At 43.0% G+C, this 144,179-nt stretch overlaps 2 protein-coding genes across 3 annotated transcripts; one reads left to right on the top strand and one right to left on the bottom strand.

The window, feature by feature from the left end:
- Nucleotides 1-5,312: 5,312 nt before the first annotated feature.
- On the top strand, nucleotides 5,313-21,778 carry LOC307200529 (uncharacterized protein; the record flags this gene model as incomplete). Its single annotated transcript, XM_079949066.1, has 5 exons — nucleotides 5,313-5,676; nucleotides 6,236-6,306; nucleotides 7,026-7,069; nucleotides 9,841-9,908; nucleotides 21,593-21,778. Exons 1-5 carry the CDS (start codon nucleotides 5,533-5,535, stop codon nucleotides 21,776-21,778), a joined length of 513 nt encoding a protein of 170 aa, XP_079805192.1. The 5' UTR covers nucleotides 5,313-5,532.
- Nucleotides 21,779-67,905: 46,127 nt separating this feature from the next.
- TMEM245 (transmembrane protein 245) lies at nucleotides 67,906-142,132 on the bottom strand. Of its 2 annotated transcripts, XM_079949443.1 has the most exons (18): nucleotides 141,572-142,132; nucleotides 126,029-126,146; nucleotides 124,174-124,275; nucleotides 117,617-117,727; nucleotides 115,497-115,685; nucleotides 113,230-113,399; nucleotides 105,484-105,507; nucleotides 98,076-98,180; nucleotides 97,405-97,487; nucleotides 95,771-95,861; nucleotides 94,422-94,520; nucleotides 92,189-92,320; nucleotides 91,511-91,633; nucleotides 86,753-86,898; nucleotides 80,291-80,391; nucleotides 79,346-79,520; nucleotides 76,174-76,368; nucleotides 67,906-73,168 (listed from the first exon to the last, which is right to left on the bottom strand). In XM_079949443.1, the coding sequence occupies exons 1-18, from the start codon at nucleotides 142,115-142,117 to the stop codon at nucleotides 73,123-73,125; spliced, it is 2,556 nt and encodes an 851-aa protein (XP_079805569.1). In that variant the 5' UTR covers nucleotides 142,118-142,132; the 3' UTR covers nucleotides 67,906-73,122. The 2 variants fall into 2 exon arrangements, with proteins under 2 accessions (XP_079805569.1, XP_079805570.1); XM_079949444.1 differs by lacking the exon at nucleotides 105,484-105,507.
- Nucleotides 142,133-144,179: the final 2,047 nt, after the last annotated feature.

The raw sequence follows: 144,179 nt of genomic DNA, 5'->3' as shown, positions 1-144,179 counted from the left end.
CCGACCATAACCCTGTGAGAATGGACATGAGAGTAACACCGATTGGTTCCTTTCGATGGAGAATGAATGACACCTTGTTTAGAGATCCAGAAATTGCTAAGAAGGCCCAAAAAATTATGAAAGATTATTTTGAAATAAATTTGAAGACCACTGTGGATAAAAGAGTAATCTGGGACGCAAGTAAAGCTGTAATGAGAGGCTTTTTGATTCAACAAAATGCCATAAAGAGAAGACTTCAAGAGGAGAGAAAAGAAAGGATTTTAGAGAAAATTAGAGAAGGAGAGAAGAGATTAAGGACTAAACCTAAGTCACAGGAGATTTTGTGAGAAATTAAATTATATCAGGCACAATATTTGAAAATGGTCAATCAGGACATAGAATGGAAGATTAAACAAATGAGACAAAAAACTTTTGAATCGGCCAATAAGTGTGGAAAGCTGCTTGCTTGGCAGCTGAAGAAAAGACAAAAATTAAATACTGTGACTAACCTTGAAGTAAATGGTAGGAACATACAAAACCCACAGGAGATTAAAGACTGTTTCCAGAGATACTTCAAACAACTGTATGCACAAGGGCCACAGAACGAAACCAAGATTGAGAAATTTTTAGAGACAAACGGATTACAAAAAATAACTCAAGAGAATAAATTAATATTGAATGACAAAATTTCCGAACAGGAGGTTGAAGGTACCATTAAGAATTTGCAATTAGGCAAGTCTCCAGGCCCGGATGGATTAACCTCCAAGTACTACAAAGTTATGAAAGACTATTTAATTCAACCGTTTATGGAGGTTTGCAATGAAATTATGGAGGTGAAAAGAGCGCCGGAGTCGTGGAAAGAAGCCTACATCACGCTTATACCGAAGAATGAGTCTGAAAAGACACAACTTAAGAACTACCGCCCCATATCCCTACTTAATGTGGATTACAAAATTTTTGCTGATATTTTGGCTAAAAGATTGAAAAAAGTTCTATCAGGAATGATACATAAAGACCAAGCTGGCTTTCTCCCAGGTAGACATTTGTCAAACAATATGAGGAACCTAATTGACATTCTGGAAAAACTACAAGTTAATATTAACACAAAAGCTGTCTTGATATTTATTGATGCGGAGAAAGCCTTTGATAATATTTCTTGGAGTTTTATGAGGAAAAATCTGCAAGGGATGGGGGTTGGAGAAAGGTTTGGAAACGGTATAGGTGCGATTTACTCAGAATAAAAGGCAAAATTAATAGTGAACAATGCTGTTACAGAAGAAGTTAAGATAGAGAAAGGGACACGACAAGGCTGCCCAATTTCCCCTCTACTTTTTATTTCAGTCCTGGAGGTCCTGCTGAACATGATTAGAAGGGACCAACAGATTCAGGGTATACAGGTCGGAGTTAAACATTACAAACTTAAAGCTTTTGCAGATGACCTAGTATTGACACTGCAGGAGCCAATCCCAAGTACTAAAAGAGCTTTGGAAATAAACCAAGAATTTGGTCAGATGGCAGGATTTAAGTTGAATAAATCCAAAACTATGGTTTTAGAGAAAAATTTAACACCGATTGAGAAGGAAAGGTTTCAGGAAGAAACAGGCCTAACATTGGTGAAAAAAGTAAAATACCTAGGGGTGAATATGACTTCTAAGAATGTTAATCTATTTAAGGATAATTATGAGAAGTGTTGGTCAGAAGTGAAAAAAGATCTTGAGATTTGGACAAACTTGAAGCTTTCCTTACTGGGTAGAATTGCGGTTATTAAAATGAATGTATTGCCAAGAATGTTGTTTTTGTTTCAGACGTTACAAATTATTGACAAAATGGACTGTTTCAAGAAGTGGCAAAAAGAAATTTCTAGATTTGTCTGGCAGGGCAAAAAGCCCAGAATAAAATATAAAATTCTTACTGATGCAAAGAATAGAGGGGGGGGGAAGTCCGGGAAAAGAGGGTTATGAAAATAAGGTTATGAAAACATGAGTTGTTTGTTTGTCTGTTTCTTTTGTTGTTTTTTGTTTCTGTTAAAAAATTGGAAATTAATAAAAATCTTTAAAAAAAAAAAAAAAAAGAATAGAGGGGGGTTTGCCCTGCCGGACTTTAAGTTATACTATGAAGCAGCAGCTTTCTGCTGGCTGAAGGATTGGCTACTTCTTGAAAACACGGACATTCTAGATTTGGAAGGATATGATAATGTTCTTGGGTGGCATGCATACCTGTGGTACGGTAAGGATAAAGTATATAAAGCATTTAAAAACCATATTGTCAGGAAAGCATTGTTTAATGTCTGGATGAAGTATAAAGACTTTTTGGAAAATAAAACCCCAAGGTGGCTTTCACCTATGGAGGCAAAGGCCTTGAAAATCTTAATATGGAATCGAACTGGCCTAAATATTGGGAAATTTTGGAGCAGGAGGGAGATAAATTGAAACTGCAGAGTTATGAGAAACTTAAAGATAAGGTGCGTGACTGGTTACACTATTTTCAAGTAAGAGAGGCCTACAATTTGGATAGGAAATATGGTTTTCAGGTGGAAAAATCAAAGTTGGAAACAGAACTGTTAGAACCCAATGCTAAGATATTGTCGAGAATGTATAATCTGCTGTTGAAATGGAATACTGAAGATGAAACGGTAAAATCTGCTATGATAAAATGGGCACAAGATGTTGGTCATAATATTATGTTCGCTGACTGGGAACAGTTGTGGACCACCGGTATGAAATTTACGGCATGTAATTGTTAGATAATGAAGCTTAATTGGTTTACGATCCCAATTAGCCCTTTTTTAACTTTGACAAGCTGCCTCCCTCCTTTGGAGATTGTGCAGACAGCATTCTCAAAACAGACCTTAAACCCCTTTTTTAACAAATAAGGCACAGATAAAAGACAGTGATGCATCCCTGGTACAGTGCAAACCTCCAACTGCTCCTGCAAAACAGAAAGAAAGATTTTTGCAACATTAGTTACATCTCTTTTTTCTCCATTTGCAAATAGTACAGTTTTTCCAGCTGGAATTGCCTTGCAATTCCACATCTCGACAGCAGGGGTCTCTGGAATCAAGTTGCGATTAGCTGCTGAGTCGATTACAAAGCAGAGCTCAGTGTCTCTCTCAGAGCTGTCCTCAAACAATGCAAGACTGGCTGTCAGCTGATAAGCTTCTTCATCGCGTTTAGCATGTCCGCCTTGCTCAGTCCCACGCCTGGCTGCCTTGCCAGGCTGGTTGCCATGGAAACCTGGCTGGTTCCCATGGGAAGTGACCTTGACAACATCCTGCCTCGTCTCTCTGCTCCGGTGGGGGCAACAGCGACGCAGATGTTCAGGAGAATTGCAAATAAAACAACGACGAACGGAAAAAGCCTGGACCGTGCATTCCGCTGGCTTGGCTCCGTCCTTACACCCAGGGCTCCCGGTGCCAGCTCTGCCCTCTCTGTGGCGGCGCTCCTCCTCATCTGATAAGCGTCCCGTGACGTAATTCAGAGTCAGCGTTTGGGGATCCATCGATTCCAGAGTTAGACACAGATTATCATAACTCTTGTCCAGAGAGCTGAGCAAAATGTACACTTTCAGCTCCTCTGAAAAGTTGACTTGTAACAGTCTCAGCTGGTTAAACACAGCCAGCATATCAGTTACATGCTTCCTGATGCTATCCCCAGGACGTAACTTCATCTCAAACAAGCGTCTAGTGGTGTGGATCTTTGCACCAGCCGTGGTTCTGTGGTGCACCCTTTCCAACGCTTGATAGGCCTCACATGCATTCTCCAGCCCCTCTACCAAAGGCAGCTGTGAGCCATCCAAGCTAAGCACAATAGCTCCCAGGGCTTTGTGATTTTTTCTCTGTGAAGCGCGGGCATCTGCAATTTCTGCCGCTGAAGCTCCTGCCGCTGGTGTGGGTAGTGGACAGCCTCCCACAGCCCCTTCGCTACCAGCCATGCCTTCAGCCTTCTGCTCCATTCTTGCCAATTTTTGCCGTCCAATTTTTCAAATGGGACTACGAATGACTCGTGGCTGTCTGCCATTTTCTCCCAAGAGGCCCCAAGCTGTACTCACGTATCACCAGCTTTTCCAGCACCCGTCTGTGGAGAAACGATTCTCAGCTGCTCTCAGCTCTCAGCTCTCAGCTCTCAGCAACTCTGCCTCTCAGCATCAGGCAAAACTCAGAACGCAGACCTCCGCTTTCAGTAGCGTTCTCCCAGCTGACCCAGCTGACTTCAAAGCATTCCGGCAGACTTTCAGCAACAGTTTTACAAGCGGTAATTAGGTCCAGACAAACACATAAGGCACTTGTGTGTCCATTTATCAGTTCTTTATTGCGACATTTCTCAGACATACACTCCAGGACTCCTCGCAGCCATAGCTACTGCTTCCTTCTCCCTCAAAGACAAAGGAACAGAGAAAAACTCCTCCCACCTTCGAAATTACACGTCAGAATGTGAGGCGTCACAGAACATCTTAACCCTGTACGTTCTGAATCCCAACAGTAATGCCTTAAGAGAGAATATTATGAAAATGATATATAGGTGGTACATGACCCCAGTCAAGCTTGCAAAAATCTATCATTTGCCCGATAATAAATGTTGGAAATGTAAAGAGACTGAAGGTACATTCTTTCACCTCTGGTGGACGTGCCCAAGGATTAAGGCTTTTTGGGAAATGATATATAATGAAATGAAAAAGGTGTTCAAGTACACATTCTTGAAGAAACCAGAGGCCTTTCTCCTGGGTATGGTCGGCCAATTGGTGTCAAAGAAGGACAGAACTTTTTTTATGTATGCCACAGCAGCAGCTAGAATACATATTGCAAAGCACTGGAAGACGCAAGATCTACCCACCCTGGAAGAATGGCAGATGCAAGTAATAGACTATATGGAACTGGCAGAAATGACTGGCAGAATCCAAGATCAAGGAGAAGAGCAGGTGGAAGACGATTGGAAGAAGTTTAAAGCCTACCTACAAAAACATTGTAAATTATATGAATGTTGAGGACATTGAAAATGAAATGAAGGGGTTCTAGCGATCAAGATAAATAAGAGTACAAGGGAGGGATAAAGGATGAAAATGAATAATGAATGATCTTGCTGAATTAAATTTTTAAGTGGAATACAAGAAAGGGAGGTGGGTGGAAGTAAGGGAAATAAGGCTTTGAAGGTTATAAATTTGAAAGAGAGGTTTTTTTATACTAAGTTTGCTTTTTATGTGCTTTTTTCTTCTTTTTTTTGTTCTTTTGTTTTTGTGATATCTGTTGTTTTCTTGATGGTTTGTTAATTTTTCTCTTTTGTAAAATTTTGTAAAACCTAATAAAATATTATAAAAAAATAAATAAAGACTATCTCAAGGCAAATCTAAAAAAATGTAGTATAAACACTGACAACTGGGAAACACTGGCTTGCGAGCGCTCCAGTTGGAGAACAGCCTTTACCAAAGGTGTCATGGGTTTTGAAGACACTCGAACTCAGGACGCAAGGGAGAAACGTGCTAAGAGGAAGGCTTGCTTGGCAAATCCACACCGTGATCAACTCACGCCTGGGAACCAATATCCCCACTGTGGAAGGACGTATGGATCCAGAATTGGCCTCCACAGTCACTTACGGACTCATTGTTAAAACCGTGTTTATGGAAGACAATCTTACTCGGCTACGAGTGATCGCCAAAGAAGAAGATGAAGAAATGGCAGAAGGGGAGGCCGCTGTGGAAGTTGTGGTATGTTAATTCCATGGGAAATTTATTCCTCACATGTGCCAGGAGGTTGTGGTGCCAACCTGAGCGAAACAGAGCAGGCCCATCTCTCCCCAGCCCCTCGCCCCCTCCTTCCAAGCCAGGGTTGGGCCATTATGTGCCCAGGCAGGAGCAGCGATCGTTGGCAGCCAGTGGTGACGTGGGCATGGGCAGCATGGCAGGGGGGCTTGTTCTCCTTCCCTGAATCAGCTGGCCATGCACCCTCACCAGTGATCAGGTTGTCTCCGCTGTAGTTTGGGGGCAGGCCCCTCTGGGGGCCCTATGTCCCCACTGTAGGAGGGCCCTGCCTCCGCTGGCTTGCCTTCCCCTGCGCTGCTGCTGAGCTACTATGTGCCACGCAGGAGGAGGGATATAGCGGGGGGGGGGAGCAGGAAGGAAGCTGGGAAGGCAGATGGGGGGGGGGAGAGAAAACATTGAGGGGACTGTGCCCCAGAGGAAAATCATTGGGGAGGGCCCACAGGACCCCTGTCCCCTAGAGTGGATGCCTATGCCAGGATAATACAATGTCCTTCTTCCTTCGCAGGGCCGTGGTTTGGGAAAGGCTCCGGCCAAGCAGCAGCCCAGCGACACCATGGGGAAACCCCAAATGTGCAGGTATGCTGGGACCTTCTGGGGCAGAGGAAGTGTTTCACGGTCACCTTGCCATCTGGAGGAGGAAGGCCTGATTTAGATATTCCTATAGTTTTATGGGGAGGGTTTCTCTGTGGTCCACCTGGGTAGGACATGGGGGGAGATTCTCTCCCATGCCAACCCCACATCCCAAGGCTGGGCCAGGGCAGTTTTAGGATGGCACGACCAGTGTGCTCACACGGGGCACCGCGCTGCAGAGAGTGCCAAAACAATGCTGAAGAACAAAGGGGGGCGTGCCGAATCATATGGTCGTACAGGGCTCTGTTGACATTTGAGAGCCCAAAGTTCGCCCTTGGTTGGGCACAGTTCCAGATTAATACCTGTGGCAGTCAAAATGTTGCTGGTCTCCTCGCAAATTATCTCCTGATACCTTTTTGATTTTACCAGCCAACAATATTAATGAACCAATTTTATTACGGAAAACAGTATTCATTTTAATCTGTTGTCACGGGACCCATACGCCGGTTCCTGCTCTGCCCATTGGGCAATGTGGCTCTGGTTGGGAATGCTTCTGTGGAGATCAATTCCCCCCCTCCAGTCCTTCCTGAGATTCTAGCCAACATCAACTGCTGGTCTCAGCTACCATAATGAACCTTAGAATAAAAGAGATACATGTTATTATCTATATATTTATCTTGAAATCCTCCAACCAATCAGACCAATGGAGCTTGTTTCTTCCTTAGGAGAGAGGCCGGCCAGAACAAGGGGGGAAAGGCTCCCACTCCAGGTAAGTGGAAATGCCAGTTGAGTGCCCTATATGATAGAATCATAGAATCATAGAGTTGGAAGAGACCACAAGGGCCATCGAGTCCAACCCCCTGCCAAGCAGGAAACACCATCAGAGCACTCCTGACATATGGTTGTCAAGCCTCTGCTTAAAGACCTCCAAAGAAGGAGACTCCACCACACTCCTTGGCAGCCAATTCCACTGTCGAACAGCTCTTACTGTCAGGAAGTTCTTCCTAATGTTTAGGTGGAATCTTCTTTCTTGTAGTTTGGAAGCATTGCTTCTCTGGAGCAGCAGAAAACAACCTTTCTCCCTCCTCTATGTGACATCCTTTTATATATTTGAACATGGCTATCATATCACCCCTTAACCTCCTCTTCTCCAGGCTAAACATGCCCAGCTCCCTTAGCCGTTCCTCATAAGGCATCGTTTCCAGGCCTTTGACCATTTTGGTTGCCCTCCTCTGGACACGTTCCAGTTTGTCAGTGTCCTTCTTGAACTGTGGTGCCCAGAACTGGACACAGTACTCCAGGTGAGGTCTGACCAGAGCAGAATACAGTGGCACTATTACTTCCCTTGATCTAGATGCTATACTCCTATTGATACAGCCCAGAATTGCATTGGCTTTTTTAGCTGCCGCGTCACACTGTTGGCTCATGTCAAGTTTGTGGTCAACCAAGACTCCTAGATCCTTTTCACATGTACTGCTCTCAAGCCAGGTGTCACCCATCTTGTATTTGTGCCTCTCATTTTTTTTGCCCAAGTGCAATACTTTACATTTCTCCCTGTTAAAATTCATCTTGTTTGTTTTGGCCCAGTTCTCTAATCTGTCAAGGTCGTTTTGAAGTGTGATCCTGTCCTCTGGGGTGTTAGCCACCCCTCCCAGTTTGGTGTCATCTGCAAATTTGATCAGGATGCCCTTGAGTCCATCATCCAAGTCGTTGATTAAGATGTTGAATAAGACCGGGCCCAAGACAGAACCCTGTGGCACCCCACTAGTCACTCTTCTCCAGGATGAAGAGGAACCATTGATGAGCACCCTTTGGGTTCGGTCAGTCAGCCAGTTACAAATCCACTGAGTGGTAGCATAGTCAAGTCCGCATTTTACCAGCTTCTTTACAAGAATATCATGGGGCACCTTGTCAAATGCCTTGCTGAAATCAAGGTAGGCTACATCCACTGCGTTCCCTTCATCTACCAGGCTTGTAATTCTGTCAAAAAACGAGATCAGGTTAGTCTGACATGACTTATTTTTCAGAAATCCATGCTGACTATTGGTGATCACAGTATTCCTTTCTAGGTGCTCACAGACTGTTTGCTTAATGATCTGCTCCTGAATCTTCCCTGGTATTGATGTCAGACTGACTGGGCGGTAATTATTTGGGTCCTCTCTTTTCCCCTTTTTGAAAGTAGGGACAACATTTGCCCTCCTCCAGTCTGCCAGGACTTCGCCTGTTCTCCAGGAATTCTCAAAAATGACTGCCAGTGGTTCTGAGATCACATCTGCCAGTTCTTTTAATACTCTTGGATGCACTTCATCTGGCCCTGGAGACTTGAATACATCTAAACTAGCCAAGTATTCTTGTACTATCTCCTTAGTTATTCTGGGCTGTGTTTCCTCTGCTGAATCATTTGCTCCAAATTCTTTAGGTCGGGCATTGTTTTCTTTATCGGAGAAGACTGAGGCAAAGAAGGCATTGAGGAGTTCAGCCCTTTCTGTGTCCCCTGTTTGCATTTCACCATCTTCTCCTCTGAGTGACCCCACTGTTTCTTTGTTCTTCCTTTTGCTACGAACATACCCATAAAAGCCCTTTTTGTTGCTTTTAACCTCTCTAGCAAGCCTGAGTTCATTCTGTGCTTTAGCTTTTCTGACTTTGTGTCTACACGTGCTGGCTATTTGTTTGAATTCCTCTTTGGTGGTTTCCTCCCTTTTCCATTTTTTGTACACATCCTTTTTTAATCTTAACTCAGTTAAAAGTTCTTTAGATAGCCACCCTGGCTTCTTTAGGCACCTTCCATGTTTCCGTCTCATTGGTATTGCCTGAAGTTGTGCTTTTACTATCTCCCTCTTAACAAACTCCCAGCCATCATGAACTCCCTTTCCTTTTAGTATTACTGTCCATGGGATCTCACCCAGCACTTCCCTAAGTTTTATGAAGTCGGCTTTCTTAAAGTCAAGAAATTGAGTCCTAGTATGCTTGGCTGCTCCTTTCCGCTGTATAGTAAACTTCAGAAGAGCATGATCGCTCGCGCCTAATGATCCTTCCACTTCTACCCCACTAACCAGGTCATCAACATTGGTTAGGACCAGATCTAAAATGGCTGTTCCTCTTGTTGCTTCTCCCACTTTCTGGACAACGAAGTTGTCTGCAAGGCCAGTGAGGAATCTGTTTGATCTTATGCTCTTGGCTGAGTTTGACATCCAGCAAATATCCAGGTAATTGAAGTCCCCCATTACTACTATCTCCCTTCCTTTTGCATGCTTGGCCATCTGTTCCAGGAAGGCATCATCTATGTCCTCCGTTTGGCTTGGGGATCTATAGTAAACTCCCACAATGAGGTCCCTGTTATTCTTCTCTCCCTTAATTTTCACCCAAATGCTCTCACTTTGGCTTTGAGGTTCTAAATCTTGGATCTCTTCACAGGTATACACATCCCTGACATATAACGCCACTCCTCCTTCCTTTCTGTGCCCCCCCTCCCTCATGTGCCAGTCTGATGCTAGCAGGTTGGGAACCAGGCGCTTGCTGATTGCTCTGTTATTTTTGCAGGGAAGGAGCCTTCCCCCAAAGTATACCTTGTTCTGGCCAAATCCCTGGAGAGACGTGAGGACCCTCAGGTACTGGGGCAGAGGGAAGGAAGGGGTCTCCAAGGAGTCTGCCTGCCTCCTCCCCCTCAGCCGCCCTACAGCTGAGGGGAAGGCAGCGGGCAGACCGTTTGGGGCAGCATGGACCCTATGGGCGCCCAAGCCACTGCGTCACTCCCAGGAGAGATGTGTGGCTCAGGCACGCTGCAGGCTCCACGGCGAGTGCCGCCTGGCATTTTGTCAGCCACAGATCTGCACTTTAAAGCTGCGGGGGGGGGGGGGAGAAGGAATTTCCCCAGGGAAAATCCATGTTTTACCGCTGAATCAGATCAATTCACAGAATCCACAGAAAACTCGATTGTCATTTGCTCCGATTCAGGGGGAAACAAAACAACAACAACAATGCTCAGACATAGAGCTTTAAAGCATGGGGAGGCAAACTAAGGCCCAGGGGCCAGATCCGGCCCAATTGCCTTCTAAATCCAGCCCACAAATGGTCTGGGAATCAGTGTGTTTTTATGAGTAGAATGCGTCCTTTTATATAAAATGCATCTCTTGGTTATTTGTGGGACATAGGAATTCATTCATTTCCCCCCCAAAAAATATAGTCCGGCCCCCCACAAGGTCTGAGGGACAGTGGACCGGCCCCCTGCTGAAAAAGTTTGCTGACCCCTGCAGTTTTAAGTATGGTCCTGTACTGAGAAATGCGGCCCAAAAGGAAGTCTGGATGAGCCCTTAAGACACTGATTTCCAAGTATATAATCATCTGGAGTGGAATTCATCCGTATTTGGGGGAGCAGAGGAGTTGCCGAACTTGCGCAGGAATGGCCATCTGCATCACTGTTGCTATTCCTCCTTCCTGAATCTAATATACCTTTTGGGGTTGTGTGCCAGAAATTACATGCTTGGTTTCTAAGGGCTAGTTCATATATATGCACATCACTTGCTTCACCCACAGTCCGTACTTATGTGTGAAGCTCCTATATATGTACACACATACATGCACACACATGTTATCATAGGTGGTCATCAAGTGATGAACATGCACTTGTGGACCAGCCTAAGGTCTGTTGAATAAAAAGCAAATATTGTCGTAATTTAGCTTTGAGTCATGCAGGCCTACAACAATATCCCAGCTGCATTAGGGCAGGTTGCTCTCCTGGCAGAATAAATCTTGAAAACATTCACATGCTCACCAAGGAATGTTCATCTCATAAGAAGCGTCACCTTGCATACTTTTCTCTCTCATAAACTTGAAGGTCAAATGAAACATTCATTGACAAATACAGAATATGAAACAGTCTCAAATCCATGTGCTAACAACCCACGAAAGGGAAACAGATGGGGCAGTGAGTCATGCGCCCTCCGTTTATGGATCTTTGGGGACCTTTAAGGCAAAGCCCTGTGCTGGTCACTGAAAGGGGAGTATTCATTTTCATTTAATTCAGATTTCCATTCATAGAGGGATAGCTGGGGAAGTAATTTGACTGGCAGCATATAATGGTAGAGTGAAGAGCTGCAATTTAAAAATGAAAATGCAGTCTCTAAGTCCTTATTAACAGTGAGGATGCTTTCTGGATTAAGCGAAAGCAATGACGAACTTTTTCCATTTTGCCAGTATCTTTTTTACTGATTTTCTTCCATGGTAAAAATTATACATTCTAAATAAAATACTGAAGAAACAAAAGATTACCAAATAAACACACATATATAAATCCTTAAATTCCTAAATTCCTTGTATTATTTAAATATTTTTCTTAATTCACAATTTCTTAATTTCTCCACATGACTTCCAACCTCCACATTGAGGGTTCATCCTTTTTTTTTATTCTCATTATTATCACAGCTTCCATATTCCTTCTCTCCATATCTTACTTTATTCTATCTCATGCGTTATTTATCTAACTTGCAAATTGAGGAGTTTAGTCAAAGCATGTCCAGGTTTTCACTTGTGGACAATGTTTAATTAAATATTTTTTATAAATTCCCCATTCTTTTTTTTTTACCTTCGAGTTGGCTGTCTCCTAATTTCCTCTGTCAATTTTACTAATTCGAGATATTCAAACAATTTCTCCTGCCATTCCTCTTTTGGTGGTATCATTTCACCTTTCCATTTTTTGGCGACCAGTATTCTCGCTGCTCTCGCAGCGTAGAATAATATTCTTCTTTTTTTCCTTAGGAATCTCTGGTCCCAATATTCCCAAGAGGAAGAAGGCGTCTGGTTCTTTTGTGAAAGTTTGTTTGAACATTTTAAAAAAATTCCTCATATATCATATCCCAATTTTTTCAAATTTTAATGAAGCTCCACCACATATGAACTTTTTTCATTTTGATTTCTCTTCTGAGAAACCCCTGTACATGGATCACAGAGACTTCAATGCCGAAAAGGATCCCACTGGTTCATTCTCACAGGAATGGCTCCAGGTTTGGGTGGGCCCTAAGCAGGTTGCTTATCCTTCCAAGTGTCCTGATTTTCCAGGGACAGTCCCAGAATTACAAAAGCAATCCTGGCTTCTGACTGGATCCTGGAATGTCCATATTTCCCCTGCCAGCACCACTGCCACCAAGCTCAAGGAGGAAGATGAGCCAACACTTGTCCGGAGCGACGGCAGTGATGGCAGTGGTGCCTGTGCAAGAGCAATGCGTTACTTCTCCATAGTCTCTCCATGGCTGCTGCTGCTGGTCCCTGGAGCAGCTCCTGGTCCCCCTCCTCTGCACATGTTCCAGGTTGTCAACATCCTTCTTAAACTGTGGTGTCCAGAATTGGACACAGTATTCCAGGTGTGGTCTGACCAAGGCAGAATAGAGTGGGACTATTACAGTGGAAGTGAGAGCTGGACCATAAAGAAGGCTGATCGCCGAAGAATTGATGCTTTTGAATTATGGTGCTGGAGGAGACTCTTGAGAGTCCCATGGACTGCAAGAAGATCAAACCTCTCCATTCTGAAGGAAATCAGCCCTGAGTGCTCACTGGAAGGACAGATTGTGAAGCTGAGGCTCCAGTACTTTGGCCACCTCATGAGAAGAGAAGACTCCCTGGAGAAGACCCTGATGCTGGGAAAGATGGAGGGCACAAGGAGAAGGGGGCGACAGAGGACGAGATGGTTGGACAGTGTTTTCGAGGTTACCAGCATGAGTCTGACCAAGCTGCGGGGGGCAGTGGAGGACAGGAGTGCCTGGCGTTCTCTGGTCCATGGGGTCACGAAGAGTCGGACACGACTAAACGACTAAACAACAACAAATTACAGTGGTGCCTTGGGTTAAGTACTTAATTCATTCCAGAGGTCCGTTCTTAACCTGAAACTGTTCTTAACCTGAAGCACCACTTTAGCTAATGGGGCCTCCTGCTGCTGCTGTGCCGCTGGAGCACGATTTCTGTTCTCATCCTGAAGTAAAGTTCTTAACCTGAGGTAATATTTCTGGGTTAGCGAAATCTGTAACCTGAAGCATCTGTTACCTGAAGCGTCTGTAACCCGAGGTACCACTGTACTTTCTTTGATCTGGACACTATACTCAGGGCCGTCTTAAGCATATCCAGCGCCGTGGTGCAAAGCTCCCTCCAGCCCCCCCCCCCATTTCCCAGAGTTTTTTAGGGAGGACGGCGCTGCCGGTGGGGCTGGAGGAGGCGGACAGCGGCTGGAGGGTGGCTCCTCCAGCGGGGAAGAGGCAGAGGCTGGACGTGACGCCTCCTGGCTCAGCTGGAGACTTCATGCCGCGGTGGCCACAGCAGACAGAGGTTCTGGGCACGGCGCACCTTCAGCGTGGCATGGCAGAGGCAGGCAAGGGCGGCGAGCTGATGCTGGGAGGTGCCACATCCAGCCTCCACCTCTTCCCTGGTGCCCTCCAGAACCTGGCGCCCCGATGCCCCGCACCACTAGCCTCTATGGGTAAGACGCCCCTGACTATGCGGCTGTGGATGCAGCCTAGAATAGTGTTAGTTTTCTTCTTGCTGCTGCATCACACTGTTGACTCATGTTAAGCTTGCGGTCAACCAAGATGTTAAGCTTGCGGTCAAGGGAGATGGCCCTAAATTCATAATACAATCAGGATTTATGACCTGGTGAAAAATTGTATACTAAACTGGTGAATTTCAGAATCCCTGCACTCTGCTCCAATGGGCACAAAACACTTGTTCCGCTTAAGGGAGGGCTAGGCTTTCATACAGGCAACTCTCAACTTTCTGGGCATCCATCCTCCACTGTGAGCATGTGCTTTCTGTACTCATTAAATTTATTTTTGAAAGCATCCTTGCATGGTCAGGCTACTCAGGTGTGTGTGTGTGTGTGTGTGTGTGTGTGTGTGTGTGTGTACGTCTATGGTGGGAGATTTAGTATACATGACTTTCCCTCCATATCCACATGTATACAAGATTGGGATCTTGGCTTTTCCACCTTTGAATTTTCCTAGCTGACAGTATAATTTATCAATGTCATCCTGAGGGGGTAGCTTGACAACAAACAAAGCAGTGGTAAGCAAAATAGACATCAGATACTTTTGCATCCATTTCTATGTGTAAATGAAACCTCCAGACTAGCTTTGGCTCTTATTTATGCTGTTGTTGACTCACAGAAGTGGCTCTTCCATGAGGTGGGAGCCTCCACGGGTGGATTTTTCAGCACCAGCTCAGGCCGCGGAGAAGGAGGCTCAGTTGCCAAATGAGACACAGCCCCAGTGAAGTGGGAGCAGTTTATTTCAGTGAGGTTTCTGCAGGAAAACTGTGCAGGGGTTTTGTGGCACTCCTTGTTACTTTATGGAAGAGCTGTGCCCTGTTAATTTTTGGGTCTTACTAATACGTATAAAGGGACGCAGGTGGTGCTGTGGGTTAAAGCCTCAGCGCCTAGGACTTGCCGATCGAAAGGTCGGCGGTTCGAATCCCTGCGGCGGGGTGCGCTCCCGCTGCTCGGTCCCAGCGCCTGCCAACCTAGCAGTTCGAAAGCACCTCCGGGTGCAAGTAGATAAATAGGGACCGCTTACCAGCGGGAAGGTAAACGGCGTTTCCGTGTGCGGCTCTGGCTCGCCAGAGCAGCGATGTCACGCTGGCCACGTGACCCGGAAGTGTCTCCGGACAGCGCTGGCCCCTGGCCTCTTAAGTGAGATGGGCGCACAACCCCAGAGTCTGTCAAGACTGGCCCGTACGGGCAGGGGTACCTTTACCTTTAATACGTATAAAGCAGAGACATCACCTTGCCAACAAAGGTCCGTATAGTTAAAGCTCTGGTTTTCCCAGTAGTGATGTATGGAAGCAAGAGCTGGACCATAAAGAAGGCTGATCGCCGAAGAATTGATGCTTTTGAATTATGGTGCTGGAGGAGACTCTTGAGAGTCCCATGGAGTGCAAGAAGATCCAACCTATCCATTCTGAAGGAAATCAGCCCTGAGTGCTCACTGGAAGGACAGATCCTGAAGCTGAGGCTCCAAGACTTTGGCCACCTCATGAGAAGAGAAGACTCCCTGGAAAAGACCCTGATGTTGGGAAAGATGGAGGGCACAAGGAGAAGGGGGCGACAGAGGACGAGATGGTTGGACAGTGTTCTCGAAGCTACCAGCATGAGTTTGACCAAACTGCGGGAGGCAGTGGAAGACAGGAGTGCCTGACGTGCTCTGGTCCAGGGGGTCACGAAGAGTCGGATACGACTAAACGACTAAACAAATATGTATAAAGTTTGTTGCTGAATTTCACCTTTTGTGATTTCTGATTAGGTGAATCATTAAGGAATTTTGACCGAGGAAAGAAGAGTCTCTCTCTCTCTCTCTCTCTCTCTCTCTCTCCCCCCCCACACACACACACACATTGTGGGGATCACTGCATCCCTAGTAAGCTTTAGATTCCTGCTACGTACTGTATTCTCAGTAAACCTTTCACTACAATTTAGGCCTCTTTACACTAACCATCATAACTAAAAGGTTTCCTGTGACATACTGACTTTGTTTCACAAAGAAGCAACAACCAACATGCCATTAGCTTCACAATGAAGCTTCTTACCTAATACCTGCCTGGATATGATCACAGCAAAACAACTCTCAGTTGCTGCTTTTGCCCCTTGGTTTGGCTGGAGGTTATGCATGGCAACAACTCAAGAAAGACAAAAATGCATTTTCAAAGGGAGAGACTCCAATCTTATTCCTCAACCGAGTAACATTAGCCAACTTGGACGACCCCTGCCTTGAAAAACAACCTTAAACTATCATGTACAAGGCAGAGCTGATGTCTTTCTGAGGATGAACTGTAGTCAAGATAACAAAGGAGCATCAAAAGAGGAGAGTTGCTTGGACAAGTGTGTGTGTGTGTGTGTGTGTGTGTGTGTGTGTGTAAGAGCCCGCTTGAAGGCAGCATCTTTGGTCACCAGCTTTGAATACTCCAGACGCAGTGACAGGCTTCTTACCATTTGCTCCTAGGTTGGCCATCTAGCAGCAGCCAAAGCAATCTAATGGTACGTCTGTAATGGAAAAACGGCATTTCACTATAGCCATAAAAACTTGACCTCAGTACAAAAACTATGTACCAGCCCAATATAATCCCTTCCACAACTTGGGAGGTATTAAAACTTCACAGTGATAATTGTTGGGAAACAGCTACATTTGCAAAGAAAAGAAAGGAAAAGAAAAGAAAAGAAAAGAAAAGAAAAGAAAAGAAAAGAAAAGAAAAGAAAAGAAAAGAAAAGAACACCTTCCTATCACCTCAAACTTCAGAATGGCTCAGCTAATTTTGCTTGAATGCCATAGAAAGAAAAGAAAAATTATCTGCCTGAGGCAGACATAAAGGCATGAAAAAATTTCACTCAAATACTTAGAAAGTAACACAAGCAGGGAAAATAGCACCAGGGCTTTAGACTAGTAAGTGTGAACCATAATAGCAGTTAAAAACAAAACAAAAGACAAAAAAAAATGTACCTGTAAGACTAGATAGATAGATATAGATAATGGATTTATTATGGATATTAGGAGTCAACTAATTGAAAACACAGTTTGACAAGCGCCGTGATTAGAAAAGCACTCTTTTCGTGATTCTTCGTGACTCCATGGACCAGAGCACGCCAGGCACTTCTGTCTTCCACTGCCTCCTGCAGTTTGGTCAAACTCATGCTGGTAGCTTCGAGAACACTGTCCAACCATCTCGCCGTCTGTCGTCCCCTTCTCCTTGTGCCCTCCATCTTTCCCAACATTAGGGTCTTTTCCAGGGAGTCTTCTCTTCTCATGAGGTGGCCAAAGTATTGGAGCCTCAGCTACAGGATCTGTCCTTCCAGTGAGCACTCAGGGCTGATTTCCTCCAGAATGGATAGGTTTGATCTTCATGGGACTCTCAAGAGTCTCCTCCAGCACCATAATTCAAAAGCATCAATTCTTCAGCCATCAGCCTTCTTTATGGTCCAGCTCTCACTTCCATACACCATTACTGGGAAAACCATAGCTTTAACTAAACGGACCTTTGTCGGCAAGGTGATATCTCTGCTTTTTAAGATGCTGTCTAAGTTTGTCATTGCTTTTCTCACAAGAAGCAGGCGTCTTGTAATTTTGTGACTGCTGTCACCATCTGCAGTGATCATGGAGCCCAAGAAAGTAAAATCTCTCACTGCCTCCATTTCTTCCCCTTCTATTTGCCAGGAGGTGATGGGACCACTGGCCATGATCTTAGTTTTTTTGATGTTGAGCTTCAGACCATATTTTGCGCTCTCCTCTTTCACCCTCATTAAAAGGTTCTTTAATTCCTCCTCACTTTCTGCCATCAAGGTTGTGTCATCTGCATATCTGAGGTTGTTGATATTTCTTCCGACTATCTTAATTCCGGCTTGGGATTCATCCAGCCCAGCCTTTCGCATGATGAATTCTGCATATAAGTTAATTAAGCAGGGAGACAATATACAGCCTTGTCATACTCCTTTCCCAATTTTGAACCAATCGGTAGTCCCATATCCAGTTCTAACTGTAGCTTCTTGTCCCACATAGAGATTTCTCAGGAGACAGATGAGGTGATCAGGCACTCCCATTTCTTTAAGAACTTGCCATAGTTTGTTGTGATCGACACAGTCAAAGGCTATTGCATAGTCAATGAAGCAGAAGTAGATGTCTTTCTGGAACTCTCTAGCTTTCTCCATAATCCAGCGCATGTTTGCAATTTGGTCTCTGGTTCCTCTGCCCCTTCGAAATCCAGCTTGCATTTCTGGGAGTTCTCGGTCCACATACTGCTTAAGCCTCCCTTGTAGAATTTTAAGCATAACCTTGCTAGCGTGTGAAATGAGTGCAATTGTGCGGTAGTTGGAGCATTCTTTGGCACTGCCCTTCTTTGGGATTGGGATGTAGACAGATCTTCTCCAATCCTCTGGCCACTGCTGAGTTTTCCAAACTTGCTGGCACGTTGAGTGTAGCACCTTAACAGCATCATCTTAAAAAAAATTAAATAGTTCAGCTGGGATATCATCACTTCCACTGGCCTTGTTATTAGCAGTGCTTTCTAAGGCCCTATTTTAGGCCAAATATGTTTTGGCTATGAGATTATTTCCCAGTTCAATCTTTACTAGGTTTTACTGAATCCAGGGGGACATTCTGACCACTATGCATAAGATTGTCATTTATGATTACTACTGTGGGCCTATTCATGCATTTCATAGGTTTACATTTAAAATGTGAAGTGTGGGTGGGCAAATCTGATGTTTTAAAATAGAGATATCTGACAGTTACACTCACTAGAGAGCAACCTAGGGTGCCAACCAGAATATAATATTGTGGGGGCCCAGGTATGCCCCACCCTGTATAACCGATCCCACGACACAGTGCACACACACCATTTGAATGGGAATGCCCATCAAATTACTAGGGCCCGGCCCCCTGAAATATATTATTGTGGGGGCCAAAGTGCCCCCAGCCCCTAGGAGTTGGCTCCTATGCTAGAGAGCCAGAATTGATGGTTGAGAAACCTTGGGGAGAAACCAGGATCCCTTGCTGTATAGTTTTTTAAAAACAGAAAAAGCCTGAAATAGCAAAATAAATATGCATCTCCATAAACTTGGTTGCTAGCTTTGATCACTTTGTATATTAAATGAATATTGATGAAAATGTCTGGCTTTTCTGCATTGATCCAGGTACAGTCCATATCGCTTGCTAAATGAAAACTTGAATATACGGCTATGTATAGTGAATACTTATCTACTTTTAAAAATTTTCACCTATGATCTTTTTCTTTTACTTCTTTTTCTTTTCTTTGTTCTTTTTTTCTTTTTTCTGATATCTTATCTTTCATTTCACTCCTTTATTGTGAATAGCATTTTATAGAGGTATAAATAACTGTAAATATGAAAAGTATTCTCTAATTTTTTTCCTTGGTTATATGTATTTTCTTTTTCTTTTGTATTTTCTTTTGTTGTAAGTATGTATGTTTTCTAATTTGTACTTAATAAAAATTTAAAAAATTTAAAAAAGAAAAAAAAACTTGAATATCCAAATGGATACTTTGTGTGCGGTTCTTTAGCCTGAGGTAACGACCAAGCATGTGCCTGCATGGTCTTTATTTAAAAAGGCAAAATCCCACTGATCATCTGTTCAGGACTGGGGGGCCAACTTGTCCCCCACATTAACCTCCCAAGCTTGTTGCAGCCGCTGCCTGGCTCCTGGGCTGCCGGGCAGAGGCTGAGGCGTGTGGAGGGCGCCTGGCAGTGGTGGGGGCAGTGCCCCCCTTAATATTGGGGGGGATGCTTCCCCCTGCCCTGCCCAAAAATATTGGGGGAGCTGAAGCCCCCTCTGCCCCCTATACCTGGCACCACTGGTTGAAGAAGAGAGAAACTGGATTCCATCTGCTGTTTGGTGGGATTTCAGACTCCCCCCCTTAAGGGCTGTGTGTAGCATGCATCGTAACAGGCTAGAAAGAGCAGTGAAGGGGGAAAATCTATTCAATCTGCATATATGGATAAACCTCCTGAATTTGCACTACTTAAGACAATAGATAAATTTCCATGAGGTTCAGAGCAAAGGGCAAGGTCAGCAAAACTGGTCAGCAAAACATGAGTAAACAACCAAATAAAAACGTCTTACTTGTTTCTTAAAGCTAGCCACAGTAGGAGCAGCCCATGTTTCCCAAGGGTGGGGGTTTCAGAATCAGGAGGCCACCACCAAAAATCCCCTGCCCCATGTCACAGACCCTCCAAGTGTCCCTATTTTGCGGAGACAGTCCCAGATTTACAGATGCCGTCCCAGTTTCTGATTTGACCCTGGAATGTCCCACTTTTCCTTAGGACGTCTTGATTTCCATGGAAGAAATGTTGGAGGGTATGGGGTTATGGGACCCCCAAGCCAAGGAGATAAGTAACTATACAACCGTTAGAAGACATCTGAAGGCAGCCCTGTATAGGGAAGGTTTTTAAAAAAATATTTATTATTTTATTATGTTTTTATATATGCTGGAAGCCACCCAGGGTGACTGGGGCAAGCCAGTCAGATGGGCGGGGTATTATTATTATATTGTTGTTGTTGTTGTTGTTGTTGCTGTTGTTGTTGTTGTTGTTATGTTTAGTCATTTAGTCATGTCTGACTCTTCGTGACCCCATGGACCAGAGCACGCCAGGCATTTCTGTCTTCCACTGCCTCCCGCAGTTTAGGACATCCCTATTTTTATCTGAGAAATGTTGGAAGGTATGATATCACCATTGCCCTAGCATCTTGTAGAGATGGGATCATTAGAGCTTCTTTAGCTGACTTCAGGGCAGTAGACAGGCAAACAGGGAGAAGCATTATTTTAGAAACCTGGAGCTCAGGCAGGGGCACTGACTTGCCTCTCACATTGAGGGGACCCAGAGTTATGTGATGTCACATGCATAACGTCATGTGCCCCCCCCATGCGCATCCCACCACGCCTTCTGGCGCACGAATGCTCACCCAGCGGCGGGGTCTGTGGCACGGGGAGGGTGATATTTACCCTCCACGTGTCCCACTCCGCAGCTCCCGAACACTTGCCCGGCAGTGGCAGAGGATAGTGGCCCCTCAATATTGGGGGTGGACTCAGCCCCCCCAAGATGTTAAACGACATCTAAATGGTCATTTAGATTTCCACTCCCCATGACCTAGATCATAAATTGCTAAACACTCAAGAATATATAACAGAGGGAAATATGGGCACGACAAAGCTTTAGAAACTGGCTAAAAACAAACTTTTCTGAATGAAAGTTGAGTAGTTGGGATCAGTCCCCCACCAGCCTTAGGAAGAAGAATGAGTAACTGTCTGATTTCAGTGTGAGCTGTTCATCTCCAGGGTGAAGGAAATATGGATCACAAATTTCTGGATGCTTTAAAATAAACAAATGACAGTGAGGACTTAAGGTAAAGGTAAAGGTACCCCTGCCCGTACGGGCCAGTCTTGACAGACTCTGGGGTTGTGCGCCCATCTCACTTAAGAGGCCAGGGGCCAGCGCTGTCCGGAGACACTTCCGGGTCACGTGGCCAGCGTGACATCGCTGCTCTGGCGAGCCAGAGCCGCACATGGAAACGCCGTTTACCTTCCCGCTGGTAAGCGGTCCCTATTTATCTACTTGCACCCGGAGGTGCTTTCGAACTGCTAGGTTGGCAGGCGCTGGGACCGAGCAGCGGGAGCGCACCCCGCCGCAGGGATTCGAACCGCCGACCTTTCGATCGGCAAGCCCTAGGCGCTGAGGCTTTAACCCACAGCGCCACCTGCGTCCCAAGTGAGGACTTAGCCTCAGCCAAATCACCTCACCCCTCACATTTCTCTCCAGGCCAAGCTGGCCCAAGACCATTTGCCGCCTGAAGGAGAAAAAGAAATGGCATCCCTGCTCATGTCACGGTTCCTGGTAAGCGAGAATGGTCAAGTTATACTAGCACGTGATGTAGAAAATTTCACAATTGGTTGTAAAACTACTACCACTACCACGATTTATTGTTGTTATTATTATTCAGACTAACTGCTGCCTTTTCATGGCACCCAAAATCAGCTGTTTGAGGCAGCTGCTTCACTCTGACCAGTGACCCTGTCTATCATCTAAGTGCTATCACGTTTGTCATCAGCGCTGCTATTTTTCTAGAAAAAGAGGTGCTGGAACTCACCCTGAACACCTCCCTCATTCTCTTAGAATGGCAATGATGCCCACCTCATAGGTGCTGGAGCTGAGTCCTGGCCAGTTCTGGCTGGAAAAAAGGCCTGGTCATCAGTATTTTAGACTATGCAATCTGAGCTACACAAATCATAAATTGCTGGATTTACCAGTGAGTTGAAATCTGCCCCCTCATGACGCTCGAACAGTTTTCTTCCTGCCTTCCTAGCTTAGGTCACTTCCAATACTGGAATTCCAGGCATGAATTCCAGGCAACAGAGCCCAGGAAGGGCTCCCTCTCCTCAGCCGTGGCATTCAGTACCTCTGAGGGATAAACACAATGTTAAGCCAGTGCATTTTAGACATGCATCCTTGATCTAATTCCTCCCTCTGAATTCACTTCTTCATCTTCAAAAAGTTATCTGAAAAACTGCTCTATCTTCAAGAATAGCTGGAATGACAGAGGCTTGAAAAAGGAATCTGATAGTCCAGAGCATTAACATCTTTGAACCCTTGGCGCTTCAGAAATCCAAAAGAGGCAAATCACATTAAAGCCTGCATTTTGGGTAGCGACAAAACAAGCAGGAGCAAATTCCAACCAATCTCATTTTCAAGCAAAGCAGTTTCAGACAGTGATGAGGCTGAATACTGAATAGCTGTTGATGTGATATTCGTTCCAGCAGGGAAAGCCCCTGGGCACTGAATTCTTTACTTCAAAACACACTATTTTGTTTGAGCAAATTGCTTAATGGAACTCTTTCTAAACAGAATTCTGTTACCCAAGCACACTAAGGCAAAACGTTTGTATCAGGTCTGAAAGCTTGTTGCATTCTAAAAAGATAATTTAATCATATGATCACCTACCTACTAGCGATGAAAGAGGATTACTAGAAGCCTACAGTGCCTAGCTGATACTCTAGGCCAGTTTCCCCCAAAGTGTTACCTGTGGGTCATGGTGCCACCTGTAGACATCCTGCTGCACCCATAAGTCGCTGTCAATCCTTCACTCTTATTGGGGTACACTAACATCAACCCCCACTGGGTTGAAAGTGATTTTTTCTTCTTTCTAATGTCAATTTTAGGGTTTGCATATTCCGCCTTCAGAGCAGCAGTTTTGCCTGTATAATAGCTGTTTCGTGGACCAAGAAAGAAGAAGAAACACACGCACAGAGAGAATTACATTTTTTTTAAAAAAAGCAAGGGTGAATAAGGGTCATTTCCACATCACTGTTATGTTAGGTTTGCCATATCTTGAAGAGCAAAAAAGAGGACGGCTAGAGCCACTGCCAGCTCAAGCTGCCCATGCCTGCAGCCGCGCCCAAGCAGCCCAAGCCGCCAGTTCCAATGCCGGCACCCGAGCCAAAAACCCCAAAAAGAAAAGAAATAAATAAACCTAAAAAGCCAGACATTTCCTTTAAAATGTAAAAATCCCTCCAGATGGGCATGCTGGCCCCCCAAAAAGAGGACACGTGTCGGATTTCCCGGACATATGGCAACCCTGTGTTATGCAGCAGGCTAGATTTGAATAGCTGAACAAAGGACGGTCAGATGGAAATGAGGTGTTTTGCTTTACACTGTGCAGGGCTTTAGAAGTGATTTCTTAATGTCGCATCTTCAAATGACCCTTTTCCACATCAGTTCATCGGCAGAGGAGCCCTGCACATTTTTTTGCGGAACCTCAGAGCGTTGCAGAGTGTTCTGGAACCTGTTCCATGGAAGGGCGCATTCTCAGGATGACAATGACCTCACGGTTTTCCTCCGCAGACTGTGCCCTCACTTCCTTACTGCGGTGCTGAGTGTGGGAAGGTGGTGGACCAGCTGCTTTGGATAAGTTTGCCTGCCATTGCCGAACTCTTAATAAGCTTCCTACGTGGAGAGCCAGCGTGGTGTAGTGGTTAAGAGCAATGGACTTGTAATCTGGTGAACCGGGTTCGCTTCCCTGCTCCTCCACATGCAGCTGCTGGGTGACCTTGGGCTAGTCACACTTCTCTGAAGTCTCTCAGCCTCACTCACCGCACAGAGTGTTTGTTGTGGGGCAGGAAGGGAAAGGAGATTGTTAGCCGCTTTGAGACTCTTTAAGGGGATCTGTCCAAGGAAAGGATTGGGTGACATATTTTACAGGAATATATTGCCCCCATCCTGACTCACCCTCATAAGTTTACCATACTCAGTTATTAGAACTGCGAGAATGGCAGATTCATGCCCAATCAGATTAAGAGGCTAATCGTAAGCCAACTAGCCAATAAAGCTCCAGGAGAAGACATGATCCCAATGGAGATTTATAAGATAAGACCTGATTTCTGGTCACCCATTTTTGCATAACTGTTTTCACACATTAACAGCTCAGGTCACATACCGGAAGGGTGGAAGCTGAGTATAATTGCCCCAATATATAAAAAGGGTGATAAGAAAAGCCCTGCCAATTATAGACCCATTAGTTTGTTAGATGTAGCCTCTAAACTATATGCCAGGCTCCTTCTTGGGAGACTGGAAGAATGGGCAGATGTAAATAAGGTGATATCTGAAGTCCAGGCAGGTTTCCAAAGAGGGAAATCCACATTGGACCAGTGCTTTGTGATGAACTTTCTGCTATGTAAATACATCCATAATTTGAAGCAAAAATTATATGTCGCTTTTATTGACCTAAAGTCAGCTTTCGATACGGTCCCAAGACACGCAGTGTGGCAAAAATTGGAAAAGACAAATATAGACCTCCGTCTATTATTTCTCATCAAAACATTATATACTGACTCCTTAAGGGGAGTGAAAGGCGGGATATCAAGTCCAAACTCTTCCAAAGACCTCCCAGGATTCCTAGGAGCACAGTTTGAAAATGACTTTGAATTATGAATTCATAACCTCCAAGTGTCCCTATTTTCCAGGGACAGTCCCAGATTTACAGAAGCTGTCCCAGTTTCTGATTTAATTCCAGAATGTCCCACTTTTCCTTAGGACGTCCCTATTTTCATTGCAGAAAAGTTGGAGGGTATGGAATAAGATGTCCCCAGGTTTCTTTTCCCCAGAACTCAGTTATGGCATCTCTCAGGTGGGCGCTATTGCCATTATAAGAGACCAAGGGAGGCGTTGATGGTGAGTTCCGGCACCTCTTTTTCTAGAAAAATAGGGTATGAATGTTGGAGGGTATGAACAACAAGCAACTGAGACCAAGATTAACTGCAAAGAGGTTCTGTAACTGTAGAGGTGTTTGCTTGCTGTGATAAATGCTTTGCCTAAAATTTGCAGTATTCTCTGAGGCTCAGGAAGGATTTTAAAAAAGAGAGCACTCAATCAGACTATGAATCAGTGTACACAGAACTGAGGAAAAGCTTCCAATGAAAGAAGGAAGGAAGGAAGGCTGAAGCAAATTGTGTAGGGCCAATTTCATGACTAACATTAGAAATTCTCCATATTTCAGAAGAAGGCTAAACTGGAATGCAGATTAAAACCCAAACATGGAACAAAAGTGAAACGGAGTATGAAGAAACCTGCTGGCCCTCAGCTGCAGCCCTCAATTATATAAGCAAGTTGCTTGTGGATGAGGTGAAGCTTTCCACTTCTGTGTTTCTCTTGGGCAAAATGTGCAGTTCACACGAGGCAAAAAAGTTGCTCCCTTCAGACCTACTAGAGAAGTAAAACATTCTTCACACCACAGCATTTCGCACATTACATAAAGTGGGTTTCCCACAAAGTACTTTGCTTCTTTATTGCTTCTCTGAGTTTTTGTTGACAAAATTAGTCCCAAGAGGTAACCCAAGAATGCTCAAATAACTCTCCAAAGAAAGGGGCTTCTAGCTATTAGAATTTCATGCCACTTCAAAAGAAGTTTTTAAAATAATTAAACGGGAATTCTTAACAAAATGCACAGCTGTTTTCAATAATAAAATCGGAAGGATACAATTGCTTAAGGATATTTTCATACAGTGCTACACAGACACTCCTGGGAGATGCTAGACGATGGGTACATTTCTGGTCCATCAATGACAAGTATGCAACTAGTCCAAAGTGTGACCTAGGCTCCACCTGTTGCTCAGATTGCGAGTGTCCCCTTTTGCAACCTATAGAAGGATATTCTTTTAAACTACCAGAGAAGGCAGCAGACTTCAGCGGAGGTTGTTTTTAAGTAAGTTTCAGATATCACGGAATCAAGTTCTCTTGCTATTCAGGTCAGTATAGGGCCCTGCCTTATATTTATCAGCAGATGCTAGAAAGGGGGAACACAGTGTCCCCCTAGAGCAGGCTTCCTCAACCTCGTCCCTCCAGATGTTTTTGGCCTGCAACTCCCATGATCCCTAGCTAGCAGGACCATTGGTCAGGGATGATGGGAATTGTAGTCTCAAAACATCTGGAGGGACAAGGTTGAGGAAGCCTGCCCTAGAGCCTTGCAAAAATGTAAAGGTAAAGGTAACCCTGACCGTTAGGTCCAGTCACGAACGACTCTGGGGTTGTGCGCTCATCTCGCTCTATACGCCGAGGGAGCCGCCGTTTATCCGCAGACAGCTTCTGGGTCATATGGCCAGCATGACTAAGCTGCTTCAGGCGAGTCAGCAGCGCACGGAAACACCGTTTACCTTCCCGCCAGAGCAGTACCTATTTATCTACTTGCACTTTGATGTGCTTTCGAACTGCTAGGTTGGCAGGAGCAGGGACCAAGCAATGGGAGCTCACACCGTCGCTGGGATTCGAACCGCCGACCTTCTGATCGGCAAGCCCTGGGCTCTGTGGATTAGACCACAGCACCATCCATGTCCCTTGCAAAATCAGGTACAAAACCAACAAAATGATAATCATGAAATGGAAGATGGGAGTGAAGACTGGGGGAAGCGCAGGAGCCGCTGAAACACGAAGCCATGAATAGAGGCTGGACGTCAGTTCTTAAAGGCTCTGTCATGTGACTATGAGCCCCGCTCCCCGCCCAGCAAGACCAAGGTATTGAGAAGGTTAGCATGATTTTCTTTTTCTCTCTGAGTGGAAAGGAATGAGTGTGGGGGCCTGAAGGGGTTTCCCAAGCACACTCTTGGGTGTTGTTAATGAGCATTGATGCATTTGATGTGCTGCCCTGCCAGTGGGTTGTAGAGGGCTTCATGTATGGCGCTTCCTAGGGCCTTCTAGAAATCTGGTACTTTCTGGATTACCGTATCTGCTGGACGTAGGGTGGAAATAACTCCTGCATGTCATGTTTTGCCCTGTGGATCACTATTCTAGACGAAAAGGGTGACTTTTAGAATCAAGATTCTGGGGGGAACCATTCAAAATGGCAGGGGAAGGCAACGTACTCTTCAGGCTGAATAGTCCAGCCCAATTTAAGGGCTGTCAGCCCTGTATGGTTTGGCTTGATGAAGCTTGTTGGGCTCTTTAAAGGTCACCGCAAAGAGAAGCAATCAGTCACAGATGGGCAAAGGTGTCGTTAGCTTGTCAGCCGGAGCAACAGAGTTGGGTCTGTGTTCAGCATTTATTCAACAGGCTGAGGTGGCATCCAGCAGCCATATATATCCTGGCATATTTTCCAATGAAAAGGACAACAGCCCAAGACTCCATAGCTCAGACTCACACTATTGGCTATTGATCTGTGTTTTGTGTTTTGTGTTTAATGTCATTAGCATCTGCTTTTACAAGGATGCAAGAGCCTCGGTTTCCTTAAGTGGGTGGTGTTAATGATCCCCTCACTGAGATTTATAGCATTTCAGCCTGTTCCTTAAAAAGAAAGCCATACTAATTTCCCAAAGCACTGGCTACGGAGAATTATCACTGAAATATCACACAAGGAGAAAGATTCTATATTCCAAGTGCAGTACAGCTGGGCTCTGTCTGTCTTGCAGGGAAATTCTGTCTTGCGGGGGGGTTGTCGAGAAACTGCCAAGAAAATGGCATCCACTCAGTAATGTTTCCAAGCATGACAAGTTCATAGGTCCCAGGTCCTAAGGAAGTCAGATTATCCTCCACCAGGGCCAGGGCCTTCTCAGTGATGGCTCCGACATGATGGAATGCTCTGTCCCATGAGACCAGGGCCCTGCAGGATTTAACTTCCTTCCGCAGGGCCTGTAAGACAGAGCTATTCCACCTGGCTTTCAATTTGAACTTAGCCTGATCTTTTATTCCCCTTCCTTCCCTCCCCCTCCCCTTTTTATGAAGATAACCCGCTCTGGGATCCCACAGCTAATTCTCCCCTGGTCTCCTCGCTGGCCCAAATAGGACTAACTTAGCCAGCTATCCCTGGTGATCATCTAATGTTTATTGGATGGATTTCCCCCCTAAATTGATTTTTGATTTTATTGTTATTCGCGTTTTATACTGTATTTTATGCTGGGTTTTTTGTTGCATCAAATAAGTGTTTTAAATTTGTTGTTAGCCGCCCTGAGCTCGGTTTTCTGAACCCGGAAGGGCGGGGTATAAAAAATATATAATATTATTTATTTATTTATTATACCGGGAGGCAGGAAATTACTATCAACTATTGGCAAGGGCTGCTGAGGGCTAACTGGGGGTGCGGGCAGTGGCGGAACTTCAAGCTCCGGCGGGGGGGCAGAGAGCAGGTGTGGGCGTGGCTGGTGCACATCCCAGGGGGCGTGGTACACGTTCCGGGGGCGTGGCACGCTGCCTGCAGGGGAGTAGTGCCCAGCGCAGGGGGGGACCCAGCCATGATGGCACCCCACCAGGATCGTGCCGCCGGGGGTGGTGCGCTCCCCCCCACCCCAGTTCTCTGCCGGTGGGTGCAGGGACTGAGCCTAAGAACCCAGAGGCAGAGCTTGCCCCAGCCTGGGTTCCTTGCCCTCCCAACTTTCTTTCAGAAACGGAATCTAGCACAGGAGATATGTTATGCATGAAGAGAGGATGTTCCTGTTTGCTGTCATTGCCAAGAAATATTCAAAAGGTCACATTAAATAGATGGAGGAAATGAAGTGTAAAGCAATCTAAATTGATACTGGTGGAGGTCATGACGCTCCGGTGTCTTGCAAATTAAGGCAGCGTTTAGTTGTGTTATTGTGGCCTCGGATATTTTTGCACTCTTAAGTAAAGAAGCTTTCTTTTTTGAAGTGAAAAGCAAAAATATGCACTTCTAATTAGGAGATATAGGATCATAAAGTAAAGTTTCCTTTTGAAATTTTGCTTTGCTTTACAAAAATTGTTTAAATTCAGTCCCACTGAACTGAATTTTAAGATATTGGCAGGCGCTTTGCATTTGCAGTTTCCTGTCGCTCGTAAGAGGAGCACAACAAAGATCCAAAGGGTCTTGGACTCACAAATTTTCTGTCTAAGCACAGGGCAGGCAGGTCTGCTTTCTTATAGCAGAGTTAACAGTTGCTCATTCGACATGTGCCTATTTTATTGCTTTTAATTTTTGTTTGTTATAATTGTTCTGTTTTATATACAGCACATTATAAAATGAAAATAAAAATAAAAACAAACTTTGCAAATAATAATAATAATGTTGTGATGTGACTTCATGGCAATATATATTTCCTGTAGTCCAGATGGATGATTTATATATGGATGATTCTCAGAAGTGCGAACAAGAAGGAAGCAACTATAAGATTTTGTTCTAAGCTGTTTTAAAGGTCTGTTATCAGGCAGGAAGTTGGGACATAAGTTTTTTAAAAAACCATGGTGCTTTTTTGAATATTCAGATATATCTGATCTTAAACTGTCAAATAATCCAGATGTTTCATTTTTTTATTTTTGAGTGGGGAGAGTCCACGTAGTACATAAATGGAGTATTTAAGGACATGTCTCTAGACAGTGAAGTGTTTTTCAATATCTTGGGATTATTTTCTCAGCCAATAACAGCTGGGATAAGCATCGCAGTCCAGCAAAGCTTTCTCACTCAACTGTTCTGCAATATTTTGCTTCTGGAAATCTGAAAATAATATATAATGTTGCCAAAGTGCTGGTTTCAAATTGCGAGCGGCACTTCATCAATCCCACAGAGAATGAGTAAGAGGTCTCGTTGGAAAACATGGGTGTGGGCAGATAGAAATGCACTCATAATATGAATCAATTGCTCCGATCATAAAGGTGTGGTTAATATTGCACTGCAGTAATAAAATCGCCATTGGTGCTGTACAGTAGAGCAGAGATGCGATGAGGCCACAGCAGCTGGGCTAAGGACAGACATCACGCTGCAACAGTATGTGGGCCACATTGTCTCATGGAAAAACCACCTTTGCTTTTCGATTTAGCTCAGGCAGAACATGTTCTTCTGTCAATAACCTGGACCCAGTTATTCCAAAAATCAGCCAATTGTGTTGCATGGAAATCACTGACAATACCAAGGCATGTACAGTGGTACCTCGGGTTACATACACTTCAGGTTACACACTCCGCTAACCCAGAAATAGTACCTCGGGTTAAGAACTTTGTTTCAGGATGAGAACAGAAATTGTGCTCTGGCGGCCTGGCGGCAGCGGGAGGCCCCATAAGCTAAAGTGGTGCTTCAGGTTAAGAACAGTTTCAGGTTAAGAACGGACCTACGGAACGAATTAAGTACGTAACCAGAGGTACCTCTGTAGTTAGACAGTGACTGGGTTCAAATTTTTTTTTTTTTTAGCATTTTAAAAACATGCCCACCAACGCATATTCAGCAGTGGGGAAAACCCTGAATGGCCACTCTATTGGCGGGGCATCACAACAACAGAGCTAAGGTAATATGTTTAGCCTGGTTTGCTTCTGATAAATATTGCTCACTGTGTATTATACTTAAATAAAAAACCTTAATGATGCATTTTCAAAACAAACTCAAGCCATTTCAACTTGCTAAAGCCTACATTATATACAGCTGCCTGTCAGAATATATAAAAAGGTGAAAGGTAAAGGACCCCTGACAGTTAAGTCCAGTCGCAGATGACTCTGGGGTTGCGGCGCTCATCTTGCTTTACAGGCCGAGGGAACCGGCATTTGTCTGCAGACAGTTTTGCCGGGTGATGTGGCCAGCATGACTAAGCCGCTTCTGGCAAAACCAGTGCACCGAAACGCCGTTTACCTTCCCGCCAGAGTGGTACCTATTTATCTACTTGCACTGGTGTGCTTTCGAACTGCTAGGTTGGCAGGAGCTGGGACCAAGCAACAGGAGCTCAGCCCGTCGCAGGGATTCGAACCACCGACCTTCTGATCGGCAAGTCCAAGAGGCTCAGTGGTTTAGACCACAGCGCCACCCGCGTCCCTGTCAGAATATGTAATATCACTCATTTCTTTGAAGGCCCATCAGCTGCAAAGGTGCAAGTGCAACCTGGCTAACGTAAGAAAATCCCTGCATACAAAGACAAAAGCCTGCCCAGCCCAGCATTTTGTTTTCAAAGTGGCCAACCAAATCACTTTATCCTAACCTCCAAAGCCGCTTACAAGTTCCTTCAGGACCAACTGATTCCCCTGTGCTCTACGTCAGCCACTGAAAGCCTCTGATGGGGCACTTGTGGTGATGCCCCACACAACTGAAGTTTACTTGGCTTGTACTCAGTTGGCCTATAGGTGTGGCAGGCCCTGTCCTGTGGAACTCCCTGCCATTAGAGCTTTGGCACAGACTGCCCCTGCCTTCTTTCTGGAAACTAGACTGTTCCTATTAAACCAACCACAATGTCTTTACTGAAGTTCTGTGATGTGCTTGACAATATTTTTACTGATTTGATTTTATTCCTGTTATGTCGTATTTAACCTTGAAAAACTTTTATTAAAGTGCAGACTGTAAAAAGGTCAATTTTCTTTTTTAAAAAATCAAGAATACATTTCTGCTTCCATATAATATCTATATCAAAAATACAGTAAGCCCTCATCTTATATGCATTTGACTTGCACGTGGCTGAAATTGCACAGGTCAAGTCCCAAGCAAGGTGGACAGCTTAAAAGCTCTTTTTGTGCCCAAGTTTTTAAGCTCTTGGCCTCACTTGCTAGTCAAGGCCTGCCCACTTTGCCAACTTGGGGAGCTCTTTCTTTTTCTCCTCCACCTATTAGTCAACAGCTTCACTCCACAGGACCTTCATGCATATGTGCTGTATAACCCTTGGAACTGAACCCTCACATAAGATGTGGGGTTGTTGTATAACAAGCCATCAAGATCCTTCCCAAGGACACTTGGTCGTCGATGGCCTTGTAGGAAGAGGGCACAGAATAGCCGGAACAGGAATTGCCACCTGATGTTTCTTCTTTCTTTCTTTTCCTTACAAATGGCTGGTGGAGAAAGGAGGAAAACAACCCTTTTTTCCCACCACCTCCTTTCTGCTGGAACTACCTTAGATGGTCCAAAGCAGCACCCATGATTAAGTCACTGTACATAGGTTTGTACATAAGCCCCGTTTGTAATTTTAGCTTATGGATTTATAGTACATTTCATTATGTAGCTGAATTTCTATGTGCCACTGCAACACAAAACCTCCTTTATGTTAATTTAGTGGTGTAGGAATTTTCATTAGGAATCAGAGTTGCCATATGAGTTGAGAGTAGGAGCAGAGAAGAAATTTGATTCAGCTTGCATTTAAATTTGCACTTTCCAAAACTATATGAGAACCAAAAAACAGTCATCCTCCAAAATTTACACATCTCCAAATTTTGCATTGCAGTACTCCAACCAATGTTTATAAAAATGTATACAAGTAGATATTTATAAATAGCTTGTCATGTGAAGCTTGTAGTGGGTTTCCTAATAACTCAATATCCTTGATAGCTCAAAAAGTGATTTAATTGTGCCTCGTTCTAAATGTCTGCAAAAGGTTGATGCTCCCGCTACTTTTCACAATAGTTTAGAAAAGGGAAAGCCAATAAACCAGTCAAGCTAATCTCCTGACTTGGGCAGAATTGTTCTCTTTGGTGCTTTTACTGGTGTTGTGTCTAGACTAGTTTTTAAATGAGGCAGGAGATGAAGGCTTCCAAAACCTTCTGTGGTTGGAGAAATTAGTCACAGCTCAATGGAACTTGGTAGAAATTCTAGGTTTTGCCCTGGTTCCAACAACTGTCATCCCTTTCCCATACAAAATGGTACAGACAGGATAGCAGCTGCCTAATATTAAGACTTTGAAGTGCTTCCAACACTCTGGTTCTTGTGGCCTAGTGGTATCCAAAAGCTTGGAGCAAACTGTTCCGGCGTTGGAAGTGGAAAAGCTCAGGAGGAAAAGCTTCCCCCATGGATCCAGTTCAGATTATAAATCATGGATGGAACTATATTGTGATGGCATCCAAAGATGATCCAACAGGGCATTCCACTTCTTAAGGCACTCCCTTATTGGAAAATTATCCTTAACATTAACTAGGCAATTATGAACAGTCAACACAATAAGAATCGTAGAGTTGGAAGAAACCCAAAGTGTCTGGACTCAGCTCAAGCATCCATGATAGATTGTCATCCAACCTCTGCTTAAAAACCTCCCAGGAAGGAGAGTCTTCAGCTTCCCGAGGGAGACTGTTCCACTGTTGAACAGCTCTTACTAACAGAAAGTTTTTCTGTATGTTTAATTGGAATCTCCTTTCGTGTCACTTGAAACCATTGATTCTAAGTCCTACCCTCCAGATCAGGAGAAAATGAGCTTTCTCCCTCTTCCATGTGACAGCCCTTAAGAAATATGAAGATGGCTATCATATCTGTTCTCAGTCTCCTCTTTTCTAGGCTAAAAATACCCAGCTCCTTCAAGCACTCTTCATAAGGCTCTTCATAAGACCTTTAATCATCTTGGTTGCCCTCCTGTGCACACGTTCTAGCTGCCTTGGTCAGACCACACCTGGGATACTGCATCCAATTCTGGGCACCACAATTTAAGAAAAATGTTGACAAGCTGGAACGTGTGCACAGGAGGGCAACCAAGATGATTAAAGGTCTGGAAACCAAGCCTTATGTACTGCTAGTAAGCCAGGTGCCCCCATCTTATATTTGTGCATCTGTTTCTTCCTGCCTAAGTGCAGAACCTTACATTTGTACCTACTGACATTCATTTTGTTAGCTTGCGCCCAGTTCTTCAATATGTTAAGGTCATTTTGAATTCTTATTCTGTCTTCTGTGGAATTAGCTACCCCTCCCGGTTTGGTGTCATCTGCATTTGATGAGTATCCCTTCAATTCCTTTGTCCAAGTCATTTATAAAGACATTGAACAATAACAGGCCCAGGACAGAACCCTGTGGCACATCACTTGTCACTTTTCCCCAGGGTGATGAGGAACCATTAATGAGTACTGTTTGGGTTCAGTCTGCCAAGCAGCTACAAATTCACCTAACAGCTACCTCGTTCAACCCACATTTTACCAACTTCCTCACGAGAATATCATGGGGGACTTTGTCAAAAGCCTTACTGAAATCAAGATACACAATGTCCACAGCATTCTCCTGATCCACCAAACTTGCTACTTCATTAAAAAAGTTTCATCTGACATGCCTTGTTTTTGGAAAACCCATGTTGGGTCTTACTAATCACAGCATCCTTTTCTAAGTGCTCACAGACTATCTGTTCTAGGACCTTTTCTGGTATCGTTGTCAAGCTTTTCCCATTTTGAACATGGGGCCAACAGTTACCTGCCTCCAGTCTGCAGGGACCTCGCCTGTTCTCCAAGAATTCTCAAAGATAATAGACAAAGGCTCTGAGATTATACCCACAAGCTCCTTTGGTACCCTTGGTTGCATCTCATCAGGCCCTAGAGAGTTGAATTCATTTAAAGTAGCTAGGTGTTGTCTCTTTGTCCATGGAGATTTCTTGGCAGGGATACTGGAGTGGCTTGCCGGTTCCTGCTCCAGGTGGATCACGTTTGGTCAAAACTCTCCATTATGACCTGTCCATCTTGGGTGGCCCTGCACGGCATAGGTCATAGCTTCTCTGAGTTATTCAAGCCCCTTCGCCACGGCAAGGCAGTGATCCATGAAGGAGTCTGACCAAACATGAGTCTGACCAAACTGCGGGAGGCAGTGGAAGACAGAAGTGCCTGGCGTGCTCTGGTCCAGGGGGTCACGAAGAGGCGGACATCACTAAACGACTAAACAACAACAACAACAACACAACAACAACAACAACAAGGTGTTGTCTCACTACCTCTTTTCCTATTTTGGGCCGTAGCTCCCTCCCTACATCATTTATTCTGTTATCATCAGGTTGGGAATTGCTTTCCTTCAGGTGAGATCTCATGAGATCTTGGAACTCTTGTGAGATCTGCTGGAAGCTGCCACTGCACAAGCCCGCTTAGTGAGGCTTCAGTGGGGGATGTTGACAAGCAGGGGTTGCCGCAGGGGGACCTTAGGTGGTAAAACAGGATGGGCTGCTCTTGCCACCAGTGAGGTGTTACTGTCACTCTGGATCCTTCCTTCAGGCCTCTCACTCCCTTCCTTTTATACCTTCATTGCTCACCACAGCCCTCCAGTTGTCCTTTCTCTTGCCTCTTATTGGGGTGTGTGGAGTTGAGTCTTGCCCTGCATAATTGATCACAACACACACACACACACACACACACACACACACACACACACACACCATTTGAATAGCAATGCCCATCACCTTTCACGAGGCCCAGCCCTCTCAAATATTCTCTTGGGTCCTCAGCCCCTAGGAGTTCGCTCCTGTGCCTCTTATGGAGTGTTTGCAAGCGCTTAACCTTCTCTATTGCTTTAGCCCGGCCGTTGCTTTTTTTAGCCAATACTAATTCTTCTTCCTCTGCCCGTATTTTTTGTTTGCTGCCTCTTTGCTCGTTCCCCTGTTTTCAGGGGCCTTGTTTCTCTGTGGAGCGCTGTGACTCTAATGTTAAAGGTCCTAAAAGGTCTTGTTTCAGTGTGTGTGTTTGTGTGTGTGTGTGTGTGTGTAGAAGTATATATGGATAGAGGAAGTGCATGTGATAAGAAAACTACGGTATGGAGCCACAAACAGATATTGCTGGGTATGCATTTTAAGAGCCAACCATGTCATGATGAGGAGTCACCGAAGGTTTTGCTTTGGAGGAAGACAGTTTGATAGACAGGGGACCGCCATTACTGTCCACCATCTGTACATAACCCGAGGGAGGGTGGTTTGGTGTGGGCCTGAGGCTACACAAAGGAAACCCTTGGATCCCAACCACCTCTAAATTTAAGCTCAGACTTGACAACTGATGAGCTCCAGAAGCTGGGTGACAAAGCCACACTTATGCTGCGGTTCCCCCCTTCCTCTTCATTTAAAAGCTCTTTGATGGTACTACTTGCGACTCCAAATCCAACAACTGAAGAATCACACCAGCATTTTTGTGGCAAGGGGCTACTTTGATAATTTGAGACAGACAGCATTCTTAACTTCGTTTTTAAAAAACAGAATCAACATTTGCTTTGGCAATATGGCCAGGTAGCAAAAGACTAGCAGTTATTATTATTAATCTCGTAAAAACATGTTTATGTGTAAGATGGGGTTTTTGGCCAAAGGGTTGTGGGGATGGTAAAAGAGAGGAGAGAATGTGCTTGGAAAACACATTCAAACCTCCAGAATGTAGTGAAGTGTTCAGGGTTGGCTTTAAGGGGGAAATCCAGCTCACAAACGCCTCATTACTTGCTTCTGTTAGGCCTAATAAACACAAACCACAAGTGTTGTGGGGCCGGGTGGTGTGGAGGGTGAGGTGTGGTCCCTTCTGCTCTCATACACAGCTTTGCGTGACTTCACAACACACCAAGCCTGGTCAAATTTTCACCCTTCCCAACGCGTTTCTGTTATTCAAATCATGTGTTATGATTCAGAAACCAGACAGCACTTGCTCACCACATACAACTTAAACATACAACTTGTGACCCACCAGATCAAATGCAGTACACCAGTTATCTGCTGCGGCCTGTCAGGAGCTTGACGGACACCCATTGTTTTTGCAGTGCTGGGTAATGGTGGGGTGATCCAGGAGGTTTATTGACGCCTATAAGATCACCATGGCAACCTTAACCTTAACCCTGGCATGTGGGAATCCCTTGCAGACAAACACAACGCCTGGAGACAGACAGTATCCAAAGAAGAAACAACTGCTGCGAGGAGTGCAGAGAAAAGAAATGCCACGGTGCATCTGCACCAGCGAAAAGAGATGCCTTTGTCTGCCCCAGCTGCAATAAAACATGTCTCTCCCCTATCGGTCTCTACAGCCACAGCAGTCACTCTCCAGTGGTTTGACTTCCCTCCTGAAGGTGCACTCCTGCATTGTCTCTCAAGACAGATGGATGCTAACAGAAGGGTGTGGAGACTACGTATGATGCAAAATGTGCCTTTGCAGTCAACAGCCAGCTATTTTATTTTAATGCAGATAGCATCAGCTTCGGAGATTGATACTTATCAGGATCGCTTCAGGTAAGGATGAATTTAACCATTTGCCCCCATTATGAAGAGGATGAGCTCCTCAGAAGCTCATACTTGTGAGAGGAGGAGACTATTCCATGGCATGTTGCTTGCTTTGCAGAATGTATGGTGCCTTGCAGATTAGCAGTGTCTGTTGGGTACTTACTCCCCCGCCTGAACGGTGCTAATAAACAGATGTCACAAATAATTCCCCAGTGTTCTCTCCTCTCAGGGAAACAGACTTTCTTGCATCTGCCTCTGGAACACCCTAGCACTTGAAGGAAGCGCAGAGCTGAGCTCAAAAGAATAAAAACTATTCTTTGTTCAACGTGCTTCCCAAAGATCTCAGCTGCTCTTTTTAGGGGCTCCTAGTTTCTCTCCAGCAAGCCTGGCATGGGGGGCATCTTTTTGCACTTTGGGGAGAGGCAAAAGGCCATCAAAATCTTCTGCAATCTTTGCTGTGGGTGTGAAGTACTTAGGTCAAGAGCAGAAACTAGAAACCCAGAGGCAAAGCACAAACCACTAGCTAAAGTCTCCTTTATAAAGTAGATCCCCTGCTGGCTTTGTCTACTGGGTAATAAAAAATGTTTTCTCATGATGTTCCCTATGATTTCTCTTCTGTGACCACCTCCCTTAGCTCACTGAACACTACTTTCCTGTGAGGTCATTCCCTCACAACACTAATTACTGCAGTCAGACTTAATGTATGAAAGCATTTTCTTATTTTAGCCACTGGTTTCATGCAGGAACAGTGAGACCTGCCGCTCTTCATACAAGTCTGATGTACTAAACCCCTTGTGTGAAATTCAATAATTAAGTCCCAAGCGCCAGTGGTGTAGTGGGGTGGGGGTGGTGGACACAGGGGTGGTTGTCCTGGGTGCAAAATTGTTAGGGGGGCAAAATTTCAACACCTGGTGCTGCCTCAATATAGCTGCATGCCACTGTATTCTGCTCTGGTCAGACCTCACCTGGAGTACTGTGTCCAGTTCTGGGCACCACAGTTCAAGAAGGACACTGACAAACTGGAACGTGTCCAGAGGAGGGCAACCAAAATGGTCAAAGGCCTGGAAACGATGCCTTATGAGGAACGGCTAAGGGAGCTGGGCATGTTTAGCCTGGAGAAGAGGAGGTTAAGGGGTGATATGATAGCCATGTTCAAATATATAAAAGGATGTCACATAAGGAGGGAGAAAGGTTGTTTTCTGCTGCTCCAGAGAAGCGGACACGGAGCAATGGCTCCAAACTACAAGAAAGAAGATTCCACCTAAACATTAGGAAGAACTTCCTGACAGTAAGAGCTGTTCGACAGTGGAATTTGCTGCCAAGGAGTGTGGTGGAGTCTCCTTCTTTGGAGGTCTTTAAGCAGAGGCTTGACAACCATATGTCAGGAGTGCTCTGATGGTGTTTCCTGCTTGGCAGGGGGTTGGACTCGATGACCCTTGTGGTCTCTTCCAACTCTATGATTCTATGATTTTGCAGGGTTCCATTGAAAATGGCTTCTCCATGCAAACCAGGAAGTGGACCCCCTCCATCCATTTCTCTTCATCCCACCCACTGTTCCATGTGGCCCCGGGTGCTAGCAACCCACACTATGCCACAGAGGTCTCATAAACACCTCTTTAATTTTGCGATAAGGTTTTCAGGCATGCAGAAGTAAGTAACCTCTCATGCAGAGAGGGTTGTTCACAGAGGGTACCTTTAAAGCACATCCAAAGCTTTCCCTCAAAGAATTATGGGCATTGTAGTTTGTTAAGGGTTGCTGGGAGTTGTAACTCTTTGTGGGGTGAACTATCGTGCCCATAATTCTTTGAGGTGGGAGATGCGCTTCTAATGTGCTTTAAAGGCAGTGTTGTTGTTTTCTGGAGGTACTCAAGGATACCTTCCCCCTCCAAAAACACAGAAAACAAGACAAAAAACCATTTAAAGTGTGGCACTTAGTGTAACAACTTCATGGTGAGCACTGGAACCTTTTTTTCTAGAAAAAGGAAAAGCACTTTTTAAAGGTATAGTGTGTATCCAGCCTCAGTCATATGCAGAGTAGGTTTATGGAAATGAATGAACTTAAATTACTTAAATAGCTGAAGTCCATGACTTTCTGTGGGTCTACATCAGGCATAGGCAAACTCGGCCCTCCAGATGTTTTGGGACTACAACTCCATCATCCCTAGCTAACAGTGGTCAGGGATGATGGGAATTGTAGTTTCAAAACATCTGGAGGGCCGAGTTTGCCTATGCCTGGTCAACACTGAGAATGAATTGGTTAGATGCAACCCATAAACATCTCTTGGTAAAACACTGTGAGAAAGGAGAGACCTTTTACTTCCTTTGAGGTTGAGAGAAGAATGTCTCCCGAATCGCAAGTCTCCTTAAGGCTCTTTATATTTCCCCCCCTTAAATTGCATTTAACTAGTAAAGTTTTCCATGATCTGATGTTCTAATTCAAACAATGAGTTGAGGATATTTCTGCCTTGTAGGTGATTCTACTAAATGCTACTCCCCAACAAAACATGTTAGATGTACCCATATGAATCATGCGGCACTGAACAGAAAGAAAGAGCTAAAGCTAAATCCCAATGTATTTAGTATTTTTAATATTTTAATATTTTTTAGTACTGGCTAAAGAAAGCAATGGCTGAACTAAAGGATTTAACAACAGCTTATTCTATAGGATCCCCCTTTGCAGTATCTTGATTAATTGGTCACTTTCTAGTCCTCAAGAGGGGAGGCTGATCTTAGGGATAAGCTGCATAAATTTGTTAGAAGATGAGCAAATTTCACATTTGTGTTGTTTTTTCCCTTAGGTTGTTGCCATCTGGAAGTGGTGATTTTTCAGTTTTTAATTTCTCAACCGGGCCTATAATTTCACCTCTTTTTGTCAATATTCCCCTCAGACTCCCTTCCTGCGAAAGTTAGTTCAGGCACAGGGATCTGCCCTACCTGCTGAGAAGACAATGCAAACAACATATTAAGCTTCTCTGCAATCCCTTTTTCTTCCATTAGCACAACTTCAACTCCCTTGTTCTCCAATGGCCTTATCTGTCTTCCTAACTAGTTTCCTGTTTCTAATGCATTTTTAAAAAATTGTTGTTGGTCTTCCTGTTTTGAGCGATGTGTTCTTTGAATACTTTTTTTTTTACATCCTAGTCTGCTTGCATTTCTTTTGCCAAAGTTTACATTGCTTGTTGTTTTTCTCGTTTGGACAAGACTTCCATTTTCTGAAGGAAGCCTTCTGGCCTCCAAAAGTTCCTTTGACTTGGCTTGCCAACCCCTCTAACATCCTCTTGGCCCTGATGCTCCCTTTCCTGATCTGTGGTGTACATTTCAGTTGTGTTTCTGGTGCTTTGGTTTTAAACAACTCCCAAGCATTCAAGAGGGACTTGACCCTCTTAATGTTGTCTTTCACCTTCCTTCTTTGGTAGAGCATGAGACTCTAAGTCTTAATCTCAGAGTTGTGGGTTTAAGACGCAACATGGGTGAAAGATTCCTACATGGCAGGGGCTGGACTTGGATGACCCCCATGGTCCCTTCCAACTCTATGATTTTATGAATTCTTTAATTTTTGGGAAGTTTCCTTGTACAAAGTCAAATGTGACTGTGTTGAACTTTCTTGGCAATTGTCCAGTTACATATATCCCGCCCCCCATTGGGCAAAAAATTCCTGCACCACAGGGGGTTGGACTAGATGATCCTCGTGGTCTCTTCCAACTCTATGAACCCTTCTATGTTGAATTTGGTAGCACTGTAGTCACAGTTTCAACCAGTTCACTCATATCAGACCAAGTCCTGGGCACCACTTGAGATTAAATTCAGAGTCGCCATCCCACTGTTTGTTTTTTTAAATAATTTTTATTAACGGGCCAATCACATCAAATTAAATCACATCGCATAAATTCCAAATTACAAAGCCAATTTTTAAAATTTTGTTGGGGGAACCCATGCTTCAAGATCCAAAGGGGGATTCAGATCATCTTCTTATTACTGCGTTAATGTCCAAATCAGTCCCAATCAGTCCAGACAAAGTTCATAATTCTATCTAGTCTTATCTTGGTGTTTCCACATCATATCTTGTTCATATAATTTCTCTTTTTCCTTTACGATCTCTTCTGTTAGTCTCCTTAAGCCGATAAGCAAGTATAATGATCCTGTGTGGATTTCCTGTTCCTCCAAACTAAGTCCAGATGGTTTCCATATATCTCCTTCGTAGATAACATCGCTCTTTCCATCATAAATTAGGCATTGTCACTCTTAAGTCCCACCGAGAAGTTGATTTCTCTCTTTCTCCTCCCAGACCCAAGAGCTCCAACAATGCCTCCCAAAATGGCGACGGCATTTTAAACCGCGTCATTCCAAAACTCTTAGCTTTCCAGCTTCGTCTTGAAACATTGCTTTGGTTCGAAAGTTTATCTCCACACAGTCTTAAATCCACAGCTTAATTCCTTAATTTCTGATTCATTAGGGGAGGGGATTCTTGTTTAATCACATTAAAAAAAGGAAAGGCAGGTTTCCCCCCTCCCCCCCTCAGTCATTTGTCGTACCGTATCTTGACGTATCTTCTCATATTTTATTCTTGTCTTGTTATCAGAGATCTCTTCTGTCAGCAGTCTTTACTCCCCCTCCTTCCTTGAAGTATGTGCAATTTATCTCGTCCAAATTGTTTCTTTTGAAGATTCTTGCAACTAGAGGCGCGGATCAGGGACGGCGTCCAGGAGTGCCGGAATCCCACAGGAGGGCTTTGTGCCTAGTGCCCCCACCCCCACCCCCACAAATTCGGGGGTGGTATAGGGCACAGCAGGCAAGGGCCGTCCCCCCCACAATCCTGGGGTGGTTAAGGAGGCTAATTACCCCCATCATAGCCTCCAAATTACCTCGTGTGGGTCGGAGAGATGTTATTGTCAGCCGTCTTCCGATGCGCCACCTAGTGCCCCCCCCCCACTGTTTGGTCCCATGACCAAATGTTCTCATCATTTAGCGTTTTTTGCAAATGCTATGTCTTTGCTGTGACTAGATCGTGCAGGCACCCATTTTAAATGAATCGGCTATTATTGCAGCGCTTTCTCCTTTGGGTGCTGCCTTCATTCCATTCTCCAACTCAAAATCACCAGGGCGTTTGGGCCAAGGGAACTACTGTTGGAGTCAGGTATTGCCACCCACAGCAACTTATGCAGAGGAGTTTGTCCCTTTCGGCATTCCTAGCACACTGGTCTCTATGTCCCTTTGACGGGAATTACGTCGCCTCCAGTAGGCCCTTCTCTGTCCTCCCCATAGAGTTTTAACCAGAAATTACAATGTGCTGCCATCTCTAGGCTCTCCTTTAAAATCAAGCACTCCAGTTTGCCCATTTGGGCTCACAGGTGTCTAGCATTAGCATAAAGGTAAAGGTAAAGGGACCCTTGACCATTAGGTCCAGTCATGACAGACTCTGGGGTTGTGGCGCTCATCTCACTTTATTGGCCGAGGGAGCCGGTGTACAGCTTCCGGGTCATGTGGCCAGCATGACTAAGCCGCTTCTGGTGAACCAGAGCAGTGCATGGAAATGCCGTTTACCTTCCCGCCGGAGCGGTACCTATTTATCTACTTGCACTTTGACATGCTTTCGAACTGCTGGGTTGGCAGGAGCAGGGACCAAGCAACGGGAGCTCACCCTGTCGCGGGGATTCAAACCGCCGACCTTCTGATCGGCAAGTCCTCGGCTCTGTGGTTTAACCCACAGCGTCCCATTAGCATATCAACACCTATATATCAACACCTATATATGCATTAGCATATCAACACCTATATAGGGTATCATTCTTCCAGTGTCTTTGCCATCTTGTTTCCTGGCACTTTCAATGCCTAGTTCCACCCCTCTCCCATCTGGATCTTTAAAGCTGGTTTTGGAGGTGGGAAGAACTAAAACACATTAGCTTCCCCTCCTCCTTTTGCAGGCAGTGACTTTGCTATGAAAATGGCAGAAGTCAAAACGTAGCCCTAGGAAGGTGAGCTGCAAAATTTCAGAAGGATGGGTTCAGGGACCAAAGAGTGAACAGAAACAACAGTTTCAGGCTTATATTCTGCTCAGTTTGCACCACGTCACAGACTGAGTGCCAGTCTGACTTGACAAGAATGGAGGCGGCACAGAAGAATAACTTGAATGTCCACCCTTTCCAGGCAAGTGCCACTAGCATAACTATCAAAGCACAGAACAAACAAGAACAAGGTGCTATGTTATTTCAGTGTCCTCTCTCCAAAGCATTGCAGTTGGAGAACCTTGGTAAGTCATTCATATGATTAGAAGCTAGACCTGTCAGTCACAAAAGAGATTTTGCTCCCACCACCCTAATGCTTTTATATACAGCAAGCTTAGGGAGAAATGTTTCAGTTTTGGGGGGAAATCTCTTTTTGTTTTTTGAACATCTGATTCACTGAAATGCTCTGAGATGTTGTGGACAAGCCATGAAAGTCTGGAACAGTCTCACTTCATGATTCACAATTTGTTCTAATATTTTGCCCACCACTAGTACAAATATACGGTATATATTTGTCGTGTTGGACAACTGCTACTTGTTTTTCTGCTGAAATACTGCAATTCTCAGGCATATCAATAAAAAAAGTTTACTACTCCGGAATTAATATACCAAATTGTATGGTCATTAAACACCCTGCTTTGAACAACAACAACAACAGCAACAACAACACCATGCAAATACTATGATTTTACCAGAGAAAGCAGGGCGCAGAGTCACAGCAATATATATGCGCTTCCAACACCAGTCTTTCCAACTATGTGTAAAAACTAGTATTTCTGCTTCTTTGTAAGCTGCAAGCCTTGCATGGATTTGGCAGTGATGAGATAACAGATGGTAATTTAACAGTGCTCTTTTGCAGAGGTCATTAATAACATCAAGCATCTGTGTATCTGAAGAAGTGTGCATGCACACGAAAGCTCATACCAAGAACTAACTTAGTTGGTCTTTAAGGTGCTACTGGAAGGAATTTTTTTTTCTTTTTGACTATGGCAGACCAACACGGCTACCTATCTGTATCAAGCATCTGTAATATCTAACTTACATTTGTGTCTGTGAAAGAGCTATCCATGCATCAACCAGCCCCGAAAGCTACAGGAGATTTGAGACAATGCTGTCTCAAATGCTGACAATACCCTTTTCACAAAACTATTCTTCACAACTCACCTAACTATTAGATATTTACAATCTCTTTGCACAAAAGCACTGAAGCAGGTAGACTGCATAAGGAAAGCAGCAAAGTGACCTACATCTGCAGATACAAAAAAAAGGTAAAGGACCCCTAGATATTATAGTCCAGTCAAAGGCAACTATGGGGTGCGGTGCTCATCTCGCTTTCTGGCCGAGGGAGCCGGCATTTATCCACAGACAGCTTTCCAGGTCATGTGGCCAGCTTCTGGCGCAATGGGACACCATGACGGAAACCAGAGCGCATAGAAACGCTGTTTACCTTCCCTCCGCAGCGGTACCTATTTATCTACTTGCACCGCGTGCTTTTGAACTGTTAGGTCGGCAGGAGCTGGGACAGAGCAATGGGAGCTCACCCCGTCACAGGGATTTGAACTACCAACCTTCCGATCAGCAAGCCCAAGAGGCTCAGTGGTTTAGACCACAGCGCCACCTGCTCCCTCTGCATATACAAAACGCCACAGTTAAGGGTGCATTACCAGGTGCAGATATGGACTGAGCTTGGCAATGGACTGAATAAGTGCCAATAAACTGAGACTCAATCCAGGCAAGAGAGAGGTACTCTGGGTGGGTGGTTCATCTGCCCTGTTAGATAGTGATTAGCCTGTTTTGGATGTCCTTCCACTCCCTTCTAAAGGAGGAGGCTTGTAGCTTGGAGTTGCTCCAAGATCAGGAGCAGTGCATCCTGGTTCACCCCTTGAGGCATCATGGGGCTATGCCACACTGCCATGCTGCTGCCACTGTGCCATCCTGCTCTCCCACTGCAGTGGTGCCCATGAAGCTTTGGCAGTGGTGCTGACTTCTGGGGAGAGCTTGTGAGGTCTTGCCTGTATCGGGAAACTATTAATGTCTGATATTTTGTTGTGTTCTTTTATATTCTGGTGGAAGCAGCCCAGTCAGAAGTGGGGTAATAATAATAATAATAATAATAATAATAATAATGGCAGCCAAGATCTTGTGAGATCTTGTGCACTCCTTGAGATCTCACAAGATCTCGTGAGGTCTCACTGGAAATCAGTGCCTCTGCCACTTCTCCAGAGGTGGCATGGGGCATGGGATGCCCGTGGTGGCACTGCCTCATGTGATCCTGCTTGAGGTGGTCACCTCACCTCGTCTCATGGGCAAGGTGTCTCATGGGCCCTGTCCTAGATCCAGTATTGTCGCAGGTGGCCTCAATGATTTGAAGCATGTTTTATCAGCTTTGGTTAATTTACCAACTCAAGAACACTGGTTTCAAGCTTAGAGGGCAAAAGCTGCCTTCAAGGATTGAGTGACTGCTGAGGAACCATGTGATGGGGGAGCCAGCCCACAGCTACACAATCACACGCCTAATTCTCTTTTAAACCATTAAATGCTGTGATGCCTTGCTGCTGAGCGTGTGGAATATCCCTTTTTTTGCAAGCAATAAGGAAAACTAGTGATTTTAAGGTATTTTTAGAGCTGACCTTCTACTGAACTCCTCAGTTGCATGATATTCCCATTGGCGCAGTGGTTAGTGTTCTATAAGCAGAGAAGTGCCCCCAGAACAACACAAGCCCATTGATTTAAATGAGCTTGCATAGTTGTAATTGAGGAAGGACTGTAGGTTCTGACCATTAAAATAAACAACCCTGTAGGTTCTGACCATTAAAATAAACAACCCTGTCTATTTTTACTTCTGGCTGCTTTGTGGGTAGCCATATCATGAATATTAGGCTTTCCAATTTATTACTTTGCATCGGGTCATCAAATCACTCACACTATGGAAGCCAGTGCCCACGAGGTCCAGGCCTTTCTGTCTTAGGTTTCCCCCCACAGGCTGCTACAGGATTGTCAGCCATTTTGTGAAATACCATTCTTGACTGCAGTAAAATCCCTCATAAAAACCATAGGACAAAATACCTTAGCCTGAAGGGGCAAATTACATTTTCAGCAGGTTTTTAGAAAGGAAGACAGAACACTGCTCATAATGAAGTTTCCTTCACACAAAAAGTAAGAATTCAAAAAGCCATGAATTAGACCCTGCTCTCATGTTGCTTGTGTAAAGGGTCTACACTTATAGAAAGAGGCTGTGTCCCAGTGTGACTCCCTCCCCATGGGGGTCTGAGGCAGGGAAGTCTTTGTGCATAAACCTCTGTGTGTGTCGACTTCCCCAGATGCTTGAATCCTGGTCGCTCAGAGTTCCCGGTGTCACAAAAGACTGCATGTGTAGAGGTCTGTGAGTGAAGGCTTCCTTGCCTCAGAGGACGTGCGACTTCAAGGGCACTTGTGGATGGTACAGAGACAGCCCAAGACATTTGCCACCTGAGGTGAATCACAAAATGGCGCCTCACTTCCCACCAGGGAAGAAGGCGTGAGTGAAGATCTACATCAGGAACAAGGGGGGGGGGGATAAAGATCTATATCAGGGTCTGCTGCTCCTGTGGATCCTGCTGCCTGAGGCGATTGCCTCAAGGGTGGGCCAGCCCTGTGATGGTGGGACCAAGAAGAGCCATGAATCAGTAGGATTGGTGCCCAAGGCACAGCCCTGCAGCAGACACACACACACACACACACACAGAGAGAGAGAGAGAGAGAGAGAGAGAGAGAGAGAGAGAGAGAGACTCTTTATGGTGGTAAGGAGTTGGCGTCAGTCATCTCTGCTACCATATATTCATAGGGTCAAAGGTAAAGTAAGTTGTTGTTCTTGTTTAGTTGTGTCCGACTCTTCGTGACCCCCTGGACCAGAGCACGCCAGGCACTCCTGTCTCCCACTGCCTCCTGCAGTTTGGTCAAACTCATGCTGGTAGCTTCGAGAACACAGTCCCACCATCTCGTCCTCTGTCGTCCCCTTCTCCTTGTGCCCTCCATCTTTCCCAGCATCAGGGTCTTTTCCAGGGAGTCTTCTCTTCTCATGAGGTGGCCAAAGTATTGGAGCCTCAGCTTCACAATCTGTCCTTCCAGTGAGCACTCAGGGCTGATTTCCTTAAGAATTAAGTAAAGTAAGTTACTTAGGCACAAAACAATTTGGATTCATCAGGTCAAAAAACACATAAGCCCATGCTCTTTAAACAGTGTCAAAACTAGGGAAATCTTTCAATTTTTTGTGTTCAAAACAGAAATTAGTTCCTGAGGAACTAATACAGTGGTACCTCTGGTTGCGAATGGGATCCATTCCGGAGCCCCATTAGCAACCTGAAAGGAACGCAACCTGCGTCTGCACACGCACGGGTCATGATCCACCGCTTCTGCGCATGATGTTATTTTGCCCATCTGCACATGCGTGAGCAGCGAAACCCAGAAGTAACCCTTTCTGGTACTTCCAGGTCACCGCGGGACGCAACCTGAAAAGACGTAACCTGAACCGACAGTATGACAGTATCTCCTGTTTTGCAGTGTAGGAGACACAACGAAGGAAAGGAACAGCAACAAGCAGGGCTTTTTTCCAGGCAGAACTCCCTGGAAGTGAGTCCCAGAACCTCTCAGGTGGGCACCATTGCCATTATAAGAGAACAAGGGAGATGTTCATAGTGAGCTCCAGCACCTCTCTTTCTAGAAAAATAGCACTGGCAACAAGGGTAATGTGATGAATAGGATTAAATGTTGTTCTGTGTGTTTGGGCTTTGCAGGGGAATGGGGGGTTAAGACTCAGTTCCATCAAATCGTTGGGATTTGGAGGAAGGATGTAAAAGACATGTCCCTGTTTAGATGTTCTGCCAGGGACTTCTGCGCCGAGAGGTCAAGTCAGGAAACCTACGGTGGTTGGATGTGGTAGGTTTGCTGTACTGTACTAGTAAATACCAATGATCACAAAGGGAGTACGTGACGTTGGAGAGCTTGGGTGAGAAAGAGGGAAAATATATGTTTCTGCTGGATGCAGAAGGGGAGCCAGAGCTGGAACAGGAAAACAGGGGATTTCATACTACAAATAAAACACGAGAAATGAACTCTCCTTTCCACTTCTGCCATTGTATGGCATTCTGTGAATCTTTCTCTAAACCACCTATTTTGGTGGCGTATGAAATGTTAATTCCTGCTAATTCACTCTGACTAGTTTGCGTGGCATAATTCCACACGGAGTTCAAGAGGATTATCATGTCCCCATGTAATTATCTCAGCACTGTAACACAACAGTTAACAAAGACTATGATAAATAAATGCTAATGGGAGTCATGAGGTTAAATTTAAACAGCCCACCTTCAAATAGCTGGTATATCATGAGCAATAAACTTGAGTCAATAAATAGCCCAATTGCTTTACAATGTTTCTTGTTATTTGTGGTTTTTTGTTTTGTTTTGTTTGAAAAGGAGACAACTCGTAATTCAACTAGAACACATTTGGGACTCAGCTACACAGGTCAATTTATAATGTTAAAATGTGTTATAAAAATGTGACATCAGAAGGCACTGTAGAGCAGAATCCAAGGTCAATGGCAGATTGCCTTGGGAGCTTCCCCCCGCCCCATAGTGGGGGGTGTTTCATAGCGTTTTTAAATATATATATATATCTGTCTAGAGCAAGTCTTGGAATCATTCAGACATTTGGGAAGTTATGATCTGGTTATTTTGAAGAAACAGATTTAGCAGAACACAGAAGCTTGTAAAATTTAGCAGAATGCAGAAGCTTATAAAATGACTGGGGAAATAAAGTGGATTACAGCATGTTGTAGAAGTGGAAAGTTGTAGAAGGGAAGTTAAATTGATATATGTACCCAAGTCATTACTTGCTCCAAATGTGCTCTGGTTGGAAGAAAAGCGCCACAATGACAAACTCATTTAATAAGATTATTGATATTAATTAAAGGATGTGTAATGATGAGGTGGGATTTGCTAGGAACAAGGATTGTAAAGATTTGTGGCTAGAAAGGTTCAAAGCAGAATCAAGGGTGTAGGTAATCTAGAATGGGCAAACAGAAATCCAGAAAGGGAACAGACATTATTTTTGTGGATTCTCTTCCTTGATGTTTTGTCCCATCTACATTATTGCCTGAGTTCTGCCTTTCGGTCTTTCTAACTGTGGGTTTTCCCACCACCATTCCTGGGAAACACCACTGAGACTGATGACAGACAGAATGGCAAATGAAAACAGAACTAATAGCCAGGTACGTATCCAGCATACACCATACCATTGTAAAAAGATTGTCACAACATCTTTTTAAATAAAATTTCTAGAGAATGTTTGCAGTGCACTGGAAAATTAAGGGCTTTATTTATTTGACTAATACAAATTGGAGATTTCATAAATCCTGCAAACTGAAAATCAGGAAAGAGTCGGTCAGACCTTGACACCTGTTTCAAAGTCATCTGAATCTTAATATTCCAAAAGATGCTCTATAAGTTATATCGGAATAGCAAAAGCAGGTAAGCCTCCTGTGCTACAAAATCTTCTGAGATCACAGTAAACCTGTTCAGATGCAGTATGAGAAACACACTCTGAAGTACACACATACATATTTATGTCTTGAAGGGGAAAATGGACAGGGAAATGCCTCCCGTTCTTTTAACCTTTTACACTGCCACCAAACAGAAACAGAACAGGATATTTATTTAAAAATACATCCAGAATTGGCAGCAAAATATATTTTAAAGGTTGTTTTGGGAAAGTAATGACAGGAACGTAGGAAACTGCCTCATACCAAAGTCAGCTGGTCTATCCAGTTCGGTGCTGTCTGTGTTGGTTGTGGCTTTCCATGATTTCAGATATTCCTGGCCCTATGTGGAAAAACCAGGGATGCAACCTAGGTCCTTCTGCATGCAGGATCTGCCCCTGATCTACGGCCCTTTCCCACAACTAACAGGCAGGAAGGAAGCATCCACTCAAAGGGCTCCTCCAGACCACCTATTTATCCAGCATTTGCCATGATTTACTTGCACAAAGCTTACATGGTGGTTCCACTATCTCCGGTCTTTATTAAGCATTTGTTCCGATTTGCTTATGGGATGGGTTACATGACAATAAGCTGTCATGCTTATCTGAAGGAGCATCTCCACCCCCATCATTCTGCCCGGACACTGAGGTCCAGCGCCGAGGGCCTTCTGGCGGTTCCCTCACTGCGAGAAGCCAAGTTACAGGGAACCAGGCAGAGGGCCTTCTCGGTAGTGGCGCCCGCCCTGTGGAATGCCCTCCCACCAGATGTCAAAGAGAACAACAACTACCAGACTTTTAGAAGACATCTGAAGGCAGCCCTGTTTAGGGAAGCTTTCAATGTTTAATAGACTATTGTATTTTAATATTCTGCTCGAAGCAGCCCAGAGAGGCTGGGGAAGCCCAGCCAGATGGGTGGGGTATAAATAAATTATTATTATTATTATTATTATTATTATTATTATTATTATTATTACTGCTGCAATTAGCTTGTGGCATATTTACACATCTTCCTGTTAGTAACTCTTTCACTACACATGTTCTGTGCATGTCACAATGCATTTTAAAAAGTGGGTTTTTGTTGCATGGCGGTGGCAGGGCACTTTGCTTCACTTTAAACTGCACAAACCTAAAGTTCCTGTAAGCACTTGAATCTCTGACCCGGCAAAATGGTGAGGCCCCCTCCCCACTTGGAGCAGCCAAAAGAGCTTACCAGCCTTGTGAGGCACATGAGATAGTTATTCTCTTATTTAGCCACCCCGGAGTTCGACCAAGCTGGATCCTTCCATTGTATTGGATTGGGGGAAGTGAGGAGGCCATGCTTGTCTGTGAGCAGTAGTGCCTCAGAAGAGGGTGAGCCTATTGTTGGATACTTTACTGTAACCAAAAACTTCAGTCTTGTGTTTTATCCCCACCACAGCTACTCACTGTGGGTTATAGCAAAGCAAACAATCTAATTTGCCAACACCTAAACGACATCAAGCGTCAGAACAACTTGGCCACAATAAGGAAATTTCCCCCATATTATGACTATTTTCCATCCTTCCACTTTGACTCTCTGGCACCCTATTTGTATAATCTAGCAATCCCAAAATATAGACGTGCCTTTACCCTCGCAAGACTGAATGTACTGTCCTTGGCTGTACCTGAGGGACAATTCCAACAGATACCATACGAAAAACATTTACGTCCCTGCGGAGATGGCAGCACCAAATCAGTGGCGCATGCCCTCCTCGCGTGCACTCTTCACAAAGACTTAGAATCATAGAGTTGGAAGAGACCACAAGGGCCATCGAGTCCAACCCCCTGGCTTGAGAGCAGTACATGTGAAAAGGATCTAGGAGTCTTGGTTGACCACAAACTTGACATGAGCCAACAGTGTGACGCGGCAGCTAAAAAAGCCAATGCAATTCTGGGCTGCATCAATAGGAGTATGGCATCTAGATCAAGGGAAGTAATAGTGCCACTGTATTCTGCTCTGGTCAGACCTCACCTGGAGTACTGTGTCCAGTTCTGGGCACCACAGTTCAAGAAGGACACGGACAAACTGGAACGTGTCCAGAGGAGGGCAACCAAAATGGTCAAAGGCCTGGAAACGATGCCTTATGAAGAACGGCTAAGGGAGCTGGGCATGTTTAGCCTGGAGAAGAGGAGGTTAAGGGGTGATATGATAGCCATGTTCAAATATATAAAAGGATGTCACATAGAGGAGGGAGAAAGGTTGTTTTCTGCTGCTCCAGAGAAGCGGACACCGAGCAATGGTTCCCAAACTACAAGAAAGAAGATTCCACCTAAACATTAGGAAGAACTTCCTGACAGTAAGAGCTGTTCGACAGTGGAGTGTGCTGCCAAGGAGTTTGGTGGAGTCTCCTTCTTTGGAGGTCTTTAAGCAGAGGCTTGACAACCATATGTCAGGAGTGCTCTGATGGTGTTTCCTGCTTGGCAGGGGGTTGGACTCGATGGCCCTTGTGGTCTCTTCCAACTCTATGATTCTATGAATCTATGAACAATAGTGTGAAAGTAGCCATAAGCCAAGAGAATGTGTAACATATTTTGCCACTTCTGTCAATCCAGGAATTTACTTGGCCTTTGCACTGTATTATTCTTCAGGCAGTGAAAACTGCAGCTCCAGCTGGGTTGGAAACGGGCACATCAGGGCTGAGCTTAGCAGAATTTGGTGGGTCATAGGCAAAGAGTGAGTCTACATGGTCTGGGACACTGCAGGGCAAGGGCAGATAAAAAATATGGTTCTGCAGTTCAGTGGCTTGTCAAACAGCAATACGTGGCCTTCCGGATTGTGGTTTTACTGGTTGGACTGAAAAATACCAGGTTGTTGGCACCAGTATGCTGGTGCATTGGAAGATCATAGTCATGCATTCGGCTATTATAAAAGAAATTGCTGCCATTTGCAGAGAATTGTTATGGAAAATGTGGTTTTTCCTTACCACATTCGGTACATAGCGATAGCAAATGACAGTGCGGCTTTTCTGAACAAGATATTCAGCCACTGCTTTACATCACTAAGAAATTATGAAAATGCATTAAACACACACACACAGAGGGGTGGGTGGGGTGGGGTGGGGGTGTGATGTTAAGCTTAGGTAAGAACATTCTGCCCAATTCTTGTTCTCTCTCTAAAATTTTATTTTCCTGTGGCCACATTATTTATGCATATTTTGACACATCCCCCCTCAGCAAGGGCTGTGCTTTTTGAACTGTCCCTTATCATCTTATTTCCCCGATTCATAAAATTCTGCCTTGTGAAAATCCTCAGAAGAAGGCCAAATCCTCCCCACCCACCCCCCAGCTCTTATGTACCTGTCAACACTTTTCACACTGCTGACAAGGAAAAAGTGAAAAAAAAATGCTTGTTTAAAGTTTGGGTTTATCAAATTTAGATTTTTATTCAAATTACTGCCACAGCTCTAGGCTAGCTGACAACATTGCCTTCAGTACCAGTCTGTTTCCAGCTCTCAGAGTGTATTGGCTTTCAGAGTGTCAACCTCAGATGTATTGTATGCATTCTGGTTTCAGGGTATGTAAGTTAAGGTCCATTTTCTTATTATGCATCTTTCTTCCTACACTGGACCCTCTCTAAGGCTGAGAGAGACCTGTGGACCCATATGACAAATACTACCAGGTTCTTTGAGACGAGATCTTGATCTGTGGAAGAATTATGAACCCTGATGAGTGACGATTAAACACTGGGGTGAAGAATCTGATAGCTTATGTTTGATCTGTACTTAGTTATTATCTGTACCATAAACAGGCAAACAAATGCAAATTAATGAAATCCATAACACTGCCTACAAAGTACTGCTTGGCTGCTGTAATAATTAAGGAAAATATTGACTCAGTAAATCACAGAATGTGTGAGAGAGACTTAAAGTGCTTTGATTTATACTTGTGGGAAAACAATAATGAGACACTGGATTTGTTCTTGTTTCTGAATAGTTTTGGAAATAAGAAGGTTGAGGTCTGAGTTCATTATTCCTCCTGCAGCTGATCAGTGCAGCGCTGAAGCAATCTGGGGTTGCCGTTCAGGCAGAATATTTGCTGTAAAGAGTTGTGACGACACCCGTAAATGCGGAGAATAATTCGCAAAGAGCTAATCTTCCTTGGGTAGGGCTGCCAATTGAAGAAGAGAATTTGACCACTTCTCAGCATTCCTGTATGATAAGGCATGGGGTGTAGCAAAATTCTTTTCGTCACTTGGCAGACCAGTGCAGATGACTTGCTTACCAAGTAATTATGAGCACAAAAGCTGAAATAAGCTAACTTCCCTGAAAAATGGCTGTCTTTATTCATGCTCTGGTGTCAGGGAGGGAAGCAGGCTCTGTGAGAAACCACCAGCATCATGCCTTGCACAACAGATCTTTCCATTTAAGACTCTGAAAAGTTCTAAAGTACGTTGAATTAAGTAACCTTTCCTTCTGATGTAGGGACAGTGTTAACTACTAACCTTTCATATTTTAGTATACGAGTGCCCTCTGTTGGTGCTAATTACATTTTACACTGAACTGGGCAGGTGGACAGATAGACTGATTTGCTGTGAATATATTAGCCATCTGATAAGTAAAGTTATCTGAACAGCATACAACATACAGTAAAAACCATTTTAAAACTATATGGTACAAAAATACATTTCTAAGAATAATGTGAAAACAACCAATGCAGCCCACAGAAAACTTCTTCAGCGCAATGATTAATGGGATTAGAGTAAGTGGTTTTAAGGGGGTGGTCTTAATAAATGATGAAAAGAGGTGATAAACACACACTTTCCTGATTCAGATCACGGGAAACTCAAGCGACTCCTTATTCCCAGGTGTCTTTCCATTCTCTTATATCTCAACAAGCCTCATTCATCTTGCTCTGCTCCTAAAGAGAACTTGAACGGGGTGCTGAATTGTTAACTAGCTGCAGTGAAACAGAGCTCATGTCAAGATAACCATCAGCTGTACAAACCGTGACAAGAAGGAATTACCTTGTTACATACAAAAGCTTTCAAAATTATTGAAACCTCTCTCCTTCTCATTACTGAACTACGCAGGACAGATTATTACAAAAATAGGGCAACCGTTTAATGCATACTTTTAAAGCTTTGTGTATAGATTCTTACATTAGTATAGCTTTTAAAAGTCACTTGTAATAAGATGAATAAGATTTTAAAATTGGATTGTTGTATATAAGACAAGTATATTATAAGGGGGAGTGGAGGGAAGTTGACCAGAAAATTATGGTTTAATTTGGTTAAGATTCCCCCCCCCGTTCCCCCCCCCCCCGTTTTGTTATATTTGGAAAATCAATAACATGTTATCGAAAGAGAAAAGTAAAAAAAGAAACCTATCAAAGAAGTGTCCCAAAAAGTTGCAATCTACATTAACCACCAAGTGGTTCTTTTTCTTCATAGAGGTAGGAAGAAGGAAAGTAAAAGCTTGGGTCTTTACTTCTGTATACATTGGGCGTGTAAAGAGAAGAAATGCTTTCATATTTGCCTCCAGTCCTGTTCCCGTTAGCTCCCACATTTATAAACATGGAGGCAAAGAGCAGAGTCACACTGAGCCCCCCCCCCCCACACACACGTTCTGCACTCCTACCAGGATGTCTGCAGGTAGGGGGGCTCTGTGGACACAATTGTACCCAGGAAGGCTTCCTCAGGATCTGGATTCCCACATGACTTGGCTTCAAGAGCCTTTTATGGGGTCTTCAAGAGCCTACATTGGGTTGCCATACAATTTTGGGCAAAACTAAAAAAATGCTCAACTTTTTTGTCTGGATTTTCACTTTTTGAAATATGGCAACCCTGCCCTACAAATGTCCATGCTGCACGCTACGGATGGGTAGAAACTGAGCACAGTTCATATTTTAATGTAAAGCTCCCTAATTCACACTTCCTGCAGCAATATAACAACTATAATTCCTTCAAAATATGCAGTTTTTGCAACGCATTCCTCCAGCTAAATCATGTGTGGATATTCAGGGAAAGTGCATGCAAAAAAATGGTTCTCTTAGTGAAATTAGCATACAAAAATGCATTTTTGGGGGGTGGTTTGCCTCAGGTTTGCCTAGGGCTTGCCGATCGAAAGGTCGGCGGTTCGAATCCCTGCGGCGGGGTGCGCTCCCGCTGCTCGGTCCCAGCGCCTGCCAACCTAGCAGTTCGAAAGCACCTCCGGGTGCAAGTAGATAAATAGGGACCGCTTACCAGCGGGAAGGTAAAAGGCATTTCCGTGTGCGGCTCTGGCTCTGGCCAGAGCAGCGATGTCACGCTGGCCACGTGACCCGGAAGTGTCTCCGGACAGCGCTGGCCCCTGGCCTCTTAAGTGAGATGGGCGCACAACCCCCGAGTCTGTCAAGACTGGCCCGTACGGGCAGGGGTACCTTTACCTTTACCTTTACTTGCCTCAGAAACAGCATGTAACTGGATAAATTCACACTAAAACGCTGGTGAATTTTCAAGAGAACTTTATTTGGGGAAAAAATCAGAATTGTAATGTGGAATTGTGGAGAACTGATTGCAAAAATGAGAAACTGAAATGGACAGATTATTCTGTTCCTCCATATGCACAGAGGTCACAGGGGACAAGATTACAATCCCAGCAGGAGGGCTGTTTGGGCTGCTCCCATGTTTTATGTACATAGGCATTAACTGCTCAAATAGGACTTCCTAGTCAAGAAGAAGAAGAAGAAGAAGAGTTTGAATTTGATATTCCGCCTTTCACTCCCCTAAGGAGTCTCAAAGCGGCTCACATTCTCCTTTCCCTTCCTCCCCCACGACAAACACTCTGTGAGGTGAGTGGGGCTGAGAGACTTCAAAGAAGTGTGACTGGTCCAAGGTCACCCAGCAGCTGCATGTGGAGGAGCGGAGACGCAAACCCGGTTCCCCAGATTACGAGACTACCGCTCTTAACCACTACAACACACTAGCTAACCATTTTCAACTGCTTTAATCAAAAGCTGTAGCAGCATACAGAGAAACAGACCATCAAACAAAACAAAACAAATCCGAAATAAAATGAACAAAACAATTAAATGCCAAATCTTATTTAACAGCACTTAGATACTGCTACATGTGTCACCCCAGTTGGATGAAGAACCATTTGTGATTAAAATGGACGCTGCTTAATACAGATGCTCTCTAATTCAATAGCTGCATATGCTCCTACTGAGTCTTTTCAAAAATACTAAAATTTAACTGATCAGCCATTCTGTGCCCTCTGCCCTGAAAAACAGCTAATTGGCAGCTGTTTTGACAGGTCTCCCTGCACAGTCCAGGCTGCTCTGTTTCCACTTACTTTGACAAGGAGAGGCAGTGTAACCCTGACCATACACTTCATTGCATCAGTTCTAAATACCAATTTTGTTTCCCTTTTGTAACATCTTTCAGTAAATAATGTCAAAGAAGTACAACAGGAAGTCTGTAAAGTGTAGAAGTGAAATGCATGCAAAAATAAGTGATAAATGTTTCCCAAATGCATGACGTGTTGCATTGCACAAAGGGATGGCATGATAAGAGGATTGCAAAATAATGAATGGTATGAATAGAGAGTTGTTGTTCTCCATCCCTCACACTGCAGAAACTGAGGACCATGCAAGGGATGTTGGCTAACAGCAGGTTTAAGTCCTGGTGCCTTGAACTTGATTATCCTATGTGGAATGCAGATGGGCATGACTGGAAGATGATGGCAACACTCATGGCCATGGGAGTGAACTCCTAAGGGTTGAGGTCCCTTTGCACCCCTCCTCCCAATAAAATATTTGAAGGGGCCACTTCTCCCAAGTTGATGGGCATTGCCATTCAAATGGTGTTCATGTGCCACGTCTTGTGATCGTTTACGTGAGGCAGGGCTTATGTGGGCTTCCCCAATATTTTATTGAAGTTGGCACCTCTGCTCATGGCACATAAGCAGGTGAAAGGATTCTTGATGTTGTGGCTGCCACTGCTTTCTTATTTTACTGATTAATTTATTTTCTGCTGCACTTCACCTTGGCACCCGTGCTGATGAAGGGCAGGCTATGATCAGAGGCAGCATCAAGTGTCTGCATGGCTGGATCGGGGTTGCCTAACACCTTAAACTACAACTCCCATAAGTCTTTATGGGGAGACATGACTGTTTAGTGATATTGTAGTGTTTTACTTGTTTGGTGGCCTAAGTTGGTCCAGCCACACTTCAGTTCTAAAATACAATAGTAGAGGATTAATCTGAGCAATCCAGTTCTTATTTTCTCAATTAGTTAGCATTTACTAGCAGCAAAAGCTCATCAGAAAGTTATTGGTTCCAAGATAGCACAGAGTTTGAGATAAGAGCTAAGGTAGGGCACAGAGAGACTGCTGAGGGAAAAAGAATGAAGGCACAGTTCCTTCTCTCTGTTGAGAAATACTTTTTAACTCACAGCTATCAGTAACCTAGATTCACTTGGTTTTTATGAGACGTTTAAGATTCTGCTGCTAAAACTGTAGTTGCTACTGGTTACTGTGCCCTTCAGTGAAATATTACTTTGCTTGTGTAGCTCTGCAGAAATCCCCAGTGACCCCGGGAGGGAGAAAGGTCACTGGAGAGAATGATCTTTCCTCACATCTTCAGTTCAGTTCAGTCCATTTTCTGATGAAAGCATCAAGATAGAATATGGGATGTATCTCAGGGAGATAATGGAACAATACAAATATATACTGGGGGGGGGGGGTGAGCTACAGGGCAGATAATTTACTTCTGGATTGAAACAGCAAATTTATGCCACACAGGCTGGAGACAGACCATTTCTTGTAACAACACAGCAATTTGTCCAGGCTGGTTGTGCAGGGTTATGGAGAGTGAGGTTGTTCTTAACCCAAGGTACCACTGTATAAAGATTTCAGCTGGGCTGCTGACTAGTGAGTGGTGCTTGTATCTCCTTTTCACCCCCCCAAGGAGATGAGCTCTTGCCAGTCAATTCACCTGGTTAGGGCAAGAGCTCCTGGCACGAGCTGAAGGGCAAGAGCAAACAGGTTCTCACCGTGTGTCTCTCAGCCAAGGGTGAGCAGCCTGAGCATGATGTGCTGGCGAATGAGACATCAGTGGAGTCTTAGATAGAGCTGGCCAAGTCACTGGTGGAGGAGAAGAGCCTGGCACCTGGTTGGCTGCAACAACTTGAATCTGTGGCTCCTTGAATGCAAGACTGATGTTCAAATTTGCCACCAGTGCTGACTGTTGATCAGACATCAAGGTTGTGTAGTGCCATGCATGTTGCATGTCCAGACCCCGAAACCACCCCCTCATTGATGAATAAGACACAAGGACACGGATATTAGGTTAAAGTTATTGGGCAATTTTAGGCCACAACTTTATTGGTTACAGAATGTGAGCAGTATTGGCTTAGGCATTGGAATTGACCCGACTATATCTGACTCCTGCCCATCACGCAGGGAGTCCTGTAAGGGTCAACCACAGGTAGGGGGAGCCCCATCAATGAGGACGTGAGCCAAGAGGAAGCTCTCCAGTTGACGCCTCGGTCTGAATGGGGCCCGGCCATGCCTCCCCAGCCAGCGGATTAGCTAGCTGGTTGATTACATGGCCGGGAACCTCCGGGAGATGTGGGACTTCGTCCCCCACCCCCAGAGGGGAGTGGGTGGCTACGTGGTCCACCACAACTCCTCCCCACTGTGAAGTGTAGCAGATTTATGATTATGTAGCTGGGAGTGAGGGGGTGTAAATAGTTCTATCACTCCAGAGTGAGAGCATGCTCTGCTATAGATCTGGGCCTCTACATGAGATGGGAGAGGAGTGTTACATAGTCCAGTGGGTGTGGGGCACAAGTCCACAAGTGCTCCAGGGATTTGGAGAACACCTTTTATGTGTGTGTTTGGCAATATTGTAGAGTGTGAATGGTTTACATATGAGTGCAAATGTTTGAGGTAGTGACCGGTTGCAGCGGTTGTGTTGAATGGATGGCAAGTGAAATTGGGTGAGTGATTGTACGTATGTTGTGTTGATTGAAATGTTATACAGTGGTGCCCCGCAAGACGAACGCCTCGCAAGACGGAAAACCCGCTAGACGAAAGGGTTTTCCGTTTTGGAGGCGCTTCGCAAAACAAATTTCCCTATGGGCTTGCTTCGCAAGACGAAATGTCTTGCGAGTTCCTGCGGGTTTCCCCCCCTTCCCCCCCTTTTCCTAAGCCGCTAAGTCGCTTATCAGCTGATCCACTAAAAGCCGCTAATAGCGCTAATCCGCTAAGCTGTCAATGGGCTTGCTTCGCAAGACGAAAAAACCGCTAGACGAAGAGCCTCACGGAACGGATTAATTTCGTCTTGCGAGGCACCACTGTATAGCTTTGTAGTACTCTCAGATTTTTTGATTTTTATTGTTTGTGGCTATTACTATATTTTGTTATATGAACCACCTGACATGTCTTTATTGCACTTTGTGTGTGTGTGTATCTATTGCAAATGACTTCAATGTCTTTGTGAGATTACGCAGTCCATAAATGGAAACAATAATAAAAGCTGCTGATGTTCTTGGACTCCTCAACTCCCCTCAGCCCCAGTCAGTGTGATCATGGTCAGAGAGTTATAGGCCAGGAACATCTGTGGGGCTATAGACTCCCCAGCCTTGAATTACAGGGACATACTCATTTGTGTCCACTAATGTGGCAGCTTCATGCCCACAGAAAGAGTGTGAGTATGGCAGCTCCACCTGCTGCCTGTTGCTCTCTGCCTTGTGTCTTCCCTGGCTCTCTGTAGGCTGTTCCCACAGCTTCAGGATCCAGGCCATGTCCCACTCCATGGTGACCAGAGAAGAAACTCCTTGACCAACAATTGTGGTGTCTATTCTTCAACAGAGGGACGCAGGTGGCGCTGTGAGTTAAAGCCTCAGTGCCTAGGACTTGCCGATCGAAAGGTCGGCGGTTCGAATCCCTGCAGCGGGGTGCACTCCTGCTGCTCGGTCCCAGCGCCTGCCAACCTAGCAGTTCGAAAGCACCTCCGGGTGCAAGTAGATAAATAGGGACCGCTTACCAGCGGGAAGGTAAACGGCGTTTCCGTGTGCGGCTCTGGCTCTGGCTCTGGCCAGAGCAGCGATGTCACGCTGGCCACGTGACCCGGAAGTGTCTCCGGACAGCGCTGGCCCCTGGCCTCTTAAGTGAGATGGGCGCACAACCCCAGAGTCTGTCAAGACTGGCCCGTACGAGCAGGGGTACCTTTACCTTTACCTTTATTCTTCAACAGAGTTGGTCATCTGCTTGCTCCAGACAGGCTTCTCGACCATTGTATACTCTGTCAGCAATGCAACAGGTGAAGCTGGTACTGCCCTACAGCTGATGCCATGAGGGGTACAGCAGCTGCTACTGTTGAGCCATTGTCCAAGGCACACAAGCCCAACAGAGGGACCAGTTGGCAATCTTATGCACTTGTGTTCATTTTCCAGGATCCACTCTATCCTGGTTGTTGCTCAATAAAGGATTTGATTTGCCAGTTGTGCCATGTTTTTTTGCTAGAGAGTGCTAGATGGGGATCATTCTGGAGTGTTGAACTTTCAGAACAAAGTTGTTCATTTTGCAAGTGTTGACTTTTCTGTTAGGGATTATTTCAACCCTTTTAAACTACTTCCATCAGTATATTCAACAGAAACTGGTTCATTAAAACAAGTTTACAATGGCCCTGCTGTTCTAGCCTATAGCTGCAGTATTTCTTTCATTAGCTCAATAACTTTGGATAATTTGGGTCACAAATGGCTCCCAGCAGGCTGCATGGTTTTTTTTAAAGGATGTAGAATGTCTCTCACTGTCTTGCAGAAACAATGAGCAGCTGACCCTAGAGGCATGTTAATGATAGTAGCAGACCATTTTGTATTTCATTTATTTAAAGCTGTTTTTAACCACAGTTTTCTCAAAATAAAATCAAGGCGATAAGCGACAAAAGGTAAAAGTCCAGAAGTCACAGAAAGGGAAGGAATAAAGTAGAAACAATTTAGAGAACCAAAGAGAATTTTTTATAGCTGGAAGGGCCAGTCCTCCATTTTTGTTTTGTTTTAGAGAGTGTTTTTTCAGCCAGTTTTGGATTTATGCATTATTTTAATTTAGGATTTTAAACTCTGATTCTTGGAAAATAATAAACTAGAAACCCCCTTAAACATGGCAATTCTAACTTTTTAAAAATAGCATTGTCCTCATCAGATGAAAAGCCAACCTTTTCTTTTGCCTTCAATTTGAGTTTGAAGTACCATATTTTTCGCTGTATAACACGCACCTGACCATAACACGCACATCGTTTTTAGAGGAGGAAAACAAGGGAAAAAACATTCTGAATGAAACAGTGGATGTATCATTTTTGTGCTTCATGCTGTGGCCACAGACATGTGATCTGATGGTGAATTTGGGGTGACCCAATGCAAAAATCCTGAGAATCCTTGTGGATCCATGCTTTGTAACCACGTTTTTGCACCATTGCAGCCCCAGGCAATAGTGGGTGCGTGATTTTTTTGGTGCAGGCTGTAGCCATGGACATGCTATGTGATCTGATGGTGAATTTGAGGTGACCCAATGCAAAGATCCTGAGGATCCATGTGGATCCATGTTTTGTAACCACGTTTTTGCACCATTGCAGCCCCAGGCAACAGTGGGTGCGTGATTTTTTGGGGGCAGGCTGTAACCATGGACATGCTATGTGATCTGATGGTGAATTTGGGGTGACCGAATGCAAAGATCCTGAGGATCCATGTAGATCCATGCTTTTTAACCACGTTTTTGCACCATTGCAGCCCCAGGCAACAGTGGGTGCGTGATTTTGGGGGGGGCAGGCTGTAGCCATGGACATGCTATGTGATCTGATGGTGAATTTGGGCTGACCCAATGCAAAGATCCTGAGGATCCATGTGGACCCATGCTTTTTAACCACATTTTAAGTGGGGAGGGAAGGAAAAACACAGAACGGACAAGGAGCACGAGAGGGGTGTGCAGAGAAGCAGCTGGCTAAGAATGCAGGAGAGGGGTATAACGGGAGGGAGGAAAGGAAGGCAAAAGTTTTCCCTCACCTACCCACCCAAGCCAGCCAGCGGAGCTCAGAGACGACACTCTGCTTTCCCCTCTGCTTGCCTGGAGGGGAGTGGCTTTCCCTGCTCTTTGTTCCGTTTGAGCAAACACAGCAAGGAAACAGAGTTGGGTGGGCAGTAAGACCCTGAGGCAGAATGCAGGAAAGCAGCCGCTTCCTCTTTTCAGGTTTCCCTTCTCCGAGACGCGCGATTTGATTTTTGCGTGATTTTTTTTGCCTCCCCTCGCGCCATTTGGCTCCAGGGACCACACATTCGCTCAATAACACGCACAGACATTTCCCCTTCCTTTTTAGGAGAAAAAAATCTGCGTGTTATAGAAGGAAAAATACGGTAGTTTAAATGAGCATTGATATAATTCATTGTCTGGTTGTTCCTAACCACTGCAAACCCTACTCACTTATCTAAGGTCTTGACAGAAGCTGTGTGGAAAAATAGCCAGGAAAGGCAACAGAAGTCTGTTTTTTGCAGCTGATCTTGGGGAAATTGCATAGGAGGCATGCCACTTGCTTTTGGGGAAATTGTGTTTGGTGCCAGAATCGCTCTGAGCTTTCATACAGATGTCCACTATGGGTTAATGCAAACTTACTTTGTTTAAGCTGTGTAATTTAGGGGGCCTATTTTGTTGTAGGGACGTGGGTGGCGCTGTGGTCTAAACCACAGAGCCTAGGGCTTGCCAATCAGAAGGTCGGCGGTTCAAATCCCCGCAACGGGGTGAGCTCCTGCCAACCTAGCAGTTCAAAAGCACCTCAAAGTGCAAGTAGATAAATAGGCACCCCTCCGGCAGGAAGGTAAACGGCGTTTCCGTGCGTTGCTCTGGTTCGGCAGAAGTGGCTTAGTCATGCTGGCCACATGACCCGGAAGCTGTCTGCGGACAAACGCCAGCTCACTCGGCCTAAAGAGCGAAATGAGGGCACAACCCCAGAGTCGGTCACGACTAGACCTAAACGTCACTGTTAGCTGCCAAGGGATAGGTTATTAACCTTGGACTGAACACAAGGTCGGTATGTCCCATTTAAGATAGTTTAATATTGTGGAAACAGAAGCATTTTAATGGTACATGCAGAGGGTAAGTGGATGGAAGGGAAAGCGAGCTAGACATGCAGGTATGCCAGGTTTTCACCTGGAGATGGTGCTTGTATCTTTAAATATTCCTGCAGAAAGGATGTTGCAGCCATGCACTCCACCCCACCCCATATATACATTAGAAGAAAAAGAGTTTGGATTTGATATCCCGCTTTATCACTACCCGAAGGAGTCTCAAAGCAACTAACATTCTCTTTTCCCTTCCTGCCCCACAACAAACACTCAGTGAGCGAGGCTGAGAGACTTCAGAGAAGTGTGACTAGCCCAGGGTCACCCAGCAGCTGCATGTGGAGGAGCAGGGAATCGAACCCGGTTCACCAGATTACGAGACTACCGCTCTTAACCACTACACCACACTGGCTCTCATTACATTAGATCAGCCTTGCAAATACATGCTCAGAAATGACAAACCTATGAACTTCTGAGTAGACCCCCTGCCCAGGTATACCTATTTTAAAGTATTTGCAGCTCATCAATGGGATGAGAGGAGCAGAGAAAAGCGTCAACTATAATTTACAAAAAGGCATGTGCCTTCTCACCTGGAGCCAATTCTTATTCAGACATTCCCTGGGTCACCTGTGCATTTGTCTTACGACTGGAAAAGAGGAAAGACTGCCTTGCCAAACAAAGGCAATTACATTTAGTGAGAGGCCCAAATTTGGTGTTCCCAAATGCAGTTTATCAATTATGGATCTAATTTTGCACCTCCTCGGCTCAGGGTCCTGTGCAGAGTAACCACATGTACCATCCTAAATCCAGTTCTGGAGTAGTAATAATAATAATTTATTATTACTAATAATAATAGTATTAATAATTTACTACTACTACTACTACTACTAATAATAATAATAATTTATTACTTATACCTCGCCCATCTGGCTGGGTTTCCCCAGCCGCTCTGGGTGGCTTCTAACAAGAGATTAAAAATACAGTTCCACCCCCCTCAGAGGTGCAGAATTTCCTCCCCACAGAAGTGCACCTGGTGACCTCATTATGCAATTTCCATTTATGTAGTTTCACTCTCCTGGCCTTTAACAACTGAAATACGGGGGCGTTTTTTGGACCAACCCTACTCCTGTCCTTTGTTATAACCTGCCCAGGGACCTTATGGCGGATAAGAAATCGACATTACTGCCATTACAATTACTTCACCACAGCTGGTGACAGAAAGTAGCACCCTTAATCGTGGGGTGGGAGAGCTGGAAAAGAATTCACTGTCTACCCATGTACTATCTGAAATCAAACGGTCACGTTGGTTGCCTAATGTGAAAAATCTTGGCATTATTTTCTGCTCTCCCATCCCACTATAATCGTAGACAGAGGAATCCTTTTGATCATTGTACGTTTTTCACTGTGGTGCCCAGATCTTCCACATTTGTACTCAAGCCATGTGGTTTAAGAACGGGGTAGATGTTTCTATTTTTAAAGATAGTGTTTCTTTTGGAAGGGAAGAAGAAAGTGCCGTCATTTCAGTTCTTCAGGATTGCTTTGCAAAACGGTAACATTGAATGAAACACAAGTTGGCAGGGCCTCTCTGAATTAAGGCTGCTTAGCTCCACAACCTAATAACTTTAAACAGCACATTAAATTAATGAGTTTTCTGTGTTACTGTTCTTTTTAACTTTGGAGTCACTAGGAAGACGGCACCAAGTTTTGCTGCAGAAGCTGATCAAGTTATTCTATGGTTTATTTGTATACAGTGGTACCTCGGGTTACATACGCTTCAGGTTACAGACTCCGCTAACCCAGAAATAGTGCTTCAGGTTAAGAACTTTGCTTCAGGATGAGAACAGAAATCGGGCTCCGGCGGCGCGGCGGCAGGAGGAGGCCCCATTAGCTAAAGTGCTGCTTCAGGTTAAGAATGGTTTCAGGCTAAGAACCGAACTCCGGAACGAATTAAGTACTTAACCCGAGGTACCACTGTACTGCTGTTTGGCCCAAAGCAGCAAACAGTATATTAGTACAAAATAAAGCTGCAATAAAAGTACAATAAATAAATCAGAACAATATTAACTTAGTTGTTGTTGTTGTCATCTTGGGAGACCATGGAGGCGTGCACCTTTGAAGATGAAGTCAAACCTAGAGTTACAACACCTGCTGTGGGGCAGATGAAGCCAATCGGTTGTGCTGCCACAGATGCAGCACAGCATTTCTTTGCACTCCTTCCAGAATTAATTTCTCCTCTGGTCACTGCTGTAAATAAAAAAACCCGTGGTCGTCTTCAAGGGATTCCCACAGCAGGGTTGATGTTGTCAGCCTTTATGTCACATTTACAGACATCTTTGTAGCACAGAGTTGGCCTGCCAATGGGCTTGTTGCCTGAAGCCATCTCCCTATAGAGCATCTCCTTCGAGATCCTTCCATCTTGCATTCTGTGGACATTACGAAGCAAGCGTAGAAGTTTCTGAGACAAGAGTGTGAACGTGACGGGAATGTGGGCTTGGAAGAGCACATCTTTGCTTCAGACTTTGTCCTGCCATGTGATGCCCAAAATCTTCCTGACACAGTGCACGTGAAAAGCATAGCTCCTGACAGTTGTAAAATAAACACTACCTGTACTACCCAGGACAGGATGGGGTTGTGCAGAGTTGTTAAGGCAGCAGAGAGCATTGTTGGCTGCCCACTCTCCACCTTAGAGCAGATTTATGCCACAAGGTGCCATAGGAAGGCACTGGACATAGTAAAAGATCCATCGCATCCTGGTCACTGTCTCTTCGAGCTCCTGCCGTCGGGACGGAGGTACAGGACGATGAAGACAAGAACGAGCCATCTCAAGAACAGCTTCTTCTCCAGAGTGATCTCGGCCCTGAATGGGAAACCTGAACTTTGAAAGTCATCTAATCTTCCTTGCTGTATTATATTGTATTGTTTTAATTAGTGTTTTTATAGTTGTTCTGATTTTGTGTGGAGTGCCCTACCTGGGTGGATGGAGCAGCCAAGTAAATTTCGTTGTCCCTGAGAGGGGGCAATGACAATAAAGATATTATTATTATTATTACTTATTGGGTTCAAAACAGGCTGCCTTGAAAATAATCTTTGGCTATCTTAAGTCATACAGTATGCTCCATTGAAAAGCCATTGCTTTGCTTTCAAGCAAGGAAAATCAGGTACACACTTCTAATATGTACAGGATTTAGGATGACGTGTGGAGGGCACATAAAATAGTAGTGCAGGTTGCTACCAATTTAACCCAGATGACGGCATCAAGCACACACACTTAAAAAATAATGTACAAAAACTGTTACCGACTTGTCATTTAGATCCCCCCAACTCTGAAACCTTCCAAAGAGAGCCTTTCCAAAAATTTGGCAGGGTGAGGCAACCTTTTCACATGGAAGGAAGGTCTTTTGGGGTGGTTTCCACATATGCCTCAGATCTAGAACGGCAGTGCTATTGCTCTGTCAGGTGGGGAAAATAGGCAGCTGCTAAGAAAATGCGTTTTCCCATGTTGTTCTTAAATTGCCGAGCCCCTGTACAATACATTGGTTTTCATCATGCTCTAACTCAAGGGTGGGGAATCTTTTTCAGCCAGAGGAAAAAGCAATGAATGCAAAATGTGCATTTGAACAGTAGACTAACAGTAGACTACATACCCCTGGGTCTGGGGGGGGAATGGTTGTTTTGGGAAGAGTCCCAGGAAACTGGTTGGAAGCAGCTGCAGCAGAGCTTATGTTGACTGGTGGCGGTGGGCTCTCTGCTGCCTGCTTGGAACTGGTGCCCCAAACTGATCTTCTTGGGTTGAGTGTGAAGGTCTGTCCTTGGTTTCCTTGTCACATTTGCTACCTCAGGCTATCACTGCACTGAGGTCCAAGTCCATGTGATCCTAAAGCAGGGATGCTGAATATAAGCACGGGGTAGAGTGGATTCTTTAATAAAAACAAAAGTTCTAGAGAGCTCACCAGAAACCCTGCCACTTGGAAGGGCTGGTCTCAAAGAGCAGCAGCGTCTCTCTCCTGGGATAACCATGATTGTGCCCGGCTTGTGGGGCAGTGCTATCCTTAAGGCTCTGGAAAGCCCTCTGGGAGTTGCAGCCAAACACCTATAAAGTTTCCAAGTGAAATGTCAACATCTAACTTACCTAAACATTTATAGCAACAATTGTAGGGTCAGACCCAAATTCTTTAAACTTTTAAAGAATACACCAAGCCTGCAATAGTTTTTAGACATTCAATGTAGAATTTTATTTGGAAAAATATCATTTGTAAAGATGTGAAGATTAAATATATACCATGATAAAAGCTTATCATAAATGCTCTAGGTCACACTACAAAAAATAAAATATTCCCAGTAGTGAAAGTCGTGTGCATTTTTAGGTATGGTCTTGTGCATTTGGCATCCAAGCCACCAATCTCCAACATTTCCCCCCAATAGCAGCTTCATTCATTCTTCTACCAGAAATGAAATCAATGACTATGCTTTAATATACTTGCATGAACTGAGTAGAAATTTTATCTACAAGTCTTCCCACATTTTGATGATGTGATACCCCTGTGTCTTTAATAAAGCAACTGGAAGATTATATTTTGAGGTTTAGTAAACTAGGGCTTCTTCACGTAAGTTTTTTTAAAGAAAACTTCACACACATTAGGATTGTTTTCCTGGGTGCTCAATATTGTGTGAAAAATGTATGTGCTTTTCTACTACATGTGCATTTTACCTGTATAAATGTTGCACAAATTTGCCACAAACTATGGCTTCCACACACATATTACGAGAAACACATTGGCATATGCTTCAGTGTACACAGTTTTTCCAAAGTAGTATCTTGGGTGAAGTAGTCTTCAGTCGGAACATACAATCTGCAGTCTAAAGAAATCGTTCAATCTTTTTGTTGAAAGCTTGAATGCAAATTTGCTCATGTCATGTTCTGTCTCCAAAATTTAATGTAATTTATTTAAGTTGTAATACACTAAGAACACTTTAAAAGAGCTAATTGTTTTTAACCTTGAGGTAAATAAAGATTTTCAAAGTTTCACTGTAAAAAGAGGTACTAGTAAGCTAGCCAGTCAGTCTCACAACGTAAGTAGTTTTCACTGTTTCAAAATGTCAGTATTTTAACATTTTACTTCCTATCTAAAATTCAGGATTCTTAAGAGCATTTTCAATATCCTTTTAAATAATTAGTTATACCTAATGCCATGCAATAGTTCTCTACTGAAAGGGGCTTCTTTGCAGTAGGCATAAAGTTGATTTCTGGTATCTGCAAAACATAATAACCCAAACTGCTTAGTGGGAAACAAACCAATTCCATTAATGGACCATAGTGTAATGGGCAGCTACAGACAAGAGCACGAATAATGTTATAATAAAGATGGTAAAATGTTTGAGTACCCAGCATCGTACATTGTGAGAGTACATTCCAAAATACTTTAGCTGGAAAATGTGGTTTTATGCCACTATTCCATAAGAGGACTTCATTTGGTCTGCAATCCTAAGCCCACTTATCAGGGAGTGAAGTTCGCTGCATTCAATGGTCTTACTTTTGGTAGTTATGCATTGGACTGCATTACTAGTTAGCAGAATTTTGTCTGACAGTTAATGTCCTCAGAAAATACTCCTTACTTTTATCACGCAGGTGTCACAAAACTTCAAAATTTCAAGGATACATGATAGTAAAGATGGTCCACTAAAATGATCTGAAGGTTTAACATAACTCAGTTGTATACACAAGGTACATACAGATTTACACCATAGAAATGGTCCCCAAGTATTTTTGTTACCTCTGTAAGTTTCCTAGTAACTGGAAATGCTAACTTGTTTCTCCAGCATTCTGATGACCATGTAACACTATTATTATAGCCATAAAATACACTCAGAAAGCCACAATGAACCATGTGTACTCTTAAATGTTGAAAGGAAGGGAAAATCGTCAGACTTTGGGCAGTCCTGTATTTTAGAAGGGAAATCTATTAGAGACACTGTCTCTCTAATCCAGCGGTGTCCAAACTTTTTTCAAAGAGGGCCAGATTTGATGAAGTGAAGGGGCCGTGGGGGCCAACCAAAGTTTTTGACCTTTATTTTTAGAATTGAAGTTGTTAAGCTTTTTTTTATGATTTTACCCCAAAGTTGAATAGCTTTTTTTTTTTAGGCCCCCGAAAAGGATTTTGGGCATGCCTGCTCTAATCTGCAGTTATCTAAATGGTAAGTGGGGGGGATGTGGACTGGTAAAAACAATTACAGTTATACCTTGGATTTTGAACGCCTTGTGGGTCGAACATTTCAGCTCCCGAATGCCACAACCACAGAAGTGAGTGTTCTGGTTTGCGAACTTTTTTGGGAACCTGAACGTCTGATGCGGCTTCCGATTGAGTGCAGGAAGTTCCTGCAGCCAATCAGAAGCTGTGCCTTGGTTTTCAAACATTTTCGGAAGTTGAATGGACTTCTAGAACAGATTTCGTTTGAGAACCAAGATACAACTATATTAGGAAAATAACAAAGTGGCTAGGAAGTGGTTTACTGGATTTGAAATCCAATTCTTGTCACTTTTAGTATTGCTGACTTTAATTAAAAGCTACCTGTGAAAAATATTTTGGCAAACTGAAAATAAACATAGTTCTTAAAAATTACGAAGTCTTTTAATATGAGCTCACCATTAAAAACCCAAAACAAATGTGGCCAAATATTTCCTACAGGCAGGCTGAAGCAATTAGGCAGATTTTTCTCATGAATATGCCTCAGGCAGGACAACCAGCTGGAGGCAGGGTATACTCAAAGGCAATTCACGTTCCAAGAGTGGCATGGGAGCTGCTTCTGCATGGCGGATGCCAATGCCACTTCAATAATATTGAAGTTGAATGCATTGCTCTGATGAAAGAGAGGCCACACAAACAGCTCCTGTGCCATGCTAGTAACCCATGGACCCCTCCTTTACAGAGATATTAACATAATGGATCATAACTGAGTGTTAAACCAATCTTGCATATGAATAAAGAACAATTTTGAAGAAAACAAAGTGCACACTTTATTTTTAAATAATGTTATGTGTGGGTCAAGGCAGAGACTATTGTAGAAGAGGTATTTCCTCCTGCATGAAAGGGAAATGTCTCATCTAATATGGTACCTGCTACTTCAGGTTTTCATAAGTAACCTATTTAAGGACAACCCTACCCCAAACAGACCCCGAAACTGAAATATACATTTCCAATGCCATCTGTTCACAGTAATGGCATTTCCATTCATCTTTTTTTAATGCCAATGTTAAATCGGACACAGATATTGTCAACTGTTCCTTTTCATCAATGGAAAGAAATATAACTCTTGAGCTACGATGCTATTGTGCTCATTTATTTCAACGTATGAAAGAGCTAACTTGACCTCAGAACCTTCTAGTCTGAAGGATTCAACTTGCTAAGTCAAGAAATAAATACAAACTCCAGTGTTCAAAACAAACTTTACAAAAGTATCCTCAAAACAGGCACGTGATAGTTTGTACCTACAACTTGTGAAATACGGACATTAAAATATGCAATTCTTCCAATGATTGGATTCATTTCCCAAACACATCAAGGTATTTATGCACGCTTTCATTTTAGCTTCTCCACATACAAGTTTCAATCCAGTCCACAAGGAGTGCAGTGTGGAGGCACAGCTACAGGAGGGTGAGAATCCTCCTTCCACCCTCTGTAGGAACAGATACCACACAAGGTCATTGTGGTGAATGGGAGGGCCTGTGTTGTGTCTCCCAAAGTCCCAGCTAGATAGCCATCCCCACTCAGTTAGAGAACGAGAACTCAGTATGTTCCTGGTGTGTTTAGGCCTCACGTCCTCTGCAGCTGCCAAGTTTCATGATGCATCTGCACCCATCTGTGTGTGTTGCGGGTGGGGAGCGAGAAAAGAGGGCTTCATTATACCTTGTGGGGTTTCTTCTGCATGCAGGCACTGAACTGCAGTTGACTGGATTTAACCCATAACGTAACAGATATTTTTTATAACACCTTCAAATGAAAACCAACCAACCAATCAACCAACCAACTACTGGTCCTAATATATTCCATAAGATTCACACTGCCATCACAAGGTTTTTTTTATAACCACTAATGTGTACAGGATCAAACCCTTTAGTTACCATATAGTCTGATGCTGACAGATTTCATGTACTGGAAGCTATATGGATATGAAATGCATGCAATGGGTGAACTAGTGTAGGAACTCAAGACTAAACGTAGAAGCAGACACTTTGATATTATGGTTTTACTTTGTTTTAAGTAAGTATAACCATTAAAAGTGCTTTGTATCCATTCATTAAACAAGTATTTTTGAGTGTCTTTAGCTTGTCACCTCTTAACCACCAAATCACAATTATTTTCTTTGGTGCTTACAAATCAATATTTCAAGTCAAAAATCTTTAGCCAGCATGGAACATTCCTGTGCTATACGCTTTAGCTCACAGACATTTTTTTAAAAAAAACAACAACTCGATGCTGACAGTCACATTCCTCAGTAACATACCCAGAGAATCTATAGAACAGATTTCTCTTTCCACCCTGATTCATTACTCTGTTAATACCTTTAAAAATACAATGTAAACAACATCCTATTCTCCATCACTAGTAAGAGCTAGATAGATTAATCCAGTGCTACATTTCCTAAAAAATATTAAAGCACCTTCATAAATTTGCACAAATTATTTTGAGTACATTGTCTGTTTTTACTTTAGTGCACTGATTATGCTTCATCAGTAGAGAAATTTGCTTGAACTGAGATTAGATGAAAAAGTTTAGTTACAAAGCTGTTTTAAACCACCACCACCCCAAGCCATACTGCAAAGAATTCTGTAAGTCTGTTATATAGCCACCACTGATATAGTATCCTGACAAGACTAATATTGCTGTCTTACTAATAGCTGATTAAAAGGTGACTATGAAGTTGCAATAAGGTATCCTTCATAAAGCAGCACAAAATTATACCTAACTTTCAGCAGGTGCTAGACTTTAATGGTTTAATAGCTATACCTCCTTGAGACGAGAATATTCTAAGAGCAAAAGCTGTGGGAACTGAACACCTAGAATCTAATTACGCAGGTAGCAAAAAAATATTAATATCAAATTTGAATTTACAACAGGCTCCGACCTAGAATCAAGTCAACAAAACTTGATGCAAGGTGTGGTTTTTTAAGAGGAATTATTTGGCAAATCCCAGGTCTGTGTAATAAGCAGAGAACAGGCAGCAGACACTTCCACTTACAAAGGAAATGTGCGTGACCTAAGGCAACGTGTGTCAACAGGGATGCTCAACAGGGAATGCTGCACATCAGTGAAAGCTGTCAGGAGGCACAGCTGGAGAAGGGTTCCAAGGCCACGACTCTCCTGAGCTCAATGCTCGCATAAGAAAGATGAGTTCTTCCTAAAGAAGCAATTAAATACCCCATGTGTCATTCCGTGGCAGTTTTCTGTTCCTCAGGACTTTCTCTAGAAGACCTATAAAGGGGAAAAGGTATCAAAACTTTCAGTAAAAATAAAGCATAAAAAATTTATGAATGCTTGGAACAACCAGTAGTTTTTTCAGCTTCCCCAAAAAGTTACAAAGAAATGGAGAGTATTTGGGTGTGTGTGTGTGAAGAGTTATCCAAAATTTGAACTGACCAGAGGTCCTCCTTGTGACCACTGAATCTCAAATTTAAACTACAATGCAGGATTCCTGAATGTAATATTATACTTGAAATGAACTTGCGAAAAAGACCCAACATTTATGGTTAAATACGGCTGCAGTTAAAGTAATAGCTTGAAATAAATATAATCAATTATAAAAAAATGAGCACCCATGTATTTTGACACTCATTTATCTACTGTCTTGTAAACAGATTTCTTCTGCATATGCTGTTAAGTCTGTCCACTTAGGCATTAGTACAAAAAATATTTATTAAAATTTGTTACATTATTTATCTATTAGAATTGACATCCATTTCTGGCATCTCACTTGTATAACAACCATCTGCTTGTGCAAACAGGATTTTCCTCCCCTCCCCTCCCCCGTCATCTGCTCAGGAGGTTTGGGGGACACTTCAGAGCAGCTGTGGGGGCCAAGGGAAAAGAGAGGAAAGCAAAGTCCTGTCATCACCTCTGATAGCACAATGTTGGATCTTGACCTGCATTTACACCGGGACTCTATTTATATCCTCACAACAATCTGCAAGATAGGATAGGCTGAGCGATAAGGAGTTGTCCAAGGGAACCCAGTGAGTTAGCATCTCTTAATACAGTGGTGCCTGGCAAGACGAAATTAATCCGTTCCGTGAGGCTCTTCGTATAGCGTTTTTTTCGTCTTGCAAAGCAAGCCCATTGACAGCTTAGCGGATTAGTGCTATTAGCGGTTTAGCGGCTTTTAGCGGATCAGCTGATAAGCGGCTTAGGGCTTAGGAAAAGGGGGGGAGGGGGGAAAAACCCGCAGGAACTCGCAAGACATTTTCGTCTTGCAAAGCAAGCCCATAGGGAAATTCGTTTTGCGAAGCGCCTCCAAAACGGAAAACCCTTTCGTCTAGCGGGTTTTCCGTCTTGCGAGGCGTTCGTCTTGCGGGGCACCACTGTATACCGTATTTTTCGCTCTATAGGACGCACCGGTGCAAAGGACGCACCTAGTTTTTAGAGGAGAAAAACAAGTAAAAAAATATTCTGAATCAAATGTTGTATAAACTACTGCATTTAATAAACAACCAGCGCTCCGTCTCCCTCTTCTGCCTTCAGGGACAGCCTCTCTAGCCTCCACAGGGCAGCGGGGTGCCTTCACCCCGCTGTCCTGTGGAGGCTTTGCGCAGCCTTCCCGAAGCTAGAACAGCTTCAGGCTGCAGGCTGCTGTCTGCAAGCCTTGGGAGCCTGGCGGGAACTCCCAACCACGCTCCCAAGGCTTGCGGATAGCTTTCTGAAGCCTGGAGAGCGAACAAAGAGGGCTACCAACAAAATCGGCAGAGAGAGACTGACAGAGATTTAAAGGCCTCAGATGTGAGGAATCCAGGCTAAAAACTGTTTTTGTGGACATGGGGACATTGGGAAGGGACAGAAACCGGGGCGGGGGGGGGGGGGAAAGAATGTTTAAAAAAAAAATGTTTATGACCTTTGTGTTTGATTATTATGACCTATTTTTAAGATAAAAGGGAAATTCGTGGAAGGAATTTGAGTCGACCTTAGAAAAGGATTTAATATTTATAAGAAAATTGGATAAGTAAAATTTGCCCAAGTAATAAGAATTAAGTATTTCTTTAAAAATATATATATATAATAATAATATGTAAAGGATGAGAGATATGAACTTGCTGAGCTAATTTAATTGAATTAGGATGTATGAAGGGGGGGTGGGGGGAGGTCAAGAACTGGGGTTAGGAAAGTAAGGATATGAAACTTTATATGTGTTGTCTTTGTCTGTGTGTGTGTGTTTGTGTTTATAAAATGTGAAAACTCAATAAAAATTTTATAAAAAAAAAAAAATGAAGCCTGGAGAGCGAGAGGGGTCAGTGCGCCCCGACCCCTCTCGCTCTCCAGGCTTCAGCGAAAGCCTGCATTTGCTCCATAGGACGCACACACATTTCCCCTTCATTTTTGAAGGGGAAAAAGTGCGTCCTATAGAGCAAAAAATACGGTAACACTCTTAAGCACTGAAACACACAGGTAAAACTTGTGCTTTTCAACTCTTTGGAACTTAGCTCCCCTGCCCCCGCTCCCCACTTCTAAACTTATTTTACTATAAGCACCAGGCAGATAGGTGGATATAGAAACTGTGCACACAGCTGCGTATTTGCAGCCCACTGATCAACATATACAAATTACGATACTAATAGAACACTGACAGAAGAAGAGAACTGGAACAGGGTGTTTCACACGCCTTTCCCAAGCCAGCCAGTGAAAGAAGCAGGTGGAGGAGCAGCTGCCGTCAGAAGCTCCCGTGTACTCCACGCCTCTTCTATATGTATGATCTAGTTGAGATCCCTGCATCAAAGATGACTTTGGGTGGTCCCTTCCATCTCTACAATTTCATGATTCTATTATTCAGTTCCTGTGGCTGCAGCCTCTGCTGCTCAGAGTCAAATGTCTCTGGCTCTGCCTGCTGTAGGATGCTCTCCATTCTGCAGAACTGCCTCCCGGTGTCTTGTTTCCAAGGAGGCTGCCCCACAATTTGTGATCTGTCATCTCCTGTGCATCCAGATTCCTCAGTTGACACACAACTTCTTCCTCTGCTTTCCCCCTCTCCCCTGCTTGCTCTTTCTTAACTAAATTCAGGGATCAAATAGCTAAAGAAAGGCATAATTTAATTACCAGAGACTTTTCTTTTGGGTCGGATTGTGCCCCCAGGTGTTTTCGATTTCTAGATATTTCAAATATTTATTATTTCTGCCCTTTGGTTGTTAAAGATAAAGGGAGAGGTCAGTAAACTACAGATTACGAAATACCTTACTAAGAGACAATAATATGTGACAACTACTGTAGAAGCTTACCGGTATATCTGCAAAGGCCAAGGCATCTGTGATGGCGTGGGCAATGCACTTGTGGGGCTCACAAGCATAGCACTATAGATATTGGAAGCAACCACAAGTGTGCAGAGCAGTATGGGTCCTATGATGGCTCCCTCCACTCCTAGGTAATAGGCTCCCCCAGCTACTGCAAGGCCCGTCAGGTATGGGTGGCCGCCTCTGCAATCACAACACACCCAGTTAAATTACAATCATATTCTAATTCTAACCCCTTCCCACCAAAAGTTTAAAGAATAAAATTTAGCATTCATTCCCAAGCATACCTTTTAAAGGAACATTTATAAAAGGGTCATATGCCCAACGTATTAGCTGCATTACAAATATTAAAAGAAGGGTGCTTCCTCTAGGCACTCTATATTTCAGTTAAGTTATAACTTTAACATCTATGCAAGATGGTGGAGGGTTTCTGGGGAAACTAAGCAGGCAACTTTGGATAAAGGTCCAAGTGTGTGGAGCACATGAATGGTGTGAGAACAAAACTGCACAACAAAACTGTCCACAAGTTATTCCTGTGCCACTTCTGGGATCACCAGACTTCCACACACTAAATGCACTGTGTGCACAGGGCCTTTGGGTAGGCCTTATGCAAGTGTTATGTGGGATATTTCATTCTTTCATTGCACGTGTAGGCTGTACAACCTCATCCAAACTGGTCCAGCTTCTTAATGTAATAGATAAGTAATAAAACTAATGTTATGGTTATTGTTATATCTAACACTGGGCAACAATTTTTTTACTTTTTGAATGTTGTCTAGATTTCTACAACTGATTTAGGGTATTTTTGCACTGCTGAATCAGGAAATGGCATCCGTTTCTCTCCATCAGGTCAGGTTTACTGTAAACTGAATGGTGGGCACTGATAATGGTAAGTACACGTAAATTGCATGTTGCTTCACCATTTTTCAAACTTCAGGCTTGAACTTCCGTTTCTTGGAACTCCTGGAATGCTCAGAGGCAGGGAGGTCTCTCTTCAGAGTCCAACAGTAGTCAGCCATCATGACTGCGTCCCAGCGACCCTGATACCTGGTCTCCATCTCTTTCATGTCCTGATGGAATCTCTCCCCCTGCTCATCACTCATTGAACCCAGTTTCTCAGGAAACCGGTCCATATGTGAAAATAGGTAGTGCATCTTGACGCTCATGTTGCAGCCCAGGTTTCTGAAAGCAGTCAGCATGTTGTTGACAAGTTCTGCGTACTTTCTGGCCTTATTGTTGCCAAGAAAGTTCTTCACTACCAGAACAAATGCCTTCCACGCTTCCAGTTCCACTTCGTTCATTGAGTTTCCGAACTCTGGATCTCAGATGAGCTGACGGATCTGAGGACCGTCAAAGATGCCAGCTTTCACCTTCTCCATGGTCAATCCTGGAAAAGCCTGGCACAAGTAAGTGAAGCAGTCACCATCCTTGTCCACAGCCTTAGTGAACTGCTTGATTAAGCCGAGCTTGATGTACAGCGGTGGGAAGAGTATTCTGTCTCTGTCCACCAGAGGGTCGTTGATGACGTTCCTTTTTTTGCAAGGCACTAATTCCTCCCGCAGAGGCCAGTCCTTCTTCGTGTAATGCTGAGCACGGTCCCTACTATCCCACATGCACAGAAAGCATGGGTACTTGGTGAAGCCAGACTGTTGTCCCAACAAAAAGTTCACCATCTTCAGGTCAACACAAATAAACCACTTATGCTGATCATAACCAATTTTCTCCAACACATACTTCACTGCTTCATAGTTCTCCTTCAGTGTAGTCGAGTGAGCCAGGGGTATAGAGGCAAACTGGTTGCTGTTGTGTAGCAGAACACATTTCAGTGATCGCTTGCTGCTGTCAATGAACAGTCTCCAATCTTTGGGTTCGTACTGTGGCACTCCAAGCTTGAGCAGAAGCTGTGCAATATCTGCACAGTACACCAAGTCCTTCTCTTCCGAGAAAAAACGGAGGTACTCTTGATGCCTGTTGCGGAAGAAGCTGATGCAAGCACTGTCAGAGAGGAGTTTTTTCCCCTTCAATCTGGATGCCAACAGTTCGGCAGAGTCCTTTGACAAGCTGAGGTCGCGAACTAGATCATTCAACTCCTTTTGGGAAAATGGATGTGGAGCATTATCTTCAAGAACCACTTCTTCTTCTTCATGTCCTTCAACACTGGAGGCATCTTCGTCACTAATGTCAGGAAGTTCTCCGAAGATAGGCACTGGAATTTCATCACAATGAGCTACAGGACGACGTGCTGATTGAAGATCAGGATTAACTTAGTTTTGATCTCCCCAACTTTATGCTTTGCCGCACCAATTTATGGAAGATTTCGAGGTTTTATGACTTCAAACTCATCCCTTTTTGACATAATCACCCAGAACTATCGGACCTGAATACTTCTTGTCATTAAAATAATCATTTCCAATCAAAACAATTATTCGACATGGCATTTTACCCCCACCAACTTCTTCTAAAATGCTCCACACAAGCGTACATGTGAACAAAAACGTAAAAAAAGACATGTGGCCATAGCTCAAAAACTTGACCTGATTGAGCAAAACCAATGATTTTTGGATTCAGCACATAAGATTCGTCCCAAATCAACTGAAAAAACGCAGACAACAAATTTGTTGTTGACCAGTGTAATAGTTAAGCACAAAAATTAGTTTTAGATTATGCTGATGATGATAATGATTAAAATTTGTACCCACCCTTCATTCATAGAACTCAGGGCAGTTCAGAACATAAAATGACCATATAAAAAACACAAGATACATAAAATAAGAACAAAAGCAAACCGATAACCCCCCTCCCACAACACATTTTAAAAGGGCACTGGATGTCAATCAGCCTGGCTGAGGAGGAACGTTTTTGCCTGACGCCTAAAGGTTTATAATGAAGACGCCAGGTGAGCCTCCCTGGGAGGAGCATTCCACAAGCAAGGAGCCACTGCAGAAAAGGCCCTGTTCTTGTGTTGCCACCCTCTGAAACACTCATGGAGGAGGCATGTGAAGAAGGGCCTCAGAGGATGATCTCAGGGTCCGGGTAGGTTCATATGGGGAGACGTGGTCCTTGAGGTATTATGATCCTCAGTAGTTTTATATGGGTTTTTAGGTATTGTTACAGAATGATTTTTTCCATGATAGTAAAGAAGCTATTTTGAAATATTTACCCGGATATATCTGAATAGATTGCTGTGTCTACAAAATATGTTGGCAGCAGATGGCAAACCAAGAGAAGCACAGCTTTGCATCCTTCTCCCTGTACAAGCCAGAGGTCTAGAACGGCAGGTATGGCTGCCCAGTATGTTCCCAGAAATGGAACAACTCCAAGAAGTGCAGCCAGTGCTAAGGACAGAGAAGTTAGAAATGACAATTAAAAAACACAATTATGTCAATGGAAATAGTTTCAAAAAATATTGCATCTCTTCATAGCACACAGTTGCAATAACATTCACAGGACTATTTAGATGTAGTGTAACTGATCAAATCAAGAGTGTATAATTTGTCTTGGATTCAAAGTTCCTGGTCGCACCTTAAGCCATGGACTTACAATGTCTTTATTCATTTTAAAAGTTATATCCTGCCATTCAGGCAGAAAATGATGATTCATCATACTGAAGCGAAAGATGGCTAATCTTCCTGAAAAATGGACACCTCATTTAAGGACCAGTGTGTACATGATTCTTTGCTCTGAGCGTTTTTTGAGTTGCTTCGCAAGACGGATTTCCCTATGGGCTTGCTTCGCAAGACGAAAACGTCTTGCAAGTTTGTTTCCTTTGTCTTGCAAGTTTGTTTCCTTTTTCTTGAAACCGTGCATTCAGGGGGTGCAGTTGCGACTTGACTTCGAGGAGCAACTCATAGCACGCGGTGTGGTAGCCCTTTTTGAGGTTTTTGAAGACTTTGGTGATTTTTGAAGCTTTTCCAAAATCCGTGCTTCGCAAGACGAAAAAAATCGCAAGACGAAAAAACTCGCAGAACGAATTAATTTTGTCTTGCGAGGTACCACTGTATTGCTAAAAACTGGTTATGATTTTGAGGCAACTACCAGAAGTGGATACAGTCCTTTTCACTATTACACACAAAAATAAACTCAACCTTGTTTTTTTCTTTCTCACCTGATGGTATGAAGACAATGTTAATTCCAAAGACAGTATGAGTCAGCCAGGTGTACAGTCCATAGAACCCAGCCATTTTGAGGGATGCATCAAACACACCTCTAGAAGGATGAGATAATTCCATATAAAATCTATTAGTTGAGCAGCATCTATGTATTTAAAAATTGCTAAAACAAACCTTAAAGATCAAAGCTATTTGCTACACAAATGGCACATTAAATGAAGTTTCAGGGCTACTTCCTGCCGCAGTTCAGGATAATTTGCTGTTTCCCATTCATTATCTATTCGTTTTGTATTTGTGCTTTTATTATTATTTTCATAATATTATTTTCACAATATTTATTTTATTTTTAAACAAACTTTAAATAATAACAACAAAAGCTACGTAAAAAATTAAATGTAGCAGCTCTTAATTGAGACCTTCCCTCCCCAGTGCTAAGAATACAGATCTGGCATCTTGGACCTCTCTGAATACCCAATTTTCTACGTAAATATTCTTACAGTCCTAGAAACTGCGAATGTAAGCACTTCATAACCAGATGTTTGACATTCTTCTGATATAGCGAGTAGTCTTTCTATGTAACAAGAGGGCTTGCATAGTGACTAATACTAGACTGAGCCACAAATGACATTGAGCCACTAGACTTCCTTCAGCAAACCACTCTTCCTTAGCTCCCTACTGCCTGCAAAATGGCAGCCACACTGATCTAGCTGATGAGGTAGTTGTAAGGATGACAAACATAATGCATGTGAAACATTTGAAACAAAAAGCATGATACAGACACAATATACGTATGATTAGGGACCAAAATACCACTTAGATTCTATAGTGTTCAGCAGTATATAAATTGCTGCATTAAACAGTAAGGTAAAAGGTAAAGGTACCCCTGCCCGTACGGGCCAGTCTTGACAGACTCTGGGGTTGTGCGCCCATCTCACTTAAGAGGCCAGGGGCCAGCGCTGTCCGGAGACACTTCCGGGTCACGTGGCCAGCATGACATCGCTGCTCTGGCGAGCCAGAGCCGCACACGGAAACGCCGTTTACCTTCCCGCTGGTAAGCGGTCCCTATTTATCTACTTGCACCCGGAGGTGCTTTCGAACTGCTAGGTTGGCAGGCGCTGGGACCGAGCAGCGGGAGCGCACCCCGCCATTAAACAGTAAAGCAAGTATTAATATTAAATGTGCTAAACACTGTAGATTTTTAAAGGTACTACCAGAAAATTATGACTGAAGATTTGACTTGTGTAAGTGTGCCCAACATCTATGGTTGAGGGGAAATGTGATCTAGGCTTCCTAGTTTGCAGCTCTATTGCAAAAGGAATACTGGATAAAACATCTGTGAAGGAATCCTCCAGAAAAAAATTCCTGACCCCCATATTCCTTTGCTAAAGTTACATTTTAGTACCTACACCTTTCTCCACAAGCACTCCTATGCAGAATGAAATGTGTCTGCCTCAAATATGCAACTTCTAGACATCACATCAGCATTCACAAAATTTTCAAATGCAATTAAAACATAACACCCCTAAGCCTAGATAGCATTGCTCTGCATTTCTGCAAAAGACGCAGCCGTGGTGAGTTAAAAAAACATATCTGGAGCTACTCAAGAAATGTGCTATTTGTGCAAATAGAAATGCAAACATTTAAAAATGGTTAATTACTGTAGCTGGGTAGGAATTTGGAAGGTATTGCTGAACTGTAACAAAGAAAACCCTGACAAAGCCAAAGTACTTAAAATAAAATATTAAGTATGTCCAGCCCATTTAAATGGAAAGTTCGCTAAACACTATGATTAAAATGTTCCAGTGTGTAAAGTACTTAAAACACAATATTTCTCCGTATTATTATGATGCATAGTTTTAAAAAGAGACCATCATCTTTAATCTGGCCTGAGAATTGGATGGAAGACAACAGCTACCCTTTGGAATTAGTGTTACATCTGAAATTACAGAAAATATTTCATGATACGAAGCAATCTGAAAACTTTCCTTTGGGCCTTTTATGCAAGAAAAAGAAAAAGTAGGATACCAGTTAACAGGAGTTGCAAAAACTTCCATGGGCTAAAAGTTTTACAGTTTCAGCAAAATGCTGAAGGAGCATTGTTTGGACAGTATGGATGTTTATAAAGAAAGTTTTATTACTACAGGCTATGTACTCGAAGCCACGGAGATGTTGAGCTCAGAAAAGGAACTTTGCTGATACATGAATTTTCACGTGTCTCAGAGAAATAAAGCAAAGCATTTATCACTCCACAGCATAGTGTAACAGTAACAACTGCTTGGATGTAATTTACTAAAGGTAGAATTATTCACAGGTGGAGCTCCCTCATTTAGGTACAGCAAAACTTCAACAGCAGCCATCTCAATTATGGCCTATTTCTCAATGAGGTGGTAAAACTGGGTCTGGTAAAACTGCAGACTGCTAGGGGAAGCTCACAGGACTGAATGCTCCTCCATGCACATTCTTTGCACACAGAAAACTAGCATTTCAGGGAGATGGCTAGACTAGAACCCATTTCCCTTACAAGCTAATTTCTATGTGCATAGAAAGGGTGCCTTGAAGAGCATTCCAATCCTGTGAGCCACCAACTGCAGTCTGAAGTGGTGCAGCCCAGAAACAGGTTTATCAATGAGTTTGAGTTCAGCATCTTTAGTGCTGCTGTTTGAAAAGCTACACTTGATAATGTTGTTTCCAGAAAGGTTTCATAAAAGATTTAGGTTTAAAATCAGTGAACGTCTAAAAGTGAAGAAATTATTGATGATAGGAAAAATCATATACTCCAATGATTTCAGAAAGCTAGCCGGGGGGGGGGGGGAATAGTCTCAAAGCATATATTTTGAACCACCACTCCATCAATACTTGGTTTAACAAGTACGTGCAAGACAGAGTATAACCTGGAACAATGCAAGAATGCTGTAAGTCCTATTCTTAATTGTACAATTCTCTTGGCACTGAAAGACCATCAAATTGCACGCAGATTACCAACGTCATTTAACCCATCCAATTAAATGATGTTGAGATTGTAGCCAAGCATTCACGCTGGTTTTCCTTAGCATATTACATGTTTTAAACTTTAATATGCTTGAAGACGAATTGTTTTCTCTGGAGATTGTATCACCATATCATTTCCATCATCATGCTCATTCACGGACTGCAGTGGCCTGATGCAATTATGACAAGTAATCATAATTGATTTCAGTAACCAAGATTAGGTTAAGTTTGCATCAAATTACCTTTAGCATTATGGGCAATTTTGTCTTAGGAAAAATTAGAGTGGTTTAGCAAAGAGACTTTGGGAAACTTTTTCTTTCTTTTTTTAAATAAAGAGACCACTCTGCCCATTGAGCATAATTGTTTGTGGTTCTTACGGTGGATGAAGAAAATGAAGCAAGCAATAAAACTTTCTCGGAAAGAAAGCACACATGTAAACCTGATCACTGGCTAACATGTTTCAAGCAGAAATACTGATATGGGTATAGGCTCTTCCAGAACTAATTCATCCCCGTAAAGAAACATACCCTGCAGTAACTTTAAGCCACAGCCATACGCGTGTGCATGCACTCATGTGAAAATATCGCACACACTAAATTGCACTGAGGCCGTGACAACGTGCAACTTAGTAATGTGCAATATCCCCACCAGAGCAAGCAGAATGGGAGCTTCGGGGAAGAAGGGTCTGGTGCATTCAGGAAGAAAAGAGCATGCCACTTAGTGGGAGGACAATGGTTCAGGCAAAAGGTGTGCATGCAACTCAGAGATACATAAGTTCAACGATCTCTGCTTCGGTTGCGCAGAACATAAGACAGGTTAGGTACTGCCCTGTTAGTTTTAAGAATAACTCTATCAAGGAGGCTCCATTTTTACTGAATGGTAAGGTAGTAATGAAAATGAGTGATTGTCATCTGAACCATCCACAGCTAATGGTTTTAACTCTAAAGTCTTAAGCTATAATCAATAACCAGCCTACTGCTGAGGCAATTCATTCTAAACTCTCAAAATACTCACTATCAGTTTACTGCAGTACACTTTTATAAAAGTGAGAGAAATACTATTAAATGGCAAATACATCTGGATACAAATTTGGCTGCTTTCGAGTCCCCCAACTCAAGGCATTGCCTTCATTTCCTTGACTGGTAAGGATTCCTTGAACATGCTCTTATTTACACAACAGATGCATCCAACCTGTCTTCTGGTGTCAAGTATGCAATATTCTCATAACCCAACAGTTCACAGAGTGAATGAACTTTTCTGTGACAGGGGGAGGGCAACCTTTTCATTTCCTGAAGGCCATGCGAAGTCTCTGGTGTAGACATGCCCACCATATAGTCATGCACACCCCCAAATTCATATCAACATGCATAGAAAGTATTTCCTCTATGAGACCCAGATAGTCATTTTACTGAAACCGTGGGAATTTGGAGCCTGCTCTCCACCATGTGACCCAGAAATGTACCATTCACAGTGAATTCAGGTCTTTTTCTAACACACAGGGAAGCTTCCAATTCGCTTGGACTTCAAATGCAACAAATAGTGTACATGGGGTAGGAATTACCCTATAGTTTTCCTTAGGGAAGTGGCTAAAAGTGCAAAATGCATGGGAGACTCAAAATTCATCTTCTAGAATGGTGTCCAAGAAATATCCAATTATTTGCAACTCCTGTACTTAATTTTTACACTGCATCCTATGTTTTTATAATAAGCCTATTAATTCCCCAAAGCCAGCAAAAGTTGGCTCCTGGAAAAATGTAAATTGCAACAAACCATTGTTTCTGCAAAAGCAGATGTGAAAGCATTAAGTTGCCTTTTACAGAAGCAGATTCTTACATTTAGTCAGTACTGTCTAATCTGCAAGTGTTTTTCCCCCAGCATAGCAAAGTGAGATTCATAACTTGGGAGATGCCTGCAAACAAACTCCTTTCAGATGAGCTGAAAGTCATAATGGAAATACTTTGTAATGAATATGGTCTAGAGACTGATAACAATTAAACTATTCATTACACATAAAATAATAAGCAAACAGGATTAAAAAAATTAACTGTAGCTATAACCATACCCTAGGACTAATTGTGATCACTGGTACAAAAAAAAAATTGATCACTTGTTTCTGCAAAATTGTTTAGCCTTAACATATATACTCCTTTAGTCTCCCTTCCTCCTTTCAAATTGTTCACAACTTCTTCCTCTCTACACCAGAAAATGGCATGCCCAGCAAGATATATGAATTGAGATATATTCCAGACATGTAGGCTACATCTTTCAAAGCAGAAACTCTACATACCTAGATAGTGTTTTAAAAAGTAAAAATACTATCAAGAATGAAAGATATAGAATAAAACTTCTAGGGGAAATGATTAGGTATTACTTTGGTCAGAAAGTCCCTGAACCCCAAGCTTCTGCTTGCAGGTAATCAACAGGGTGGCATGGGACTTTATTTGGCATGCTCTGGTGACGAAAAGGGAAGGAGGCAGCCAATCCACTGGAGAGGAGCCCAAACCGGAGAAAATGGGAAGCAAAAGGCAGTCCATTTTAAAAGAGGGAGCCAATTAAGCAAGCCTAAAAGGGGAAATAGCAAAAGGGGGAAAGGGTAAAGAGAATAAAACTTAGTTTAAAAGAAGTGCAGGGGCAATAGTGAAGAGACTGCTTCATTGAAAGGTAAAGGTAAAGGACCCCTGACTGTTAGGTCCAGTCACAGACGACTCTGGAGTTGCAGCGCTCATCTCGCTTTACTGGCCGAGGGAGCCGACGTTTGTCCGCAGACAGTTTTTCCGGGTCATGTGGCTGGCATGACTAAGCTGCTTCTGGTGAAACCAGAGCAGCACACAGAAACGCCGTTTACCTTCCCGCCGCAGCGGTACCTATCTACTTGCACTTTTTGGTGTGCTTTCGAACCGCTAGGTTGGCAGGAGCTGGGACAGAGCAACGGGAGCTCACCCCGTCGTGGGGATTCGAACCACCAACCTTCCAATCGGCAAGCCCTAGGCTCAGTGGTTTAGACCACAGCACCACCCACGTCCCACACTTCATTGAAAGGCAGAAGCAAAAACTGATCAGGGAGACGCCCACATCCCGATAAGTTGTTTCTCCTGCCTTCCTTAGCATGGGAGGATCATAGAATCATAGAGTTGGAAGAGACCACAAGGGCCATCGAGTCCAACCCCCTGCCAAGCAGGAAACACCATCAGAGCACTCCTGACATATGGTTGTCAAGCCTCTGCTTAAAGACCTCCAAAGAAGGAGACTCCACCCCACTCCTTGGCAGCAAATTCCACTGTCGAACAGCTCTTACTGTCAGGAAGTTCTTCCTAATGTTTAGGTGGAATCTTTTTTATTGTAGTTTGGAACCATTGTCTGAGCCCAACCCAGTGACTTGGCGGTGCAGAAGGAAAATGAATTAACAGAACAAAGAAGACATACCCCCAAACTATACTTATCATACAACTTGTAAGAAAGTAACAGTGCACCTTATGGCCTCTTCGACAGACTGGCCAACTATATTGGAGGAAGGGCCAGGCTGTGACAAGGGAGTCAAGTTGATCACCCACTTCACTGGCTTGTAGTATTCATCACTGGAACTTAAAAGGTAGAACAATGTGGTCAGGAAAATCACCTGCAAACAGACAAGAAATAAAGCAGCTGAGTGTTAACTAGAAACATACAGTGGAACCTCAGGTTACTTACCGTCCTCCTTACAAATGCTTCGGGTAACGAGCTCCACTAACCGGGAAGTAGATGCCCCCTAGTTGTGAACTTTGCTCCGGGGTGCGAGCGGAAGACGCGCACCAGTGGCATGGCAGCAGCAGTAGGCCCCATTAGTGAAAGGGCGCCTCATGTTAAGAACGGTTTCGGCTTAAGAACGGACCTCTGGAACGAATTAAGTTCATAACCGGAGGTACCACTGTAGTATGATGGGGGTAGGGAAGAGTGCAATTCTGCTTTGCACCTCTTAATATAACTGAGAAGGGAATTAAACGCTGTTTAACATACTAGATGAAACCCACCTTGGGCAACAAAATGTTTTGGAATAGCCTTGCTTGGTGATGGCGTTATTTGCAAACATTCCATCTCACCCAATCTTTGCCTTAGCTAGGTTATTTTTAGCAATAAAATATTGCAGGAAATGGGTACAAAATTACACATGGATGTCCCCTCTGACCCATCCACATTCACTGATCAATCTAATAACCTCCACCTGAAAGAAATGATAGTTTTTATGTTACCTGCAACATTATTCAGAACTAGAGACCTGATATGTGGTATTAAAAAAGTTTTATTGACTGCAGTGTTGGAATATATGCACATCATATGAAGATACGGAGAGGGAAAGGTGGCCCTGAAGACTGCTGCTATTTGGTGGCTATTCATTACCCAAATGTCTGGTGACACTCACAAAGCTCAGATCGACCAAGCCATTTAACTTTTGATTCCATAAGGTGAAGATTTAAGGATGTTAATGTCTAAGTTTAATTTTATAAGAATTGGGATTTGGAAAACCGTTAAAAGGACATGCAATGAAATTCAACCAAGGGGAAGAGAGGAAGTCACTTAACAAAGTTAATAAGTGTAATTTTCAATAAGGCTATGATTTATATTTGTTTGCCTTATGTGTTTGTTCGCTTGTTTATAATATTGTGAAAACTAATAAAAAAATTGACACACAAAAAAGACATTTATCTTTTGTTTGGGACTACAGTGGTGCCTCGCAAGACAAAATTAATCCGTTCCGTGAGGCTCTTCATATAGCGGTTTTTTCGTCTTGTGAAGCAAGCCCATTGACAGCTTAGCGGATTAGCGCTATTAGCGGTTTAGCGGCTTTTAGCGATCAGCTGTTAAGCAGCTTATCAGCGGATCAGCTGATAAGCGGCTTAGCGGCTTAGAAAAAGGGGGGGGAAGGGGGAGGAACCCGCAGGAACTCGCAAGACATTTCGTCTTGCGAAGCAAGCCCATAGGGAAATTTGTTTTGTGAAGCGCCTCCAAAACGGAAAACCCTTTCGTCTAGCAGGTTTTCTGTCTTGCGAGGCATTCGTCTTGCGGGGCACCACTGTACAGGTAACTTAATGCTCCCCCACCATGCCCAAGCTTGATGGCAAAGCTTCCCTGAGCTGCACGAATCTGTTACACTATATTTTGCATCAGTGGACACACTGTATACATCTGTTTTATATTTTACAGTACTGTTCTTTATGGATAATTCTGTGTCTGCTAGATTTATTTACTAATTGCCTACCAGATTTGAACCTTTCTATTTTTGCAAGCTCTGAATTTCATTTTTTTTTTTAAAGCAGTTTTGCTGCAGTTACCAAAGCATTTTAATATATTTAGATACATACATAAAAAAAATGGTTTCATTTTCTCCATTTTCAATTCAAATTATAATCAGGAAATACTTCTGGTGATTAAAAAAAAATCCTTAAGAATCCAACATTGCCATTTTGATTTTTCTAAATGTAGAAAAGAGCCTAAAAAGTTAGCTTCAAGTTCTTTTCAATAGCACTGAAGTTTGTATTTTGATTATCCAACCCAAAGGGAAGATATTCTTTCCATTCTTTACCAACTCAGCTTTTGCAACTAAGGGACCCAACACTGTTATCAAACCTTTCTGTTCTAGCATTTTTTTTTTAAAGAGAAAGCTGTGGTTGTTTTCCCATCACCCAGCAAAACCTACAATAGCCTCTTAGCGCAGGTCATTGCTTGTATGTTTAAGGGCGGGGGGGGGGGGGGAGGAAATCACACATTCCCAAGCCAGAGCCCTTGACATTAAGCCAGCTCAATATCCAATATCTAGGTAATCACAAGCCCTGGGGCGATGTTCCAGCCATTAAATTTCCCACAAGCATCGCAGCTGTCATAACACAAAACTTAAATGGAAAGAAATCACCTCTAACATGACTGGTTGTGCCACACAGCTGTGTATGCCAAATTTAGAATCAAAGGAAACACTGAAAAAATTAGCCACACATGCTAACATAAAGCTCTCTCCACTCTTGCCAAATAAAACTTTGCATTTAAAGCAACACATTTTGGAATATATTTTTTAAAGAATAGCCTGATTAGCTTTTCAGATACCTTTCAATTGAATAACTTTCTAATGAAATGCCTGAAGTAACCAATATTTTGTTTGAAGTCTTGTTTATTCTGTTATATTTTACTCCAATAAGACCAATTTACCCTAAATAGAACCCAATAAGGTAGACATGTATGTAAAAAAATTTTTGCAGGTAGCACTTAGAAATATTACATAATCAGTACATTTTTTGGAATTTTAAAACCTGTATGAGATAAATTTTAGATTTAAAGTTAGTTTTGATCATTCAGCAAGTGTACAAAATATTAATAAAATCAGATCAATTGATATGGAATTACCCTCTTAGGAATATAGGAAGAAAAGAGTTTGCTATAACTTTTCTCCTCACCAAAATATTACTGAATACAGGATACCTGTCATTTTTCAGAGACTGGTGCAAATAAAATATTGATAGTCTACTCATTTGCCAGATACTGAGGTGCTTTCCACTCTGTGCAGCAGTTAACAGAATAATTTGAATTGCAGATGAATATGACCAAAGAGCCGAGCTAGGAAGCTACCAGAAATGACTATCTAATGTCTAAAGAATACAGTGGTGCCCCGCAAGACGAATGCCTCGCAAGACGGAAAACCCGCTAGACGAAAGGGTTTTCCGTTTTGGAGGTGCTTCGCAAAACGAATTTCCTATGGGCTTGCTTCGCAAGACAAAAATGTCTTGCGAGTTCCTGCGGGTTTTTTTCCCTTTCCCCCCCCCTTTTTCTAAGCCGCTAAGCAGCTAATAGCGCTAATCCGCTAAGCCGTCAATAGGTTTGCTACGTAAGATGAAAAAACCGCTAGACGAAGAGACTCGTGGAACGGATTCTTTTCGTCTTGCGAGGCACCACTGTAGCCCTTACTTCATACCGGGGGTGGCCTGACCAGTTTTGCCACCCGAGGCAAAATGGGAATTGCTACCTCCTATCTACCCCGCCCCATTCCCCTCAAACATCTGCCACTGCTATAACCCTGACTTTCTCCAAACTTGGCAGGAGTCAGAGCACTCCTCCATGCATTGCCGCTCAGTTTCCCCATGAAGCCAACTGGCAACATGGCACGCAGGAACGCTCCTAGCTCTCACCAAATGTGGCAAGAGCCAGGGCACTCCTCAAAGCCTTGCTGCTCGATTTCTCTGTCCAGGTTTAGAAAAGATGCGCAGCAATACCGCATGCCGGAACGCCTTCCTCTCACCGCCAGTGGCGGAAGTGCTGCTGTTTGCACTACCTCTTTGGCTGGCTGGCTCCGCTTCATACAGACTAACACACTCTTGGCAGTATATACAGACCAGCCACTCTACAGGGCAGAAGCTATCTGGCAAAAATGTAGAATTCACAGGCAAGAAAATTCTCTTTTTTCTCTACTTGGCACCATCAGAGCATAATAAAACAGTGCAATATTCATTTAAGGGGTGTGTATGCATTGCCTTAAGTGTCTCAGCACAGAGGAAAGCATAAAGCCTATAGAATTTAGGGAGAGTATTAATGGAAAACCAAGTTGTGGTCCTGCAACCTCTTCAGGAGATGGTCTACACTGAACAGCCCAAGATATAGCTGCTCCTCTCATGGACTATATGGAACTGGCAGAAATGACTGGCAGAATCCGAGACCAAGGAGAAGAGTTGGTGGAAGAAGATTGGAAGAAATTTAAAGTTTATCTACAGAAACATTGTAAAATTAAGGAATGTTAGAAGGATGTTGGAATGAAGTAATGTGGTTTTAGCAGAAAAGATATAAAGGATTAAGTAAAAATGGATTGTTAATTGGTGAAAGAACAGAATGTAAAATTATACTATATTAAGATAAATCATTAGGATAAAAATAAAGATGGAAAGGATTTGCTGAAATACCTAATTGAATTAGAATACAAAAAAGGGAGGTGTGAGGAGGTCAAGGAAATAAGCAAAGGAAAGAAAGTTATGTAAAGGATTGATTTGTTTGTTTGTTTTTAATTAACTGCATCTGTTTTTCATTTTTTTTCTTTGTTGTGTATTGTTCTGTATTTTTTTCTGTTCAAATATGTTCTTTATTTTTTTCTTTTTGTAACCTTTAAAATATCAATTAAAAAAAAAGATATAGCTGCTCCTCTCAATGAGTAGGCTCAAGAATAAGTGAACTCAAGAAAGTAACTGCCTGCAGAAAACAACCAAAACCCCTGCACTTACCAGTGAAAGCACAAAATTGAGAAGAGCAGTGCCACTGTAAAAGAGAACAGTTACTAAAGTTGTAACTGTGGTGAAAAGGAGGCTCACATTGTGGCTCATCACTATCCAGAGGGATTCCAGGATCTGGAAAAGAGCAGAATCAGACCCTGAAGTCACTAGCTTAGCAGAACTGTTTTGAAAAACACTGTGCTTTCAATACGTAACGTGTCAGGGTCATATGAAGATTTTTGTTAGCATCAGTGCCAACAGCAGTGGATCTTGTGACTGGAAAGCCCCATTATTTTCTTTGTTATAAATACATATTGACTCAAACTATGTTGAAACACTACCATGAAAAATATAAAACCACCTAGCCTAATAGGTAAAACATAACGTAAAACATAAACAAGCAGGGGATGCTTTTTTGCTCAACTGAATAATTTTTTCTGTGAATTAACACCATATATTTAGATATTTGAATCCATTTTAGAAAACAGGAACAGATCACTTCCATATACTTTGGTCTTTCAAAACCCTTTATATAATCAAAAATATAACTGGACGTCACTCTCCTGTCTCTAAAAAGAGCACTTCTTGGATACGTAAAGAAAATAGATCTGGATCTAGACAAAGATCTAGAAACAACCTATCTGACATCAGTGAGGCAATTGATAGCATTTTACTATTAAAGGCACGTACCGAAAGAAATGTCTCAATGTTCTCATGAATAAAGGAGGCAACATCTTGCCAATCAAGCATGTCACCTGGCCAGCTGTTTTGACGGTTTAAATGTGGCTTGTGTCCTTTGTGTCTTCCTGAATGAGTTACATTCTGTAAAATAAGCGAGAAACATTTAACTGGTGCTCAGAACATTTCTGTGAATTATTTAAGGAATGCATGAAGTTACAAGGGATACACACACACTATTAAAACAAAATAAAAAAATTCCTTCCAGTAGCACCTTAAAGACCAACTAAGTTAGTTCTTGGTATGAGCTTTCGTGTGCATGCACACTTCTTCAGATACACTGAAACAGAAGTCACCAGACCCTTCTATATAGTGAGAAGGTGGGGAGGGGTATTACTCAGAAGGGTGGTGGGATTGGGTGATTGGCAGATAGCTGTGATGAGCCTGTTGACGACTCTTAACGACTGCAATAGGTCTTACAGGAAAAAGCAAGGGGTGAGAAGGTGAAAAATGGCATTGTCATGTATAATGAGATAAGAATCCAATGTCTTTGTTCAGACCAGGTCTCTCCATGGTTTTAAGTTTGGTAATAAGTTGCAATTCAGCAGCTTCTCTTTCCAGTCTATTTCTGAAATTCCTTTGTAATAGAACAGCTACTTTGAGATCTTGTATAGAATGTCCTGGGAGATTGAAGTGTTCTCCTACTGGTTTCTCTGTCTTGTGATTCCTGATGTCAGATTTATGTCCGTTTATTCTTTGGCGTAAGGTTTGGCCTGTTGTCCAATATAGAGAGCTGAAGGACACTGTTGGCATTTGATGGCATACACAATGTTAGACGATGAGCAATTAAATAGTCCCGAGATGGTATGTGTGATGTTGTTGGGGCCAGTAATGGTGTTGTCCGGGTGTATGTGGCAGCAAAGTTGGCATCTGGGTTTGGTGACTTCTGTTTCAGTGTATCTGAAGAAGTGTGCATGCACACGAAAGCTCATACCAAGAACTAACTTAGTTGGTCTTTAAGGTGCTACTGGAAGGAATTTTTTTATTTTGTTTTGACTATGGCAGACCAACACGGCTACCTATCTGTAACTGGAACACACACTATTAAAACTGTAACTCTCTGAGCCTGCTCAGATTCTCCCCATCCACCCGACAATTTTAGCCAGAAGCAAACAGGCCTGGGTGATATATCGATACATAATTCAGGACTGGTTTGGGAGCCAGAGCGCGATGATGTCTTCACCTGGCGGTAAATCACAGGTGGGGCTTGGCCTGCGCCTGACTCCCTCCACCACCAGCGCTGGAGTGAAACTGCCTCAACGATGTTTGGCCAGTTGATTGTTATGTTGAAACGCTGACATCGCCCAACCCTAGAAGCAAACCTTGAGCTCAGACATTTCCTTTTCTTTTTTTTTATTAATTTTTTAGAAAAAATTTCTTTTACAGATTTAAATGACACATTCATATCCACTATAATATCAAATTCTTTTGGACTTCCCCCCGCTCCCTCCACAATCCTCATAATTTTAAATTTATTTCACATTTCCTTTATGATTGTATTGCCAGTTGATTAATCTTTACAGCTCTTATCCCTCTCACAATACCCTTTCTCATCACAAAGCCTCTTTAAATCCAACTAGCGTTGTCTGTTCATCACAAATATTTTCCAGATAAGTCGTGAACTTTCTCCAGTCCTGTGTGAACTTGTGATCTTTCTGATATCTAATTTTTCCTGTCAGTTTGTCTAGTTCAGCAAAATCCATCAATTTCCGTCTCCATTCTTCCAATGTTGGTAATTCTTCTTGTTTCCATTTTTGAGCCATTAAAATTCTTGCCGCAGTCACCGCATATTGAAAAAGTTTATAATCACTTCTATTAATTTCTCTTCCTGTAATTCCTAACAGGAAGGCTTCTGGTTTCTTCACAAACGTGTATTTAAACATCCTTTTCAACTCATTATATATCATTTCCCAGAAGCCTTTTACTTTCTTACACTCCCACCACATATGATAAAATGTGCCTTCCCTTTCCTTACATTTCCAACATTTGTTACATGTCTTATACATTTTTGCTAATTTTACGGGAGTGATATACCATCTGAGCTCAGACATTTCCTACCCTATTCCCTTCATGTAAGTACAAGAACCAGGAGATACTGAATTTATTTAACTGTGGGATTTGTCTTTTCATTTTGCCAATATCATTAATATTAATTTGCCCTGAGTCAATAGACTGGGATACTTACTTTCACAAACCACGAATGATATAGTCTGTCCCAGAGCTCCAGAACTTGTTTTTCAATCACAGCGGTGTTGTTCACTTTGTCTCCTAATATTTTGTGGAGCTACAACATACAAGAGGGAGTTTTATGTCAAAATAACTGAAAGGCAACATGTCAAAGTGAATACAGTATCAGGAAATCTAATTTTGTTTACATTTTTTTACTAATTTGCTAGCTAAAGAGAGTAGTCCATCTTGAGTGGATTCCCTTCATTTATTCTGCTGTAAGCAATTCTGCAAAAGTCGCAGAAAGCCAGTAGCCACTAGCTGTTCAGCTAAGCTGTTTTCTCCCCCTGCTGTAAAGTAATCTTTTGTTCCTTTAATCCATAAACACTATTAATATATTGTTTGTTTCATAAAAATATTTTTGAAGCTAGTGTATGGCAGTCTAGCAGACCCTGCCCAGGGAAGCATTGTACATGTTGCTTGCTTGTAAGAGCAGATGACAACTTTTTGTGACAGTGAGTGCTCCTAATTGCTTTGAAAAAGGCATTTAGGAGACCATCCTAAAAATGACCTTTCTCGACCACGAAGGCATTGTAACGACAGTATTAGGGAAAGATGCTAAAACGAGTCATTGCCATGCAACTCCAGGACATTTTTTGTCAATATCTATTAGAGAAGTTTTAAATATTTGATGTTTTATCGTGTTTTTAATATTGTGTTAGGAGCCGCCCAGAGTGGCATGAGCTTCCCAGTTTCCCTGGGCTTCTGAGCAGCTTTCAATACCATCAGTCATGGAATCTTTCTGGAACAGCTGCCTGGGCCAGGGATCGGGGAGACTGTACTCCAGTGGTTCTACTGTCTCAATGGCAATTCCTAAAAGGTGGTACACGGGCATTATTGTTTTGCCTCATGGTATGCCACAGAGCTTTATTTTGCTCCCTGTTCTATTCAGCACCTATGTGAAACCACAGAGTGGGGCCAAGTGTTCAGATCTTCAATGATTTTATAAATTAAGCACATTACAAACATCTGAAATCAGTGTTTCAAGGCTTGTAAATCCTTCAGGGCACTATATTTGAGTAGTAGTTTACTGATTTCTTAGCTGAAGACATTGAAAAAAAAGGCATCTCTCCTAATTGTCTTCTAACTTGGTAATCCCTATAATCAAGTAATAAGACTATTCCCTTCTTTGTCCTTGGAATGATCCCATGTTCAAGTTCTTTAAAATGAGCAGAGATTTAAACTTTCTGCTGTTAATTTCATTTCTTTACTGAACTGTATTTTCTTGATTTGATGGATATTGGGCATAATAACAAGGCTCTTCTATAGTATATACGGTAGTTGCAGAAAGACTGGTTTCATCCTTACCTTATGTGTTATCCATTCTCGGCCATACTGATAGACATTATTGGCAGCTGAATTCAAAGCCTTTTGAAAAACCTGAGCTTCAGGAAGCCAACTGGTTTTAAAAAGTAAATTAAAAAAAATATTACTATTACAGATCAATCTGTTTGTGTCATTATAATAAACGGCCAAGATACAAAATACTGATTAGCATGCCCGGTGGGATTTTGATCCCTCTCCCCCAAACAGCAGATCCCCGTGCCATTTAATTATTTGCTTTTAGAAGTCTACTCAGGATTTCAAAAGATATTTAAAACTTGGTGCATTGGGCTGTTGTTGAAGGAATATAAACCTGAAGTTACCTGGGGCATGTTAAACTGGTCCTGTGATACTTTGGATCCAGTCAAATGCACACACAGGCTTCTTTTTTAAAACTATAATCTTATTAACAATTTCCATTTTCTAACAATATGGCAGGCTTATCTAGATCAAAGGCAAACAGCATGCTTCTATAGGAATCACTCTCATCATATAGTGGATATAGTTTTGGGGTTGATTCATATAAAGAAAATATTCATGTCTCTTGACACTGAACACAGGCATTCTGCAAAGGAGTACAGCCTGGTAATATCAGCTCTGGTAATATCAGTAGCATTAAGAATTCCTCCCTTCCTACTATTTATAAATTTAATTGTTCCCAATGAAAAAGGATTTTGTCAGGGAACTGCCATCAGGGCCGGAGGGAGAGAGCGGGCTCCGGAGGGGTCCCAGAGAGCGTCCCGGGATGGGGAGAGGCAGCCCATCCTCTGGGGAAGAGAATCAGTGTAGCACCAGTGGAGAAGGGGGGCAGATGGGGGAATCGGCAAGGCAGTCCCATGACTCCTTGCCAGGGACCAGCGGGGAGAGTAAGGGTCCTCTGCTGCCTACACCCTCCTTGCGCAGAAGGCTTCCGCGCAGGGAGAGTAGGAGGAGACTAGGCGTCAAAGAGCTTCTTTGCTGGAAGAAGTTCAAGAAACGCCCACTGACGGATTCTGCCAGCGATTGAGACAGCCACGGGTGAGTGGCTGTCCGGACAGAAAAGGTTCACTCAGGCAACCCAGCCAGGTGTTGCACCGGCTTACGCACGAGCAACCCCTAGAACCATTACAGATTTAAACCATGGGTAGGCAAACTAAGGCCCGGGGGCCGGATCCGGCCCAATCGCCTTTTAAATCCAGCCTATGAACGGTCCGGGAGTCGTGTTTTTACATGAGTAAAATGTGTGCTTTCATTTAAAATGCATCTCAGGGTTATTTGTGGGGCATAGGAATTCGTTCACCCCCCCCCAAAAAAAAATATAGTCCAGCCCCCCACAAGGTCTGAGGGACAGTGGACCGGCCCCCTGCTGAAAAAGTTTGCTGACCCCTGATTTATACAATAGCAAGGGGGTATTAATCCAAAGTTAAGTGTTCTGAAGAACATAAATCTGCAGGTATCTAATGACCAAATCTCCTACTCAGCAAAGGATTCCAGACAGTAATTTGTTTTGAGAAACCCTGCCTCTACTTGTGCCAACCATATCTGTGGACTTAAGATTAAGAGAACATTTGTACACTACTGGGTAGGGCATTTACAGAATTGCTCTTCCAAATTCTATCACATTATTTCAGTATTCTTACTTGGCCCATTCTGGATGATTGGCTACAGTTTCATTGATCAAGCTGCTTGTGACTTCAATCATATGCACGCTTTCTTGGTGCACCTAAGTTAGGAGGGAAAATATCAATGAAATTAATGCAACTTAGCATACATCATGTTCCAAATTAATGGAAAGGCAATGAAGCCTAGGCTTTAAAAGCAACATTAAAACATTTTTAGTGCAATACAGACAATGCAATATAGTCATAATATAACAAGCTACGTAAGCCTCAAGGCAATAAACTAAACCAGATATTTTGCTATTGACAGATAACCTAAAGTAAGGTTGGCCTCAGGGGTTAAGTGACAATATTATTTTCCCAAACCAATTGCAAACCAGAATCAACCAATAGCCCACAAAGAGCCAAAATGACTCTTCATAAGGACCCAACATTGTGAATTTTTCACTAGTTTATATATAGCAGTATCTTATTACTATCATTTTTGTAGTACAGTATACTTTTCCCAATAGTCATGCTAATACATGCCTAAATATTTGTTGATTGCATTACAGTTATTTTTCCTGTCATATATCCGTTGAAAATTGAAATTAAAGTATTTATTTAAAAATAGTCATGCACACATCAAAGTTAAACGTAACAAAGTTAAAAGAACCAGGCAACTATGTACTGTATTTAATTGGACTCAGTACCTTTGCTGTAAGGAGCAGAGCTAGCAGAAGGGTGCCTATCACTAGCACAAATATAATGAAAATGCTAATGATTTTATCTAGCATTTTTTCCAGCCACACGATCATCTGCGCAGAACAAAAAGGGGAAAAGGTAAAACAGAAAAGTCATTGAACATTTAGAAATCAAAATTGCATGTAAACATACTGGCAGCCTTTCCTCTCAGTGAAATTTGGTTGGATCCAGACTTAGACCATGCTTAGAACAGGCCCACAGAAATCCTTGATCCATGCAACACAATCCTACCCATGTCTGCTCAGAAGACCTATTGAATTCAGTAGGGCTTATTCTCAGGCAAGCGGACATAGGACTGCAGCCTTAGTCATAACTAACAGGTCCTACTGATTTCAATTGGATTAGTTTAAACTTGACTAAGCCTGGAACTGACATGTTGGCTGCAAGAAAGCGTACTAATATAGGTGCACTGACACATAAGACAGAGTGTACAGCACTAGAATTGAGAAATATTAAGAGAGATTATATTACTCAGCACCGCAACACAGAACAATAACCTTGAACATAGTTTAACATTATTTACCAGACTCAAGAACAACTATTAATTTCTCAGCTTCGTGCACTTAATAATCAGAGGGTCATTATCTATGCATGGAAAGTACAGCTTGTAATAAGCTGGTAACTTGGTGCCTTTGTAACTCCAAATGATTTTCAAAAACATTAACCATCAAACTCCTTCCCATCAACGGAAGCCATACATTTAGTGTATGCCACATCATTTATTTAATTGCCGAGAGCCTATGTTTGAGCAAACTTACATGGTTTTAAATGTAGATTCTGTTAGCCCATTTGCTAACACCAGATGTAACTTATACCACCCGTCTTTGAAGGCACTGTCCTCAGAGTATGATCAGAAAACAGTAAAATCAACACAGTATTTGTCTCACAAGTCTTTAGTGACTTGGAGAGGTGCAGGTAACATAAGCAGCACTGCTGGTTTGCACATGCAGCTATGGGGACCAACAATACTAGCAGTAAAATGGGAGTTTCAAATTCAGTAGTAAGAGGCACAAATGCTGTTTGTGAAACCAGAAGCAAAACAGAAATGAGGAGATGGAAGCCATGGTCTGTGAATGAGCCAGAAGAGTATGTGCAAGAGGCAGTGTGATCAGCACGGATATCAGTAACAATAATAGCAGAACTGTGTTTGTTATTGGTTTTGGCACCGATACCAACATTAACCAGGAGAGAAAATGGCTCCTTCAGAAAGAATCTGGGTCTGGGATATTGGGGGGCGGGGGGGGGTGGAGCAAGGAACAGACAAGGCTATGGATACCAGAAGGCCAGTGAATGTTGGCATGGATGGCAATGCAGAAAGCAACCAATGATATTGAACATTTGCAACATTTGATGTGTTGGAGATATGGGAGAGAATGAAGCTTTCCCTGCTAGGTAGAATTTCAGCCATTAAAATGAATTTATTGCCCGGGATGCTGTTTTTATTCCAAACAATCCCAATTGTAAATTCCAATTCAGGCTGCTTTACAGAATGGAAAAAAGATATTTCCAAATTTATTTGGCAGGGGGGAAAGCCAAAAATTAAACATAAAATTATGATAGATATAAAAGATGGAGGAGGCTTTGCTCTGCCAGACCTGCAAATGTATTATTTTGGTTAATAATACATCTTATTTTGTGTTGGTTAAAAGAATGGATTACACTGGATAATGCAGACATCCTGGATCTAGAGGGTCACAACTTAAAATTTGGCTGGCATGCATGCCTTTGGTATTGGAAGGTGAAAATTTATACCTTTATGGCTATCTCCCATAGAGGGAATTACAATTAAGAGAGTTAATATGGATAGACAATAGGCGGCTGACGGGGAATTGCTGTATTTCACTGGGAAGGAACCCAAACTGAAATCAATGGAAAACCTAAGGAGCCAAGTTATGGACTGGTTGCAATATCATCAGTTATACTACATGTTTAAATTAGACAGAAAGAATGGTTTTTGGACCAAAGCTCACAATTCAGAAATGAACTCCTGCAAAACAAAGATAAACTTTTGTCTACAATGTATATAACCTGTTAGAATGGGGGGGGGGGGAGAGACGAACTAGTTAAAGCCTCAATGACACACTGAGCAATAGATGTAGGACACAACATAGATTTAAGCCTCTGGGAGAAACTTTGGAAAAGTGACTTGAAATTTACAGCATGCTATTCTTTGAAAAAGAACTATTTGGAAATGATTCATAAATGGTATCTAACTCCGAGTGGGCTTGCTAAGATTTACAAGACAGAATCAAATAAGTGCTGGAAGTGTAAAGAGGTGGAGGGAAGGTTCTTTTCATATGTAGTGGACATGTAAAAACGTAAAAGAGTATTGGGAAATGATTTATAATGAACTGGAAATTACTTTCCCCCCAAAACTAGAGCCCTTTCTGCTGGGGATAACTCAGACTGAAATCCCCAGGTTTCAGAGAGGGTTATTTATGTATGCAACAACTGTGGCTGGTGTTTTGTTAGCCCCAAAATGGAAAGTATGTGAGGTCCCAACTAAAGAAGATTGGCAACTTCAGTTGACAAAACAAGCATAACTTGCAGATTTAACATATAGAATAAGAAGAACATACGTTTAAAGAAGATTGGAAAACGTTTACTGGGTATATGGAAAATAACTGTGTACAACTGAAAATGCTGGCAGCATTAAGATAAATTCAACATGAATAATTTTTGATGGATGTAATAGAGGAAAACCGATTGGAATAGTTATTATAAAATACGCAGGGATGTAAGATATGCAAAATGAACCATGGAAAGAGAAGGGAAGTCATGTTAAAGTATGTAAAATGTTATATAAACACATCATCATAACCCCAGGAGAGTTTAGACACAGTTGCCAGGCCACAGCAGCAGTAATCCAGAAGACATAAAGATGGCTAGTGAGCCTCATAGCAACCTTCAAGGGAAGGAAGATGCTGGTGCCACTGTGACTGTAGGGATCTAGGCTGCAGCATAGAAGTACCTTTCCCTCTAGGGTAAAGTAGTCTCTACCTGGAATGGGGAGTAAACATGACAGAGGGATAGAGAACAAAGGATCTCTGTTCTTCAATCATGAACAGCCCTAATGATCACCCTGGTGGAACTCCTAAGAGACACCTAATGTTCCCAGCCTAGAGACAAAAGGTGGGAGCGGTGGAAGTGTTAGAATCATAGAATCATAGAGTTGGAAGAGACCACAAGGGCCATCGAGTCCAACCCCCTGCCAAGCATGATGTTAATGATGTAGAAAGGAGTGGCACAAATATTGATTTGCGTGGGTACTTCACATCACAACCTGGAGAGTGAAGGGAAGAACGTTCCTTGGTCTCCTCTTCAGAAACTGAAACAATTACCTGCACATCTGGAGAAGGTAAACAACTTGAGTCACCAACACTGGCTGTGTATAGCCAAGGCATTATTGACCATTCACTTGGGAGACAGGAAGCTCTTTCCCAAAGCATCACCCACATGTGTGTATATTGATGATCTTCTGACAGCAGACACCACTCTAAACCCTGTGCTCTTCTCTTACAGAAATATTATAATTGTCGTACTTATCAGTGGTTTGTCATTATCTCCTGTGCATTTTGAAATTTAAAAAGTCACTGCACCACAGACACTTCACTACAATTGTAACATCAAATAACAGTGAAGTGAAATCAAAAGTAGAGAACACACACACACACGAGAACGAGAGAGACAGAGAGAACAGAACAGAACATTAGAGTGAGTGGAATCATGAGATCTCAGAAATATTTTCCACAGTGCTAATGGGTGGTAGTTGAAGAACTGAGCAGGAAGGTGTAGTGTCCATCTCTGACAGCATGCATGCTTAGTTCAGCGGGTGCAGTTGGCTCCTAAATGTGTTAGTTTAAGCTCTACATGTTTCTGAATTGTGCTCTGTACAGGACTCTCTTTGTGTGCCTGCACAGGGAGTACAAAGAAGAACAATGGTTTATGTTCCTCTACTACAGTATTATTGATTACTATATACTCTGTATACACTTGCACTACTGTCTCATAGCCCTTCTATACATGGGTCACATTAAAAGAACAAAAAGTTAAACTATGCAAACATAAATAAGGCCACCCTAAAACAAATAAGCAAATTTAGCCATGTGATGTTAACAACTTGGGACTGTAGCACATAATAAGTGAACACATTGGAAAAGTTCTTTAAGTCTAGAACATGTTTTACTTGCAACTGCAAAAGGATTATTTACTGATGCACTTATTCACACTTACGGGACAAGTGGGGCCATCAACAAAATGTTGCAGTGAAGAATGCTTCTGTTCATTGTTCCAACTAGGTCGCCATGCCCTTTTCTAGAACACTCCACTACATTCCATCCTCCCCACCCCGGTTTTCCACTCTTCACCCGCAACAGACACCGTTTTGTGGCTATTGAGTGCTCAGCCATCACTGAAGTATTTTGAGATCTCTTTCCCCCTTAGGGTTCTTTTTTTAAAAAAAAAAGTTTTAAAAACATTTCTGCAACCCTTGGAAATCCTCCAAGCCTGCCAATACTCTTGTGTGTATCATTAACCATCCCTCTCCTTCATGGGTGCAAACTGATGACTGAATCATCTGATTAATCATGCAATTTTCTTGGCTACTCTGATTTAGGTCAAGACTTTGAAGGTTTTCCAATAGTTTCAGAAATAAACTAAGGGCTGATACACACAAGGCCCCTAATCCCTTATCCAAGGAGTAACTAGCTTCAAACTCTGGTGTCAAACCCTAGTAGTAACAAACCCAGGTTAGCATTAATCACAGTTGAGATTAGTGCTGACACAAGGCTTAGTAATAGTTAAAGCCATGGTGGGAATTTGTGCAGAAGGGAACGAAACCCCACAGTTCACTTCCTTAACCACAATAAAAGGATCAGAATCACAATGTGTGCACTAGCTCCTTGCTGCAAGTCAATGTGAGTTAGAGGCAAATGAATGAATGGCTTTATTTTTAACTCAAGAGCACTTTGCACCTCAGTGATCACGCTTTACCTTTCTGGTGATCTTGGATTCTCCATCAAACCATCTGCGTATTTTATGTGTGAGGACTTGAAATATACTTAAGCTAAACTTGCATCCACTATCCCTTACCAGGCTGGCCATAATCAGTGATTGCATTTCCTGCCCACACAGAAAAATATTCTAAGATATTAGTGATTTACTGGTAGTTTCATAATCAAGTAACTAATTGAAGTTATTAACAGTTACAAACAAATGTCATGATTATCTATGAGTTAGAGATACCAAACCATTAAGTCGCAGAAGGTCATTCACTTAAGGAAGAGTAAGCATGTAGTCAATGAAACTCATTTTTAATTATTATTTTTTAAAAATAACTTTACACAAAAGTTGTGTTTTGAACCCTAGTACAAAATAAATGCATTAAATGAAATTCTTGTAAATATTGTTTTCTGATTATTATTCTTAGAATTTCAGGGGGGAAAGCTGCAGTGAATAAAATTTCAAACTGTTTTAAATAGTGAATTCAGTATAACTAATGAAATTTAATTTAAATGCTTATAAGATGGAAATCGTCCTTTGAGGATAAAGCACATTCTTCCTGTGTGAATTGCACACAATAATTTGGCATGGCAAGCATCAAATATTTTATATACATATTTAATTGTTTTTCAATCAAATATTTGTGCATAGAGTATTATGTACGAAATATCTTTCTGAGCAAATATGCAATTTTTCTCTCAAATCAGTATTTGCAGGGATCAGGTTGTATCTGAATAAACCATACATGGGAGTAGGCCTAATGAAATCAATACTGTCTATTCTGAATATGACTTAGTCAAGATACAGTCCATTAGGTCTACTAAGAGATAAATAAACATAAGCAATATTATGTCCCATCAATCTTAGATCAGCCTATTAGTAATTTACATTGCACTGGCTTCAGCTTGGTTAAGAAAAGCCATATGCAAGGAATAACCATGTATTTATATGTTTTATAGCTTTTTCTTGAACATTATGGGAAAAACCAATTCTAGCTGCAACTGCCAATTGCATTCTACAGAATTTCCCAAATGGTATCAGTGTAGACATATCAGCCATGGTTAATTATGGTTGGGCAATTTGTGCAGACGGAGAGAGGGAATACACAAGCTTGTGGCTCATCGTAATTCAGGTTTTGTTTGAACTAGCTCAAAGTAGACTTAAACAATTTCAAATATTAAAAGTATTGTTAAGTTATAACTTTTTAGAAAAAAAAACTATAGGCAAGGGAACCTGAGCTGATGAACAATATAGTAAGTGGAATTCTGCTTTCTTTCCCCTCCACTGCCCAGCAACCTTCCAGGTTCAGAAGCTTCTCCACATCAAGGTAGCAGTCTCTCATCTCCCAGTTGCAAATGAAAATCCCAGGTAATCCATGTTTTGCCCACATTCTATATTCTTTATTCACCATCACATCACTGAAAAGCTCCATCCTCATGTTCTTTTAGAAACATTTCCCCCCCCCCCAGAAGCCAATTAGAGATGATGAGTGGAACTCTGTGTTTGGCAGCAAAACATGGGGCTCCCAAAGCAGAGAAGGGATACCTACAGGTGAGAAAATGTAATTGAGAAGGGTTGCTGAACTCAGTGGCGTAGCGTGGGTTGTCAGCACCCGGGGCAAGGCAAGTAATTTGCACCCCCTAACCCATGGATTTGCGCCCCCTAACCCGTGGATTTGCGCCCCCTAACCCTAACCCCCAGATGTTGTGCCCGGTGCGGCCAGCCCCCCCCTGCACCCCCCACGCTACGCCACTGAGTGAACTTTTGCCCCACTCCCTGTTTTGCTTTGTAATTTCATTTCTTGGTTGCCTGGGAAGGTACATGGGGGAAACCACCTGCAGGGAGAGGAAGCAGAGAGAAAGCAGCAAAAAGGCAAGAGTTAAACAAGCATCTTCCTCTTGCCATTCCTCTCCTGCGAATAACTCTCTTCTACTGGCACCCAATTTGCACTTCTGGCAGCAAATGAAGCAATATGCTTACATGAAGACCGTATTATTTATTATTCACCAAAAGTTGTGTGAGCATTCTACATAGGTTTATATATCTATTCCTCAGCTTCAAGTTCTCGGTTGTGTATAAACATGAGCTAGGTGGAGTTTGGTTATCTCAATTTGAGGCAAATGGAACATATATCATTCAATGTCAATGTTCAGTACATAATCCTTCTTCATCAAGCATGCTAAAGAAAACTAGAGGGCATTGAATGACCTTCTGTAGCTTATATCATGGCCTGGAATAAAATTGCTGTGATGCAAATCAAGAGCAAGCCATGTTACCAACAAGAAACAAAAACCACTTCATGCTGGGAAAGGGCACAAAATATATTAACTGCAAACAAACTGTCTGCTTATTTACCTTCTTATTAAGCCAATGCCACAGCTTGGGAGAAGGAAAGTGGGAGAACGCAGAAGAGAAAGAGACAAGAAGACAGTGAAGAATTATTGAAGAATGCAATTGTAGTGCAAAAATGAAAAACATACACCCCTGGATTATCCAAGGAATGAAATGAAACCATTCCAGAGACAGACTTTCATCAAAGCCGTAAAGACGTGGCAGAAACCATCAAAACCTTTTTTTCAATCAGAAAAAAAATGTACAGTATTTAGAAATTTTAAGACATGCACTGTACCAACAAAAGTCGGACTGCACTGATTTATATTAGTGTATCCTGAGCTAAAGTTTATGGGCCACTGTGAGCTAAAATATACACAACTGCATTACCTACAGAAAACAAACCGGCTTCTGGGGTTGTTTGGATGACACTCTTTAAAAGGGTTCATTCTTCTGGGGTGAGAAAAATGCTAAATTCATTTAACAAGCCATGGGACTGGAGATAGGGAAGAGAAAAGGAGATTACTTACCATGTATTTTTTTCTTCTCCCTGACTCACCAAGGGCATTCCAAAAATCTTTGGCAGCAGGCTTCCCCCCCTTGCAAGGTGCAATCACTTTAGCTGCTCCGTCAAGGGGAGGGGCCTTCATTCTACCCAGACTAAACTAGAATAACCCCTCAACCCTATAAACTGATAACAAAACTCATTAACTTGATGTGCAAGAAAGACAACTGTATAGAGAAAAGAACAGGACCATAGGAACAACCCCAGGGATCCCTGCCTAAAAAACCACCGACCCAAAGGATAGCACAGACATGAACAGAGTGCCCTCTGGCAGTCATGGAGAACAGCAACAGGGTATCGTCTTCTCCCATGTCTCAAAAGGGCACTCCAAAAATGTTCAGAATTCTTTAAAAATCAGTACAGTGGCACCTTGGTTTAAGAACAGCTTAGTTTATGAACAACGCTGCAAACGCGGAAGTGTTTTGGTTTGTGAACTTTGCCTTGGAAGCAGAAAATGTTCCGCTTCCAGTTGAGTGTAAATTGAGTTCCCCACTGCTATGAGAAAGCACACCTTGGTTTAAGAACGCTTTGGTTTAAGAACGGACTTCCGGAACGGATTAAGTTCGTAAACCAAGGTACCACTGTACTGTCCCAGAGTGGGGTCCAGGGACTAAAACTTTATGAATAGCTACTTTCTGCAAGACCCTTCCCCTAAATGCTGCATGTACTGAGGGCATCAATTGTTCAATGCCTTAAGAATTGTGTGCTGGAAAATACACTACCACTTTGCAAATTTCTGCCAAAGAAGAATGACTTCAAGAGGCTGCTGCAACCCAGTTACCTAGAAATGGTGGGTTTTGATACTTTCCTAACCTCTGAACCAATCTGACAGAAATCAAAAAGCGATTCAGAGTGTCTGTCACTCTCCCCAAGTACAATTAAAGAGCCCCTTAAACGCCCAGTTTGTGCCACATCTTTGCCTATTGATGCAGCAGCTTAGGACAAAAGGTTGGAAGGGAAACTTCCTGATATCCATGTAAAAGGTAAAAGAACCAACAATATTTTGCTTCTGGCAACCAACACGCCTTGGTAATTTCGAGGTATTATCACAGTCAGAATCCAGAGAAAAAGGAGGGGGGAAATTCTTCTCCCACACACCCCAGGAGGCAGTATTTGGCATATCAAATCTGTATAGATAAAATGATGCCTTTGTGGATTGAATACAACAGTGGGATATTTAAGTAGTTTGTTCCCATTAATGAGATCTGCTCTCAACTGCCAGCAGAATTGCACAGACCTTTGATGGGTTTCTATTCCTTTACTGGTTACAATAGTTTATTTCTTCTGTGGCACAGGAAAAACTTACAACATGGAAAATATGGGTGGCATTTCAAAGCACTGACGAAGCATTCCTTTGGCTCTCTACAGCAAACTCTCTGATACAGTGGTGCCTCGCAAGACGAAATTAATCCGTTCCGCGAGTCTCTTCGTCTTGCGGTTTTTTCGTCTTGCGAAGCACGGCTATTAGCGGCTTAGCGGCTATTAGCGGCTTAGCGGCTATTAACGGCTTAGCGGCTTAGCGGCTATTAGCGGCTTAGCGGCTTTAAGAAAAAGGAAACAAACTCGCAAGACGTTTCGTCTTGCGAAGCAAGCCCATAGGGAAATTCGTCTTGCGGAACGACTCAAAAAACGGAAAACTCTTTTGTCTTGCACGTTTTTCGTCTTGCGAGGCATTCGTCTTGCGAGGTACCACTGTAGATGGGGAAAAAACTTGTCCTGCTGCAGCGATTCATTCTACTCCTGTATGATGGAACATCACAGCTCAATAATGTCCAATGTGCCTACTCTTTCAACAGCAGACACGCTGATGCTACACACAAAACATGTAGCATTGCAAGCCCAGATATGGAGCAGCTCTTAACATTATGCAGCTGGAAGCAGAAAATATCACATGGGGCTGGGTATCATCAACCAAGTTGGATAACACAGCTAAATATTGCAGCCCTTGTTTAGGAGCTTGCCATCTGCACATGTCACAAGCAGTACAGCATTCACAATTTTTTGGTTGTGAATGGCACTGTTCACAAAGCATGTAAGTACTGTGATCAATTTTAATAATTATTAGTTCATTATTAATTGATGTTAATGGTGTTCTTATCATTATCTTCAAATGTATGTTAAGTTTATCCTTTCATATGCACTATTATGCACTATATATGCATTTTGCTCTATAAATGACACTATCTGAATAATAAATAATGCTAAAATAGATAGATAATGTTCTTGGAGGATCAGCATTTACATATTCCTCTTGTTAGGTTTGGTTTATGACTGACTGGCTAACTCACTCCAGCTGAATTTTCAGGCAGAAAATGTCCTTGGCATAAACTGAATATGCTCCCAAAATTAGGTCAGGATTGGATTAACACACAATTCTACCTATAAAAGTGTGACATGGCCTATACTGGTCCTCTGGGCAGAGGGTGGGGAGTATGAAAATTTGGATTCAAAAGGTATTTGAAATGAGACAGAGATGCCTTGAAAAGAATCTTGAATCTTTAGTATTTTCAGCACTGGTGAAGAGATCCATTTCAAGTTTTCATAATCATTGAACTAGATTCAAAAGTATTTTGGGATTGAGGACTCATTCCATCTCTCTGCAGATACGTTTTCCGGGGCGAGTTTGCAGGCTTGACACTCCAATTTGATGAACGGGGGTACTATGCCCATTTCATTATGGCACTGGTTTTTATGTGGTGTGACGTAAAGCACCCACCTCCCTGTCTGCTTATGAACACCTTTGCAAAACGCATTGACTATTCAAACAAGGACAAGGCCATTTTGAAGTGAGTTCTGAGATTTACTAGTTCCTGGTTGCAGCCAACCAGTGCTTCTTGTGGGTCTCTAATGACATGGGAATCTGCCACTGTCTGTTCCTGGATGCAAGCAAATAGGAACAGTCAACCTCTAATGGGCATGCTGGATTTTGCCTGCCATCAGGTGGAGCTCTAGTTCTCGAATTGTTTAAAGAAGATCCATAAAGAGTTGGACAAGCATCTCTGCACTCCTCTGCAAAGGGGTTTTGGTCTTGATCACTTGAGTTTGGATGGGCTGTATGACTACCATTTTGGTTGCTTTGAGAAGTGAAAAAAGTTTTGCAACTTGGAATTGGGCTCCTTTTTGCTGTGAATAGCATCTTTTTTTGTCTTTAGCTTCAGTAAGTCTAGCATCCAGTGGTTTACCACACACCTTTGCTCCAGCAAAAGTAGTAGATGGAGATGGGTATGTGAACTAGAATCTATTTCCTTAACCACGCTTATCCAAGCTACCCACTGGTGGCCTATGTCCTCAATACTTAAAGGGCATTAATGGTACATGGTCATTTATGCAACAATTGGAGATCACAGTATGTTGGCTGTTATGTGATTTTTATTTTTTTCCAGCCATGTCTTTGTTTTATTTTCATTGTGTGACAAATGAAAACATTCTTTTTATTTAACAAAACCTTTAAAAAAAACAAAAAAACAAGTTGGACTCATCAAAGAACAAACATACCAGGAATGTTGTGGAAACTGCTATCTTCCTCAATACATCTTTGAGCTGTTTGGACTTCACCTCTGTTATAGTGAGCCCATCTACCCAAAGGCAGCTCATGCAAAAAAAAAAAAAGTTTAGAAACATTGCCGCTGAGGCCTGAGAATTCTTTCAAAGAGCAGCTTCTACTCTCTTATCCCTTCTCCATCAACTGGAATAATGGCATTAGGTGAAAAACATTTGGCACTTCAGCTTCAAGGTTTGCCAGGGCTGATGGAGACTAGGGCTTCAATAGGATTACCTGCTAGTTGCACCATGTCATTCTGTGCTTTAAGGTGCTTAACGGAGAGTAATGGGAGAGCGGCGCTTGAAGAAATTGCAGCTGGAGGCCAGTGAGCAGAAATAAGACTGTGCTTATCAACTCTATATAATATCTGATCATGTTACTTTTGTAGTACATTTTAAAAGGTGACCTGTGTAGACTGAAATGGCAGGAGCAAACTGCTAGGCCATTGCCAAGGCAAAGAAATAAGGCATCGTCAGTAACACTGGGCAATAGAAACTAGATAACCTACAAGAAAATAACCTTCTACAAAATTAAGCAGCTTAAAAATACAATTAATTATCTTCTTAAAGGCCAGTGAAACAGTGATGTAGGGCAGAAAATTTTCCTTAATTTTTCAATTTGATTAAGTTCACTACTAACAAAGAAATAGATGCCAATTGCAAATCAGTATTAGGTAAGCTTTTCAAAGCTTTTAGCTTTGTTTGCTAAACAGAAGTAAAATAAACATGCTAAATTAGTTCATTCTCGTAAGACATCAGAATATTTTCCAATGCAAACTGAAAACATTCCTATGCAAATTACTCGTACTTTGTATAGGACTTTCCCCAGAAAATCCACACAAGTGGTAGTAGCAAGTCAGTAATGAAGCAGCCATGCACTTTCATTCTGCTACAATGACCGCAGCATGCAACACTGGAATTCACTACACAGAGAATTCATGCATTTACTACAAGGTGGATGAGCAAATCTGAAGATAAAACCCTAAACATAATCTATTGCAATACCTTCTAGAAAACCAGAACAAGAAATAAGATGAAGAGTGGATCCAACCTCAATTGTCGTTCCAGATTTTTTTTTTTTTATGAATTGCTTCCCAGAAACAATCCTGAAGTGATCTAACAATAAAAGCATCAACTATAAAAATAAATTCAAGCTCAATATAGATGGGATAAGAATGTCCACTTACAAGGCTTGTTGAAATAGGAAGACATTCAATGGACGCTTTTCTCATTTTTATGTACATTACTTAGAAACCTTGGTGATTAAGGGATTAAAAATAGCTGGTGCAAATAAACAATTAAAAGATCACAGAGATGACACCATGAGAGGGAGTTCCAGAGGGTAGATGTCACCACACTAAAGGTCTGATTCCTACATCGTAGGAAATGGACAACTTGATGAGATGGTATTTGCAGGAGGGCTTCCACTACAGACAGCAGTGATAGACTGGATATATAAGGGATGAAATTTGTTTTGAAGTATCCTAGTCTTAAACTGCATAGGGTTTTGTAAACCAGTACCAGCACTTTAAACTAAGCATGGCAGCTCATCGGACACTTTCAGCAGCATTGTTAACATATTGGCAATATTCTGCCTCACAGAGCATAGGGTTGGGCAATGTCAGGTTTTCAAAGCATCAGGGCTGTTCAGTTGGGGGGCAGGAGCACTGTAAAGGATCCCCCACTCTGCCGCCAGCTTGCATGAGCCAGCAGTGGGATGGGGGCTCCGTTAACTGCTTGGCTGAGGGGAGAAGCAACTGCACAAGCCGGCAGTGGAGTGCAGACTCCGTGAAACTGCTTTGCTGAGGCCGATACAGCTAAAAGCTCATACAACTAGACATTCAATTAATATTCAGTGGGCTCTATTGTTTGTTTTGTCCCAATTATACTATAATAAAACAGTAGAATGATAATGATTTACTCTGTGCTTTAGCTTGCAGTGTTTACTGAACTTTGCTTATCTTAGATATTAGTCTAGACACAGCAAGTACTTTCTGGTTCACAGGAAAAGCTGTAAATGATTTCATATCACAATGCTCATTTGCAGGTACGTTAAGGTGGTTCTAAGTGCTTACCGAGATAATATAACAGAATAGTCAGTGCCATCAGAAAATGTAAAAGATGTACAAGGCACTGGGGGAACTTGATGATTTTGGACTGATTATTTAAAGCTGAAGCTTGATATTCAAAGATGAATAATTACTTAAAGACACCATCCATTCCTGTTGTGTCACATTTCCCCTCTCTAGTCACCTAGAACTATTTATCCCACAGCTTGAGTACTGCACTCTGCAGTCCAGGACCTTTGTCACTGATACAGCAATTAATTTACAAGCAACCCCCCCTTTATGCGGGGGTTATGTCCCGAGGCACCGCGTCCACACATGGAATTGTGTATATTTGAAGCACCATTGGAAAAGCCTGCAAACACCCTCTAAACCTCTCGACATCCTTTTAAAAACCAGCGGCACTTACCAGATGCCAAACTCCACCAAGCTCCCTCCAAGGCTCCAACTCTCCACAGGCCTTGACCATTGGTGCAAAGGCTCCTGGGATAGCTGGGCACTGTTTTCATGCCTTTTTTGCTCTTTTAGGGCCTTTTTTGCCATTTTTAAAGTCATTTCCAGGTTTGGTGAAATGCACGTATGTGTGGTTGCACACATACCGAACGTGCATAAATGGAGGGGTGTCTGTACATGCAAACTGTATCATGATCTATGTCCACAGTGACTTTTCTGAGAAAGGTTTCTCTTTTACCATTTTTAAAGAATATTTTTTATTTTATAACAAACGAACAAACATTATCAGGATAGTCTCCATATGACTAGACATGGCAGGTTAGAAAGCAAATTTCACAAACAACTGTTACAGCTTCTCAGACTGGCCAAGTACTACACAACTGGAAAGGCACCCTAAAGTTTGTGGTTACCTTTACAATCTGTCTCAGCAGATTTTTCCATTAATGTAGCAAGCTCTCACCTGGCCTGCTGTTTCCCACCCTTTGAAAAGTGCAGAATGTGGCCCAGCAAGTCATCTAGAAGGAAGCGTCTCCATTACTAATGCCAAGGAGGTATGTATTTGACAACTCCTTTGGATGGGTTTATTACTGGGAGTCCCTCTTTGGGGAGGGAAAAAGAAATTTGGTCTGTGGAGGCTCAGTTGAGTATAGACAAAAGAGGTATTGGCTTGGAACCTAAGTTCTCCGATCCAGTGGGGACTCCCATTGGCATACATGTGTATGTGTGTGGTGATCCCAAAACCTGCTGGAGCAAATTTTCATGAAGCACAAAGGGCTACAATCAGCAAAAGTCCCCTCCCTACCTTTCACCTGCAGGAGCATCATATGGCTTGAGTTCTGGTCAAAAGAACACTGTACCTAAGCCATTAACTACAGCAACCCTAACTGTGTAACTCGTACTGTTTACAACCTAAAACCCAAACGGTGCAAATTACCTTCAGGATTGTACAATACTAAAGGGTTCTGTGCATTCATTACAGTGCATGAACGTATTTGTAATTGAAATAGGCAAAACTGGTTTGATTCTGCCCCCACTCCCCCAATATATCTGATGCTCTGGTTGAAAATCAGGAAAAAAATGTTTAAATAAATTTTATATATGATACACACAGAGAGACGCACAAGTTTAAGAAGCAACTTTAAATACCTTACTGTCTAGCTTTAGAATGACTCTTCCGAGGCCCTTGATTGGTCGCGGTGCAAGAGCTTCTTGACGTTCTCTCACAAAATCTTCAAGGACATGCCACCAGACACTGCAGTGACACACCAGAAATTTCACCACTCCAAAGTGGACCACAAGTTTTTTGACAACCCACACTGCAATATTAAAAGAAGACTTACTAAAAATATGGGGAAAATGAATACAGCAATATTGCAGAAAGCTATACTAAAATGGCTGCTACATTTCTTTTGCTGATACAGGCGGGAAAATAATTTTGGCCGCCTGAAACAAAAACTTCCCAAAATATGTGCTTCAGGTACATAATAGCTAATAGGTTCATACAGATAGTAATACATATTCCATAGTTACAAGAGCTAGAGTAAAATAGGTACACACACCACACCTCAACATTAAGAACTTTGAAGGCTCCTTGATTCCAATTAGTGATAAAAATTATGAAGGATTCTAAAAATTCCAAAAATATTTGGTTTTCTGAGACACACACAGCACAAATGCAACAAGGCACATGTTTAAATATGTTTTGGAGTCTCACAATACATGGAAAGCCTCAGAGGATCCTAAACCATAGTTTGAAACTAATATGGTGTCTGAAATTACTCATGATGCCTACGGTTTTCAATGTGAATTGCACACAGCTCAGACTGCTGCTGCTGGAAGTACTGTTTGGGAAAATCAAAATTATAAGAAGAGTCAGTGGAGGAAGAGCAACTTGTTGGGTACTTACTTTCCCCTCACGTAATGGAGACTGACCGGGAGTTTCTGAGGCAATTATGTAACTAGCATAAAGACTAAATATATTCTGCTCATTAGCACCAAAATCTAGCTTAGCCGTATGCTTTGGGGCTAAAATTATTTATACAAGACTTAATTATATGACTGTGGTACTCTTAAGGAACAAATGACAAAGACACAGCAAAGTTTTCCCAGACAGGGCAGATAATTCCTTTGCCAACCTTTTTCTTATACTGCAATAGGTAAATCAGCTCCATGTCACAGTGGCTTATAAATAGAAATTCATATATGAGCAAGTCACAACACGTTCAGCCTGATCCTTAGGCCTCAACTGAGGTTCTTTTTCTTTATATTTTAAGTACAGTGGTGCCTCGCAAGACGAAATTAATCCGTTCCGTGAGGCTCTTCGTATAGCGGTTTTTTCATCTTGCGAAGCAAGCCCATTGACAGCTTAGCGGATTAGCGCTATTAGCGGTTTAGCGGCTTTTAGCGGATCAGCTGTTAAGCGGCTTAGGGCTTAGGAAAAGGGGGGGAGGGGAAAAAACCCCGCAGGAACTCGCAAGACATTTTCATCTTGCGAAGCAAGCCTATAGGGAAATTTGTTTTGCGAAGCGCCTCCAAAACGGAAAACCCTTTCGTCTAGCGGGTTTTCCGTCTTGCAAGGCGTTCGTCTTGCGGGGCACCACTGTATTCTTTTTATTTCAATATCATCCCTCCTCCTATGGGAGTCTAACTACTTTGATGACCCCTTTGGAAAAATCTTCAAGGCATCAACTGTCATATGATCACATGCAGGGTAGCCAACAGGGCTGGGTGGTATCTGGTTTTCAAAACTGTGATATATCACCAGCTAAACATCGCAATATTCCAATATATCATGATGTCTGAAATAAGGATGGAATTATGCAGAGGCAAACAGTAGGGCTTGATGGTATCTGGCTTTCAATTTCATGATGTATCACCAGCTAAGCACTCATTACCAAACTGGGAAACAATGGTCAACAGTTTCAGAACAAGCCAGGATGTTATTAATTTCATAAACATGGTTTAAGACCCTGGTTTGTTCCAGTTCACTGCTTATGTTCCATACAGTCCACACCAGCTCAACTAGTGCCTCTTACTATTTATACTCTGTAGCACAAAGTGACCTAGGGTATGTGATGCTAGGGTATGTATTAGGAAGCTGCCTGCCCAGTTTCCTTAAATTCTCCCCTGTGCCACATCCCACAGGGATTCAGAGGATCTGACCCATAATGGTAGCTTTTCAGGGAACACAAGGAGCTGCAGTATAGAGGAAAGGGTAGCAAAACTCCCTTGCACAGCTACTGTTATGCTCTCCTGAGTCTTGATTCAGCCAACTGAAAGTTTTCTGTTTCCTTACAATTTGACAAACTCTCTTTGCTCCACCTTCACAAGTGATCTGTACTGTGGAGACTTTGGTTGAAGGTTTTTCATCTAAATATTGTTTCCCCTCACAATATAAGAAAATAGTGAACAACCTGCAACAGGTACTGGCAGCAGCTGTATTATCCAGAGATTCAACCATATTTGAACTATTACAATGGCCCATGCAAGCAGAACAAAGTAGATATCACTTGTATTCTTCTTTTTAAGAAGTGTTCCGATCTCAGGTCTCTGTCTGCCACTCACAGTGGATGGAGAAGATGTTTCACTACTTTCTGCGGTTCCTGGAAGAAGAAAAAGTCAGCTATATAATACATTCAACAAGACTGGCAAGTTTTAACTTTAACTTGAATTTTGTGGCACTCCCTTTCAGTTGAGGTCAGACATTTTAACTGAAGTCTGATTCTATCATTTTAACAGATTATTACCTTTTCTGTATTCAATTATTGTAACCACTAAGAGACCATTGCAGTTAAGTGGTATATAAATTGTTTAAACAAATAAACAAACTGCTATTCAGAAGCACAGCAGTCATCAGAACTGTTTCTAAGATGCTTGGGAAGCCGTGTCTACCAGTCTCATGTAAACCCCTACAAACTACTAAGCATTTAACACCACATTGTAATTTCCCAAAAGTCCAACGTATCCAGAACTAAACAAGTTTAATCATACATTTCTAAAAAATAAAGAAGAAAAACTTAAAAATGAGAATTGCTTTCTAGTTTTCAGTGAAATATTTGCTTTCAGTGTGCACATAAATAACTTTTGCTGCAGTGTTTTAATCAAAGGCTTAATGCCTGGAATTCTGAAATCTCAAAAGGAAGCTTATATACAAATAATCTATTCATACACCAAGGTTTGGCTAAGCATGATTTGGTGTGATTTCTAAAGTCCAACTATGGTTTAGCACAAAGTTTCTTCTGAAACCAAGAATCAGATACGTGGTTTGACAGATGATTGTAAACCATGGATTTGTCTCCAGTTTGAATTTACAGAGCATAGCTGTAGCATTCCAAAGATCACTGTATTGAGTAGACAGAAAATAGAAGTTGGTAAGCAACTCTAAATTACAGTTTACCTATACATTTGCCTCATAAACTCTGCAAAACACAAGCTCAAAACACAGAACTACAATTACAAAAGTTTAATCTAATAGTATATAAAAACCTCCCTGATAGCATATTCTCATACTCTTAGAGCACTCAAGCTTTGTGTTTTGTGCAGAATACTTCTCCTTAAGCTTCCAGTATTTGACTAGCAGGATTAATTTCTGCAAGAGTGACAGTATGAATGACCCTTCACAAACAAACATTGAAAATGATGAACTGAAGTCATGTATATTGTATGATAGCAATTGCTCAAGACTGCAATCAAAACAGGCTAAACAGAAGTAATCTGACTGATTTTGGGACTGCTTGGTTTATAAACTGCTACTTCATATTTGGAATTATTCTACTGGTGGGTTTATTTAGTTTCAGCTGTATGGTATGCATATGAAGATTACATAAAAGTAAGTTTGGCAGAACATACCACAGATGGGGTTCTGAATTATTGCTTACACAATCCATGGTTTTGGATGGTGCTAAAGCCCTATTTAAATTTGACAACATGGTCACTAAAATCTCAGAAATTAATTTGTGTATCATGAAAAAACCCACATGAAAATAATATTTAATCAACTGAACAATTTAGCAAGAAAAAAAACCTGTGAGATTTCTCTCACCTCTCATATTTCCAACTATGTTCTGTGAAATTTTGAGAATAGTCCTTATTGCTTGCAGAGTGTATAAAAAAACCAAGTTAACTTGACAGAATCTGACTTGCTAATGTAATCACCACCTGCCCAGAGAACAGTTTATCCATACAAATACTCAAGGCTTACTTGTGTGCCTTATCATCTGACAAATAGTTAAACTGTTATCTTTCAATATGGCATTCAGCCATTATAATGCCACATCACTAAAATCACCATTAACATGACAGTTTAAAATACAAATTGCATATTTTTCACTTTATGCAGTAATCTTAAGGAACAAATGACAAAGCTGAAAGATGAATTACAGAACAAACAAGCAGTAACAAAATAAGCATAGCTAAACTGCCCTGCGATCCTTGGACAAAGGGCAGTATATATATTTAATAAATTCAAAGAGCAAGATTAAAGCATGCAAACATATTGAAAAATGTCTAGCATTCTTACAGAATATTCAGTCACCTGAGGATTGCGGTGAATGTTCCTCATTATTCGATTCAATTCCTGTAATTGATATTGCCATGGCTATTGTAGATGCTGCAATAGAAACCATCTGACCAGGAAGCTCTACCCCTATAAAAAATAAAATACTTATAAAGGTCTGAAAGTAGTTTAATTGGTTTTTTTCTGCTCCCATTCATGGACTGTCAACAGCTTCAGTCACACCAGAATAATCCTAGACAGCATTCTTTTTCAGCAGCTACCACTCACTTAAGATACTCTAGAATCATAGAACCATAGAGTTGGAAGAGACCACAAGGGCCATCGAGTCCAACCCCCTGCCAAGCAGGAAACACCATCAGAGCACTCCTGACATATGGTTGTCAAGCCTCTGCTTAAAGACCTCCAAAGAAGGAGACTCCACCACACTCCTTGGCAGCAAATTCCACTCTTGAACAGCTCTTACTGTCAGGAAGTTCTTCCTAATGTTTAGGTGGAATCTTCTTTCTTGTAGTTTGGATCCATTGCTCCGTGTCCGCTTCTCTGGAGCAGCAGAAAACAACCTTTCTCCCTCCTCTAGGTGACATCCTTTTATATATTTGAACATGGCTATCATATCATCCCTTAACCTCCTCTTCTCCAGGCTAAAGATGCCCAGCTCCCTTAGCCGTTCCTCATATGGCATCGTTTCCAGGCCTTTGACCATTTTGGTTGCCCTCCTCTGGACACGTTCCAGTTTGTCCGTGTCTGTGATGGGATGATGAGCTGCTTGTGCGTAAAAGCTTAGTCCCTCAGAGTTTGCTCAGCTTAGCAAGACTCTATCTTTAGCGGAGCCCTTAAGCGTGGCTCCCTCAATCGCTGGCAGAATCCGACAGTGGGCGTTTACGGAATCTACTCCAGCGTAAAAGCTCCTTGACGGAAACGCGTCGTCTGGATTCTCGGCGCGACAGTTTCCGGCGAGGAGTGGGTGTACCTATGGGAGGACCTGAGACTTCTCCGCTGTTATCGCTGGAAGACTCCCTGAGCCATTCCTTCGTTTCTCTCTCTCTCTCCCCCTGCTGGTGCCTTCCTCCGCTGCTGAGTCTCTCCTGACTTCTGAGAGACCCTCCACCTCCTGCCTTTCTGATGGCAGTTCCCTGACATCCACCTCCCCTCCAGGGCCCCCTTCACCCCCTCCCGCCCCTTCCCCTGCTGGCGGTGAGGATGGAAAACCCCGGAAAGAACACTCCTCATCATCAGAGGACTCAAACACTTCTCTCCACTGCCTCCCGTCTCTTCTCCCTGTGTCCTCTTCCTCGTCGGAGTCTATTCCCTCTTCCAGCCCTGATTCTGGGAACCCTTCAAACTCCTCTTCCTCATCAGTGGTGCCGAAGTGTTCCCTCCTGAACCGTCCCACGGGCTGAGGTTTCCTTGGAAACCGTTGATGAAACGTTTCTATTAAAACCTCGTCATTGACCTCCTCTGCCGGCACCCATGTGTTTTTCGACTCCGCTTCCCCTTCCCATTCTACCAAATACTCCACCTGATTCCCTTTCCACCTGGAATCAATGATTTCTGCCACATGCATGTTGCGTTCCCTTTCTTCTATGACCGGTGTTTGAGTAACCCCCCTCTCACGTTCCCCCCACTCTCGCCCCTCTCGGTATGGCGACAGTAGAGACCTGTGAAATACTGGGTGCAGTTTCATGTGGTTGGGCAATCTGAGTTTGAATGCTACCGGGTTGACCTGTTGTATGACCTCAAAGGGTCCCAGCCGTTTGGGTCTCAATTTCTTACACCCTCCCTTGAACGGCAGTCCTTGGGTGGATAGCCACACCCTGTCCCCCACCCTTATGGTTTCACCTTCCCTTCTGCTTCTGTCTGCTTGCTTCTTGTATTCTTCCTTGGCCCTCTCTAAGTTAAGTTGGAGTTGCCGGTGGATCACTTCCATCTCTTCAACAAAGTGTTCCGCAGCCGGGACACTCCATCTCTCCCTTCCTTCTCCTGGAAATGCCCTGGGATGACACCCATAATTGGCCAGGAAGGGACTTATCCCTGTGGACACATTCTCCGCGTTGTTGTAGGCAAATTCTGCCAGGGCCAACTTATCTACCCAATCATTTTCTCTGTCATTTACATAACACCTCAGGTATTGTTGTAAAATCCCGTTTGCCCTTTCCGCCTGCCCATTTGTTTCTGGGTGCCGGGCAGTTGAAAAATTGACTTCTACGTGCAGTAAGCTCATGAGCTTCCTCCAGAACCTGGAAGTAAATTGTTTCCCTCTGTCGGAGACCACCCTCAAGGGGGCGCCATGCAACCTGAAAATATGCTTTACAAACAACTTGGCGGTTTCTTCCGCTGTGACCGCGTGTGAACAGGCTATAAAATGGCACATCTTAGTTAATAGGTCCACCACCACCATGACAGCTGTTTTCCCTTTGGATTTGGGCAGATCCGTCATAAAATCTATGGATACTGCCTCCCATGGCCTTTCCGGTGTGGGTAAGGGTTCCAATAGCCCCGCTGGTGCCAGCCTCTCCCCTTTCGCTCGCTGGCACCTGTCGCACCCCCTAACATATTCCCGTACGTCTTCCCTCACCTTGGGCCACCAAAACTCCCTGGTAACCAACCACATGGTTTTGTGCTGCCCGAAGTGCCCCGCTGTGGGGCTGTCGTGTAACTGCTTGAGCACTCTGCCCCTCAGTTCCCCATCGGGTATGTACAGTGCCCCTTTGTAATACAACGCCCCGTTCTTTTCCTCAAACCCCCCTGTGTTCTCCCCTGTCCCCCTGAGTTCTCTGAGTTTCTCTTGGGCGTATTCATCGTTCTCGGTACCCTCTACCAGTTCTCTTTGCCCCACCAATGCCGCCCCACACACCCAGTGGTCCTCGGGGATGATATGACTTTCCTCAGGCGCTCCCTCCCCCTCTAAATACTCAGGTTTTCGAGAGAGAGCGTCCGCCTTGACGTTCTCCGGTCCTGGTACGTAACGAATTTCAAAATGAAATTTGGAGAACTCCTGGGCCCATCTCACCTGTCTCTGGTTCAGTACTCGGGCAGTTCTCCAGTATTCCAGATTTTTGTGGTCGGTCCGCACTTGGACCTTGTGCTGCGCCCCAATCAGCAAGTGTCGCCATCTCCGAAACGCTTCATGAATGACGAGCAGTTCTCTGTCGTATACGGTGTAGTTCCTCTCGGATTTGTTCAACCTCCGCGAGAAGAAGGCACACGGTCTCCATTCCGACGTATCTTTTCCCGGCTGTAGAAGCACGGACCCCACCGCTCGGTCTGAGGCGTCAGTCTCGACTCTCATTGGTTGCTGTAGATCCACGTGCAAAAGTTGTTCTTCCGACGCAAACGCCTTCTTTAACCTTTCAAACGCTCGCTGCGCCTCTTCCGTCCAGACAAATTTCTTCTTGCTGCTGAGACAATCAGTGATGGGCGCCGTTAAGTGGGCAAAGTTCTTGATGAACTTCTGATAGAAGTTTCCGAAGCCCAGGAACCTTTGCACGTCCTTCTTAGTTTTCGGTGTCTTCCATTCCAGTACCGCTTGAACCTTGCTAGGATCCATGGCCAATCCCTTGTCTGACAACCGGTACCCCAGGAACTCCACCTCTCTGGTATGAAACTGACATTTCTCCAGTTTCACCCTCAGCTGGTTTTCTTGCAATCTGCTCAGTACCTCTCTTACGTCTCGCACATGCTGCTCCTCATTCTCTGAGTACACCAGGACGTCATCTAAGAACGCTACACAGTTCTTGTAGAGCAATGGTCCCAGGACGTGATTCATGAACGATTGAAAACAGGCCGAGCCCGCCTGTAGACCGAAGGGCATAACGAGGTACTCAAAGGCTCCCAAGGGGATGAACATAGTGGTTTTCCACTCATCTCCCTTTCTCATACGTATCAGGTTATACGCCCCCCTTAGGTCCAGCTTGGTAAAAATTTTCCCTTTCCTCACCCGGGTCAAAATGTCATCGATTCTGGGCATGGGGAAAGTCACTGGTTCTGACACTGCATTTAGGGCCCGGAAGTCCACGACCAATCTGGGTTTATTAGTATTTTTTTTGTCCACAAAGAACACTGGGCTGCCCCCCACCGCTCGTGACTCTCTGATGAAACCTTGCTTGAGATTCTTGTCAATGAACTCCCTTAACTCATGCATCTCCCTGTCTGACACTGCATACAGCTTGCCACTGGCAATTGTGCTCCTGGGAGTAAGTTAATTTGACAGTCAAAGGGTCTGTGTGGGGGCAGTTTATCTGCTTCTCTTTCGCTGAAGACGTTAATCAGGTCGGCGTATTGTCGTGGTACCTTCCCTTTATCAGTTATTTCCATCCCTGCTAGCGTAGCCTGGGTTTTTACTTGGGCTTCCCGTTCCTTGCAGTGTGCCAGGCAATGCGCTGACCCAAAGGAAACTACCCGCTGGTGCCATCCCACTAGTGGATCATGCAGTGCTAGCCAGCTCATTCCCAAAATAATGGGTGCTCCTCCCAAGGTGGCCACATTAAACGCTATCAGTTCTGTGTGTCTTGCCACCCTCATTATCATTGGGACAGTCTGCTGGTTAACTTCCCCTCCCAACAGCGCCCTCCCATCAATCATGGTCACCTGCAAAGGGTTACTTAAAGGGATAGTCTGTATCTGGTGTTCGGCTGCAAACTCCTTACTCATAAAATTACAGGAGCTGCCTGAGTCCAATAGCGCCTTTATCTTTAGTGGGTGTCCGTTTGGCAGCTCTAGCGACACCTCTATTACAAGCGCTGGTCTTGGTGGTTCTGGCGTGGGCACATTCACTGCTCCTTGGCCTGGCTGCTGTGCCCCGATAGTGGCAGCCAGGCGTTGGCTTTTACTTGCTCCTTAACTCCCTCCTCCTCCCCCCCAACAGCTCCCGCCATCCCTTGCCATTCCTTTCTTTGTGGGCAAGCTCTGGCAAAGTGACCTGGCTGTTGGCAGAGAAAACATTTCTTGGCGCTCTTTCCCTCCTTCTTCCGCCCTTCACTAGGGTTTGAAACTGCGCGCGCGCGCGCTGTTCCAATTTCCATCGGCTCTACTGGCGGGGAATGCTGCTCGGGAATCTCTGGAATGCGGAAATCCCTCCAACGTTCCCCCTTCCCTTCCCGCTTCTCCAAAGCTCTCGCCTTCTGGCGTGCTCCTATGGCCAGCGCTGATTTAGTCAGCTGGTCCATAGACTCCGCCCTGGGCGCCCGGGAAAGTTCGTCCTTCACCGCCGAAGATAGCCCTTCTTCGAAGAGCATTTGTATGGGTTCCGCCGACAATTCCCATCCCAATTTATGGATCAGCATGGTGAACTCAGTCCAGTACTCACGTACAGATCGGCTCCCCTGTTTACACCCCATTAACTGTCTGCGCACCACTCCCTGTTCAATCTCGCTGGAAAACGTCAGATCCATGGCGCGAGAAAACTTCCTCGAGTCCTTTAGGGCGTCATTATTAGCTGCCATCAGGGGTCTCACCCAGTCCTTCGCCCCTCCTTCGAGATGGCCAATCACAAACGCTACCCTTGATTCCTCATCAGGAAAGTCATCAAACTGCAGATTGAGGGCATATTGCATCTCTGTTCTAAAGGCTTGATAGTTCCTGGGATCCCCCCCAAACTTCTGCACCAATCCTGGCACCTTCCTCGTGAGTGGGTTGGCTTTCCCCTTTTCTGCATCCTGAGCCCTCCTCTCCTCGAGCCTAGCCGTTTGCAGCGCTAGCTGGACCTCCAACATCCTGTACCTTTCTTCCAGGCTTGGACCAGCTCCAGCTCCTCCTGCGTCTCCGGCTCCGGCTGGGTTGCTCATGATGCCTCTCCTTGCACAAGCGGCTTTCAGAGACTGTCGGATTGCTGTGATGGGATGATGAGCTGCTTGTGCGTAAAAGCTTAGTCCCTCAGAGTTTGCTCAGCTTAGCAAGACTCTATCTTTAGCGGAGCCCTTAAGCGTGGCTCCCTCAATCGCTGGCAGAATCCGACAGTGGGCGTTTACGGAATCTACTCCAGCGTAAAAGCTCCTTGACGGAAACGCGTCGTCTGGATTCTCGGCGCGACAGTTTCCGGCGAGGAGTGGGTGTACCTATGGGAGGACCTGAGACTTCTCCGCTGTTATCGCTGGAAGACTCCCTGAGCCATTCCTTTGTTTTTCTCTCTCTCTCCCCCTGCTGGTGCCTTCCTCCGCTGCTGAGTCTCTCCTGACTTGTGGTCAACCAAGACTCCTAGATCCTTTTCACATGTACTGCTCTCAAGCCAGGTGTCACCCATCTTGTATTTGTGCCTCTCATTTTTTTTGCCCAAGTGCAATACTTTACATTTCTCCCTGTTAAAATTCATCTTGTTTGTTTTGGCCCAGTTCTCTAATCTGTCAAGGTCGTTTTGAAGTGTGATCCTGTCCTCTGGGGTGTTAGCCACCCCTCCCAGTTTTGGTGTCATCTAGGAGTAAGCAACCCATTGTCCTCCAGATATGTTGGTCTACTGCTCTCATCATCCACCATTATTGGTCATGCTGGCTGGGGCTGATGGAGCTATAGTCCAACACATCTGAAGGGCCATAGCTTAGCTATCTCTACTATGGAACTACAAGAAAAAGAGAGTTTCTCACCTGAAGACTCTTTCCCACTCGGGTGCTCGTGCAACATACCCACAGTCATTAAGACAACTATAACCAAAAACACTGGAATCTTCCAAGAACCTGCTGCAGAAGCTGAAAAAAAGGAGGTCCTATGAATAAAATCGACATCCTTTTTCCTAAATAATATGCATAAACTAGTAAATGGAATGAACAGAACGATCAGGTAGAACTGTCGCTACCTGACAGATATTTGCAAAAACCTTATTATAGATGAAATGAAAAGACTACATTTTGACTGGATATATTTACTCTGATAATACTACTTCTGAAAACACAAGTATTATTTCCAAAGGGAGACAACAAGAACTGCAATAAAATAACCACACTGGGCAGTTCATATAAGGAAAACCATCATTTCCTACTGAAGGAATGGGTTTCTGTGCAGTCAGTCTGAAACGGGACCCAAAATCCACATTTTCAGGAGTGTTCTTAGAGTTGGTGTCCTCCTGCCCCAAGATAAGAGTATAGGAACAGGAACAACCTTTTATGGTCAAGAGTACCAGAACAGGAATATCTGTTTATGGTCATGGATGTCGACTTACGTGTATAAGCTGACGTGGTTGGATTCCTGGGGAAGAGGGGAGAGGGTGCCTGGAGGACATATATACTGCATGAAATTTCTCATTTCTTTGGACTTGCTGTGAGCTGACCACACAAGTGCCTTCTGCTATCCAGAAAGCAGAATAAACTCTTTCTCTGAATCAACCTCGGTGTCATTTGACTTCCTTCCTCCCGTTCAGGAGCAACGCAGACCCCACCAGTCGGTAAAGTCTAAGAAGGCTACACTACTAAATTAGAAGTAGCTAACCCATGACCTTTCAGATATTTCTAGACTAGGACTTCCACTGAACTGGCCATGCTGTCTAGAAGTTGTAGGTCCACAGAATCTGGTTGCCCTTGGGCTCTCACATTCCTCCCTCTTCTTTCACATATCAGAGCAGAGTGAAAGCTTCCAGTTTTACCACAAATTGAACATAGAAATTTGTGGTTGAACTATTGTTTGTTTGTTTATTAAATTTGTACACCACCCTAGCTATACCTGTAGATCTCAGGGCAGTTCACAACATAAAAAACAAAAATCATATAATGAAAACAAAAACAAAGACAGCCCAATAATTCTCCCTTGGTTAGTGAGATCTGGATCTGAACCATGGTTTGATCCTCACTTATTCTCACTAACTGTAGTTTCAACAAACCAGCTTGCTGAGTTTAGATGTCACAGGGAACTGTGGTTAGTTTGCAAGTGGAAGTGGGAGCTTTTGAACTCCTCCTCTAGCACAAGAAAAAGAAGATGGGAGCATGGAACCCTGAGGTTCCAGCAGATTCATTCACAGAATGAAACCATGGTTTCCCATTACAACTGGATTCCAGGCATGGTTCAGATACAATGCAAAACCATGACCAAACCTTAATTTATAACCCCAATTTGCAAGGCCAGCATGAATCGGTTTACTAGTGCATATTTGTGAATAAACCCTATTTATTTTAATTAAGTTTTAATTCAAGGTATTCTATAACGTATTTGAAATGGGAGGTCTTTTGTCTGCTTCACTGAAAATTGGTTTAAGTGTTGCTTGGGGCCTTAAATGTCAACTGTGAGGAAGGGTTGGTGCTGAATTCTCTGTATGCAAAATAGAAGGTAAGCATACGATGATTGGTCCTCTTCACCTACAGCCAGTAACTGAATCATTATCACACTTAATTGAATGCAAAGTATTGTTGGTACAAGCTTGACATCTCTTTCAGAAATCTATAGAAATACTTTATAGCCAAGTCCTGAAAAACAACAAACAAATGAAATAAATATTTTTATGAGATTACTCACCCAAATGGAAGAGCAGTAGAATCCAAACAGGAACAGAGATTGTTCTCAAGTAACGTTCAGTGCTTGGGTTCCACTTGAATAATACAGTCAATAAATAGCCTGCTATCAAGGTCCATATCTTAACAGGAAAAGGGAATAAAACAGCTATCAGTACTCATCCCTGGCAAACCCAAGCTAGCTGCCCAACTGCAACTTTAATTATTAAGCAGAATAAAAACAGATTACATTAAAAAAACAAACAAACCATGGGCTTCCTTCAATCCAAATAGCTTTTTAAAGTCCCTAGCAGCCTTGTCTCTTTTTTAAAAAATCAAGATACAACAAGAATTTTGCCTATAATGGAAAGGAAAAGATGTTCTGTGGTTTTAATTGATGAGCTATTCCATACTTTAGGGCTGGGTGATACAGTGGTGCCTCGCAAGACGAAAAGAATCCGTTCCGCGATTCTCTTCGTCTAGCGGTTTTTTCGTCTTGCGAAGCAAGCCCATTGATGGCTTAGCGGATTAGTGCTATTAGTGGCTTAGCGGCTTTTAGCAGTTTATCAGCTTAGCGGATAAGCAGATAAGCGGCTTAGCGGCTTAGAAAAAGGGGGGAAAGGGGGGAAAGTTGGAAAAACTCGCAAGACATTTCGTCTTGTGAAGCATGCCCATAGGGAAATTCATTTTGCAAAGCGCCTCCAAAACGGAAAACCCTTTCGTCTAGCGGGTTTTTCGTCTTGCGAGGCATTCGTCTTGCGGGGCACCACTGTATATGGTTTTCAACACTGTGATATACAGATATATCACGACATCTGAAATAAGGATGGAACTATTTAGAGGCATTGGCTGGCTTCACGGTTTTCCCCACATTGTGATTTCTGCATAGCAGGCACATACACAAGCATACCCACACCATGATTCACGATATATTGCCAGGTCAAAAAATACGAAACCAATATCATGATATGGACTTCAAACCAGTTTTGGACGATATATCAATATATTGCCTGGCCCTACTACTTCTCCTCTTTGCATTTTATATGAGACTTCCTGGCTGTGCCCAAGTGCTTACTCTATAACTGAAGGTTTTCTTTAAGATGGTGCAACCTCTGGCCATCCCTGATATAGGCATAAATCCTATATATCCAGTATTATATATTGGATCCAGCTTTTTGTTACTGTGCTTCCCTATGTTTTCTAGTTTAATGGGAACAAGTAGTCATTTTGAAGAACCAAAACCCAAGTACTGTTTTGTTAGTGATCGCTATTCATTTTGAAACAACATAAGGGAGTGAAATTAATGCCACAGAGTCTTCAGGAACTCTCACAAAAGTTCCTGTTACAATTCCCAAAATGTATCATGCTAACTAAGAAAAGGCAGTGAAAGCAACAAAGGACTTCATCAATATAAAAGACTATAAAAATACTAAGCACAGCAATAAGACACTAACACATGCTCTAATCCTTCCTGATGGTAGAACCAATAGAAACATTAACAGGACCTGCCATATGTCACTAGTGACAAGAATCCCCCCCCCAAGAATGCCAAGTACTGCCAACCTTGATGTCAGTTGGGCAAATGCTTAAAAGATTTCACTCTTCAGCATGCTTCATAACTTTAGGTTTACAATGACCTCTAATTACAAGTGTCAGACATATATTACAAAAACACAAACTGCATGTTGTTGTAAAATGTTTGTACCCCTTAAGAAACAGATATTTTACATGTGCAAAAGAGGGATGTACTGAAACAGTACACATATCTACAAGTCTTTATTTCAGGGCTGTGTGAATTGAGCAGTGATCTTATGCCGTATGACACAGTAAGTTATGATCTACATGTTGCACAGAATGAAGAGGGATTTCCCACTTTATTAGTTCAGAATGTAGATTGGGCGTGGAGCGGTGCATTATGATATATTCACCAGTGTAAGAAACTCCCTGAATATAGTAAAGTAACACACCAGAAAAAGCTTCAGCAACCTCTTCTCCCTTTCACATACTTGTTTACTACAAGCATGGTGCAAATTACCGTATTTTTTGTCCCATAGGACGCACCTAGTTTTTTGGGGGGGAATATAGGGGGGGGGAATTCTTTTATTTCCCCCCCAAACCAGGTCGGGGAACAGCGGTATGGCGGCGCTGCGCCTCCCCGCTGTCCCCAAGCTTGTGGGGCTGGCCAATGTCTGCCCGAAGCGTGGGGCGCCCTGCTTCAGCGCACCCCGCGCGCCGTGCAGCAGGCTGCTATCCGCAGCCTAGGGAGCTCTGCGGGAACTCCCGTAGGGCTACCCAGGCTGCGGATATCTGCCCGGCACGCAGGGTGCTCTACTTCAGGGCGCCCTGCGCGCCGGGCAGCAGGCTGCTATTCGCAGCCTTGGGAGCCCTACGGGAACTCCCGCAGGGCTCCCCTCGCTGCGGATGTCTGCCCGGCACGAGGGCGCTCTGCTTCAGGGCGCCCTGCGCGCCGGGCGGTAGGCTATCTGCTGCGTGGGGAGCCCTGCGGGGAGCTCCTGCAGGGCTCCCCTCGCTGCGGATGTCTGCCCGGCGCGAGGGGCGCTCTGCTTCAGGGCACCCTGCACGCCGGGCGTCAGGCTGCTATCTGCAGCCTAGGGAGCCCTATGGGAACTCCCGCAGGGCTCCCCAGGCTGCGGATGTCTGCCCGGCGCAAGGGGCACTCTGCTTCAGGGCGCCCCGCGCGCCGGGCGGCAGGCTGCTATCCGCAGCCTAGGGAGCCCTGCGGGAACTCCCTCGGGCTCTCCAGGCTTGCTGATAGCTTCCTGAAGCCTGGAGAGCGAAAGGGGTCAGTGCGCACCGACCCCTCTCGCTCTCCAAGCTTCAGCGAAAGCCTGTATTCGCCCCATAGGACGCACACAGATTTTCCCTTCATTTTCCCCATTTCATTTTCCGCGTCCTATTGGGTGAAAAATACGGTAAATCTTCAGTCTCAAGTGGCACAAAAATATATCACTTCATTCTACCACCTCATTCTGCGTAATGCATCAGCTCTAGCAAGAAAAGGCTCCTCCTCCTCTTCTGACGTGGGAGCGACAGCCCCACACTGCCCTGTTGTTCATTTCTGAAAAGGGTCCAAGTTCTCCTAGACACTGCATTTTCTGACTTACTCTCAGAGTAAGCAATTATTATTTGTATAGTGGCCACAGTGAGGATAGTGCTTCAAAGACAGGCCCCTGCCCCAAGGAAGCTATAACCTAAATTCAACACAGAGGAAACTACAGAGAAAGGGAGAAGAAGTACGGTGAAACAACAGGATAAAGAGCAACTGTTTCAAGCTGCAATCCTGCCCATGCTTACCTGGGACCAAGAGCCATTTAAGCACTGACAGTTACACTTACAGAAGGGCACAGGAAGTTTAGGGAAGTATAGTGACTGTTGTTTTAATGTATTTTTAATATTTTGTGGGAAGCTGCCCAGAGTGGCTGGAGAAGCCCAGCCAGATGGGTGGGGTATAAATAATAAATTATTATTAATTATTATTAATAATAATAATTATAATAATACTAGGGACTGATCCAGTCTTCACAGAAAAGTGGGGTTTGAGAAGGGATTTGAGAGATGTAAATAAAACAGCATGATGCTGGTATACAGGGAGGCAGTTCTAAGCTTATGGGACAACAAAGGAGTGAGCTCTTTGAGGTAGCAGACCTCCAGGTGGCTGAAGATGGCAAAGCTGGAGAAAAGGATACAGGGAGGGGTGCGTCAGAATGCAACAGCACAATGATTAGGAGGAAGGGCCAAGGACGGCTCTGAAGGGCAAAGACTGGAAGTCAGTGTAGGGTTTAAGGAGAGGCTCACAACATCAAAATGACAAGAGAGGGGCATCTGTTAGATGCGGGGGAACCAAGACCAGAGGAATATTGCAGTAGTCCAAGAAGTCTACAGAGGAAGAGTCATTTTTTTGCAAGAGAAAAAGGAAGCAGCAGCATGCCTTGGTTGATACCTGGTTTTCAACATCATGATATATCAACAGCTAAACATCACAATATCTTGACATATCATGATATATATCTGTGGTGGTGGAGAACCTTGCTGGGCTTCCCCATGGCGACAGAGAGCCTTGCTGCACCTCCCTGCAGTGGCAGAGGGTGTGCCGCGCTTCCCCGCAGCAGCAGAGGGCCTTGCCGTACCTCCCCAGTAGATTAAATAATATTAAATAAACTTCCATATATTTAAAATATTTTCAACTAATTTAAGAGTAGTTTAAGTGATTTACTAGGCAAGTAGCATCTGCTTCCCCATTCACGAGGTCTAAATGGAATCTATGCATGCATAAGCCCTACTGAGTTCAACTAAACTTACTTCTGCTTTCCTGGGAGTAAGCCCCATTGAATTCAGTAGGGCTTACTTGTGAGTAGACACGCATTTGCTTTCACTGCTTACCGAAAAACACCCTCCCCATCATTCTCACATAGTACCCAAGCTCCAATTTCAGCATAAGGCAGCCAGCTAAATCTTCTCCACTCCATTCCACCTCCCCCCCAGAACGGTCCCCCCAAAAGCCATCAATCTCTCCCTTTTTATCAAAGGGAAAGAGGGAGGGCAAGCAAGCAAAAAGATAACGGTAAAGGACCCCGGACAGTTAAGTCCAGTTGCAGATGACTCTGGGTTTGTGGCGCTCATCTTGCTTTACAGGCCAAGAGACCAGGCGTTTGTCTGCAGACAGTTTTTCCGGGTCATGTGGCCAGCATGACTAAGCCGCTTCTGGCGCAACGGAACACCAAAACCAGAGCAGCGCACGGAAACGCCATTTACCTTTCCGCCGGAGCAGTACCTATTTATCTTTTTTTTCTTTTTTCTTTTTTTTTTAAATATTTTTATTAAGTTTTGCATAACTATATTTCACAGACATACAACAGACAAAGGTAAATGAAATAAACATAAAAAGAAAAGAAAAAAAGAAAAGAAAAAGAACATAAAATACGTACAACATAAACAACACAACTTTAACAACACAACATTAATTTTACAACTTAAACAACACAACATTAATTTTACAACAACATTGATCGACTTCCCTTTATCTCGATTTCGGATAATGTTATCTTAATTATCTTTCTGCTGTATCTATTCCAAAATAAAATTTATAACGTAGTAAGCGTTATCTCATGCCTACTGTGATTTTTTTTTAAAAAAAATACATCTATATTTCTGATTAACATTTTGATTTTCCCCTTGTCTCTATTTCCATATATATTCTAAATTTATCCCATTCATTACTAAATTTTGTACTTTTTTGATTTCTTATTTTCTGAGTCAATTTTGCCAATTCTAAGTAATCCATTAATTTAAATTGCCACTCCTTTAATGCTGTTTTCCAGTACTGTGCTATGAGGGTTCTAGCGGCCGCTGTTGCGTATTGAAGAAGGGTTCTATCTTCTTCTTTAATATCTTTGCCAATTATCCCCAGCAGGAAGGTTTCAGGTTTTTTAACAAACGTATATTTGAAATTTTTTTTTAATTCATTATAGATAGATTCCCAGAATTTTTTGAGAATCTCGCACGTCCACCACATGTGAATAAATTCGCCCTCTTTACTCTTACATTTCCAACACAGTTTGTCGCCTGTTCTATAAATTTTATGCAATTTTATCGGCGTTATGTACCATCTGTACATCATCTTGTACATATTTTCCTTAAGTGTCGTGCATGCTGAAAAGTTCATATCTTTACACCATAAAGCCTTCCATTTATCAAACTCAATATTATACCCTAGATCTACCGCCCACCTCACCATCACCTCCTTTACTTCCTCATCCTTGGTGTCCCACTCAAGCAACTGGTTATACATTTTTGATAGTAATTTTGTTTTACTTTCTATTATTTCAATCTGGAATCTAGATTTTTTCTCATTTATTCCAATCTTTTTATCTTCCGTCCACATAGAATTTATTTGATGATATTGAATCCAACCAGTCAACTTATTTTTTATTTCTTCGTATGGTCTAATCCTCCACCCGGATTCTGTTTTGGTTAATAAGTCCTCATACGTCCATCGTTCCCCCTCAATGTTTAATTTTTTAATTGTTAAAATATCAATTGGTGATAGCCACCAGGGTGTCTTCTGCTCCAGCAATTTTTTATTCCTTTCCCAGACTTCCAATAGTGGCCCTCTGAAAATATGATTAGAAAAACCTTTATGAACCCTTCCCTTATCTCGCCATAGATAAGCGTGCCAACCGAATCTTAAGTTAAACCCCTCTAGATCTAACATCTCTCTATTTTTTATGACGATCCAGTCTTTTACCCAACAAAGACATGCGGCCTCATAATATAACCTCAGATTTGGGACCGCAAGACCCCCCCTATCTCTTTGGTCTGTAAGCAATTTAAATTTAATTCTGGGTCTTTTTCCCTGCCAAATAAATTTGGAAAGTAGTCTCTGCCATTCTTTAAAAATTGCAATTCCCCTAATTATTGGAATGTTCTGGAATAAGAAGAGTAATTTGGGTAATAAACTCATTTTAATTGCCGCCATTCTGCCCAACCACGAGAGGTGTAATCTGTTCCATATATCCAAGTCCTTCATTATCTCTTTCCATGTTTTCTTATAATTATTTTCCATCAAATTTATATTTTTCATAGTTATCCAAATTCCAAGATATTTTACTTTTTTGGTTATTTTAATTCCAGTTTGTCTTTCAAGCTCATTTATGATGTCTTCTTTCATATTTTTAGTCATTATTTTGGTTTTTTCTTTGTTCAATTTAAATCCCGATAGTTTTCCAAATTCTTCTAGTAATTTTATGACTTTGCCGATGCTCTCCTTTGGTTCTTCCAATGACAACATAAGGTCATCTGCATATGTTTTCAATTTATGTTCATTCGCGCCGATTTTTATACCACGGATCTCTGGGGTTGTCCTTATCTTATTTGTAATTGTCTCTAAGACTATGATAAACAGCAGCGGTGATAGAGGGCACCCCTGTCGAGTACCTTTTGCTATTTCAAACTGTTCTGTCAGGTTGTTATTTATAATTAATCTGGCTCTTTGTTGTGTGTATATTGCTCTAACTCCTTCTAGGAATGTGCCCTCTATCCCTGTTTTTTCCAGACATTTTATTAGAAAACCCCAGGAGACATTATCGAAAGCCTTCTCGGCGTCAACGAACATTAAAGCGGCAGGGATTTCGTTATGACATTCTAGATATTCAATAATGTCTATTGTATGTCTGATGTTGTCTTTTATTTGTCTATTAGGAAGGAAGCCGGCCTGATCACTGTGTATAAGGCTAATTAAACATTTTTTAAGTCTATGTGCCATTATGTCTGCAAAGATTTTATAATCATTGTTCAGTAGTGAAATCGGTCTGTAATTCTTAATATTAAGTTTATCTGAATCTGGTTTTGGGATCAAGGTAATGTAGGCTTCTTTCCAGGATGTTGGCATTTTCCCTCCTCTTAATATCTCATTCATAACATCACATAGTACTGGTGTTATATATTCCTCTAGGACCTTGTAATATTTAGCTGATAAACCATCTGGTCCTGGGGCTTTTCCTAATTTCATCCTCTTGATCGCTTCTCGAATTTCCTCTATTTTTATGGGTCTGTTTAAGGCGGTTCTTTCTTCTTCTGTTATTTTTTTTGGACTATTTTCTTCTAGGTATTTTATAATGTTCGTTAAATCTTCTTTTTCTCTTTTGTATAAGTTCATATAAAATTTAAGGAAGTGCTTTTTTATTATTTTGGGATCTTCCAGAACTTGGTCATCTACTTTTATTTTGTTTATGATGCTACATTTTCTTCTTTTCCTCAGTTGCCACGCCAGAAATTTTCCAATTTTATTTGCTGATTCGAAGAACTTTTGTTTCATTAACTTTATTCCCCATTCAACCTCTTGGCTTATTAATGTTGAATATTGTGTTTGGAGCATTTTATATTGTTGCTTATGGCAATCATCTTTTGGATTTTTTATCATATTTTTTTCACATTCTTTCAGTTGAAGGATTAATTCTTCTTTTTTTCTTTCCTTAGCCTTTTTTCTTTGGGAGTTTTGTTGTATCAGAAGACCCCTTAACACTGCCTTACTGGCATCCCATACTATATCTATTCCAGTCTCTTTGTTAATATTTAAAGCAAAATAATCTTTTATAGTGGCTTTTGCTTTTTCGATCACTTCTTCTTTTTCAAATAGGTAGTCATTCATTCTCCATCTGTACAGACCTTGGGTCTTCCATTTTAATTGTAATGTTATTGGGCTGTGATCCGATAAAGTTCTGGGTAAAATTTCACATCTCTCCGTTCTTATTACTAATTCTCTCGAAATCCATATTTGATCCAGTCTGCTCCAACTCTGGTGTGGTTCAGAGAAGTGGGTAAATTGTTTCGTTGTGGGGTTTCTATATCTCCATATATCTATTAAGTCCAGATTTTCTTCCAAATCATTAAACGATTTTGGTAATTTCCCTTGGTTTAAATTTTTTTTCCTTGTGTTTCTATCTAATTCTGGTGTCGGCACCGCGTTTAAATCTCCAAGTAGGACTAGTTTGTTGTTATCTAAATCTAATAAAAGTTGTTCCAATTTTTTAAAAAACTCCATTCTATTTGAGTTTGGGGCATAGACTGTTACCACATTTATTCTCTCTCCCTGGTAATTAATTTGGATTCCTAAGATTCTTCCTTCCTCATCTTTGCATATTTGTTTGGGTTCTAATTTCTCTTTCGCAGAAATTACTACTCCTCTCTTTTTCTTAGAATCTGAATTAATGAATTCTATTCCCAACCTTTTATTTATTAGAATATGCTTGTGTTTTTTAGCAACATGGGTTTCTTGGCAACAAATGACATCAATGTTTTTTTTCTTTATAATCTTTTCAAATTTATTTCTCTTGGGCTTATCGTTAAAGCCGTTCACATTCCACGAAAAAAACTTAAGAGACATTTTGGGTTATTGCTAGGTTCACTTTATCCTTATTTCTGCTTTATAATCTGGTATTATTCCTTCTTTTAGATTTTCTGCCTTCTCCTTCTTCTTCTTCCTCCGACTTTGAATCCTCCGTTTCCTCCTCTGACCCCCCACCCCCACCCCCGGCTCCGTCCCCCCCTGCCCCCCCCCCACAACCAGGTCACCTCCTTGCTGTCTTGCCTCCTCTCTACCCAGATCTTTTTCGTATCTTCTCAGGAACTTTTCTGCTTCAAGTTTATCTGTCAACTTGAATTTTTTATTCTTGTAATAGAAAGAAACCCCTTCTGGGAATTCCCATTTATATTGGATTGCATTTCTTTTCAACACACTTGTCAGCTGAGTATATCCTTCCCTTTTGCGGAGAATCCTAACTGGAATTTCTTTGAAAATAATGATTGGACGGTCTCCAATCACTAACTTTCTTTTAAAGCTCGTTTTTAATATTGTATTCTTCATTTCAATGGTATTAAAAATTACCAAGCAATCTCCAGGGGTTTTTTTTGATTTGTTTTGTTGTGGTTTCCCTCTTATTCTGAAGGCATTCTCTATAGTATATGCTACTTGCTCTTCTTCCATCTGTAACCATTTTGCAAGTTCTTTGACTATTCTTTCCCTTATATTTTCATTTGCTTCTTCTACTATCCCTCTGAATTTTAAATTAAGATATTTTTGGCGCAGTTCTGTCATAGCTAGATTGTCCCACAGTTGATCTTGTGTTTTATTTAAACTTTTTATTTCATCCTTTAACCTCTCAGTTTCTTTCTTTTGGTCCCTCAAATCTTTCTGTGTTCTTTTATTTGATTCTTCAAATATTTTTGATTTGACTGTGAGATCTTGTATCTTTTTCGTCAGTTCCCCTACAACACTTTCTATTTTGTTATCTATTTGCTCCTGCAGTTCTCCTAATTTGTTTTCCATGTGTACTTCCCTTTGCTTGAATTCTTCTTTGATTTTTAACCATAGAATGTCTAAATCTTTGACCTCCTCATGCCGGGATACCTTCCTTTCCACCGGGGTACCTCCGGTTTTTTTTGTATCTTTCCCCGACATCCTATGGGTTGTTTCTCTCTCCCCAAAGGGGCTCACAATCTTATTTATTTTATTTTTCCTTTTTTTCTTTTTATAATTTTATCTTTTGTTTTTTGTTTTTTGAACCTCTTTTTTGTTTCCCCCCTTTCAAAACCTTTCGTTTTCTTAATTCAGTATACCTATTTCCACTATTCACTTCACTTACGTTTTCAAAAACCTTTTGTTGTTAAATACTCAAAGTTTAGTTAGTATGTTAGTATAGTTGTTTTAAAGACCGAGAGGGTTAGCCAAAATTAGAAGGATGTAGGCAAAGATCAAATATAGTGTCCTTCTTTTGTAGTCCAGGGGGAATTGAATAGTCTTTCTATGTTCCAGAACTTTCAGCCACTTGATTGGCTTAATCCAATTTCCAGAGGTTATGTTGGGTTTTTGCACTCTGGAGACTCTGTGTCCAAATTCCAATAACTTTCTATCCACAGTTTCTTATCTTCTAACGCGGAGGTTTTATCTGGCAACTTACAAGGCGACCAGTTCAAATGTTGTTCAGATGGTTCAGATAGTTCCGAATCCTTCCATAGCCAAAATGTAAAAAATGAGTGTAAGAATGAATTAAATATGTTTTTAGTTGAGTTAAATTTTTACATTAGAGGGGAGAGAGAAGGAAGAAAGGCAAGGAGGATAAATATTCTAAAGAAAAAACGAGGGGGGGAAGCAGAGGGTGGAGAGATAAGGAGGGGTGACTGGGAAGCACAAAGGGGAGGGAGAAAGGAACACTAAATAATATATGTAGTAAATAAGAGGATTTTATACAGCGAGTGATTATACTTTTGTTTCTTAAAGTTTTATCTTAGCAGTAAGAGTCTTAAAAGAATCTTAAAAGCGCCTCTCTTCCGTGTCCTCAGATGTTCACAAATTAAAGGCTTTTTCCATTACAGTTCTTTTATACTTGGACCATGTTCCCAGCCAGTTCTTTCAGGACTTTCATATCTTTCTTTCAGGTCCTTCTCCCAAATACTTTTACAGGCAGTTCGTATAAACAGATCTTTTTCTCTGTTTAAACCTGCAAAGGTCCCGTCTTGAAGAGGCTCGATGTCAGACTGTTTTTTTTAAATCTTGGCAGCTCCTTTGAATAGAAGTCCGTGGCTGTGAGATATTTCAGGCTTTTTAATTTTTTTTATGTTCGTTACTCTAAAAGTCCAAAATATTTGCTTTGTAACTCAAAAGGTCCAAGATAATTACTTTATGGCTTTATGGCTTTATAGCTCACAAGTTAATTGCCTAATGGCTTTATAGCTCACACAGTCAAGCGGAAAAAAGACTTCCTACCACCTCCTTGCTACTTAAAAGCCAGCGCCATTTTAAGCCTCTGATCGAGATAAACTCCCAAAGTTGAATCTTCTAACATCTGACGTTCTCTTAGTGTATTTTCAAAGTTTTTGAAGTAAGAAGCAGCTACTCACACTAAGGGTTCCGCACTTATGGTTTTGGAGGTCCGTCGCCTTCTTCAGGGGGAGCCTGAGGCATCGTAATGCAGGATCGTTGTTTCCCCTTTGATGCTAGCGGTTTCGTCACTCCGGGCTCTTAAACAATAAAAACCCGAAAAGCGGCGTTCCGCATCCACACGGCTGGGGCTCTTTCCGCCGGAGCAGTACCTATTTATCTACTTGCACTTCTTTTTTTTTTGGTGTGCTTTCAAACTGCTAGGTTGGCAGGAGCTGGGACAGAGGAACAGGAGCTCACCCTATCGTGGGGATTCGAACCGCCAACCTTCTGCCAACCTACCCCCTGGGAAGTTGTCAAGTCTCCACCTCTGGTTCACCAGTATATGGCCTTGTTGAAACACTTATCATGATGTTATTTCTATACCAGTATTCAATAAAATGGCAATTTATTGCGCAGCCCTACTCGGTAACAGACTGAACCCAAGAAACAAGGAGGACTCAGCCATAAAGCTGTTCATGACTGTTCATCAGAGTAGATTGTAACTTTGTCAATGGATAAAGGAGCGTAAGAGTGAGTAGGACTTGGGAAGGGAGATTAAAAGTTTGGCTTTGGGCATACTGAAATGATCAAAAAGCATGTGATGATCAGAGAGTCAGCTGGAGATGCAGGACTGAAGAAAGGGAGACAGTTCAGGAGTAGAAAGGTAAGGCTGGATGTCATCCATATGTGGCACAGAAAGCAGTGAGTGTTGATACCATCAACCAGAAATAGTGTGCTGAGGGCCAAAAACAAATCCCAAGTGACTTCAGCAGAGAAAAAAACACCAAGGATGAGCCTTTTCTGTTGTGACTACGTGACTCTGAAATGCTTTCCCCAAAGAGGCTCACCTGGCGCCATCATTACATGTCTTTGGACACCAGGCAAAAACAGTCCTCTTTACCTAGGCCTATGGCTATTAAATAATCTACGGTCTGTGAAAGTGTGATTATTTTACTATTAATCTGTCTGTCAGTATGCTTTTTACTATGCACTGATGTATTGTTTCTAATGTTGTAAACCACCATGAGATCTTTTGATAAAGGGTGGTATATAAATTGAAAAAATAAGAAAACACTGAAAGAATGATTAACAGCTCAATTCTTACCATGTCTACTCAAAAGTAAGTCCTACTGAATTAAGTGGGGCTTACTTCCAGATAAGTGAGGTTAGGACCTCAGCCTAAACTGGTAGGGAAAAGAACCGTATCAAGACAGAACCATAGAAACCTAGACCAAGGCATAAAAGGAACCAAGCAGGAGAGCGATAAACTGTATCAAAGACAGCATAAATGTAAACAATGAGGGCAGAATAGAGTTTTTGTGAGTGTAGTTTCAACAGAATCCAGGGAGTAGATATCAGACTGAAAAAAATCAAGATCTGAGTTAGAAGGAAAGTAAAAGAGAAGAGTGACTAGTGGGGTGCCACAGGGTTCTGTCTTGGGCCCGGTCTTATTCAACATCTTTATCAACGACTTGGATGATGGACTCAAGTGCATCTTGATCAAATTTGCAGATGACACCAAACTGGGAGGGGTGGCTAACACCCCAGAGGACAGGATCACACTTCAAAACGACCTTGACAGATTAGAGAACTGGGCCAAAACAAACAAGATGAATTTTAATAGGGAGAAATGTAAAGTATTGCACTTGGGCAAAAAAAAATGAGAGGCACAAATACAAGATGGGTGACACCTGGCTTGAGAACAGTACATGTGAAAAGGATCTAGGAGTCTTGGTTGACCACAAACTTGACATGAGCCAACAGTGTGACGCGGCAGCTAAAAAAGCCAATGCAATTCTGGGCTGCATCAATAGGAGTATAGCATCTAGATCAAGGGAAGTAATAGTGCCACTGTATTCTGCTCTGGTCAGACCTCACCTGGAGTACTGTGTCCAGTTCTGGGCACCACAGTTCAAGAAGGACACTGACAAACTGGAACGTGTCCAGAGGAGGGCAACCAAAATGGTCAAAGGCCTGGAAACGATGCCTTATGAGGAACGGCTAAAGGAGCTGGGCATGTTTAGCCTGGAGAAGAGGAGGTTAAGGGGTGATATGATAGCCATGTTCAAACATATAAAAGGATGTCACATAGAGGAGGGAGAAAGGTTGTTTTCTGCTGCTCCAGAGAAGCGGACACCGAGCAATGGTTCCAAACTACAAGAAAGAAGATTCCACCTAAACATTAGGAAGAACTTCCTGACAGTAAGAGCTGTTTGACAGTGGAATTTGCTGCCAAGGAGTGTGGTGGAGTCTCCTTCTTTGGAGGTCTTTAAGCAGAGGCTTGACAACCATATGTCAGGAGTGCTCTGATGGTGTTTCCTGCTTGGCAGGGGGTTGGACTCGATGGCCCTTGTGGTCTCTTCCAACTCTATGATTCTATGAGGGCAGAAGAGAGGGAGGATACATCAAAGGATGGCTTTTTGAAAATAGGGGAGACAATAAACACATTTGAACAGAGGAGGGAAGGGAGGCTCTGTTAAAGGCAAGTTCCAGAATGTAGCCCCAGCTCAAATGAAGCCCTATTGCTAGGATTCAAGCTTTCCTAGAAGCTGCATCCTTTATCCTTTCTGTGGGCGCAGTTCCAAGTGGCTGCGATTAAATATTCAAGATGTGGGAGATCGCCCACAAAATTCCCCATCATGTCACATCTCCTAGGTGCTGAAACTGGACAGGTTCTAGTGCAGAGCCAACACTCAATTAAAGCCCTGTGCACACTGCTGTAAGTCAACCTATCCTGGGATCTGCACCTTCTTGAAATTATCTTAGATATGTTCCAGTGACTGCAATTCATTATTCAGGGTACAGTTTACATATTCTATGTTTATCCCAAGCCCTTCTGTCACACCTTTTCAGTTAACTATCAAATTGTGCTGTGATCTATCACAAGAGCATGAAAGCTACACCTGCTGAAATTCCCTTTTCCACATCCATTAAAGCTCAAGGACCCCAGGTTTTCGTCATCTAACCACCCTACTTATCGACCATGAGTGTTTAATTCTTGTTTGCTGCTTTATTTTGAGTCAGGGCCAAGGCTGAGTGAAACAAAAAGAGTAACACAGGAAAGAAAACAAAATTATCCAGTGTTCCTACATTCCTACCAACCACACAGCCTAATAGTTCAAAGACACATGCTTTCTAGGTAAACAAGGAAAGCATGTGAAATGTACATACAGTATGAGAAGTGATGTAAAGCCTGGAAAGATGAAATCATGTAAACAATACTAGCTTTGTTGTGAATTAATCTGGTTTAGCAGTCACAGTTTAGGTGTCTAAAAACGTATTGCTCTTTCTTCTTGCTAGTTTAAATCAATTCACCCTGCCAAAGCCACATTCTCTTGTCCCAACCAGGGGTGGGCGTGCAAATAGCAGCCTATTTGCTTAAAAGAAATCTGTGGCGCTGTGGGTTAAACCACAGAGCCTAGGGCTTGTCGATCAGAAGGTTGGCAGTTCGAATCCCCGCAATGGGGTGAGCTCCCGTTGCTCAGTCCCTGCTCCTGCCAACATAGCAGTTCGAAAGCACGTCAAAGTGCAAGTAGATAAATAGGTACCGCTCTGGCAGGAAGGTAAACGGTGTACGCCGGCTCCCTCGGCCAATAAAGCGAGATGAGCGCCGCAACCCCAGAGTTGTCCGCGACTGGACCTAACGGTCAGGGGTACCTTTACCTTTTACAATTCTTGTGAGCTAACTGCAGCAGTTGAAGGACAAGCAACCGCTGGAAAGTGGGCACCTAAAAAGGGAGTTGTTACTGAGATCTCTTCTTCTGGACCTGTTACCTATTGGCACTTTGCTGCCCCTCATCTTGATCTTGAGTCGGCCACGATTGGACCTAATGGTGAGGGGTCACTTTACCTAATCTGGTTTAGTAGTCAGTTTTGCACCACCGTGTAGGTGTGAAGCATTCTCAATGGGAAACTTAAATCAGCTTCCCCCTCTTCCTTCCTGGCGTAACCCAGTCCACCAAAGGGCAACCCCAAACCACTTTGCGGGAAGCCGCATCCTCTTGTCCGAACCGAGGTGTGTGGGCGGGCGCGCTTTAGAGGGCTGGGGGAACCCGACCTGGGATGCGACCCACGCGCTCTGCACATGCCCCGGAGGCTCTCTTCCCCTCCGCCCCCCCGCCCCCCACTCACCCAGAGGCTGCTGAAGCAGTCCAGCCCGGCGCCGATGACCCCGGCGGCCTGGGCGAGCGCGGCGCGGGCCCCGAGCGAGGCCCCGAGCGCGTAGCAGCCGTAGAGCGCGGGCCCGCCGGCGCCCAGCAGCAGCAGGAGCCTCCTCCGGCGGAGCAGCTGGCGGCCCAGCGCCTCGGCGGCGGCGTTGGCGAAGCAGAGCGGCAGCAGCAGCGCGGCGGGCAGCACGGGCGCCCCGGAGCGGCGCAGGCGGCGCAGCCAGGCCCGGCCCAGCGCCGTCAGGGAGCTCTTGAAGGGGTGCAGGAAGGTCCCGCACAGCGCGGCCCACAGCAGCGGCCGCAGGAAGGCCTCCAGGATGAAGTAGACCAGCACCGCCGCGCCGCAGCACAGCCCCGCCAGCACCAGCGCGCCCGTGTTGTAGAAGGCCTGCCGCAGGGGCTTCTCCAGGCGGGGCAGCGGCAGCGCGGGAGGCGGCCGGCCGGGGCTCGCCGCCGGCTCCGGGCTCGGCGAGCCGCCGCCGCCGCCGCCGCGGTCCCCGCTCTCGGCCATGGGCAAGGCGCCGGCGACGCCGGACCGCGGCTGAGGGGCCGCCTCAGAGGAAGGGGCCGCGGAGGATGCTGGGGGCTGTAGTGTTTCCTTTTCCCCTCAGGCGCTGGGAGACGCTGTTCTTTTTCTTCTCCCGGGTCGTGGTTTCGGCTGGAGCCTGCAGCGCCTGCTGGGAGATGTAGTTCTTTTTTCTTAGGGCGCGGCTTTGGCTGGAGCCCGCGGGGGATGCTGGGAGATGTAGTTCTTTTTTCATTCTCCCAGGTTGTGGCATGGGAAATGCAGTCTTAGCAGGGGAGCCTGGGTTCCCATTCACGCCAATAGGCATTCCCTTTTGTGCTTCTGATTTGTTGCTTTTATTATGCCAATTACGTACAGGCGGAGCATGCGTGCAGATAGCTGTGTGGGAAGCCTTTTTTAAAAATAACTTGCTTTTTAAAAAAAACAAATTCATAGAAAATTGGAAGGACCCAAGAGGGTCATTTAGGCCAACCAAGGAATCCTTTGCTCAACATGGGGCTCCAACCCAGGACCCTGAGTTTAAGAGTCTTATGCTCTACTGACTGATATCTGACATCAGTTTTTGCTGTCACCTGGTTATCTTAATCTGCTGGGACACAGCAATGGTTGAGTATGGGTAGTAGTAGAGGGGTAATAACCTTACTCCTCAAATCTTTATAAAGAGAGCAAGCTAGTAGCACACGAGCTACTGATTCAGTACTGCCATCTCCACATGGGCATCAATGTTTTTCCAGTGGAAATTTTTGAAATCGACCCTCAAGTACAGCTGAAGGCAGTATATTTAATATTGCGTAAGTGAAAGCACGTCAGTATTTTGGAATTGTTAAAATTTGCAAATAGGGTGCCAACGTATCAAAATGACTAGGTGGAAAATAATCATACCATGGGCAAAATTGTAGGTACACACCCTTTCTGTTAACAGCTGCTGGTCAGACTACTGCAATCTGCTCAGTTATTGCAAATAATATTGCAACTTGCTCAGTTGATTTGGGAGGTCTTACCAGAGATTGCTGGTAAGGGGACGCAGGTGGCGCTGTGGGTTAAAGCCTCAGCGCCTAGGGCTTGCCGATCGAAAGGTCGGCGGTTCGAATCCCTGCGGCGGGGTGCGCTCCTGCTGCTCGGTCCCAGCGCCTGCCAACCTAGCAGTTCGAAAGCACCTCCGGGTGCAAGTAGATAAATAGGGACCGCTTACCAGCGGGAAGGTAAACGGCGTTTCCGTGTGCGGCTCTGGCTCTGGCTCTGGCCAGAGCAGCGATGTCACGCTGGCCACGTGACCCGGAAGTGTCTCCGGACAGCGCTGGCCCCTGGCCTCTTAAGTGAGATGGGCGCACAACCCCAGAGTCTGTCAAGACTGGCCCGTACGGGCAGGGGTACCTTTACCTTTACCAGAGATTGCTGCTGCCACCTGCTGGACCAGTGTATATTGCAATGCTTAATGTTTGCACCTTAGTAGGTTGAGCAAGAGACCCAACTCACAGACTCCATCCTTGGATTAACCCTAAGGTTTAAAGGACATTGATTGAAGAAGTAAGATGGGCAATAACCAGGGAGAGGGCTTTTATGGAACAGCTGTCCTAGAAAGGCCAACCTAGTGTACGCTTGGGATCTTTCTAGAGCCACATGAATAGCTTTCTGTTCCAGCCAGGTCTTTTTTTTTTTTTTTTAAGCTCTTTTTCAAAACAAACAAACAAACAAACAAAAGGAAAAAAGAATACATACAAAACAAGAAAGAAGAAGAAAAAAAAAAACACAAGCAACATCATCAATCAAACATATAAAAGAAAAAGACATATACATGTCAGTTTTAATTGACTTCCCTCCATCACAGTTTGAGCTCTACTCCTACGTTATCTTCCTGCGGTGTCATTTTACCGTCTTCTATACCTCTCAGACTTTATGTTATACCTACTGTAATTTTGATATTTCCTAAGTTTGTTTCTATATATGTAATGAATTTACTCCAGTCACTAATAAATTTTTCATTTTTCTGATTCCTAATCTTCTGTGTCATCCTTGCTATGTACTCAAATAACTTGGATTGCCATTC

This window comes from Podarcis cretensis, assembly GCF_951804945.1.
Source record: "Podarcis cretensis genome assembly, chromosome: 13".
Classification (NCBI taxonomy): Eukaryota; Metazoa; Chordata; class Lepidosauria; order Squamata; family Lacertidae; genus Podarcis; species Podarcis cretensis.
This window is presented reverse-complemented; position numbering and strand designations above follow the sequence as displayed.

Coding starts and splice junctions, on each gene's coding strand:
- TMEM245 (XM_079949443.1), bottom strand. CDS start 142,117: ATGGCCGAGAGCGGGGACCGCGGCGGCGGCGGCGGCGGCTCGCCGAGC. Junction 113,400..115,496: donor GCTGCCAGTACCTGTTGCAG/GTTGTTCACTAT, acceptor TTAATATTGCAG/TGTGGGTTGTCAAAAAACTT. Junction 105,508..113,229: donor TTCTAAAGCTAGACAGTAAG/GTATTTAAAGTT, acceptor CCTTCTCCCAAG/CTGTGGCATTGGCTTAATAA.